This window comes from Leiobunum rupestre, chromosome 11 (genome assembly GCF_980474605.1).
Source record: "Leiobunum rupestre chromosome 11, qqLeiRupe1.1.hap1, whole genome shotgun sequence".
Taxonomy (NCBI): domain Eukaryota; kingdom Metazoa; phylum Arthropoda; class Arachnida; order Opiliones; family Sclerosomatidae; genus Leiobunum; species Leiobunum rupestre.
The window spans coordinates 38,611,603-38,755,781 of NC_143394.1; the positions used below are offsets into that span (position 1 = coordinate 38,611,603).

The window sequence follows — 144,179 nt, forward strand, 5'->3', positions numbered from 1 at the left end:
CTCCAATTCCATGTGGAAATTGCTCTCCTCGCGCAGGGGGTGCCATCAGAGAAGCTCGAGGGGGGGGGGTGCAAATCAGAACGATTAAACTTGAAGAAGACGGACCCGTGAAAACTTCTGCACGGTCCTGGGGGGTGTCACAAACCACTGCCGCCGCCCCGGGGACCCAGCCTCCTTAAGCCGCCACTGCCTCGCCTTCTTAACGGAATGATGACGTCACACAAATTACTTGATCCGAGAAGAGGAGTGCATGGCGTTTTTCTTCAGGTTGCTCCTGAAATCGTTGCTCGTCTTATTGGGCTATCGAGAATAGATCCCGGAGTAGTTCTCTTTTCATTTTGGGATGTTGCTGCTGGACATTTTTTGATCCCTGTTGCTCCGAAGTCAGTGATGGAGCAACGGAAGTGGAGGCAAGTTTATATTAAAAGAAAGTTGTGTAAAAAATAGGCTGTCATATAAAAAGAGTCGCAAATATTAATGTTTTATTAAATTAGAATCATCATCAACATTCTGACAGTTCTGAAGCAGAGAACTAATATTTATTAATTTGAAAATTGATGGATTTTATGAAAAATTAATTTTGGATTGAATACTACGTACGGGATATATATCGTTTCATCTTTAGTGAAAGATCAATAAAAATCACTATACACTAGGAGCAATAAACACAAGGAGAACGCAGCTAGCTTTTAAACACGCTAACGCATTGTTGTGTACAAATTTCATTGGACGAGCCTTTACGCTGAACGTTTAACGGGCGGGTGGAGACAATTTCCAAATTTTCCCCTTCCGACGGCAGCAGGCGCTAAAGCGTCTAAACAATGAAAACTGTACATGAGAAAATGCACGACTTTTGACGGGTTGCGTTCTCCTTGTGTGGGGTGCTGTGTTTGTCGCGCCTAGCTATACATTTATTTAAAATTTAGAGTCACCACAAAGTGTCTAATCGGGAAATTCCATTATCACGCTCTCTGACGGACCGATTTACTTCATCCGAGTGGGATAAGATGCAGTCTCGGATTCTTGTGGTCCTCCGCGTTAAAAACAAAAATGTCTCGTCCGCCCTATCACTACGTACGTCTTAATATTTCAGGCCATGAACGCCATGAAATCCAATTATAGACAAGGCCTTAATTTTCCCGCCAGTATACGTTGTCAAATCAGAAATATCGACAAGTTCTGAATGAAAATAAATAGGTAAAAAAATCTAGCCGCAAATACCTTTATTTATGATTATCCATTCATTTTGTTCTAGTAACAATAACCCGTAACTTTCTTAGCCGGTTAAAATGCAGTTAACCACCGCCATACCGTAGATGGCAGACATAATTACATAATTCGATATTCGTGCATGGTAAAAAGTAACGTATTCATGGTTTGATTATTTTTGTCTTTACTTCACCATCAATTTTCAAAGACAATAAGTAAATTCCGAAAATTAGTAGGTGAAAATTTGTGTTGGTTAAATTGAAAGAAGACTATTTCGTAGATTATTTTCAATAAAATTTAATTCCAATAGCTTATTTTGACGAGTGGAAAAATGTGCTTGTTGTAATAAAAGAGTTTATAAGCCTTATTTTACAAAGAGTATTTTTAATAAATGTTTGGCATTGCCTCGATAACTCCATTTTGAAACTAAATTGAGTAGGGTCGTTGCTTACTTGTTAGTGTTGATAAAGGCGGGAAATATTGTTCATTCTATGCCGTAGCCCCTGCCTTTGCTAGCACTAGCGGGTAACTGGGGCCCAGTAATAGTTTTGAAAGTTGAGCTTATACAATTGGATAGATTATACAGTTTTTTTTACAAAGAAGTTTGTCTCAAAATATGTTAACCTTATACATATAGCTTAAAGTTTAAAAGTGTGCATAGATAACAAATATATTTTCTCTCAACTATGCGATTTAAACATTTTGAGCAAAGCTCCCATCATGTAATAGAGTCTCGAAAATTTTATCAATTCTTGGAAAATGTGCCGTGTAGATTTACACTATCGAAAATGAAACGTAAAATGCAGTAAGGTAACTTTGGTGTAAGGTATCGTATCATCATGTTCCGATTCATTTTTTGAAGGTAAAGTAACATTATACAATTAGATTAGACCGATTCACGAATGGCTTACGGGGAAACAAACATTTAGAGAAAATTTTTAAAGAGGTTCGATTTCAATAATTTTATTTACGGTAGATGGTGATAATTAAAACGTTTTGCCGAGAAATGCATAAATTATTACTCAATTCTTAGAAAAACTATGAACAACTCGTTAAAATTTCGAGGAAAAAATCATTTCCCCTGTTCACTGCTTCAGACTGGAGGCGTTACCTTGTAAGACTTCGCTAGTTTAAAAATCGAACCTCAAATGGAGTTACCCCTGTAAAACGATCTTCTCCCTTCTCAAATGTGCATCGATCTATTACATTTTTTCACTAATGCAATTGAGGGAAATGATACGTGAATTTCTGCCACCAAGAAATGCATTTCTCAATTTCCGAATGATGATGACTTTTTTAACTCCGGCAAAAGTCACAATTTTTTTCAGTTTTTAAATTTGTATAAAACTGTCGGGTTAATTTTAAGCTATGAACGATATTTTAAACATTATTTTTGAAACGGAATATATTCTGCCTAGATTTGGCACGTGGAAAGTTGGTATTCTAGACAAACTTATAATACTCCAATAAGTTCATTAGAGGAAGCACCATTCGAAAGATGAAACTTTTAATAAAAACATTTAATTCCGCATCTAATCCTACTTTAGATCGGGCGTCAAATAAAGCCATTTAAATTAATAAATAAAATATTCACGTAGTTAGGAAAGAGAGTTTTTAAAAATCAGCTATTTACATACGCTTCGAAATATCTTAAATTTTATATTTACTTAAAATAGATTCCAAACTAGATCTGACATCGGAGGAATAAAGCCCGCGGGAGTAGCGAATGGGTGGGGAGCTCTGTGTCATCAGTGGCTGTCAAGCGCATTGATTGAAACGCCCTTGGCTCCATCTCTAAGCGATTAAGGCAACTAAATTCTTTTTTTGCCTTAGTTATCTCAATCGCATACCGATAGCGCCAAAAACGTTTGAGCCCCTCATTGAGGGCGGGACACCAGCCGCTGCTGAAACCGAACTCCCCACCCGTTCACCTACTCCCGAAGTTATTATTTCTCCAAGGTCTGACAACGCTATCTATAAAGTTTAACATGGCGTAAACCACGCGATTGTAAGCATCCGCATTCGTGGGATGGCAACGGGGATTTGGGGGATAAATATCGCGTTTTTGACCTTCGGGGAGAGTAAATACAGTTATCGTCCCCCATTATCTTGAATATAAATATTTTTTTCCCGACAATTTACGTCTAAGAGGCACGTGTTTGGAGGGAGGAAAGGCAAGGGAGCGTTGTATTTCAGTCGAGGGATGTTATTTTGGATTAAACATTATCCCCTTAACATTAGCCCCGGAACAAGGCACCAAATTCGTGGGGTTTTAATTGAGTCTTTCAGGCTTCTTTATCCCCCGAGCTGGTCAAGGTCACTTCGGACAAAGAAGGTAGGGCTTTCTCCAATCCCAAAGAAACTTTGCTGTGAAAAAAAAGAGAAACGTCATTAAGGGTTTGTGCTATTACCAAAAACCTATTTTGGTGAACTAAGAACGTACGAGTCGACCCGTTTAAAGAAGCAAGTACAGTACCTAGGACTGACTGATAATCGAAATGCGAATTGAAACAGTAACGCCACCTTTCGGGAACTTTTTTTAAAATATTTTTTTCTTGACTCGATAATTGAGAATCTACTATCTTGCGGTTTATTATGAAGAAAAAAATCATTAAATTCGACTTTAATTAAAGTTTGCACGCACTAAATTAATCGAATACCTCGTAAAATATAGGACGACGTTCTTATGACGTGACGGCGCTATACAATTGGAAAATGCCGCTAGGGGCTAACCTCTTCCTAAAAATCTGTACACCTATTAAAGGAATATGCCCGATACAAAACAACAATGCCTTATAAATAGTGATTCCGCTCCTTTATTTACTTGCTATAGTAGCAATGTTTACGGTAGGAAATCGACCTATGCTGGAACTATGCCAACTATGCCACCTATGCATTTTAGAGCGTATCGTACATCATGTAGAACTGGAAGTAGAGGTCGGTAACGGTTAATCATTATCCATGATTAAATTGATTTTTTTTGGGAAAAAAATGTAAACAAAGAAATTTACCGGATAATATTTCGGAAAATGATTAAAAAACATGTATTATTCGTAAAATTTGAGCTTTTTATCGAAAAAAACGTCTTTTTTCCGATTAATTTTACAAATTTATCGAAAAAATTAATCGGATAATACATAAATATAAATTACTTGATCAAAACATTTTACGAATAATTTTGAGAGCTTTATCTATTGAATAAAAGTTAACCATCCCCGACCTCTAACTGGAAGGTAGACTCGTAGTTTATAGTTAACCTAAATGGGTTCTCGGTATGATATCGTTTCTTTGGATGGAAAATCTGGACTTACCGTTCGACGAAGAATTCGTAAGACGACGGAGCGGAATTGGAACGTCCGGCGCGCTTCAAATGTCCACGGAAGAAAGTGGCGACTTCGCGGAATGGGTTTCCAAAAGAGTGGTTCTTCAGCATGCTTTTCACCAGAATCTGCGATAAAGCGGTTCGACTAGACTTTTCCCGCATTTCAAATATACAAGCGAAGGCGACTAGCGAAATAATACATTTGACACACGGGCAAGCTTCGCGTTCTACCTCGCTAATGAAACAAATTACGCCAACCAAAGGTGATACGCTAATAAATGATAGAACTTCTACGACGTACGAGCGACTCAAAACGACCGGACGAATGTATAAAAAAATAAAACCAAAACTAGATATCGAAGGACAGACATGACGAAACGTCACGCAACAACACGTCATGCCACGACAGCGACCAACGGTCTCACGAGCGTGTCCAGTTTCGGAATCGACGTAATGCATTGCTCGATCTCCTCCTCCGTCACTTCAATCAGCACGCAGTTCTCTTCCTCCGAGGGCAGAGGGAACAGACCGCCTTTCGTCACCCACACGTGTTCCTAATGCACGCAAACAAAATAAATCCTTCATTGAGAGTCTCGACTATCAAAAATAGAAGAAAAAAAAGGCAATTTTTCCGGAAAGCGCTTCTAGGTGGAAGCACGTTCCAACAATTCAAACCGAAAAGCGACTTCCCTACCACCTATTGGTGGCCATGTATACTAAAATACGGAATATCGAAAATAATAATGGCGACAGAAAACCGTTGTGGAGCCAGGTAGCCCTCCGGCCAGCCCGTGTTTTCGAAACGCTGGCAGCGCCGTCGATATTAAGAGAGCCTCTAAACGTGGGACGTCTTGTTTCTATTCCCTCAAGGACAAATTTTGGCGGTGCTTATTCCATGTTTTGTCCTTGACGGAATCTAAAGACTGATTCTCTATCGCGCATGACCCACCAACGGCGCTGCCATTTTTCGTCTGTCGCCTCATATCCTTCTAACAAATAGGATCCTTGGTGGAGCATAACAAACTTGGGAGTCGGGACCGAAAATAACCCTTTCTCTCTGGCATTTTGCACCTATAGGCTTCGAGCTTAGGAAATATAGCGCCATCTACCTAAATATTCTTAAACTAAATATGTGAAGAAATAGCATACACCCTTTTTAGTTCCACATCGAGATATATATATCGAAGTGGGACTATTGCTATGGACGGATTGTCGTTAAGTGTTGTTTGTGTGTTTGTGTGTTTGTGTGTTTGTGTGTTTGTGTGTTTGTGTGTTTGTGTGTTTGTGTGTTTGTGTGTTTGTGTGTTTGTTGTGGAAAAGCGACGACACGGTAGATGGAGCTGCGAAAAATAATTTATTAATATAATTTATATTGCTGGCCTGGCCGGGGCACGTACACAGACAGCCGCTCGCCGCGTAAACTCTAAAAAACCCCACAGCCTACCAACCTAGCCACGCCGTCTTCAATAAACAATCGCTTGAAATTTTACCGTTGAACAGTTTTTTTCTTCCATTGGGGGCGGGACGAAATTTTGCGTTTACTCGAAAGCGGGACAAGTAGATTGTTAACTAGTAGTGCCCGTAAAGGCAGGAGAGCGCGCCGCTGACGGTGCAGCCTGCGGATCGGACTGGGGATTTGCGGACAACCATATTCCGTTCTCTTTTCGTATCACATAGGCTTTTTCGCCCGTCAATTTTCTCCCTCGCCCCTGAATCGCGAAGCCCCGCTGACGGTGCGGTCTGCGGGTCAGGCTGGGGATTTGCGGACAACCATATTCCGTTCTCTTTTCGTATCACATAGGCTTTTTCGCCCGTCAATTTTCTCCCTCGCCCCTGAATCGCGAGGCCCCGCTGACGGTGCGGTCTGCGGGTCGGACTGGGGATTTGCGGACAACCATATTCCGTTCTCTTTTCGTATCACATAGGCTTTTTCGCCCGTCAATTTTCTCCCTCGCCCCTGAATCGCGAGGCCCCGCTGACGGTGCGGTCTGCGGGTCGGACTGGGGATAATAAGTGTGGCACTTTCTTATCGAAACCGTGTTTGGTCAAAAGTAAGAAGTGTGGCACTTTCTTATCGAAACCGTGTTTGGTCAAAAGTAAGAAGTGTGGCACTTTCTTATCGAAGCCGTGTATGGTCAGAAGTAATAAATAAGTGTGGGCGGCATCCACTCTTTAACTTAGGGTGGCAATTTATTTATAAAAAGATAATAAATCACGTAGCCTCATTGGCTTTTGTATTAGTTTGCCTACCTGTGTCTACTAAGGGTGTATATATTTGTCCACTCTAATACACTGATGTGGAACTAATATTATGGCCTGGGCCGACTTGTTAATTTCTAGGCTTTCCGGTTGAACTTTCAGCTTTTATGCAGAGATAATTTTGAACGAGCAGACAGCTTTCATTTATTTAATTTAAAACTCGGTCGGGAGGCGGCGATACTTATTACCAAAATTTAAACTACGCATGAAGCCTATTGGCATTGTCTAACGGGTTGGTCAGTTAAGTAGGGGCAAGCCAAGTACTTGGACCGTGGGGCTTTATCAGAGTTTTGGCGCCCCTAGAAAAATGCCGCCTTAGGCACGTGCCTACTCTGCCTAATGGTTAATATGCCCCTGCGTTGCCTACGTTATTATTAAGACCTGTGAATTTCTGCCAGTTTAGTTATCTCACATCCGGACGCCGTTGCCTAGGTTTCAGATTTCAAGAGTCAAGATCCCCCAAAAAAAATAGGGTTTAGGTGTAAATTACATTCTTTAAGCTTCACATATTTGTATAAATGGATTTAATATAAATTGTTGTTTTATCCCATTGAAAAAGGTTAAGCCTTTATTAGGTCCACAAATATATATATTTTTTTAATAAGAAGCAAAGAAACAAGTCATCGTGTCGTTAAAATGAAATCATTTTGTAGGAAGGCGTGCATGAGTCTATATAATAACGTAGGCATAGTGATTAATAGCTGGGATTTTGAAATACAAACGATTATGTGGCCCTTTAAAGCAACTGTCGGCTCTATCATTGCCACCTGTAATATTAAAAGGCCCCTGTTATTAGAGATAGCCATGGATCTATCTGATTTTTCGAAAAAAAGCGACTTTAGTGGAGAGCCATCTATTAATGGCACCACGCTCTCCACTAAAGTAGCGACATTTGTTGAAAAAAGAGCTACTTGACGTCGAGTCGACACTTGCTTTAAGGTGAAATATTTTCTGCGGTCCTCTGATTTCGATATTTAAGTGTTATTCTTTGGTTTATTTAAATTTAATTTCAGTACCTATTGCAGCCTGAGAAATATTGTCGATACTTGCTTGAAATCTATATTTTTGTATATGGAAATAAACGACTTTCGGACTGACCTTGATTTCAGGTAATCTGATTCTGTTCGCCGGGTCCTTCCGCAACATTCTACTCATCAAGTTTTTGAGGTCGTCGCTAACTGGGGGCCTATCCGATGTCAAATTGCGGGTTAGAGACAGAGATATCGACAGAGATATCACATGGCCAACTTCTACCATAAGTCTATAACTATCTTTCATAAGTGTTTCATAGTGTCAGTCGGTTCAAATTACGACTGATACAGTCTGATAGCTATGCTTAGAGTGACGTATAATTGACGTAAAACATAAAAAGATAAACTTCTCTAGTGGGAAAAATGCAGAACTTGAGAAAAAATTATGACGCCCCAATCCTAAGCGTTTTAAAGGGAATATAACCTCAGGTATTTGGTGTGGAACACCAACGTTTGCGGCTCTGGCCACTCTTGCCTTTGGCGCCACTGTACTAGGTAATTTGAAAACTTGAAGGGCTCTTCCAAAAAGATTGCTTTGCAGCAAAAGTTACATAATTACCAAAAGTGTGACAATCCCTGTACTTTCGTATGCTAGAGATCGACCACATAAAAGACTATTTATGGAAGCCTTTCTGGATCTTTTTTTTAGTCTATGGTATTATATCGTAGGTAGATGGCGATAGCATCTCCACAGAACGACAAAAATCAAAAAGTACACTAACTTTGACCAGTGCTACTTAGTTCCTCCGTTCTTCACTACGAGGCGTTATTTGTTAGTTTTAACTTCCTTCCCTCCCCAAGGCATACTTATGCTTCTCCCCTCCCAACTTGTATTTCGCTCGTAACATTCATTAAGAAATAGGTCCGATTGACACACTTTTGGTAATTATGTCACTTTGGTTTGCAAGTTATATTCCCTTGAAGTCAAACCCAAATGAGCGGCCATTCTAAAAAATCTAAGCACGCGGAAGATGGGGAACTGACACACTTATGTGAAAGATAATTATACACTTACGCAATCATATTTCGCTCTTACGTCTCTGGGAACAACAATTGTTCGTTCTTGATCTTGTGATACAAAACCAACGTGTTATTATCGTGAAATGGAACAGTACCGTAGACGAAACTGTACAGAGTGATTCCCATTGCCCACGTATCGATTGCCTATGGAACAAAAATGCTAGACTAAAACTTCCTTTCAGTCAAACGACGCCATTGGTTATTTACCTTTCCACTGTATGTATCGTTGGTTTCTGTTTCAAGAACCATGAAAAAACAGTGTTTGTTAAATTAAAACCATTAAAGTCTAAGTAATGTAAAATATGCCAGTTCAAATCTTAGAAAGTTAAACATTCTTATAGAGAAATAACTTTCAAATAAGACTGGGTTGGCTTTATTTTCCCGAATTGAGAAAAGTAAAAATCGGTAAAAATATAAGTATTGATAAATTCGTCGAAATTGTAATAGAATGTTTACCTGTCTAAGGTTGTAACTGAGTATACCCCTTGTCTACGAAGTTTCGTAATCAGTCCCTTCTTAAAAAAACAGACCGTTTCATAAGTTGTTTCCAGAGCGACAAACAGTTAAAAGGAAGCCCTCAGAGGTTCGATTTTAATGCTTTAATTTATACTAGATGGCGCTAATTGAAACTTTTAGGTGGGAAGGGAATAAATACTGATAAATTACAAAACAAAACCACAACTAACACTATTTTAAGCGATATTTTATGTAAAAACTAAGTACAACTTATTACAATTCGTTAAAGCCCGAAAATCATTATATTTTTCGCAGTTTCAACATGGTGGCGCCATGTTGTATTGGTATCGGGTATTTAAAACATGTCCTCTAATAGCGTTAACCAAGCGCAAAGTACAACTTATTACAATTCGTTAATAAAGGCCGATAATAATATTTTTCGCAGTTTCAACATGGTGGCGTCATATTGTTTTGGTATCGGGTATTTTTAACATGTCCTCTAATGGCGTTACCCACGCGCAAGTATCTTCTTCCTTCTCATACGTGTAATAATTTAAAATTTTTACTAGTTACGACTGTTAGCGCCATCTGGTTCAACATGGGAAATTTTAATATCGTCCTCTTATGGCTTTATCCTCGTGAAGGGATCTTCTCCTTGTCAGACGTGCATCGGTCTGTTGGAGTGGGCGAACACGGCGCGACATGCTAGGGTCTGTAGAGCGGGTAAATAAGGCCGCTCGACCCAAACACGTACGGGTAGTGTGTGTCGCGCAAAGACGTAATTTTGAGATCGGCCAATTGGTTCTGACAATTAGGAAATAAGTGAAGCGAATAAATACCTCGTAGCGCTTCCGGAGCGACGAAAGCAGGAGTTCCAGTCGTTCCCGACAAGAGAGCGTCGACGCCTTCGAACTGATTGCACACCCCGAAATCGGCTATCTGCGAATATAGGCGCCTTCCAAATTGAGTTACCGGAGAAGGGGTCCGCTTTGGGCTTCCCGCTCGCCCGACAATGGAGGCCTAAAGCCAATTAAAGCCGATTCAACCCCTCAGTGATGGGCATTTCGCTTAATCCATTCTCAGCTCGCGAGCCACTCGTGGTAACCCGACTTTTTTTTGTCTCATCCACATTATCTGATACCCAATTAAATCAAACTTGTTTACTGATAGTTCATCTCTTATTTCTCTCAATTTTCTAAATAAAGCGCAACCTCTCTCTCTTTCTAACTGAATACGGCTAAAGCTCAATAATAGATTACTGTTGACACCCTCAATTAGCTCAGTAAACATAGAAATCTAATTATAGTTCTTTAAAAATACGGAAAGCCTCTAAATAATTTTATCATATTAAGTATTTCAACCAAAAATAAAATTGTAGAAATACCAAATAAATTTAAAATTGTGTATAATCGGCTTCAAAGCAAAGATTTTATAGCCCAAAAAAACCGGGTTTTTAGGCTAATTATCATTAAGTTTAAGAATGAAACAGACAGTTCCGCACATTGAGTTGGGAATAAATAGAGGTCCAACTAAATCTGGCTGGCGCGTGACCAATTTCGTTCCAAAAGGAGACTTTATCAACTTTATCGTTCTACCGTGGCGGCATCTGTCTCTAGTGGTGGCAACTATATTGCAATTGAATTTTTTCGCGAATCTGATGCGAAATTGAAATGTATGATTTTTCGTAACAAACAAACCTTTGAAGTTGTTTAAAAATAATTTTATTCTGTCAACATGATCCTTTTTAACTCAAGTTACGGTGAGTTAGCTAATAATTATTTATTTTTAGCCATATAACTTTACAAAATATAGATGGCGCTACCACCTAATTATAAAGATGAATTTCGTACAGTCTTATCAGAACAGGTCCCGCGTAACCTTGGCAACCGATATCGTAATTGTAATTCTAGCAGTATTATTCCCAATTCAATGGTTCCGCATTGCTCTTGCTATTACCAAGAGAAGCGCTAAAACCGCTCACCTTCAGACCGAAAGAGACGCTCTTCCAATCGTTTAACAAAACTTAATATTTGGATTCTTCGATCATATCTCTCACTAATATCTAAATGCAGAAACAGCTCCGCTCTTCCGCGATTGAATGAAAAATACCCGCTCATTCTGACTCGAAACGATCCGAGCCGCTCTAAAACGAGTGAAGCGTGCCCATCACTGTCAACGAGGGATGTGTCTTACCTGAATCCGACCGTCGTCTCCAAGTAGTAAATTTGACGGTTTAACATCGCGATGAATAATTTTCTGATAGTGCACTGCGGGAAATAACAAAAGAAAACTAATTCAAAATTTATTATTATTATCAGAAGTATATAAAATAGTTCTTACAAAATTAATTAGGGTAGTTGCCAAGTTTTTCGATTTAGAATAAACTCCGTTTTATAGGAATGATTTTACCACCCAAATCGTGGATGCGTACACGACATTACGACTTACTACAACTATTGATATAAGCGTACGTAACAATCACTCGTAATTATGCCCCTGAATATAGAAAAACATTTCACATGGGCTAAAATACGGTAAATTCTATTCTTCCTTGTGTATTGAAATGGTTACCATGGAAACAAAATCTCGTGATCACGAGAAACTAAACTATAGATTTTCATAGTGAGAAACGCTCAAGGAATTCTGCGCGTTTCAAAATCTGCTTTCCCTACTATAAAGTTGATTTCGTCACGGAGTTGGAAGGTACGCAATTTACTTCATATACCGTGAACATGGTTTCATAAAAGAAAATGCTTATATTATTATTTAATTTCCATTTACGAAAAATTTTATCGGTAACAACCGTTCATAAAACAGTCTTTGTAACAGGAAATTATCATAAATTATATAATTATATATAATTAATTAATTAATACAATATACAATTAACACGCGTCGCAAACTGAGCTGCTCCGTCAGCACGAAGAAAATATTTTGGGACAAGATTTGTAAAACGACCGGTTTTTTACATTTAATTCGAATGATACTATTAATCTTAAATACTTTTATTAATATAAAGTGTCATAGTACAAGAGGTATTTTTAATTTACATTGAAGGCTTTAAAAGTCATGGATAAATTACTACGTATAAAATTCTACGCAAGACACACGATACTTTAAGCAAGAGAGGTATTTTTATTAAAGAAATTAAGAGTAATTTTCTTCACTGGTTCAGACTCGAATTCTCGACAACTTTTTTAAACGCAACAGGTTTCACGAATCAAAGTCGAAAATTATGTGTCGTGTGAAAAGGTCTTATGATGAAACCACCGCGAATGTTTCCATTAGAAAAGAACCGATTCAAACCCTTTAGCTTTCGTTCACAATGTCACTTCCATTGCATTAATTACTCGCTACGACAACCGGATGTCCAGGGACTGTTAAAATCTAGTTGACTTCGCTTCAAGTTGCTACGGCAACAAAGCGAGAAATATAACCCAAAGGTCGCGGGTTCGATTCATGCCCGCTTTGGGCTGAAATCTACTATACATATTTAAATCGGATAAACTTGGAATGTCTATGGAAGAATGTGGAGGCTAATGATTCTCATAGAAACGAGAATAGTTTACAGTTGAGATTTTTTTCACTCCGTAGTGCTTTCAAGGCCGTGCAGAGACCTTTCGGGTACCAGCCATTCGATCTGAAATAGGCGAAACTATAAAGTCCAGGGGGTCTGAAAAGATGTTAGTCACGTGACTTTGTGGGGAACTGCAGCGCCATCTATCCTAAGAAATACCAACTATTATTCATTTTATTTTGCTAATGGCGGTTTAAATTTTGATCGATTCATCTAAATTACCTAATTATAATTATTATTTAAACCATTTTGTAAACGAAAGTTTAAATTAATTAGTTGTCTGCAGTATTTAGTGTATTTGAAAGGAATAATTTTTTCTTTACCGTCGCACGGCCAACTATGAACATGAGTTACCGAATCGAAATTGGCTGTAAAATGGTAGTCACGTGATTTGGTTTTCCCATTTTAACAAGTTGATTAAGACCAAATTTACTTTATAGTTTCGCCTATTTCCAAGGGGGTGGGCATGGCGATGAGGCCCTAAAATGCGCGCTTGTGAGGCCTTTCGCCCGTGCCTCCCACCTCTGCACGGTCCTCGGGGCCTATTCGACCGTAAGCCCTCACTCGAATAGAAGTAAATAAATAAACAGTTAGTCTAATACCCAAGGCACCACCTTAGGCCCAAGTTATCTTGCAACTTTTAATTCCCTTTAATCAGGTGGCCGAGTTAAATTACCTAGGATTGTGGTGGCCAGCCCGTCACGTCTCGCGAGCCAACAGCTCCCTACACTCACTATTACCGTTAACCTCGACAAGTTTTCATGGGAAGGGGAAACCGAAGAACTCGGGGGAAAACCCCTGACACCAGTGGGGAGAAAACTTGCAAACTCTACGCGGAAGGAGTTGTCTCGAGTTTTAACTCAGTTCCACAAGCTGGGATCGAACCGGGTTCCTCTCGCTGCGAGAAGTGTTAACCATTACCCCACTCCACTTACTTCATTTGCTCTTTCGTTAATCATATAAATTGGCGAAGCTCTGCTAAATTTGACATTATCACGCTTTGTTACTCGATAGTAACAGAAGCGCGTTTTGATCCGATATTGAACAGGCAATGCATTTGAAAGCACTATTTTCGTTTCTCCGGTTGTATTCGCGATACGGTGACAGCTTAGCTTTAGACATTCCAAGTGTACGCGCGTATAATTTCCCTGGTTTTAATCAAAGGGTTATTCCGGCAAAAGATCTTTTCAGCCGAACAAGCAAGCGTAAAAACGAAAGAGGACTCGCTAGAAACTAGACAAAAGGGACGAAACGCTTCAACGGAGATGAGAGAAGCGAATAAAAGTTGCTTTTCCGACCGTTCTATACATGTAGAGAAAATCGCATCTATTTTGCTGGGATCCAAAATGAAAATAGAATAGCAGAGTAGACAGTTTTGTATTCCCATCTCGCCAAATCCCCGGTGACTACTATTCTAGCCGGAACATAAGAGAAAACCGTAAAAAGTAACAAGCTCTTGTCCTTTCAACATTTCAATGGCGCCCATAACCACACGCTAGGTAGTTTCAAGAACCCATCGCGGCAACTGAGAACAAACAATGGATCAATAATACCATAAATAACAAAATATTAGTAGGTAAAAGAACCGATTTAAGCAAGGAAGAACCAAGAACTGTAGCTTATAGCTTCGTTGATATGCTGTTATACCGACGCCTTGCCCTATTTCAGGGTCCGTCTTGATTTTAGGTCTTAGCGCCATCTCTTGAACGGAACAGGAGACATTTTTCAGAAATATTATTGATTTAATTATTATAATTATATGAATTTTTATAAATAAGTTATATTTTATAATATTTGCATATCACGTATGAATAAGTTTTGTAATTTAATAACTAAAAAACTACGAAATAATTCATAATTAATTATAAATTATTTCGTAGTTTTTTAGATATACTCCTATATTAAAAGGTGGGTAAAAATGTCGACCCACCCTGCGAAATTGGAATTTATATGGAGACGAATTTCCTTTCTTGCGTAGCTTTGTGTAACGACACAGAAGTTTCTTATTGGTCTTTCATATAAATTCCAATTAGGCTGGTTGGGTCGGCATTTTTACCCACCTTTTAAAATAAGCGTATTGTAATTTTACTATAGTTGTTATGTTAGAATATTTTCCGTGAAAAATAAATAAAATTGTGTTTATTCCATGATTAGCCTAATATTGTTCTCAAATTTAAATTTCGCGGAATTGTCACCTCATTTTGTCGAATCCAAAAGTAAAACTAAACGTCTAGACTAGTCTAGTTTAAAAACCCTTAAAAAGTAATGTTTCAATTTTTTTTGTCGATTTGAAATTCAACCACTCTAAATTTTACTCATTATTAATTATTAAAAATAACTCAGTTAATAAAAAATTCTTTTGAAGTGGCTTTATATTTTGAAAATTTTGTATTTGTGAAAATTTCCATTATTAATACTTTCTATTCCATTCACTAGATGGCGGCCAGGCGGCATCTGACTCTTACAAAACTAAATAGACAAATTGGTAGAACTACATGGAAATGAAAACTGTGCTTGAAAAAAGTTCTTTGTAGGTATGACACTTCCCATTGTTAAAGTGCTAACTTTCTTACTAAACCTTTGTTCCATACTGACACTCTCATCCAAACCTAATTTGGACTCGCAACTGAACAGTGGTACTTTGGTAGTAACATAAGTAACATAATGACATAGGTATGGCACTGAACAATTTCGGTTAATGATAGTCTGTCACATAATTTTTAAAATAACTAACTCATATAATCGTTAATTCCAAAGTATATTACTTTGTCAGTCCTTAGCCCCTTAATGATTACTATCGTCATTGGCGATACAGGCTATCATTAAAAAATTAGCGTTGTGAGAATTTGAAGTGTCATGTTACTTATGGTAGTAGTATATGTTTTGTCTGGGGTATATTTAGACTTTTAGCGGCTCTGTGCTGAACAAAACTTTGATAATTTTGGTAATTTTCATACTTTTGTTATTATGTTGTGATAATTCTTTTATATTTACAAACAGTCAAATAAATTACTATAAAAATTACAATTATTTCGTATTGATTTTTTCATAATATGCAATATTAATTTAATATTTATAATTAAAAATGCTAGTAATATAATGAATATTAATTATTTTAAAATTAGTATTTTATTTTTAAAGTTTGGAAGAAATAAGTAATCTACTTTTAGTCAACAGAGGGCGCTACGAAATGTTTGTAGTAGCCACCCACTCGCCAATGTGTGTTTTCAGTAGCTTCGATCCGCCGGGACTGGTTGTGTAGTTTTGTAATCCCACACGTCTGGGAGGCAACAATCCTCGAAAGGGTGGTTGTTATAATTCCGCCACGGGTGTCCCATCCGTATACCCCAGTATCACCCCGTTAGCGTGGGCGTAAATAGTGCCGGATTTATTGAAAACAGATTTTGGTGGTGATCAATGTAAAGAAAGCATAAAAACGCCAAATTCACGTGTGCCGAAGCTGAGCTTATGTCACGAGAATAGTCACGAGAATAATGATTTTTCGAATAATAAAGCAACAAGCCTGATATGTTTTTATCTTAAACCGAATCAGTGAAAAATCCATTGGATTTCATCCGTGGTGGGGGCCCTCTATTGGTGGGTCCCATAGGCATGTGCCTAGTAGGCCTAGTCCTTAATCCGGCCCATATCTCACCCCTGATTAATCAGTTGCACGAGCGGATCTTGGTACTTGGGAGAAGGGGTCTAACCAAAATAAAAATAAACGGGACACCTACGGTATTCAATTCCTTGAACAACGTCCCTGAAGTATTGCCAGGCTTGTTCTTCGCTCAAGACGTCGGTAGTTGGAACTTCCATTACGGCTCTGTATAAACATAAGAGTCCCCGGCGAAAAAGATTGGGTTGTTGGTAGCGACCCAAGAGTAAAAAAGTTACGACGTAAGCCGCGGCACGTTTTATGGCAAATTTGAGGAAAAACAGGAAACTTACCCTTTCTCCAGAAGTTCGAAAACTAACAAAAGGACCGAGGTGTCGGCAAAAAAGAATAATATTTATGGATAAGTTTAATGGTGAAAGATAAAGAACTAGTTTAAAATAGAAATGCTGCTTTAAATAAATCTCCTCCAAGAAGAGGGGCTCACCACTTCATTTTTATCTGTACTCCGATTACGTAATCAGTCATCGGTTACAGAGATTGCGGACAAAAATCAAGGAGGGGGGAAATCACGAAGCGATGGAGGGGGAAAATCACGAAGCGATGGAGGGGGAAAATCACGAAGCGATGGAGGGGGAAAATCACGGAGCGATGGAGGGGAAAAAATTTCGAAGCGATGGAGGGGAAAAAATTTCGAAGCGATGGAGGGGGAAAATCACGAAGCGATGGAAGGGGGGAAATCACGAAGCGATGGAAGGGGGGAAATCACGAAGCGATGGAAGGGGGGAAATCACGAAGCGATGGAAGGGGGGAAATCACGAAGCGATGGAAGGGGGGAAATCACGAAGCGATGGAAGGGGGGAAATCACGAAGCGATGGAAGGGGGGAAATCACGAAGCGATGGACGGGACAAATCACGAAGCGATGGACGGGACAAATCACGAAGCGATGGACGGGACAAATCACGAAGCGATGGACGGGACAAATCACGAAGCGATGGACGGGACAAATCACGAAGCGATGGACGGGACAAATCACGGAGCGATGGAAGGGACAAATCACGAAGCGATGGAAGGGACAAATCACGAAGCGATGGAAGGGGGGAAATCACGAAGCGATGGAAGGGGGGAAATCACGAAGCGATGGACGGGACAAATCACGAAGCGATGGACGGGACAAATCACGGAGCGATGGACGGGAAAAATCACGGAGCGATGGAGGGGAAAAATCACGGAGCGATGGAGGGGAAAAATCACGGAGCGATGGAGGGGAAAAATCACGGAGCGATGGAGGGGAAAAATCACGGAGCGATGGAGGGGAAAAATCACGGAGCGATGGAGGGGAAAAATCACGAAGCGATGGACGCGGCAAATCACGAAGCGATGGACGCGGCAAATCACGAAGCGATGGACGCGGCAAATCACGAAGCGATGGACGCGGCAAATCACGAAGCGATGGACGCGGCAAATCACGAAGCGATGGACGCGGCAAATCACGAAGCGATGGACGCGGCAAATCACGAAGCGATGGACGCGGCAAATCACGAAGCGATGGACGCGGCAAATCACGAAGCGATCGAGGGGGAAATCACGAAGCGATCGAGGGGGAAATCACGAAGCGATCGAGGGGGGAAAATCACAAAGCGATGGAGGGGAAAAAAGTTCGAAGCGATGGAGGGGGGAAATCACGAAGCGATGGAAGGGGGAAATCACGAAGCGATGGAGGGGAAAAAATCACGAAGCGATGGAGGGGAAATCACGAAGCGATGGAGGGCAAATCACGAAGCGATGGACGCGGCAAATCACGAAGCGATGGACGCGGCAAATCACGAAGCGATGGACGCGGCAAATCACGAAGCGATGGACGCGGCAAATCACGAAGCGATGGACGCGGCAAATCACGAAGCGATGGAGGCGGCAAATCACGAAGCGATGGAGGCGGCAAATCACGAAGCGATGGAGGCGGCAAATCACGAAGCGATGGACGGGGAAAATCACGAAGCGATGGACGGGGAAAATCACGAAGCGATGGACGGGGAAAATCACGAAGCGATGGACGGGGAAAATCACGAAGCGATGGAAGGGGGGAAATCACGAAGCGATGGAAGGGGGAAATCACGAAGCGATGGAGGGGAAAAAATCACGAAGCGATGGAGGGGAAATCACGAAGCGATGGACGCGGCAAATCACGAAGCGATGGACGCGGCAAATCACGAAGCGATGGACGCGGCAAATCACGAAGCGATGGACGCGGCAAATCACGAAGCGATGGACGCGGCAAATCACGAAGCGATGGAGGCGGCAAATCACGAAGCGATGGAGGCGGCAAATCACGAAGCGATGGAGGGGGAAATCACGAAGCGATGGACGGGGAAAATCACGAAGCGATGGACGGGGAAAATCACGAAGCGATGGACGGGGAAAATCACGAAGCGATGGAAGGGGGGAAATCACGAAGCGATGGACGGGGAAAATCACGAAGCGATGGACGGGGAAAATCACGAAGCGATGGACGGGGAAAATCACGAAGCGATGGAAGGGGGGAAATCACGAAGCGATGGACGGGGAAAATCACGAAGCGATGGACGGGAAAAATCACGAAGCGATGGAAGGGGGGAAATCACGAAGCGATGGACGGGGAAAATCACGAAGCGATTGACGGGGAAAATCACGAAGCGATGGACGGGGAAAATCACGAAGCGATGGACGGGAAAAATCACGAAGCGATGGAAGGGGGGAAATCACGAAGCGATGGACGGGGAAAATCACGAAGCGATGGACGGGGAAAATCACGAAGCGATGGACGGGGAAAATCACGAAGCGATGGACGGGAAAAATCACGAAGCGATGGAGGGGAAATCACGAAGCGATGGAGGGCAAATCACGAAGCGATGGACGCGGCAAATCACGAAGCGATGGACGCGGCAAATCACGAAGCGATGGACGCGGCAAATCACGAAGCGATGGACGCGGCAAATCACGAAGCGATGGACGCGGCAAATCACGAAGCGATGGACGCGGCAAATCACGAAGCGATGGAGGCGGCAAATCACGAAGCGATGGAGGCGGCAAATCACGAAGCGATGGAGGCGGCAAATCACGAAGCGATGGAGGGGGAAATCACGAAGCGATGGACGGGGAAAATCACGAAGCAATGGACGGGGAAAATCACGAAGCGATGGACGGGGAAAATCACGAAGCGATGGAAGGGGGGAAATCACGAAGCGATGGAAGGGGGAAATCACGAAGCGATGGAGGGGAAAAAATCACGAAGCGATGGAGGGGAAATCACGAAGCGATGGACGCGGCAAATCACGAAGCGATGGACGCGGCAAATCACGAAGCGATGGACGCGGCAAATCACGAAGCGATGGACGCGGCAAATCACGAAGCGATGGACGCGGCAAATCACGAAGCGATGGAGGCGGCAAATCACGAAGCGATGGAGGCGGCAAATCACGAAGCGATGGAGGGGGAAATCACGAAGCGATGGACGGGGAAAATCACGAAGCGATGGACGGGGAAAATCACGAAGCGATGGACGGGGAAAATCACGAAGCGATGGAAGGGGGGAAATCACGAAGCGATGGACGGGGAAAATCACGAAGCGATGGACGGGGAAAATCACGAAGCGATGGACGGGGAAAATCACGAAGCGATGGAAGGGGGGAAATCACGAAGCGATGGACGGGGAAAATCACGAAGCGATGGACGGGAAAAATCACGAAGCGATGGACGGGAAAAATCACGAAGCGATGGAAGGGGGGAAATCACGAAGCGATGGACGGGGAAAATCACGAAGCGATTGACGGGGAAAATCACGAAGCGATGGACGGGGAAAATCACGAAGCGATGGACGGGAAAAATCACGAAGCGATGGAAGGGGGGAAATCACGAAGCGATGGACGGGGAAAATCACGAAGCGATTGACGGGGAAAATCACGAAGCGATGGACGGGGAAAATCACGAAGCGATGGACGGGAAAAATCACGAAGCGATGGAAGGGGGGAAATCACGAAGCGATGGAGGGGAAAAAAGTTCGAAGCGATGGAGGGGGGAAATCACGAAGCGATGGACGCGGCAAATCACGAAGCGATGGAGGGGAAAAAATCACGAAGCGACGGAGGGGAAAAAATCACGAAGCGACGGAGGGGGAAAATCACGAAGCGACGGAGGGAAAAAATCACGAAGCGATGGAGGGGAAAAAATCACGAAGCGATGGAGGGGGAAAATCACGAAGCGATGGAGGGAAAAAATCACGAAGCGATGGAGGGGAAAAAATCACGAAGCGATGGAGGGGAAAAATCACGGAGCGATGGAGGGGGAAATCACGAAGCGATGGAAGGGGAAATCACGAAGCGATCGAGGGGCAAAAATCACGAAGCGATGGATGAGAAAATCACGAAACGATGGACGTGGGAACATCACGAAGCGATGGCGGGGGGGGGGGGGATCATGGAGCGATTACCCATAGCGAATAGATAACGGCAAGTGGTCAGCCCCTCGTCACACATTATGAATAGAAAGCTTTTGATTTACCCATGTAAAGATTGTCTTCGGATGGGTCATCCAACACTTCGACCAGCTTAACCACGTTCGGATGGTTGAGCTTCTTGAGAATGGCAATTTCACGGTACACTTGTTCCAGAGGATTACGGACTGCCTTTTTACCGTCCCGAGTCGGTGGTAACCTACCTATTTTGCGACAGACGGGACACGTTTGTCACATTCATATTACGACACAATTAAAAAAACGAAAGGTCTTTACCGTACATCCCTGCTCTCCGCATCAATTTCTTCTTAGAAAGTATTTTCATTGCCTACAAAGAAGAGAGGACAAATTATACTTCGCATCAGAATTTTAATATTTCATATTAAAAAAAATCAGCTAGGATAATACCCAAGGAAACCACATTAGGCCTTAAAGAGTAAGTTGCAAATAGATTTTCGGAATAGAATCTAAACTATAGCCTACTTTATATTTTCCTGGTTCATTTGATCATTGGCTTTTCGAAAATGTAACTCACTTGATGAAATACCGTCGTTAAGTTTACCATAAGTGGATAATATTATTACATAAGTGTGACACTTCCAATTATTCACATGCAAAAGTTTTAATGAGAGCTATTCACAAGACAGACTGCATTACTGGCTTCGTCGACGTTTTGCGTCCGCTTGCTAACGCGTCTCACGTAGCCTTTGACAGCGCCTCGTTAGGGGGAGATTTTCTTCTTGTGATGACGTCACTCCGTTACTAGCTCTCAGTAAAATATTCAACACAGTGACAAACTTATGGAACAATATTATAGACTAATGGTTTATTTAATGTTAAAATTAAATTTACGTGCAGTGCCCCGCTGCGGCTTTTATTTGGAACGATAATTTTATCGTGCCTAGTTTGTGATGTTTTTTTCCCACTGAATCTGGTAGATTATTTACTTATTTTATTTCTTTATTTATTGATGCTTCTTTCTTTTAGTTATACATATTTTACATACATTTTTGTGCATCTATATCCCCACTACATATGCTATATACTTGCCACTATCATACCAAGGTCCTTGGTAGATATTTCGATGTCCACTTACAATTGTTAGTGCATGCTCTAAAACCACGGAAGCATCCGCGTAAAAATTCAGTAATATAATCTCATTTTTCAATATATGAGATTTTTCGGTTTCGGCCACGTTATCAGTAGCATCTACATTTTGTATCCAAGCCTAAACTCTATATTGGGGATAGCGGCCAATGATAAAAAACTTAGTCAATGACGTTAATCACCACGCTAAAATTCCAATTGATCTGGCGTTCTACTAATTATTTATAATTAACGAAAAGCAACGAAACTTTAAAATTGGTAATTTTAAACGTAAGCGCTTCGTTTAATAAGAAAATTTAGGTGGTTACGAATAATTGGCATTTTACTCTTTAAGTAACATAATAACATAAGTATGACACTGAACGATTGTGGTTAATGATAGTCTGTCGTAGAGTGATTGCGTAACTCGAAACTCTTTGCTGAGATTTTATTTTCTTGATTTTATAGGAAGTTTTTCGAGGGGGTAGCCACTTAAGAAATATGGTGTACAAATAGCGAGAAATCAAAATAATTATTTCCGGAAATCTAGCAATCCACAAGAAATATCGGAAATATTATAAATATCGGAAATATTATAAATATCGGAAATATTATAAATATCGGAAATATTATAAATATCGGAAATATTATAAATATCGGAAATATTATAAATATCGGAAATATTATAAATATCGGAAATATTATAAATATCGGAAATATTATAAATATCGGAAATATTATAAATATCGGAAATATTATAAATATCGGAAATATTATAAATATCGGAAATATTATAAATATCGGAAATATTATAAATATCGGAAATATTATAAATATCGGAAATATTATAAATACCGGAAATATTATAAATACCGGAAATATTATAAATATCGGAAATATTATAAATATCGGAAATATTATAAATACCGGAAATATTATAAATACCGGAAATATTATAAATATCGGAAATATTTGATAAATATCGGAAATATTTGATAAATACCGGAAATATTTGATAAATACCGGAAATATTTGATAAATACCGGAAATATTTGATAAATACCGGAAATATTTGATAAATACCGGAAATATTTGATAAATACCGGAAATATTTGATAAATACCGGAAATATTTGATAAATACCGGAAATATTTGATAAATACCGGAAATATTTGAGAAATAACGGAAATATTTGAGAAATACTGGAAATAATTGAGAAATACTAGAAATATTTCAGATATATCGGAAATATTAAAATTATCGGAAATATTTAAGAAATACCGGAAATAATTGAGAATTACTGGAAATATTTTAGAAATATCGGAAATAATTGAGAAATACGGGAAATATTTAAGAAATACGGGAAATATTTAAGAAATATCGAAAATATTTGGAAATCACAAATCTGGTGTACAATTTTTTTTCCAAGTGGCTACCCCTCGGATTTTTTTCTATCAAAAATGTTACGCCAGCGGATTTGGAAGAGAGGCTCGTATGCTCTCAGCTTGGAGGAACTATAGTTCCTCCAAGCTCTCAGCAACCTAAATAAGTTACTTTTCCCTAGTGTGTTGTTCATGAAACATTAATTTTGCTTAAAATGAATTAAACTTTTATCCAATAAGCTCCCATGAAAAAGGTCCAGGAATTGTTTGGGATATAATTTAAAAGTTATATTTTATTTAGGCTGTCTTGTTATTATCCGGGGGCCATTGTATAATCCTTGTTGGAAAAACCATAAAATTTGCCAAGAATTACTAACGAGTTACTTTGGAAGTAAACAAAGCCAGCAGTGAAACTTTAACGATGCTTACTGGCTATCAACGATCTTATTCTCGAAGGCAATACGGGCTTACGAAGCTAAGTAAGAACACCATACAGTTTGGAAATAAAGTTCCTATACAACCTTAGAAAGGGGGAAAATCCTTTGGAGAAAAAATCACTTATTATATTCACTTTGATTCTTAGAAATGGACTGAGCAGCCAAGGCCTATAGAAATTAAATTCAAAGTTAAGAAAAATTTGCTTTGGAAGTATAACAATGACTTGTGCAATCGGAACATAAAATTGACTGTTATAAAAGCTTGGTTCTCTCTGAAGGTAGTTATTTTCGAACTTAATACCCTCTCTTAACTTTCATGTACCACAATTTAACGCTAGACGAAAAATAACCTTCCAAAACTCCAAAGAATCATCCCCTTTGATACGGTTTGTGTAGGCATGTGTGAGCATTTGTGTAGGCATGTGTGAGCATTTGTGTAGGCATGTGTGAGCATTTGTGTAGGCATGTGTGAGCATTTGTGTAGGCATGTGTGAGCATTTGTGTAGGCATGTCTGAGCATTTGTGTAGGCATGTCTGAGCATTTGTGTAGGCATGTCTGAGCATTTGTGTAGGCATGTCTGAGCATTTGTGTAGGCATGTCTGAGCATTTGTGTAGGCATGTCTGAGCATTTGTGTAGGCATGTGTGAGCATTTGTGTAGGCATGTGTGAGCATTTGTGTAGGCATGTCTGAGCATTTGTGTAGGCATGTCTGAGCATTTGTGTAGGCATGTCTGAGCATTTGTGTAGGCATGTCTGAGCATTTGTGTAGGCATGTCTGAGCATTTGTGTAGGCATGTCTGAGCATTTGTGTAGGCATGTCTGAGCATTTGTGTAGGCATGTGTGAGCATTTGTGTAGGCATGTGTGAGCATTTGTGTAGGCATGTCTGAGCATTTGTGTATGCATGTCTGAGCATTTGTGTATGCATGTCTGAGCATTTGTGTATGCATGTCTGAGCATTTGTGTATGCATGTCTGAGCATTTGTGTATGCATGTCTGAGCATTTGTGTATGCATGTCTGAGCATTTGTGTATGCATGTCTGAGCATTTGTGTATGCATGTCTGAGCATTTGTGTATGCATGTCTGAGCATTTGTGTAAGCATTGCGTGTGTGTATGAAATGTTTCTGATTTGCTTAATGTTTGTAAGAAAATTCTATAAAATATCTATATAACCATAAGCCTATCAACCCTAAGTTTGAATCGGCAGTGTTGTTTCAAGCAAACTACTGGCGAAAGTACAGCGCTAAATCCACCCGGTGGCGGCAAAGAGAAACGTAACGCGTCCCGCAATGCATGATGCCAGTTGCTTTGGTAAGAGAGAGGTGCGTAGAGAGAGAAAGGGGGAAGGAAGAAGCTTCAATTTATCGCTACCAGGTGCCGATACTATCGCCTGATTTCTTCTTTTTCGCCCGTCCGGTGGTGGTACTTACGGTGCTATGCGCGTTTTAAACTTAGAGGTTATAGGCTTATGATATAACCTATATTTTTTTCCAAAATACAGTACTGTTTACAATACCTTGGAATCTAGAGATACTCATAACAATATAGCTTTCTCTAAAAGGTTTTTCTTTAGAATACTCTACACTTTCTGCAGACCAAGTATACTTAAGAATTTTAAGGAAATTAAGAATTAGAACCCGACCTTTCCCCAGTAATAAAAAGCTTTCCTGGAATAATAAATAAATTGAATAAGTTCGCTGAAGACCTCTTGGACCAGAGAAGATTCGTAATTTCACCCCCCCCCTCCAAAAGACCGTGTGATTAAAATAGGTCATCCTCTAGACTATAGACCAGCCCTTCTGGCTTGTGAAATCGTCTTTTCCGTTACCCAGGGTTACAGCATTCGATTCTCCCCCGGCACAGATCACCGTGGAAAATGTATCGTACATAAATATTGGATGAATCATCCGGGTCAAAATAATTCGCTGACCGAGAGACACGGAACGAATTTCCATTACCAAATCGTCGAAGTTTCCCTCTTTCACTTACGTCGTTAACCCAAATAAATCGCTTCTTTAATCTATTAGTTTACGCGTAACAAGCGCAAATGGACAACAAGCGCAAATGGATGACAGTTTCGTTAATTAACGTCAACCCATCTTTCTAACACGCTTAATGTCAAAAGAAAATCTATAAATTCGACCTAGTTATGATATTTAGTAGGAGAAAACCGTGATAAAGCGCGTCCCAATTACTTACAAATCTATAATATTGGATCATAAGTTTATATATTTAGGAAATATTTTACCCAGAGGTATTAAAGGGGAACGGCCAAGCTTTTCCAAATATGGCCTTATTTCCGTATCAAAAGATTAACAAGACGTTCAATATACTAACACGTACCTTTTTTTGTCTTTAAAAATAGCTTTTGGTCCAAAAAGTTGAAACGAAAAATAACGCCAGGTGTTTGGGTTTGAATTTTCGCCGCCATCTTAGGGGCTGCCGTCAGCGCCCCTAACCCCGTATGAGCGATTTGCGAACTACCCTAACTTTTAAAATCGCGCAATGTAGGCGTGCAAAACAAATTTTTTGCGTCTTCAGCAGCGCGCGCTTTTACATTGTTTTTCTGTCTTGCCAACTTCTCACCAGGTGTCGCGGCGGACGCGCGCTTTTCGATTTCCCGAAATTTCTTTATTTTATTAAAAATTAACCACTCATTATTTTCTGATGCGGTTTTCGCCATCAATTTTAGTTTTTAATGGGCTATAGGGCTATCTAACTGGTTAAAGCTTGACCGTTCCCCTTTAACGAAATTACGTCATCACGGGTCATTTGAACTGTGAAACTATAAATCTCGTTTTTTACTTTTGTAAATAAAAGTTGGTAACATGTAGTTATTTAAATGTATTTAGTAAAAAGTCGTCTATTTAAAGGTTTTCCAAACTCGACAATGTTTTACTAATGAGACAAACAAATATTAAATTGTTATTCTTATTAAATTAATTTAAAACATCGATTTGCTAAGTGACATTTAATATTAATAGTTAATGCCATTAAAGAGGTGGTCGGGTTACAACGCGTAGGAGGGTGGTGGAAAGCCCTTCATGCCACGCGAGCCAAAAGCTCCCTACACTAACTTGACATATACAGAGACTGCTAAATATAATAAAGATTGCCAACTTTTAATCGACCAACAGATATTTAAACATAACAACATACTTAAAAACACTCAACGCAAACAATTTACACTTGACATACCCTCTCAACATTTATGAGCGCTCCTAACCCACTCGGTACCCGACCAACTAAGTATTGGTCCCGTTCAAAAACAATAAACGTTATTAGTTAAGACGGTGATTGGGAGTCCCAGGAATGATTTTACGGCCACTGAATTTCCTGATGTCATACTTAGAGGTATTATGTTACTTATGTTGATGACAAATGCATTCTTGGTGAGGTGGATTGGAATAAATTCCCAAAATCCTTTCATCATATTAATTATATCTTATAAGTGCATTCTCGAATGGAACTACGTACTCTTAGGATACTTCTCTATTGTCAAATCCTTCTTTCAAGGTGCCCAAGATATTCTGTGGTTTCGCCAAAACGAATAAATACTCAAATGAATATTTCTCAAACAGGCGCCAACTTGCGAACGGCCGGAAGTAAAAGGGAGAAACCCGATATAGTGAATAGCTTTCAGTAATGATTTAGTACGTGTAGAATAGGAAATGTCACACTTATTCGACAAAATAATAGACCTATGGTATATCATACGACAAAATAATAGACCTGTGGTATATCATACGACAAAATAATAGACCTGTGGTATATCATACGACAAAATAATAGACCTGTGGTATATCATACGACAAAATAATAGACCTGTGGTATATCATACGACAAAATAATAGACCTGTGGTATATCATACGACAAAATAATAGACCTGTGGTATATCATACGACAAAATAATAGACCTGTGGTATATCATACGACAAAATAATAGACCTGTGGTATATCATACGACAAAATAATAGACCTGTGGTATATCATACGACAAAATAATAGACCTGTGGTATATCATACGACAAAATAATAGACCTATGGAATATCATAATGTCGTCCCACTCCCTAGTTTTGGAATAAGGGTCTACGTTAACGACACTGGTTCATGCGATAAGAAATTACTGCAGATTATAGCTTCGCAGTTTTTGTTATTTCGACGCCCCGCCTGCACTTTCAGCCACCATCTTGATTTTAGACTTAATGCGCCATTTCTCGAACCTAATGCGAAACATGATTCATACATTATTAATAATTTATAATTAATTTTGTGGTATTTTATAATATTAATATATATAATATTAAATAAATTACATTCATATTTATTGTCTTTTATATATTATTTAATATGACTAATAATTCATTATTAATTACGTGATATTTTAAAATATTTATATATGGAATAATAATTAAATTTTATTCATATTTATTGTCTTTTAAATGTTATTTAATGTGACTAATAATTACATATTAATTACGTGGTATTTTAAAATATTAATATATAGAATATTAATTAAATTTCACTCATATTTATTGTCTTTTATATATTATTTAATATGAGTAATAATTATTAAATACTTATTTTACATTTAACATTATCTTTACAGTATTCTTCAAAACTATTTTAGAAGGGTTGTATACTATTGGACCGAATCCCGTTTGACCGAATCCCATTGAACCGAAAAGTATTTTCGTTTATAGCCCAACATGGCGGGATTCAGTTGAATGGGAAATTTAAATCTGGTTCGTTTTAACTTCGGGTAGGTTAGTTCAGGTTGGGTTAGGTTGGGTTAGGTTAGGTTAGGTTAGGTTAGTTCAGGTTGGGTTGGGTTAGGTTAGATATGGTAGGCAACTATTTCACGTCGGGTCTTATCAAGGTTATTTTCCAAAATTAAACTCGGAAAATATCAAATACACGTCGGTACGAAATAATAAATATTTAAGACATAGTTTAGTCCAAATTAGATATACTATCGTCACGTAACCTACGATATATAAATATGTATCACTAACGGTATATTGAATGAAAACCGCGCAAAACGTGTTTTTCGGTCGATTGGAATTCGGTTGAATGGTACATTCGGACGAATGGGATTTCGGTCCAATGGTCCACAATCTTTTAGAAGTAGTTAAGAAATGTTGAAATGTGTAAAATTTGGGATTTGTGAAAGTTGCCGTTATTAATACTTTCGATTTCGCTTAATAAATGGCGGTATCTTAATCTTATAAAAATAAAATTATTGTTATGGAGTAAGTTGTATCTATTTTGTTCTTTCGAAATGATGTTTGAAAATTAACGCGTTTCATGTGAATAAAATTAGCAGTATCACTTATCTTTAAATGATCTATAATGTACTTCTGATAGAACTAATTAGATAAAATTAAATTGACTTACATAATGATTGTTGTCGTCCTCGTTATAGGCCAATTTGACAATTCCAAAGGAACCCTAGAGTAAACAGAAAGACAAGCTAAATAAGAGAAAATTCAATTTGGAACGTCAATACAATACTGCCTCAACATCGATTGATCGACGCTCAGCCGAAAGCAAAAACAATAAAACACAAACAATGGCAAAGTACCGTCGATATATCTACACGTTTGGGAATTATCTACTCGAGTCGGATAAAGGAGAGCGTACCGACAAAATGGACTAGATAGCGTTATTCAACCGCCGTTTCGTCGCAGACGCGCTACGTCATGTAAGTTATTAGACTGATGAATTAACTCATTTATTGATCCCTTGAAACAAAAATCTATTTTATATCAGTGAGGACACCATTAGAGGTCTATTTTTAAATACACGAAAATTACAAGAAGTCGTACCAGATGGCGCCAATAGTCTAAAGCTTAAATAACCTAGGCTAAAACCATGAAATTTTTTTGTTATTTTTTTGTGGAATTTATCCTGAATTAAACTGTGGTTTATAATTTTTTAAATAAAATATTGCTTAAAAAGTTAAAATAGTATTAATTGATTTCCCAAGTAAATCGATAAGAAATTTTCCTTCTCAACTATAAGCTTTACTTAGCGCCATCTTGTATCAATGAAAGTGTTAATATCGAACTTGTACACGATTGTAAATGTTTGTTTTCCTGTACGCCTTTTCTGATTGGGTCTATTGTTAAGTGTTAAAATTCTTGAGGATAATGAAATTTAATTAAAAATCCACCATCCAACTTAATGAGTGCGGGAAAACTATTGTTTCCGTGTACGCAATTTGAGAATCGGTCTGTGAGAACTAAATTTAATAGTTGATTTTATAAAATAAAAAGTGGTCTTGCCCAACTTGTTAATATGTTGCTCTTACGTCACAAGAAACAGCTTTATTAGTATATTTTACGCACGAGCGATTTACACGCGCCGGTTAAAAAAACCTATATTCCTCTGGAGACTGTAGCGCGCCCTCGAAGCCTTGTGAAAGTAAGAGACTGTGACGTAAGAGCAACATATAAACAAGAAGGCCACCTTACTTTATAAAAAGAACTATTACAAATCAACTATTACCAAACGTGACACCTATCGTGCAAAGGCGAAACTAAATGAGTGCCGGAAAACTGACGGCATCCAATGAAAATTAAGATACCCTAAATATAAGAAAGAGAGCGACTAATATGTAAACATATGAGCTAGGAGCAACAAACACAACATCCCACACAAGGAGAACGCAACCCGTCAAAAGTCGTGGATTTTCTTGGGTACGTTTTTCATTGGCTAGACGCTTTAGCGCCTGCTGCCGTCGGAAGGGGAAAATTCGGAAATTGTCTTCCCCCCGCCAGTAAAACGTTCATCGTAAAGGCTCGTGACGTTCCCCAATGAAATTCGTACACAACCCTTCGTTAGCGTGTTTAAAGGCTAGCTGCGTTCTCCTTGTGTTTGTCGCTCCTAGATATGAGTGACCTCTAAATCGTACCTACAACCACAAGTCTGACCACCTTTTCTTAGTCTTTATCGATGCCTTATCACCGCTTATCACCGCAAAAGGTTGAATACCCCTATCTTGGCGGTGGGGTTAGCACTGTTTAAAGTGGTTTTCCTACAGAGTTCTTCGGTTTCCACTTTCCAAAGTAACTTGATGCGGTTAACGGTAATAGGGAGCTATTGGCGGGAGTAGCGCGTCATTCCGTCAAGCAGAAGCTGGCCACCTAGGAACAACAAACGCAAGGAGAACGCAGCTAGCCTTTAAACACGCTAACGCAATGTTGTGTACAAATTTCATAGGACGAACCTTTACGCTGAACAATTTACGGAAAGGGGGAAGACAATTTCCGAATTTTTCCCTTCCGACGGCAGCAGGCGTTGAAGCGTCTAACCAATGAAAACTGTACGCAAGAAATTGCACGACTTTTGACGGGTTGTGTTCTCATTGTGTGGGCAGTGCTGTGTTTGTTGCTCCTAGTCGCCACTGACAAGGAGACGAACAGATTTTGTTAAATTCGGGGGATAAGTAATAGTAATAGTTAGTGTAGGGAGCTGTTGGCTCGCGTGGCATGCAGGGCTTGCCACCACCCTCCAACGATTGTAACCCGGCCACCTGAATTAATGGCTTCAAAAGTCGCTTGATGACTTAGGCCTAAAGTGGTGCCTTGGGTATTAGCCTAGCTAATTATTATTTATTTATTATTTAAGTAGACCATTATGTGACTTGAAATTTTCCAAAAGGAAAAGTTTCGACGGGCTTTAGTTTTTCCATGGCAATCATAAATTTTTTGATTACTTAAAATCTACTTTTTCCTATGGAAATTAACATGGAGAAATCGGAGATTTGAAATTTTTTAAATATTAAAAACATAAATTGTGTTTAAAAAATTGTACATTGGGTAAATTCAGGTTAAGTTGGGTAAAATTTTGTCAATGGGTAAAAATTCAGGTTCATTTGGGTAAAATTTTGTCAATTTACTTGCATTTGCCTAATTTACACATTTTACTAATATTTACTGAAATGTACATATACCCATTTTTACTCATTACAAATTAACATGAATTTACCCAATATACTATTTTTTTATGTAATTTATTTGAAATTTTTTTAAAACCTTTAAATCTGCGATTCCTCCATGCTAATCTCCTTAGGGAAATGTAGGTTTTAAGTTATCAAACACATTTTTGGTTGCCATGGCAAAACTAAAGGATTTTGGTGGGGGTCTTCCTACCCTAAGCCCTCGTGATTCGATTTTATTATTGAATAAATTACACGTGCGACGAAAAAATTCCCGATATTATCGAGATTCAATCGCTATGAATTTAAAAATTCTTCCTATTGACGGTTTTTGTTTCACGCGAATAAAATGTGTTTCCATAAAATGAAACAATAAAAAAATTAAAAGTATATTTTGTTTTTCTCCGCGCACTTTATTGGCACGTGGACTTCAAATTCCAAAATCTTTATCGATTCCTGCGCGTGCTACCTATCTTCAATAACTACAGCTAGTGACGTAGAAAAAACATTTACACATGACCTCCTGTATTTCATAGATACACCTATTTTTTAGCGTCTATTGAGCTAAACCAAAAGCTAAATAGTCTTTACGAGTGGAAACTCAGGAAGTGAAAGATGATATGAAATTATTCCCGCGCGCCTGCGCGTGTTCGGTTATTCTTGCATCGGCCGCCAGAAGCGCCAGTATAGCGCCTTACTAAATTTCTAACATTTTTCAAAATCTACCTCTCTACCGTAGAAGGTGGAGAGGAGGGTACGTCGAGTGTCCAGTGTGAAACCTTTTCTTAGTGTATGGTACTAGCCTAGCTGCTTATTGATAAACTCCTGATAGCCCTGATAACCAAAAACCGACGCGAGATATACATGGAACAGTCAATTTTGCTTCATTTTACCATAAGTCAGTCACTTTGGAGAATTTTTACTGAGAGTTAGTAACGGAGTGATGTCACCACAAGAAGAAAATCTCCCCCTAACGAGGCGCTGTCAAAGGCTACAAGTGACGCGTTAGGAAGCGGACGCAAAACGGCGACGAAGCCCTTAATGCATTCTGTCTTGTGAATAGCTCTCAGGAAAATCTTTGCACGTGAAGAATAGGAAGTGTCACACTTATGTCAAAATATTATACGCTTATGATTTTACTAATTTTATTTCATTTATTTGAAATTCACGTTTAATTAAAAGCGTACTGGGTTCGTAATCAACAAAGAAATTGGGTGAATTTGAAATATTAGACTGCGCTAAAATGGAGAGAAGATGAAACCAGAGTGACGTCAAATTAACACGCGAAATCCGACAAGAACCAAGAAAGGACGCATTCCTTTCGATTTTCACCGCTAGAGGGTTCGCGATATTTATCCGAAATTCTTCGAACAGAATTGAAGAGATGGAACGAGAAAAATAAAACCTCATCTCGGTGTCAAATTTCCTTTCATTTCACTTTCTCGTTTCGATGTACGAAGAGATTCACAATCCGTGCTTTTTATACAGGGTGGAAGCCTCAGCCGTGGTCCAGCCTCGGTACTTCTCCTAGTACACCAGAGTGCTGCGGAACACTTCTACAGGCGCTGTCTTGGCTATTTAATCCGTTATTTAATTACCCAGCTAGAATTGGTAGAAATTCTAGCTGGATGTTACTCAGTCTTTATTTTCATTTAAATCGTCGTCTGCTATCGCGGAAACCAAGTGCGTAACTTTGTTCTTACCAAAATTAGTTAACCGATAATTAGAAGTGAAGAGAAGCACATTGTGAAAAACTAAATGAAAAGAGACTTAAAACGGTTTTAAAATTCACAATTTATTTATTTAAAAAATCCAACGTTTCGGAGGAACTGTTCCTCCTTCCGTTTTAAGTCTCTTTTCACCGATAATTAAATAACGGATTAAATAGCCGAATCAGCGCCTGTAGAAGTGTTCTACCCGCAGCACTCTGGTGTACTAGGAGAAGTACCGAGGCTGGACCACGGCTAAGCTTTCACCCTGTATTTCGAAGGAAATTGGCAAGCTTGTCCGTGTGTCTTGCGTGATTAATTTCACATCTGTAAGCCTCAAACAAAAAAATTATCTACTAACATTCTAATTCCAAGTGGCTCTGTCCAAACAGTGGGCGATTCCGCTCATTAATTAAGAGAGCGCCTAGAATTAAGAAACGACGTGAGGCATCTTAATGAACTGGAAGCGCTTAGTGTTTAGGACCTTAGAGATGAACACTTTCTGTCTTAAACCCTCATAAATAACGTACAGATTTTGGGCAGGTAACAAAAACTCTACTTCGTATAAATTCGTGTAAAACTTTTTATTTAAATTCTTAATAATCCTCTAGAGTACTCTATATATATATTTAAAAAAAATACTTTAAAGGAAATACTTCTTAAGGGATTCTTTCATTCTCAAGACTATAATTGCTCTAAAGGTATTCTAAAGCAAATAACTTAATAAATAATGTTCGTAAGTAAGTTATTTTGGCTACTTTTGCGTATAAAATCATTAAATAAAATTCCTTTGAAGTTTTAAAATCTATGGTGTTTATTTCGTAATGTTTAAAATGAATTAAAATAACCAACTATAGTTTCGTCTTTTTTATGCCATCTTCAGTGTAACAATATAAAATATTTTATTGAGTGAAATAATGTTCCATGCTAAAGGTATTCTATTATATATTTTATAGTTCCTCTATAGATTTTAGAATATAGTGTAGATAATTTTAAAAAATGCTTTTTATAAATCATTCTAAAGAGTTTTTGCAGATGGTACGTAAAGTTAAATTTTAAAAAATCTAATTATTCTAAAGTCATTCTAGAGGAAATACCCATATTTGTTATAGTTTCTCTATAGCAGCGGTTCCCAATTTGTTTTTGCTATGCTACCCTAAATTATCCACCTAATAGGCGAAACTATAAAGTCCAGGGGGGCTGAAAAGATGGTAGTCGCGCAGTGGCGTAACTATGAACTCCGGGTCCCCCCCGCGAAAAACGACTCGGGGCCCTTTTAAATAGCACCAATTTTAATCATAAACGTTTGGGGGCCCTCTAGTTCCTGGCCCCCCCCGCGCCGCGGGGTCTGCGGGGGCGCTATTTACGCCACTGTAGTCGCGTGACTTTGTGGAGAGCGCCATCTATCCTAAAAAAGTGGAATTATTAATCATTTTCTTTTGCCAATGGCGGTTTAAATTTTGATCGATTCATCTAAATTATCTAATTAAATTAAACCATCTTGTAGTAGAAAGGTGGCAGTTAATTAGCTGTCTGCAGTATCTTTCTTTACCGTCGAACGGCCACCTATGAACAAGAGATACGGAATCGAAGTTGACTGTGATATGGTAGTCACGTGATTTTTGTTTTACCATTTTAAAATGTTGGTTAAGACCAAATTTACTTTATAGTTTCGCCTATTCTGGCGGAACCCCAACTCATTTTTTTTAACTTATCTTAAAAGACTCTTGACACAAACAAAGATGGCAGCGCCTGTGAATTCTCGGAACCCCTGTGACCTTTTCGGAAGCGCTGACCTATAGCCTTTAGAGCACGTTTCGTATAAGTATTCTATAGATATTCCTAAAGGAAATACTTTAGATAAAATATTTTATGTCTATAATAGTTATTAATGGCCCATTCTGAAGATAATATATTATTTATTTCTGGTATATATGTATTTTTTTAATTGCGCAGGAATTAATACAATTATCGAAATTTCTACAGTGTTTCACTTATTCTAAAGAATATAGATGCTAAATTATTTTAAAGCAAATACCACTAAAAATAAGAATCACCCTGAAGGTTCTTAACTGTTAAGAGTTTTGAAATCTATAGAGACAACTAAAAATATATTTATAGTAAGTACTTTAAAGTATTTTTCTTAGAATAGATTTTAAAAAATAGTTCCAAGATAATAAAGTAACAATGTCTTAAGTATACTAACAATATATTAAACGAAATTAGTCTGGCAATCTGTCAAGAAATACAAATATGATATTTGGAATTTGACTACAAACTACTCATATATATGGAATATTCTCGAAACACGATCGAAAACAAATATAAAGACATATACCATCTTGGTAAATATTTTAGACGGTGAACAAGGAAAGTATTTTCCAGACACGAGGAAGGTTTATTGAGAGGAAACCGTAAATTTCGCGATACAACGACGCCCACTCCGAAGTGTTGAGGAATTACACCCGTTGGTAAACATAAAATAGCACAATTGCGAATAAATGTGGTATAAATGTTAACGAACCATATTCCAAGAACAAAATGAACCATAAGTCTATAAATATCTCTAAGTGCGTCATTTATTTAATATAATTATTTCGGAAATGTTTAGAGTGAAGTGTAAAATTGACGTCATACCCAAAAAATGAGAACCTGGGACCATAAAATGAAGTGGGGTGGCGGAGGGGTTAGCACTTTCCTTTCACCTCGCAGCTTGTGGCCCTCTGAAAATTCTGAACAACTCCTTCCGCGGTAGTTTACAAGTTCTCTCCCCACTGGTTAAAGGGGTTTTCCCTCGAGCTCTTCGGTTACCCCTTCCATAAAAACGTTTTGAGGTTAAAGGTAATAGTGAGTGTAAGGAGCTGTTGGCTCGCTTGGCATGAAGGGCTTGCCACCACCCTCCTACGCATTGTAACCCGGCCACCTGAATTAATAGCTTTAAAAGTCGCTTGATGACTTAGGCCTAAGGTGGTACCGTGGGTATTAGCCTAGCTGATAGTTATTATTATTATTATTATTATTATTATTATTATTATTAATAAGCAAAATATGGTGGGCCTAATCCGCGTACGAGCAAACGGCGAGATTATCTGCCAAAATAAACATTAGGATTTTGAAAGAGTTAAATAGATTTGTTAATTTTATTTAATAATATTTTAAATAAAAAAATTGTTATAACATTATATCATTGCACCAGTTTTCGGCATATTTCTATTTCATATTTAGATGTCTGATAGAGTTTGATTCTTCGCTTTTTCATAAACAAATCGTTAACGCAAATGTATTGTAAATAATAGAACTGCCTTTCCCGCAAGCCCTAGAGGCTTACAGGCAGTCGTTGAAATTACCAGAACTCTTAAAATTCATTAATTTTGTAAATTAAATTAATCGTTTATAGGTCGAATCGTGCTCTTAGAATTTCTCTTTGATGACTAGTTTCTATGTTAGATCACTCGGAAATAACTTGTGCAAAATGTTATCTAAGCTTGCAGACCGGTCCTAATAAACGAGAGGAGCCGATAACACAAGAAGAGAGGCGAGCTATTACGACAAAAATAGCAGACAACACGCTACCGAGACAAGTCCTGGATAATTTAGTAGCGCTATCTGTCGGTACATAAACATAACAGTCTTGGTGTAGGAAATCCGAATAAATTAAAAATATATCAAGATAAAACCATAAGTAACATAATAACAATAAGTGTGTCAATTAGGAAAAATTATCACCGATCTGGTTTTCAGAGCTATTGCGCAATCTATGTTAAGACAGAGCCCCCTAGTGTCGAAATATGCCTAAGTCAAAATATACTACTATACCAAGGACGATAACACGCTACTCAGTTCGAGTGCAAGAGATTGGCGAGAATTTCAGTGTGTAAAAAAGGTTCGGTCTGGAAATTAGCATTAAAACAATAGGAAGTGGCTTACTTATTTTTACTATGTTACTTATGATAAAACCCACGAAATTTTCAAAACCTAATACCCTAATGACTTGGTCCGAACCACCGAAAACGTGTGAGAGATAGTTAATACTGGGTCAAAATTTATTTGCATCGCGATTAAAATATTCATTTACACCGAGCTCTAGCCTCTATCTATTCGTAGGTTGCGCGTGGGTGTGACCCGTCTTCATTGCCCTGGCATAATAAGTCGCTCGATGACTTGGGCCTCAGGCCTAGTTCACACGGGAGCTATTTTCTGTGTTTTTTCACTTTTCTCATATTCCATTTCGCCTTCGGTAGCGCTATCATAAAGAGACAAGGCAGAAAACCGGGAAAATTTGCTCCCGGGTGGACCAGGCTTAAGGTGGTGCCTTGGGTATTAGCCTAGCTGATTATTATTATTATTATTTCGAGATTTCGCGTTGGTCTTCTGGATTTCTGGCCAGATTTCGAGATTTCGCGTCGGACTTCTGCATTTCGGGCCAGATTTCGAGATTTCGCGTCGTACTTCTGGATTTTTTAGCCAGATTTTGAGATTCCACGTCGTAAACACAAAAAGACGCCGTAGAAATTATCTAATCAGCGTTATAATGCTTTAAAATATTAATAATGGATGGATAAGCAAACATCCCCTTTCATTTTGAACGTCATCTCTATAGTGGAAAGCTGATGTCATTAGCCCTGAGACACGGAAGCCATCTTGACTGAAATTCTTTCTAAATACGAGTATTTTATTTCCGCTAAAGCAGTAAGATATATTTAAGGGGTTATAAATCAGAAGAGCCCCAACAGCTCCGACTTCGCTCGAAATGGGTTTCCTAATGACAGAGAGACAAGGCATAAGCACGGAGGAAAGAAAGGAAGGTGATACGCGGGAGGACTTTGGATTCCCTTCAAACAGAAGATTCCTTCGCGGGAAACTATCTCGAGATATTCGTACTTTAAAGGGAGTATACAGTAGGATCAATGAATTTAGTGTCTTTGCCGCTAGGAACGCTGTTGAAAAGCTTTTAGGGTTGAAAGTTTCTTTCCTACCACCTTATGCAAAATTCAGACTTGTTTGCATTTCCCGAGGGTGTTCCTAAGATTTTGTCTTTTTCTATCAACCATTGGAGAAGAATTTCATCCGTGATTTCCAACGATATTTCTTAAATAAAAGCGTTAAATGTTTAGTTGTATCATAAGTCTATAATATTATTCTATAAGTTTGTTATTTTGGGGAATATTTTACTTACAAGGAGACATCCCGGAGTGTAACCAACCGATTTTGTTTAAACTCGGGGGATTGGTAGACCTTCATGTAACTTGAAAAATCCTAAAGGGAATTTATTCAATGGGCAACCGTTTTGCCATGGCAACGAACAATGTTTAGGGCTACCTTTCAAAATATAAGGCTACCTTTCAAAATATAGACCTACCCATAGATAAAATAACTTCGTTTATAGATAGGAAACTTCAATGGGGCAAAGTGACTCTCACGAGATTGCCCTGACATCTAGTGACTGCGCCAGTTGGCTGTGTTCTCAAGAACGTAGAACGTACTGAGAAATTTGAGGTCGGAGTTTTGGAAATAAACGTATTTTGCAAGGTAAATGTCTTCAAATATACCAGAAATAGCGTTTAAAACAAACGAAATCATTACTGAATGCTATTTCTTTAGTGCTATTTTTTTAAATTTGCTTTCAGTTCAAGAAAAAAGTACTTTTAATACATATAGCTCGCTTAAGCCATGGCAATTGGGATTGCGTAACACCAAGGTTCTAGTACGGACTTCGTGTAGTGCGAACTTCGACAAATAATATTATTCGGGTGCCGCCACCAGATGTCGGACAAAATTCTGGCGTCACTTCTACAACATGAAGTTTCCTATCTATATACGAAGTTATTTTATCTATGGTCAAAAGGATACTATTTTCACTACTTCTGAAAAGGAGGTGTAAAGAGAGTAAATAGGAATTTGTCAATTGCTAGCCAGAATAAACTATTCGCCACGGAGGAAAATGACGTCATAGCGTTACTTTTTTACCCTACTTCGAAATCCCGGAACAAGCGAAAAGAAACTATCTATTGATAATTCGTTAAAACGATATTCTGCTAAACAACGAAATGGTCGTTCAGACTATACAGCTTATAAATGGCCCAAGATCAAGGGCGTATCCAGGATTTTATTTCAGGGGGGGTTTTGAGGGAAAAATTTCAAGGTGCTGACGGAGGTTTCACTGATTTTTATTAGACTCCCCCCCAAACCCCCCCCCCCCCCAATAAATACGCTATTGCGCAAGATTGTGCAGAAACTAGTCGATTGTTATTTTGAACAAATTACTTTGTCTTGTTGTTATTTTTATTTTAATCTCCTGACTATCTAATAGGGTTTTTAGCAAAATAGCAGACGTAAATAATGTCATCACGTGAAACCTAATTTCTTAATTTCATACAAGAAGCAGTATAGTAGACAAGAATTAAAAACACTAATTTCATTGATGAACCACAAAACGTTAGCACTCGTGTGGACAATTTTTGTACTATTGCCACCCACAAAAATTGAATATAAACGCAATTTTTTGTGGAAAGGTGTGAACAACCCGAGGGGTAAGACCCTGCGAACTCGGTGTACACTGCCATACCTTTGACATTGCTAAATGGAACTCGCGAACTCTTGAAAATATGTACCTTTAACAGTGCTAAATGCGCGAACTCTGTGTACAGATTATATGAGACAGTTTTACCCCTCGGAACAACCTAGGGTATGAACAACTAATTTGGGAGCAATAAAATGGCATAGTGTGAACTCTATAATTCCTTCCCCTGTTTCTTCACTGCCTGTAAGTTCAACATTGCTCCGAAGCGCGGTAGCCCCGAGGGCTTTCCATCGTCCAGGACCTATAGGTCCTAGAGAAGAAACGACCAACTCGTTAAAAGATTCCGGGTCTGCAGATTCTATCGACCACAGCTTAGAACAATGTTCAGAGTAGCGACGAATTTAGAGCCGCAAACAAACCTCCGACAATTTCAAACTAAAACATCGCTGACGAGTACGCTATCTTTACAAGACTCCACATACTTTCGACGGACAGTTTTTGTTATCGATTTCTCCGGGAACAAAAATTAAGTCTCAACTGGTTCTGTTAGGTTGCTACGCGATAAATCGGAAATCCGGCTTAAAAGGTAGAGTAATTGTCGAAAGGGACGAGTATAATGGGATGTCTTATCGTTACACAAATAATAAATTGTTTCACGATTTATAAAAAAAATTAATATAATAATAAATAATCGCTTCGATTCACAAATTGCGTACTGGGCAACAAATTTAAGGCAAAGTTCTTAGATTTTCATGTTTTTATTTTTACTTGATGGTTCCAAATAAATGAATCGACTTATTATTCTAGGAAGGATAATTAGTCGATTCATTTATTTAGACTAATAAAAACGAATAAGATATATAAATTACCTAAATACAAATAGATATCATTTGACCTCGCCATTTTTTAACAATGGATATTTATTAAGATGATTTTTATAAACTTTGACGATAACGTTTACCCGACATAGTTTCTTATTATTTATAGTGTCAATTAAAAATTTTTATAATAAAAAACTAAATACATTTGTGTTATAGATAGACTCTCAAATTGCATAGAGGCTGGATTTATGAGTTTTCACTTTGCAAGCGCTTTAGGAACTTAGCTTAAAATATTCTTCGATTCATTTGAAAAACAATGATGTACAAGCATGATGTCAGTTTTTTAATATCAATGTCAACTCCGATACGGACCTGAGGATGACCTTTACACTTTTATTAGCAGGATATTGACGATGTGGTTACTGCTTATGCAGTTTATGGAGTTTCCCTCCTACCCCCCCCCCCCCCATAAAACGTCGTGTACCACGCCCAAAACAAAAAGGAGGGAAATACGCATTTTCCCTGAGGTTGTATTAACCAAAAAAAATTTACCTGATTGTAAAAACATCGTACCTTGAAAAATTACGTTTTAAGAAAATTAGCCTTGAAGACTTTTCAGAAGTTAGGAATATCCAAAAAAAATTATTAAAACGTTACGAGATAAATATTGTAATGATAATTTATTTTTGTTATTACGTGGGAATTTTGTTTTAAATTAGAAGTTTCATTTAAACCAAGGAATACCTCTGCGTGTGGTGCCATACCAGAGTGTTTGAGAAAAATCATAACACCTCGGGCAGGAATCGAACCTACGACCTTTAGGTTAAATATATCCCGTCAATAATGTGAACCAGATCGAGTCATTCATAAATTGTGTGTCCGACGCCTGATTATTCGTGGCCTCGGTAGTCCAATGGTAGTGGCGTTGGGACGGTAACCCAAAGGTCATTGGTTCAATTCCTGCCCGAGGTGATATGATTTTCTCAATCCCTCTGGTATGGCACCACACGCAGAGGTATTCCTTGGTTTAAATGAAACTTCTAATTATAAATATTGTAAACTTCTGATAATATCCAAACAGTTTATAACAACCGTTTTAAATGTTTAAAAGAGGAAATACAAAATTTCCAATATCTTAATAACCTTCAAATAGTGTTTATAACAGATAAAGGTTAAGTTTCTATATTTTCACATTTAAACTTTCATTCAAAATTGTCGTAATTTGAAGAACTTTTTACTATAACGTTTTTTCAAATAATGTAATTCCAAATTACTATAAAATAAATCATTCAAATCAATAATATCGTAACATTAAACAATTCAAAGTTATTTTTAAATCAACATATTGTTATGACCACGTTGCTATACATGTACTGTAGGAAGTGTTGTCTGATTTAAATGATTGCAATCAAATTCGTTTATTGAAATATTTAAAACCGTAACAACATCAATTCAGAGCAAACTAAACTACAAGGCGAGGGGCAGGTCACTTCCATTTTGGGTGCGTCTTAATCATAGTAAAATGATTGAATCAGGGTAATCGTGATTAAATCAGGGTAATCAAGATTAAAAAATCTAATCAAGATTAGATAATCTAATCACGATTTAAACGAGATTTAATCATTCTAATCAGGATCTAATCTTTTTAATCAGGATTTAACCATTTAAACGAGATTTAATCATTCTAATCATGATCTAATCTTTTTAATTATATTTAATCATTTTAATTAGATTTAATCATTTAATTACGATGTAATCATTTTAATTACGATGTAATCATTTTAATCACGATGTAATCATTTTAATCACGATGTAATCATTTTAATCACGATGTAATCAATATAATCGGTTGAATCGAGAATTTATCATTAAAATCAAAACTAAAGTACGATTTAATCATACTAATCATAATTTTTTAATCCGGATTTAATCATTTTAAACATATTTAATCATTTTAATCAGATTTAATTATTTAATCATGATTAAATCAGATTTAAACATTCTAATCATGATTAAACGTGATTTAATCAACTTAATCGTGATTAAATTGAATTTAATCAAAATAATCACGATTAAATCGGATTTAATCTTTCGAGGGGTGCGTCGTTAATCAAGGAAGTGACCTGCCCCTCGCTACAAGGTCTAAGAAATTTTAACTAGCAATAATTTAAACTCTTAGTAGCAATGCACTTAAAATAAAATGTTTCAAAATAAATTAAAATAAAAGTTAAATACAGTGGCGTAGCTAGGCTTTAGTCCCTAAATTCAATTTTAACTCCCCCAAATGTAGATAACAATTAATAGTAACTTTCTTACTTTGTAGGAGAAAAATTCAGAACTGTAGTAAAAAAGATTGGAAAACAAATCGAGTATAGAATGATTTTTAACAAAAGTTAACAGGAAATCTCCAAGAAATACTTTTCTCCAACGGCTTCGTCAACCAGTGGTAATTATTGGACCACTTATATCTAACACTAACAATAGTTATTTCTATAAATTGCATTCTATGTATAATATATAATTATATAAATAAGCTTTGACGTATAGTTTTCTCGATTGCTGAGGGGTCCGATATTTGCAAATTTTGCGTACGGGATTTTGAATCTCAAAGTTATTTCAGAGATCAGAGACTGATTTTGAGTTTTTAGATCACGATTTTGGTGGTAATTTCTGGTTATTTAGGCTGATTTAGAGATTTTGGAACTGATTTTCGCCCAGATTTAAGGATTTTCAAGTTGATTTCCAGATTTCTAAAATCATTATTCTCTAAAGTGTACGGGATTTGTACGAAAACATAAGTATAACCCAAACTAAATGATAACTTTAGCAACGCCACTGATTAGATATTTTATCCTATTTTGTTTTATAAAATAAAAAAATACCCTGATTATAGGAACAATATGTCCAATTTCCCAAGAGAAAATGTTCAAAATCGAGTTGCGAGGTTTTGAAACTCGGGTAAGTGTGGTAAGGTAAATGTTTCCCCATCAAAAAAGGGGGAAGAATTGGCCTTATTTTTAAAAGGAAGGGGGGGGGTAGGAAATGTTTTTCCGCGGCCCTTCTATTACTAGAGAAAGAAATAGAGAGGCTCTTCTGTACTCGCAAAAGTAGCTTTCTTTCGCGGCTCCTCTCAGCAGTCTCCTCAGAATAAATATCTCTTGGGCTTCGAATTCTCGCTCCTCGAAACGGGCCCTTCACACGCAATATTACGGCTATAGACAAACCGTGAAAGCACTATAGGGAGCCCGTAGCACCCACAGCGCGGATGATAAATAAAACAATATTGCTTTTTTTACTATATGTACGAAAAAATAATATTTCGTAATGGAATAATGTATGGCTATGCAAATTTATATATAAAGGCCACAAAAATCTTTCACGCGAATAAAAAAGGAGGAGGGGTCGAACACTTGCCATTATTTTGTACGGGATTTAGGGATTTCGTAGAGATTTTGGCGATTTTATAATTACTTTTTGAAGTGATTTTGGTATTTCAATGTTAATTTACCATAGAGAAAGTTAAAAGATTTTGCGATTTTAGACAAAGTGTACGGGATTTTGGTAAATGTCCGACCCCTCGAAAAAGGCTGTAACTTTTATTTCATTAATTGTGGGAGTTATTTTAAAGAGGAACGGTCAAGCTTTAACCAGTTAGTTTTTAATGGGCTATAGGGCTATCTAAAATTTATGGCGAAAACCGCATAAAAAGATATTGAGTGGTTAATTTTGAATAAAATAAAGAAATTTCGGGAAATCGAAAAGGGCGCGTCCGCCGCGACACCTGGTGAGAAGTCGGCGAGACAGAAAAACAACGTAAAAGCGCGCGCTGCTGAAGACGCAAAAAATATGTTTTGCACGCGCGGCGCGTTCCAGTTTTAAGAGACCTAAGCTTAAATTGTGTGATTTTAAAATTTAGGATAGTTCGCAAATCGCTCATACGGGGTTAGGGGCGCTGGCGGCAGCCCCTAAGATGGCGGCGAAAATTCAAACCCAAACACCTGGCGTTATTTTTCGTTTCAACTTTTTGGGCCAAAAGCTATTTTTTCAAGACAAAAAAGGTACGTGTTATTATATTGAACGTCTTGTTAATCTTTGGATAAGGAAATAAGGCCATATTTGGAAAAGCTTGGCCGTTCCCCTTTAATATTGGTATTGTTAGAAGTATAAAATATAGAGTGCCAGCAGCTTGAAACCCTGCGACGTCACCAATGTTAAACGTCTATTGAGAAAAAACGCGAGTTTTCATGACAACCATTACGGAAGCTACGGCTGTGACGTCACTAACTTTTAAAAACGCATCAACTGCTAGCACTCTATTATCCGATGAGAGAAGTATCGCTAATTTCCCGCTAAACCGCGGCAGGGTTGTTGATTTTCTTTTAATTTACCAAATCGATTTATTAATTAATTAATTAATTAATTAATTAATTAATTAATTAATTAATTAATTTTTAATTTTTTTCAGGTTTTATACCAGTTTTTCTTGACCAATTGACATATAATTTACCTGCAGCGATAACTTCTTTATTAAATTAAGTCATTAATTAATAATTAAATTTAATTGAATTTTCTCTGAATTGAAATTTCTAAACAGCCTAGTTCCATACATTTTTAATAAATATTTCCATGATTTTTTAAAAATAACTTGATTTAAATCGCGATTTAAATCAATTTGATTTAAATCAGACAAACCTAAATCACGGAAATCTACAAGTCATCACGGTCCAAATCTAACCACAAACATTACTCTCCCCAACGATTTGAAATTAAAAAATACAGGTTTATTAATTTTATTATTGTATTAAAGGAAAAGTCCAGGTTGGGTAAAACTTGGGTCTATTTGAAAGATCATGTTTAAATATACTCAAAAATATCAGTCGTAAAATTGTATCTTTTTTTAATGACGAGAAATTAATTTTTAAACGAGCGAAATTTACCACCAAGCGAGCTGCCATTTTCTTTCGCCTTCCCTCCGCAGACCGCACGCGGAGCAAGCGCGCGCGGGGAACAGCCTGTTATAGCGCGAACAGCGCGTGATTAAAGTCCTAAAACGTCACCCCGAAACAAAAAATGGCAGATCGCTTGGCGGTAAATTTGGCTCGTTTAAAAATTAATTTATCGTCATTAAAAAAAGATACAATTTTACGACTGATATTTTTGAGTTTATTTAAACATGATCTTTCAAATAGACCCAAGTTTTACCCAACCTGGACTTTTCCTTTAAGTATTATAAATATTAACCATATTTTGAACCGTGTTAGAAATAACGTATTTTGTATCGCACTATTTTGTTATTTTGACAAGTCTTTTGAAAAAAGTCCAATGTTTTAACCGAATAACATTAGCAGGGTAGGTATATGGCTACTTATCTATAAGCATAGGTCAACGCCAAGAGCTGGGCTCGAGCTCACCTTACTGAATTTGTGTATGAGCTTACGGAGGGTCTCGGGCTCACCTTGGTCTCACCAATTATTGGCCGGGTCTCGGGCTCAAGCTCGCAATCTGAATTTCCCCGCCGATGTGAGGTCTCGAGCTCAGTAGATTAAAAACCTACAAACCGTCTCGGGCTCGGACTCAATGTAGTTGTAAATATACGGACAGTCTCGGGCTTGTACTCACTAAATTTACATATCGACGGGTGGTCTCGGGCTCGCAACAATTACAATTCGTCATAAGATATCGGGCTCAGGCGCACTATAGTTACTTACAAATAAAATTTTGGCCTCGAGCTCGGTCTCACTATGTTTTGAATCTACTAAAGGCTCAAGCCCTAGCTCGATGTTTCGTCGCACAATTTTTTTTATCAAATAGCGCAATTAGTGTTTTCGAACACCATTCCGGCATCACTGGCACACCTGGAAGACAGTCGGAGGCGGTCAGGCAGCCCTGAGCCCGGGAATCCAGACGGCGCTAGGACGCTCTAGCTTCTAACGCTTTTTTGCCAAAAATAAATTTCGAACGTGGGCTTAGGGCTAAATAATATCACGAATTGGAAGGAGATCGAGCTCATGCTCTGATACGAAAACAGTATTCAAATTAGTCTCGGGCTCGCGCTCAATCGCAATCGTGAGTTGAGCTCGGGCTCACTTCAGATATTGAAAACTACGAAAATCAGTCTCGAGCACGGGCTCAAGTATTATGTCGAGGTTGGGCTCCTATAGTACGTTAATTTTTAATACGGGTTCGGACACAGGGTGAGCAACATAGAGCAGAAAAATGTTTTAAAGTTTGGATATTTATGTCTCAAGCTTAATCTTTCAAGTGTTCTACAAATATAATGTTTGCTTAAAAAGACAGCTTTCCTATATTCAGTTTAAAACTTGACAAGTAGGTAGCGACATTTTTAATTTAATACGCACGAAGTTTTTGGGATTGTAGATATTTGTATGTTAGATAATATTTACTTCTGTTGATATATGGAAATTATGGCAGAACTATGTAATAAATAACCACGAGCCTAAGTAACATTAGATGTCTTATTTTTAGAACTGAAATAACTGCTATATACATTGAAAATAATAGCGTTTTATAGTGAAAACATGGTTTTCCAATATGAAAGCGGGTTAAATGGACCGATCCCGAAACTTCATTTCAGGGAAAAGTTAGTTCCAAAAAGGACCAACACTACTTTACCAAGTTATGTTATATAAGTTTCTGTTTGAACTTCTAATGTCTTAAGTAAACCCGGTTGATATATATCGACAAATGTCCCGCCTGGAAAAAGGATATTAAAAAAATCGTCTTCCGCTTCCGGTGGAACTAAAGGCGAAAAACTAACTTAAGCTTCAGAAAAAAAATTTAGAACTTCCGAAGTTTTGAACTTTTAAAATGGATATACTTGGTATATAAGCAATCCTCGGAGACGACGCGTATCGCGTTTAACGAATAATATTATTTACTTTTCATTAACTTCGAAGAGACAAACTTTCATATTTAAAATGTTGACAAGGCACCGATCTACCGCGCAGAGATCCCAGGGCGTATCCACGAAATGGCTCATTTATATAGATTCGGGTTGTGGCACTGGGTGAAAAACTCGGAACAGCTCCTGTGTTGTGTTGGCCAGTTATCCCCCCTGGGTAAAGGGTTTTCCGAGAGATCTTCAGTTTCCCCTTTTCATAAAAAAACTTGCTGAGATTAGCGGTAATAAAAATTGTAAGAAGCTGTTGGCTCACCGCTCGCGTGGCGTGAAGGGCTTGCCACCACCCTCCTACGCGTTGTAACCCGGCCACCGGTAATTGGCTTGTCAAGTCGCTAGTTGACTCAGACCTATGGTGGTGCCAAGGGTATTAGCCTAGTTGGTTATTACTTGGAATAACTCTACAGAAAAAAATTTGGAAGAGAGGTGAAAATCAGAAGTATAAAATATTTCTCGTACGAAATAAGTATCTATGTAAACTATGGAAATTTATTTTTCATGGCTAAATAGATACAATACTTCTGTGGAATAAATGCCGAATAGGGAGGTGGGAGAGCCTATATTAGACTGAAGAACAGTTTTAGTCGGACTGAAACAACTAAAGGGCAAACGTTCTGTACTGGGGTCGGAACGTACGAGGTTTGGTGCGGTGAAGTTTGAATAACGTGACGACGAAAAGAGGATACGAGGAGTTAAGATAAAATATAAATGACTTTTATTTACAAATAGTTAAAAAGAGTTACAATTACACGCGACTGTACAAGAGGGAAGTACCGCGAAGCAAAATTAGTACAATAAAGGGTCCGCGAACTTGAAGGCTTTCTCCAGGTTCTCAAGGTAACTGCCTAAAAAGGCGCCAAAACTGGCCTTAAGTAAACTCTCGAGCATAGTTCGAGAATATTCTTATGACCAATATCCGGTCGAGGCCACCGCCAACCCCCGTGACGAATCAGAGATTGCCCGGCGCTGGAAATTCCAGCCATCGGAGATTCACGAAGGTAGCCCGCAGGAAATTGGACTACCTACGTCATGGGGAAAAACGGCACTCTGACCGTCACAAAAGCCGGGGAAATCTCGACCGACAAATAATAAAAAATAATACAAGTAAACGTAAAAATACTAAATCCCAAAACCCACCTGATTAAAATATAATTGTGTTATCATAATCTTAATTAAAGGAATAATACGAATATTATTCTACACGCTCCCCCGCGTTGAACGGAGTTCAAAACATTTAGTTATCAGCGTCTGAAAGTTCCAAGTTATACAACAAATTAACTGATCTCTTCATTTTAGTTCCATTACGTAATCTAAGTAGACATGATCTTACAATACCATCGCGACCGCGAAAGGCTTCTTCTACGATGGCCATTTTCCACGAAAGTCTCGGCTGTTTTTCTTCCCCGACTAGCACCACGTCGTTGGCTTTGAGTTCCCTCGTTGGGTTGCACTTGGTGCGATGGTGGGCGTTGCGTAATTCTAGAAGGTAGTCCTTTTTCCAGCGTGACCAGAACTGCTCCTGAAGACTTTGGTGATGCTTCCATCTGATCTTCAACTCCTTCTCGGTGGAATTCGGCTCCTTCTTCCTGGAGAAGACTCTCGACGGCAATACGGTTAGACGGTCTCCGGTTAAGAAGCTCGCCGGTGTGAGTGGTACGGGTTCCCCAGCTTCCGAATAGACGCAGCTCAGAGGACGTGAATTGATTGTGGCCTCGATCTCTGCCAGGGTGGTCTCGATCTGCTCGTAGCGTAGTCGCGCTCGACCCAAGACTTTTCGAAGGGAATTCTTGACGGACCGCACTAGGCGCTCCCAGAAGCCTCCCCAATGCGCCGCTCGGTCCACGATGTAGTTCCAGGTGATACGGAATTCGGCGCAGTAGCTAGTGACGGCGGGTTGCCGAATGTTCTCCGCGAGTTTCTTTAAGTCCGATTCCGCCCGTTTAAAAGTTTTCGCGTTGTCAGAAAACATTTGATGAGGAATTCCTCTACGCGCTACAAATCGTCTAAAAGCTAACATAAAATTTTCCGATGACAAACTGCTCACGAGTTCTAAATGAATAGCGCGTGTAACACCACATGTAAAAAGAGCGATGTAGCATTTTTCCCCTTTATCCGTAAAAAGAGGCCCGGCGAAGTCTACACCGCAAACTCTAAAAGGCGGCGCTGGCGTCGTCCGCGAAACTGGTAAGGGGGCCATTTCCGCCACCGTAGGCTTAGCGCGAAATAATTTACATACGTTGCACGCGCGTAAAACTCGTCCGACAAGCTGACGTCCCTTCACGATCCAGAACCGTTCCCGAATGTCAACTAAGGTCTCGTTCACCCCCGCGTGTTGCAATCGAGCGTGATGATACCGAATGATTAGCTCCGATAAATAATGCTGACTTGATATAATTATCGGGTGGCGCTCTCTGTACGTCAGGGAGTCAGTCGCTTGTAGTCTTCCTCCTACGATGATAAGGTGGTCTTGGTCCAATCTGGGTGCCAGGGTGAGGATCTTTGAATCTCGCTCCAGGGGTTGCTCGTTGGTTAGGCAGACTACCTCCATCGGATAGCTTTCTCTCTGGGCTTGCCGAATCCAGTACTGCTCGGCTTTTGAAATCTCGTCCGCTGTCAGGGCTCCCGTGGGCGGCTTCTTCGGATCTATTTTGTACTGGGCGAACCGATGAAGCCACGCTGTTGTACGATATACTTTCATCAGGGAACTGAAATTCTTCAGCTCAAACAAGGGTTTTGGAGATTCTTCAACGGCTGCTACGGCTGTCGAAACTGATTTGAAAGCTGCTCTTAGCCCCTCTTCCGAGGCTTCCCTGTCGACGTCCAGATCCTTTAGCGGCGTGTTAGGTTGTTCGTTTCGACTTAGGCTAAGCCAAACTGGTCCCTTGAACCACAGGCTATTGTTGGCGAGAACGTTGATCTTCTGACCTCGAGACGGAACATCGGCAGGATTCTCTACTCCTTTGCAATGCCGCCAATCGTGCGGGCTGGAGAGGGACTGGATTTCCCTCACTCGGTTTCCTTCAAACGGTCGTAGCTGGCCTGGTTCCTTCCGAATCCAATCCAAGGTTATAGTGGAGTCGGTCCAATACCTGACTGCATCGGGAGGCTTGTTGAATGTTTTTAGTAGATGCGCGACGAGTCTAGCTCCTAACACCGCTCCCATGAGTTCGAGTCGCGGCAAAGTTAATTTTTTTAAAGGCGCAACGCGTGTTTTCGACGCGACTAGTACAGTTCCTACGCGTCCCGACGTTTCTTCAAACCGCAAATACGTGACGGCCGCAAAAGCGCGTATACTGGAGTCCACGAAACAATGGAGCTCAGTATGAACGACCGTTTCGTTCACACCGAGGTAATAAAATCGCGGAATTGATATTTTACGAAGGCTTGATAATTCACCGCTCCAGGTTCCAAACTGATCCGCTAGTTCGGGTGGCAGCTGCTCATCCCATTCCAGTGGGCGTGTCTTCTCGTTGTGGGCGTCTTCGGGTCTCTTCCATCTCCATATCTCTTGTAAAAGCATTTTAGCACGAATCGTATACGGCGCCAAAAACCCCAGTGGGTCGAAAATCCTCGAGACAGCACGCAATACCCAACGCTTCGTGTTTTCTCTTTTCAATAAGAATTCCAGAAGGGCGTCTACGTTGAAGTGTAAACAGTCTGCTTTGTCGTTCCACCAGAGGCCTAGGACTTTCAATTCAATTGGTCCGGAGAGAGAGACATCATCCTGGTCCACCTGATTGCGCTCTCCCCAAAGCTTACGCAACTCGGCCGAGTTGCTTTTAAACTTTCGAAGGTTCATCCCCGCTTCTCGTAAGACGTCGGCGGCTCCCGTTGAAAGCCGAAAGGCGTCATCTACTTCATCCGAGCCGGACAGCAGCTCGTCTACGTAGAGGCTATCGTTGAGCATCTGACAGATAACTGGCTTCTCTTGACGGTACTTCTCGGCGTGGAAGCGTACCGTAGCGGCTAGCAGAAACGGACTGGCTCGTAGACCAAAGGCGACTCTCGCAAAGCGGTACGTCGTGAGTTTGGGGCTGCTCGCGTCGTCAATATGCTTCACCCACAGGAACCTCAGGGCTTCCCGGTCCTCATCTGGAGAAAGGCCTTTTCTACGTCTCCAGTGAATACGATTCTCCACTCTCTGAATCGTACAAGGACGTCGAACAGCTCCGGATTTAGATTGGGACCGGTCTCCAGACAGTCGTTCAAAGATGGCTTGCCCGATGCGTGGGATGATGCGTCGTATACGATCCTCAGCTTTGTTGTTTCGCTCTGTTCTCGTACTACTCCCCGATGAGGTAGATAGTAGACTGGTCCCGCGCTGCTCTCTTTCGACTCGACCTCTTCTATGATTCCGGCCTCCTCCTGATCACGCATGATCTCGTGATATTTCCGGAAGACTTCGGGATCAGCTCTGAGCTTCTGGATGAGGTTTTTCGTTCTCTTGGTCGCAACGGCTAGATTATCCGCCAATGATGACTTCCTCTCCTTCCAGGGTAGCTTCACCGAATAACGTCCATCTTCAAACGTGATTCCTTTTTCAAAATCCTCCAGTACGAAACTCCTCGCTTGCACGGCCGTATCAGCGTCCCGAATACCGATCGAGTCCATTTCCCAAAAGGCGCGTAGCTGATCCGAAATTTGAACGTCCGTCGTAACCCGCATGACCGCGACCGTATTGACTCCGATAAGTGAAGATGAGACTTGGGTGGGACCTTGTACCGTCCATCCCAGAATTGTTTCCATGGCAACGAGCGCGCTTCCTAGGCGTACAGTTTTTCCCGACGCGATTTCCCAAAAATAGTCTGACCCGATTAACACGTCTATCGCGTAATTATCTTTGGTGTATTTTTCCGAAGACGGAATATCAGCCATCACTAAACCTCTCTTTTTCATCTCGTTCGCGACTTCCGATGACGGTACCGAAAACACGGCCCCGCATAGTTCTGGGGTCTCGACCGCTTCCATAATCACGCGTTTGACGGGGTTGTGAACGCTTCTCAATTCCAGCTTCACCTTTCTACGCGAAACACGGACTGGTTTTTCACTACCGAAACTGTGAATGTTCAAAGTTTCTTGACCAACTACCGATAAATTCAATTGGCGCGACAGTTCTTCCTTGATGAATGAGAGATGGCTCCCGCTGTCTAATAGACAGCGTAGCTGAAGGGTGGTGTTTTTATCCTGACCTTCCACGGAGGCTTTTGCAGTCTGCAACAAGACGGGACCTTTTGCTGGACCCGAAGCGGCTGACGATAACATCGTTATTGATTCTGTAGCATCTTGAGGCGTATCAGGTCTAGTTTCATCTTTCTCCTCCGAGGGTGGCTTTGCCTCATTGTTACAAAGCGTTACGTGATGTCTCCTTCCACAGTTCCTGCAGTTCCTATGCCTCGCACGGCAGTCTCTCGCTTGGTGCCTTTCCCTTAAGCAGATGAAACACCGTCTCTTTTTGACAACGGCGGAAATCCTTTCATCTTTCGTCAGCGAGCAATCGAAGTTGTTGTGGGTAGTTTTATCGCAGAACACGCACTGTCTCACTTCGACCCCGGTTTGAAGGGCGGCTGCCGACGGGGGATTGCCTTTTGAGGGGCGATGATTCGTCCGACTGTCTCTCCAACGATCGGTGCGCGAGCTTGACTGACTCGCCGAAGGGGCCGCGACTGAATCCGTAGTTTTCCGGCTCATGGCACGTGCTTTTTCGCGGCTCGAAATTTCTTTACGAAGGAATCCGAGGAAGTCTTTGACTTTCCATACGGCTTCATCTTCATACTGGCGCGAAAACTGCAAGTTCAAATCTTCCGGAATTCTTTTCGTCAATACCGACATTAAGAGTCCTCCTCCGTAGGTGTCGCTTTCTACCCCGAGCGCTTCTAAGCTGCTGATTTGCACCTCGCACGTGTCGTACAGGTTCCGGAGCGCGGAGAGGTCCGTAGCGCGGCTCACCGGAGCGAGGGCGAGGAGGGCGTCGAGATGAGCGCTGACGATAGCTTTCTTGTCTCCGTAGCGTTCCTTGAGGCGCTTGATCGCGGGCTCATAGTTGGCGTCGGATAGCTTGAATCCAGCGATGCTTCGAGCGGCTGGTCCTACCAGGTACGATTGTAGATAGAAGAACTTATCCGCGTTCCGGAGCTGATTATTTTTATGGATCGTAGACTCGAACAAACTCCAGAATTTAGGCCAGGCTTGCGGGTCTCCATTGTATTTGGCGATTTCCAGCTGCGGCAGGTTTACTTTAACCGTTTTCTTTGGCTCTGGCGTTGGTGTCATCTCTTTGATTTTTTCTAGGAACCTCTTGGCTGTAGCCTTGGCGTGAATTACCTTTTCTTGGAATTCTAGGGCATGCTGAATCTCTTCGTCGAAATTCGCTGGATCGACCAAATCTTCGATCTCTCCGTCCGATTGAAGCAGAAGTTTCTCTTTGGCTTTCAGCTGCATGATGGCTTCCTCCAGAATGTCAGTATCTGGATCTTCTTCAGCGATTTCCGTGGTTATAGATTTCATAATAACGTTCGTTAAATTACGGATCGCACTGCGTTTCCGAATTTGTTTATCAAGTGCAGTTGTCATTTTACCGATATTTTTATCCGATTGTTCCGTTATATCCGAGAGTTCTAATATTTCCGATAGTCCGGTACTAGCTGATTGTTCAGACTCTACCGAGAGTTCAGAAATTTCCGATTGGGCGTCCGACGCGTTACTCGACGAGTCACTCCGCGTAAACCGACCGTACTTATCCCGGGTTCGCGGCACCATAAACGTGTGGAATAAATGCCGAATAGGGAGGTGGGAGAGCCTATATTAGACTGAAGAACAGTTTTAGTCGGACTGAAACAACTAAAGGGCAAACGTTCTGTACTGGGGTCGGAACGTACGAGGTTTGGTGCGGTGAAGTTTGAATAACGTGACGACGAAAAGAGGATACGAGGAGTTAAGATAAAATATAAATGACTTTTATTTACAAATAGTTAAAAAGAGTTACAATTACACGCGACTGTACAAGAGGGAAGTACCGCGAAGCAAAATTAGTACAATAAAGGGTCCGCGAACTTGAAGGCTTTCTCCAGGTTCTCAAGGTAACTGCCTAAAAAGGCGCCAAAACTGGCCTTAAGTAAACTCTCGAGCATAGTTCGAGAATATTCTTATGACCAATATCCGGTCGAGGCCACCGCCAACCCCCGTGACGAATCAGAGATTGCCCGGCGCTGGAAATTCCAGCCATCGGAGATTCACGAAGGTAGCCCGCAGGAAATTGGACTACCTACGTCATGGGGAAAAACGGCACTCTGACCGTCACAAAAGCCGGGGAAATCTCGACCGACAAATAATAAAAAATAATACAAGTAAACGTAAAAATACTAAATCCCAAAACCCACCTGATTAAAATATAATTGTGTTATCATAATCTTAATTAAAGGAATAATACGAATATTATTCTACAACTTCAGTGGCGTTACTAAGGTATTTGGGGTCCGACAGCGAAATACGTTTGGGGACCTGCGTTCATGAGCACTATTTTACGTCACTACAACATTTCGATTCTAGGGACAAGAATTGTTATAAAATATAATCACTAACAAGTGAGTGCGTATGCTCATTAGCGAAAAAGATTAATAGCTTAATTGGATATTTTAATGAACCCCTAAAAATGACGCAAGCCAGCCAACCATTCTTCGTAAGGCTAAGACGTTTGATCTCAAACGTAAAATTGGCACTTTAAAAATCAATAAAGTTTCTCTCGGATAATGGGTGAATTATACGATTTCCAGAGTACCCGTATTTAGTAAAAGGTTAAGTGAAACCAGATCCGAGGCACGAGACTTCAAAGGGCATTCTTCCCCATCTGGATCCCTCCGCATTTGATAAGTTCTCCGCTCTTTGAAAAGACGCCATCAAATTGAGGGCCTTGCTAATTTGGGGAAAACACCTGAGGCTCATCTTTTTTCCAACTTTTCCATCCACCTCACTCACTCACTCGCTTGGAATTGGCGCACTGCTTCATCTCTCAGTCTCTCTATTTCCAGCATTTGATGCGCTTCATGGGCGTTGTACCGTTTTCCCACTTACGAAACCGCAATAGTTTGCTCTCACACTGGAACAAGTTGGGAAAACGAAACTATAATTTGTTCTTCAAGGCGCGCCCGAATAGTATGTGGTATTGCTAAGAGGATATTCTATTTCGAATTACCCCAGGGCTCAACTTTGTGGAAGTTCGAATTAAACCCCCCCCGCGTGGGTTCGAATATGCGGAAGTTTGAATTCACCCCCCCCCCGCGGGTTCGACTACGTGGAATTTTAAATTCACCCCCCCGCGGGTTCGACTACGTGGAATTTTAAATTCACCCCCCCGCGGGTTCGACTACGTGGAATTTTAAATTCACCCCCCCGCGGGTTCGACTACGTGGAATTTTAAATTCACCCCCCCGCGGGTTCGACTACGTGGAATTTTAAATTCACCCCCCCGCGGGTTCGACTACGTGGAATTTTAAATTCACCCCCCCGCGGGTTCGACTACGTGGAATTTTAAATTCACCCCCCCGCGGGTTCGACTACGTGGAATTTTAAATTCGACCCCCCCCCGCGGGTTCGACTACGCGGAATTTTAAATTCGACCCCCCCCGCGGGTTCGACTACGCGGAATTTTAAATTCGACCCCCCCCCCGCGGGTTCGACTACGCGGAATTTTAAATTCGACCCCCCCCCGCGGGTTCGACTATGCGGAATTTTAAATTCGACCCCCCCCCCGCGGGTTCGACTATGCGGAATTTTAAATTCGACCCCCCCGCGGGTTCGACTATGCGGAATTTTAAATTCGACCCCCCCGCGGGTTCGACTATGCGGAATTTTAAATTCGACCACCCCCCCGCGGGTTCGACTATGCGGAATTTTAAATTCGACCCCCCCCCGCGGGTTCGACTATGCGGAATTTTAAATTCGACCCCCCCCGCGGGTTCGACTATGCGGAATTTTAAATTCGACCCCCCCGCGGGTTCGACTACGCGGAATTTTAAATTTGACCCCCCCCCCGCGGGTTCGACTACGCGGAATTTTAAATTCGACCCCCCCGCGGGTTCGACTACGCGGAATTTTAAATTCGACCCCCCCCGCGGGTTCGACTATGCGGAATTTTAAATTCGACCCCCCCGCGGGTTCGACTACGCGGCATTTTAAATTCGACCCCCACGGGTTCGACTACGCGGCATTTTAAATTCGACCCCCACGGGTTCGACTACGCGGCATTTTAAATTCGACCCCCCCCCGCGGGTTCGACTACGCGGAATTTTAAATTCGACCCCCCCGCGGTTTCGACTACGCGGAATTAAATTCGACCCCCCCGCGGTTTCGACTACGCGGAATTTTAAATTCGACCCCCCCGCGGTTTCGACTACGCGGAATTTTAAATTCGACCCCCACGGGTTCGACTACGCGGAATTTTAAATTCGACCCCCCGTGGGTTCATCTTGGCGGAAGTTCGAATTCGACCCCCCGTTGGTTCAGCTTGGCGGAAGTTCGAATTCGACCCCCCGTGGGTTCAGCTTGGCGGAAGTTCGAATTCGACCCCCCGTGGGTTCAGCTTGGCGGAAGTTCGAATTCGACCCCCCCGTGGGTTCAGCTTGGCGGAAGTTCGAATTCGACCCCCCCATGCGCGGGCACGACTTTGCGGGAGTTTGAATTCTCCACCCCCATGCGCGGGCACGACTTTGCGGGAGTTCGAATTCCCAGCAGATTATTTCAATCTTTGAAGGTTCTAGGTTAAAATCGTATTTTGAAATACTTACTTTTTAGTTTACGTCTACTGATACGCCTACACGAAATCATATTTTTCGCAACAATCGAGATTTGCAGTGACCAACCCAAAATAAAAGCAACAGAAGGAGCCGCGAGAATAAATTGAATTTTTCCCTCCATTTTCCTCTCACTTTTGATAATTTAAAATGCTCTTCAAATCTCCGTTCCATATAAGTTGGGAAAAAATTTAAATCCCGCGAGAAAAAGACCTTATAAGGTATGGAAAATTCTTAAAATCCCAACTATAGGGAAGTTTTTACCTTCATTTTAAATTTGCATTGCTTGAGGGATTTACATCAAAGTCCGCGTAAATCGATAAGTCGATGTTTAGATAAGGTACCAAATATTGACGACAAGATCATGTTATTGTTGGGACAAACAGCCAGTGATGGGCATTTTTGAAAATTTTGTGTTAACTCTCACTCCACCTAGTTCCCGTTTCTAAAATTTTGAACCGAAACTTATCTCCTCTAACCACCGTAAACTAACTTTTTATCTCAGCTCTTCTCATCGAATTTCGCTAATTAATCTAACCTCGCGCACACTCGAGCTAGTTTTGTTGAAAAATCTGATCTCATCTGACGCTCTTTACCGTTTATGGAAGTCATAAAATATCTCCTTTCTATCTCCTCTCTCTGAAACGCGTACTTTGTGAACCTCCTCTCAGATTCTCACACTGTTCTCGCAGGGGTAGAACAACGACCATCACTGGCTGGTGGCCACGTTAGATTTACTGTCTTTAACTTCTTTATAGCCTTCTAACGTCAGCATATTATGTTATTGTACGTTTGGGCTTTTTTTATTGGCCAAAGTTACATAATTATTTCCAAGAAGGTCATGTTTTTATATTTCATTTGTTATGGTTTACATTGTTACATCTAAACTCAAACTCACCTCCTCTCACCACCGCAAACTAACTTTTTAGCGGATCTCCTCTCATCGCATTTCACTAATTAATTAACCTCGCTCACACTCCAAATACATTCTTTGAAAAATCTTATTTCCACTCACTCTCCTCTCACTTAAATTCATAGCTTGGAAACTCATCTCACACTCCTCTCCATTAGAAGCTGAGAGCATCTCACATCATATCAATTGCTCTCACTGATCTCACGGTGAGAGGAGAGTGCCCAACTGCCCATCACTGCAAACAGCTACACTGTCTCGTTAAACGCGTTAGACCTCATTCAAAAATTCAAACCATCGACCCATCCGGAGGTAAAAATATTCTATACACATTGTACGGGTAAAAAAGCATTCCCGAAACAGGCGTTTCCACAAACCCCCCTAATAATAAAATTCTCTTAAAAAAGGTAAAATACAACCTCGCTTCGAAGGCGCGACCGCAACCCTTCCGCTCGGGCTAAACATCCAGCACGTACAGCCAAAATGGAGAGTTCAAGTTAGGCGTGCCTGGCACTTTCGTTTTGTAAATCGTTTATTAGCTTCGTGCGACGTTCGCACATTTCGTACGTGTACGTGTACGTGTACGTATAAGGATGTTGCGTTATACACGAGCCTTGATAAAAGGCCTTTTTATAAAGTAACATTGACTTTTTTTATGTTGCTGCTGCATCACTTCCTTGATTAACGACGCACCCCTCAAAAGATTAAATCCGATTTAATCGTGATTATTTTGATTAAATTCAATTTAATCACGATTAAGTTGATTAAATCACGTTTAATCATGATTAGAATGTTTAAATCTGATTAAAATGATTAAATCTGATTAAAATGATTAAATCTGATTAAAATGATTAAATCTGATTAAAATGATTAAATCCGGATTAAAAAAATTATATCGTGATTAGTATGATTAAATCGTACTTTAGTTTTGATTTTAATGATAAATTCTTGATTCGACAGATTATATTGACTAAATCTAATTAAAATGATTAAATCTAATTAAAATGATTAAATCTAATTAAAATGATTAAATCTAATTAAAATGATTAAATCTAATTAAAATGATTAAATCTAATTAAAATGATTAAATCTAATTAAAATGATTAAATCTAATTAAAATGATTAAATCTAATTAAAATGATTAAATCTAATTAAAATGATTAAATCTAATTAAAATGATTAAATCTAATTAAAATGATTAAATCTAATTAAAATGATTAAATCTAATTAAAATGATCAAATCTAATTAAAATGATCAAATCTAATTAAAATGATCAAATCTAATTAAAATGATCAAATCTAATTAAAATGATCAAATCTAATTAAAATGATCAAATCTAATTAAAATGATCAAATCTAATTAAAATGATCAAATCTAATTAAAATGATCAAATCTAATTAAAATGATCAAATCTAATTAAAATGATCAAATCTAATTAAAATGATCAAATCTAATTAAAATGATCAAATCTAATTAAAATGATCAAATCTAATTAAAATGATCAAATCTAATTAAAATGATCAAATCTAATTAAAATGATCAAATCTAATTAAAATGATCAAATCTAATTAAAATGATCAAATCTAATTAAAATGATCAAATCTAATTAAAATGATCAAATCTAATTAAAATGATCAAATCTAATTAAAATGATCAAATCTAATTAAAATGATCAAATCTAATTAAAATGATCAAATCTAATTAAAATGATCAAATCTAATTAAAATGATCAAATCTAATTAAAATGATCAAATCTAATTAAAATGATCAAATCTAATTAAAATGATCAAATCTAATTAAAATGATCAAATCTAATTAAAATGATCAAATCTAATTAAAATGATCAAATCTAATTAAAATGATCAAATCTAATTAAAATGATCAAATCTAATTAAAATGATCAAATCTAATTAAAATGATCAAATCTAATTAAAATGATCAAATCTAATTAAAATGATCAAATCTAATTAAAATGATCAAATCTAATTAAAATGATCAAATCTAATTAAAATGATCAAATCTAATTAAAATGATCAAATCTAATTAAAATGATCAAATCTAATTAAAATGATCAAATCTAATTAAAATGATCAAATCTAATTAAAATGATCAAATCTAATTAAAATGATCAAATCTAATTAAAATGATCAAATCTAATTAAAATGATCAAATCTAATTAAAATGATCAAATCTAATTAAAATGATCAAATCTAATTAAAATGATCAAATCTAATTAAAATGATCAAATCTAATTAAAATGATCAAATCTAATTAAAATGATCAAATCTAATTAAAATGATCAAATCTAATTAAAATGATCAAATCTAATTAAAATGATCAAATCTAATTAAAATGATTAAATCTAATTAAAATGATTAAATCTAATTAAAATGATTAAATCTAATTAAAATGATTAAATCTAATTAAAATGATTAAATCTAATTAAAATGATTAAATCTAATTAAAATGATTAAATCTAATTAAAATGATTAAATCTAATTAAAATGATTAAATCTAATTAAAATGATTAAATCTAATTAAAATGATTAAATCTAATTAAAATGATCAAATCTAATTAAAATGATTAAATCTAATTAAAATGATCAAATCTAATTAAAATGATTAAATCTAATTAAAATGATCAAATCTAATTAAAATGATCAAATCTAATTAAAATGATCAAATCTAATTAAAATGATCAAATCTAATTAAAATGATCAAATCTAATTAAAATGATTAAATCTAATTAAAATGATTAAATCTAATTAAAATGATTAAACCATGATTAGAATGATTAATTATCGTTTAAATGATTAAATCCTGATTAAAAAGAATAGATCATGATTAGATTGATTAAATCTCGTTTAAATCATGATTAGATTTTATAATCTTGATTAGATTTTTTAATCTTGATTAGATTTTTAATCATTTTACTATGATTAAGACGCACCCAAAATTGAAGTGACCTGCCAATCGCGGGTGACTTATCGATGACGTTTTATTACGAAAAGCCCTGGACATAAGAGTAAACTCGACGAGGCACCCTGTTTTTTGGCATTAACTGAACTAAACTGCTACGTATTTCGTGACGAATGAGCTACATAAAAGCAAGTTCAGCAAGCGTAGCTTATTTTATAGAAAGGCCTATGTCAATTCTATTTTCCCCATTCCGGTGGATCAGAAACTAAAATTACAAAAAGCCGAGGGGTTGATCACTACGCGTAATCGGTGTACAAACCTGTAGCTTTGACTGTACTAAAAAGAGTACGCGTACTCTACTCTGTACTACCAAAGGCTGTACTCTCTGTAAATACAGCATCCCCTTAAGCACATGCCTATAATCATCTTAATTAAAATTAGTTAAATATAATATAAATTAAAATTCAGAATTATTAATTACCAGAAAAGTATTGGTGACTTTGCCTACATTTAAATTTTAGGGTACTATAATAAAATATGATTTTTGTCGTAAAATTGAAAAAAAAAGTATTTTGTGCACTTAAAATAGGGATAAATCTACACCATAAAAATGAAATATGTACCTTCGAAAAGGTGTCAATTTAAAGCATACACGTCTCAAAATATAGTTAACTAAGTAAAATTACTCACAAGGAGACATCCCGAAGTGTAACCCACCCATTTTGTTCAAACTCGGGGGATTGGTAGACGTTCATGTATGATGAAAAATTCTAAAAGGGAATTTATTCAATGGGCAACCGTTTTGCCATGGCAACGAAGAATGTTTTTGATAATACAAAATATAAAATTTTCCCATTGAAAATAACATGGGATTTTGAACTCAAATTGATCTAAAGTTGATCAATTTTGATGTTTTTATTGTCAATTTTTATTTATTTTTCTTTTTTTGGCATTTTCTAAATTTTGAAATTTGTTCAAATTTTTCACAGGAATCGGTCAGAATCCCATGTTATTTTCAATGGGAAAATTTCCATTTGTTGTTGTCAAAAACATTTTTCGTTGCCATGGCAAAACGCTTGCCCATTGAATTAATTAACTTCAGGATTTTTCATGATACATGAAGGTCTACCAATCCCCCGAGTTTGAACAAAATCGGTGGGTTACACTTCGGGATGTCTCCTTGTCAGTGTAGGGATATTAACTTATTTAAAAACCATATTTTATTGTAGATTGCATGCATTTCGTCCTGCACAATTTGTAAAAAAAAAGCTGTATAGGGGGATGAACTATTTACGATATATTTCTGGTAACACACAAACCCTCACTTTATCTACGTTACGTATTCGCGTACCACTTCTATCACAAATTCGGTTCTAATTTGTTTTTAAATTATTTAAAAGAATTTATTTTGATATTACGCAGGAATTTAATTAGAAGTTTCATTTAAACCAAGGAATACCTCTGAGTGTGGTTCCATACCAGAGTGATTGAGTCCAATGGTAGTAGCGTTGGGACGGTAACCCAGAGGTCGTAGGTTCGATTCCTGTCCGAAGTGATATGGTTTTCTCAATCACTCTGGTATGGCACCACACGCAGAGGTATTCCTTGGTTTAAATGAAACTTCTAATTATAAATTCCTGCGTAATAATAAAAAAAAATTATAATTGTAAACCCCCGGTATGTATTTATCTACGGTACGGGAGTATACAAATCCATTGACTACAGGCTATCAAGGACCTGTTATAAATTAGTTGACGTAAAATGCTACGGCCCCGTCAACAACGGGTTAAATGTATCCCGTCAATAATGTGAACCAGATCGAGTTATTCATATATTGTGTGTCCGAGACCTGATTATTCGTGGCCTCGGTAGTTCAATGGTAGTGGTGTTGGGATGGTAACCCAAAGGCAGTGGCGGCTTAAGAAGGCTGGGTCCCCGGGGCGGCGGCAGTTTTTATGACACCCCCCAGGACCGTGCAGAGGTTTTCACCCCCCCTCGAGCTTCTCCGATGGCCCCCCCTTAGGCCGCCACTGCCCAAAGGTCGTAGGTTCGATTCCTGCCCGAGGTGATATGATTTTCTCAATCACTCTGGTACGCAGAGGTATTCCTTGGTTTAAATGAAACTTCAAATGAAATGATTATAATTATCACGCAAGCAGCGATTACAAGCCACTTTAGCAGTCAACGCGTGAGGAGTCTCAAAACGGTTAAAGTAAACACGGATAAATTATTATAGAAGATGTGAAATGAGCTTCGAGCAGCTAATAGTTTACTGGGAAAGGGAGTGTTTTAGATTAATGAGCAGTGCCGTTTTGGAGAAGGACCATCGGAGTCGAAGGAAGGGCGGCAATTTTGAGATAAATTAAGTGGCTCCGATACCTAGAATTCCGAATCAATATTTCGGCCAAAATAGTGCACGAGGAAGGGGTGTCAAATACGCCTTTACAGGTTCGGGAGGGCGTTTTCCCCATGATCAAAGCTAAAATTGCCGGGATCTTAACGTCAGATACATATTTTTGGGCCTAAGTGTACGGGCCAAATTTAAATTTTGGGTATACAAGTTGCCAACTGGTCCAGTTTCTCGAGTCAACGCTAATAACTTTGAAACTGAAAGGCTTCATCGACGTTTAACATTTTCACGTGTTAATTAAGAGCGGTTGCTTTGTAGAGTTAATAGTAGGCGAGAGATAAGTGCTATCAGTTATGAATTTTAAGAGATAATTACCACGAACGTATGTAGCTTTCTGAGAACGGAGGAGATTACCTATGAGAGCAGCTATCGGGATCTAATATCTAAGCTTCTCTCTCAAGCTGAAACCATTTTTCGACAATCGTATCGCCCCATCTAGTATCAGTCGTAGTAACGTGCAATTTTATCTTTCTAAAACATTTTTATTCGATTTAGCTCTTAATTTAGTTTGTAACTTTAATTAAAGTTGGATTAAATGATTTAAATATTGGTAGATTCCAATCCCGTGTGGCAAAAAAAAAGCAAGTCCCTGACAGATGCTGTTATCATTTCAATTCGAATTTCGAATTTCAGTCTAGTCTAGATCGATTCTTACGTAAATTTTGAAGTAGATAAGAAAGCACAGCTAGAAACCTTTTTCACCTGAAATGTATGTAACTATCTAAGAAGAAATTATTTAAACAATTCCTACCTGTCCAATGTCCTGCTTGAGCTTGTACTGGTTGAGTTGCACGTAGTTCTGTCGAGTTTCAATGGAGACCCTTCTGCACTCTTTGGGAGGACATCGCCGAAGTCTAGGCGAGGAATTCGGGGAGCAGAAGGGAGAGTAAGGCAACGAGGGGTAGATGGGTCTTTCGGTTCCGTTACTGACCATGTGACTGTCCTGCGAGTGGCTGTAAGTAATGCGCGGGACGCGGCCTTTCCCGCACTTGACCAAAGGGCGATGACCACCGTCCCAAATGGCCGCTCCCGGCGTCATGGTTTCGTCCGACGTCATCGCACCCAATGGGTCAATGGCCAAGTTGGCCACGAGCGGCAACGATGTCTTTCGGTCTCTCGGTTCGATAGAAGGTCGATCGACCAAGGATAATCCCGACATGGCCGCGTCAACGGAGGTCACTTCATGCTTAATGTCCAACACTAATCTGGAACGAGGAGCCGACGTTGAGCCGGAGCACCCCGACTGGCTCCTACAATCCCGCCGAACATCCTCTTCCGGCTCAAGATGGTTCGCGCCATTTCCGGCACCGTTCTCCGTCTGTCGCGTCGGGTTGCCATTTCCGGGGTAGCAAGAAGAGATGAGGCGCTCTGGTTTCGCGTCTTCTACGCAACTGTGCCTATTGAAAAACGAAACAAACGCGTAATCCATTATTACCCAAAACGTGTATATAGAGTTCGTATCGATTGGGAAGACGTAATTTATTGTTCCTTCTCGGGAAACAAACGCCCTCGCGGTCGACTGCAATCAGCCGTTTCTCGAAAGTGCCCAAAGCAAAAATAGCCCGTAATACGCGATATACTCTTTCTAAAGAAATGCCTACCTTTCAAAACAATCTAGTATTATTCCTTGAAAAGTAAACTTTCAAATAGGCATACAACTTTTCAATGAATACTTGAGTCCCTCCCAACAAAATGCGCCCTAGGTCATGTACTAGAAAGTCTATTCAAAATCAGAATAAGCCCAGGGTGGTGAAAATATAGTGATTCCATCCATTGTAAATTCCTGTCCTAACAGACGAAATTTTGTAATTATTCTATGGCCATCTGCTAGATTAGTTTAGCATTTGGTTAGATCTTATACTCCTGAGATATCAATCATCTAATAATCACCAGCAGTTTCTAGAATTCAGATAATTTTGCTTATTAACAGTTCCGCAAGGAATCAAAGGATGGCAAGTGCTACGTTTTCGGCTTTGTCACCATGACAAGGTTTATCAGATTTATAGCCCGGTGGTCCTAGGTGCAACCCACGTAACCCGACACAGCTGGCACCGAATATCCCGGTGTGCCTCCTAAAGGCCGGGAAACAGGGCCACAGCGCTTCATACGGAGACCGGCCGCCCCGCAGCAGGTTACCAGTTCCTCTCGGTTAGCCTGAGCCGAAACCCAGTTTCCGACCCTAACTGACCGACGTCGGAGGTGGAGATAGGACCATTTGATCACGGTTAACATATCCCAGTGCGCCACCGCCCTTATGGGTTACAAGAGCCGGACCCCGATTCCCCGGTAAAGCCACCAGTTATTGCACACCGTGATCCGTTAAGGGCCCACCATGACAGGGTGGAATCAGTTGACAATTACAAGTTGTAACGCGTATTAGCAGACGGTTTTTTATTTAGTTCCATTCTGTGGCGGCGATCCCGTGGGCGCTCTGGGGATCGAGGCACCACAGGAAAAACATACGAGGGCAGAGGCCCCACAGATATAAAATTGAGGGAAAAATTCTAAGCTCACCGGTTTTAATTTCATCCGAATTCCGTCTTTTTACTGGTTGTTATGATATTGAAGATGCAATTGGCATTAAAATTAAATAAGCATAAAATTGATTTCGATAGATTCGTCCAAACAGATGAACGCCTCGTCGTGCACCCTGTTTTACGCGATTATCTTAAGTTATGCTTTAAAGTGATCTAGCCATGTACACCGATTTTTCTGAAGACATCGACTTAAATTTTGTTAACTATAAATTCATTGAAGAAGGAAATTTTATTAAGAACATTTAAAAACAAATATAGTCATAAAGATTAAGAGCTGTACAATTTCTTGCTTAAGTTTTAAGTATATTAATATTTGGATAAACAAAATGTTCAGGCTCCCACAGGAATTTTTGACGATCGCCGCTGATTGCGCATGTAGTTAAATTACCAAATTATATAATTACCCTCTAATTAGTCTTTTAATTCGACATAGCGGTCAACGCGAGAATTGAACTTAGTTGGCGGATTTTCGTCTAAGAAGAAACCCGTAGCAGACGTTTTGCTTTTGAGAATAACAAAGCGTCTGCTTAGCAGACAAAAATTCGGCAGATAAGAAGCTTCAAGACGTCTCTATGTTCTCAAAAAGGAAAATTCTGGCACACCACGCATTTTTTTCAACAATTCAATAATATTACGCAAACTGTACCGTCTGAGAATCGATTTAAATCAATGAATGGTCGGGGTTTATTTTCACTCAGTCAACAATTGTCCATTCAAAGCTCAACCCAAAAAATAAACGAAAATAAAAAGCCCAAAGATTGATTAGTTACGTGCGGTTAACAATGAAAAGGCGACAAAATCCGCGAGAAAATCCTCTTATAAATAATGATTCTTTGAAATGGTTTTCGGGCGAGCTTCAACGAAAACATTTGAGCCCTGAAGGAAGATATTTCTGAGGCGCCAACTTAGTTGGGGAGAATTCGCTCGGATAATCCTTTCCAGACGCGTAAAACATTAACGCGCGGAAGATTATGCAAGAATTCGGAGAACACACTCGCCTTGATTACCAGCGTACATTCCCAAAAGGCTGCTTTTGACACTTGACGGAAATAGCTCCCTGGAAAGACGTTACTTCCTCACCCATGCCCCTCCCCCCCCCCCTCCCCCCACGCCCCGAAGCAGGGCGCGCTCGTTTCAAATTTCCTAATATTAAACTGCTCTTCAAAAATGGCTTCTTTAGAGTAAGAGACGAGTCTCTCGCCCGTACGAGACACAATAAGGATTTTAAATTTCGTATCTGCTGCCCCGAAAATTCGTGGGTGAGCCGAATTTCCCATTCAAATTGGATGGGAAAATTACAACCGCAAGGAGCAATTAAATTAATTACTCGGGAAAAGATAATTAGACTAATTACAACGGATAAGATATCGAGATAAAATTAGATAAATAAACACATTTATAAAGGTACTAGTCTTAATTTTCCTTTTTTAACAATGGATATTCGTGTAGATAAGTTTTATGAACTTTCAAGATAACGTTCCCCTGACATAGTTTCGTAGTATTTATACCGTCATGTAAAAAATATTTACTATAAAGACTTCTAAGTACACTCAAATATATAATTTGTTTGTATCAAAATTTATTTTTAAAGATAAGTATTTGCTATACTGCCAATTTTATTTTCTTGAAACTTGTACCTTGTTAGGGGTAACATAAGTCACACAAATAGGGCTTTTCTACGCAATTAAATATTCCTACGCAATTTATTATTTACATTTACAATGTTAGACGGTTCATTTGGACTCGGATGGTAATTTCTTTAATGAAACCATGTTCACAGGATATGAAGTTAATTACGTCACTTCCAACTCCATGTCGAAAAACACCTCATCAATCTATAGTGCCACGTGATCAAGAGTTTTGGTAACCTTTTCAACAGCACAAAGACTTTAAGAGAGTTAATATAATAATAATAATAATATTATAATAATACTAAGGCACCATCCGAGGCCGTTTTAGCAACTTTAAATGCCATTAATTCGGGTGGCCGGGCTCCAACGCGTAGGAAGGTGGTGGCATAGCACCCCACACAAGGAGAACGCAACCCGTCAAAAGTCGTGCATTTTATGGTGTACATTTTTCATATTAGACGCTTTAGCGCCTGCTGCCGTCGGAAGGGGAAAATTCGGTAATCGTCTTCCCCCGCTCGTAAAACGTTCAGCGTAAAGGTTCGTCCAATGAAATTTGTACACAACACCGCGTTAGCGTGTTTAAAGGCTAGCTGAGTTCTCCTTGTGTTTGTTGCTCCTAGATGCCACGCTATAGCCAACAGCACCGTACACTTACTATTACAGTTAACCTCAGCAAGTGAAGCAAGGTCTCATTGAAATATTGTTCCATGGAAATGTTATACAGAGGCGTACTTATGAGTGATTATGTTACGTATGTTAAATGGTTTCGCGCGAAATTCGCTCTCATTCAACTTTCACGGCCCTACTCCTTTTGTTAAAATAAATTAATAAAATAGTTAATTTCAGTTTCTATTATTCAGTTTCTAATTATAAGCGTTTTCCAGAAAAATAAAATGGATGGAGCTACGAAATTGTGAAAATGGAGTTTCCGTTAGAGACTTAAAGGTTTCTTAACTCGAATGTAAGGTTTGATTTGGAAACTTTCTCGGACGTTGGGAACGTCGGGCATAATCTTGAAGTTACAGAGAAAGACGATATTGAAATGGTTAGTGAAAATTTGTCAGTCACATAATTTAAAATATTTCAAACCAAGGATTAGATTTGAATTTCAACAGAATGGGCAAATTTTCGTAGATAATAGAACTAGTACAGATGGAGTCGTATTTCACTTCAACCGACGTTAAAAAGTACAGACTTTTTGCTTGGAAATTTGAAACGTTGGGGATTGACGTACACGTTCGAGTGAAGTCCTTTTCAGGAGTTGCTGAAACCTAGGAGCAACAAGCACAAGGAGAACACAGTTAGCCTTTAAATATGCTAGCGCTGTATTGTGTACAAATTTCATTGGACGAGCGTCTCGAGCCTTTACGCTGAACGTTTTACGGGCGAAGGGGAAAACAATTTCCGAATTTTCCCCTACCGACGGCAGCAGGCGCTAAAGCGTCTAACCAATGAAAATTGTACACAAGAAAATGCACGACCTTTGACGGGTTGCGTTCTCCTTGTGTGGGGTGTTGTGTTTGTTGCTTCTAGCTGAAACGGTCTATTAGATTATGCTAGCGGGATTATACGCGAGGGTCGAAACTAAGGGTCCGACATTTGCAAATTTAGCGTACGGAAGTTTGAATCTCAACTGATTTTGAGATTTCGTGTTGATTTCTGGTGTTAATTCGGATTTCGATATTTTGGAACTGATTTTCGCCCAGATTTCGGGATTTTTAAGTGGATTTCAAGATTTCTAAAATAATTTTTCTATACAGTTTACGGAATTTTTACGAACGTTGAAAACTTTTGGGTACCAGATTTTGAACCTCCAGGTGATTTCGAAAATCAGAAAGTGATTTCGAAAATCAGAAAGTGATTTCGAAAATCAGAAAGTGATTTCGAAAATCAGAAAGTGATTTCGAAAATTGGAGTGATTTTGGAAATTAGAGAAATTTTGAAATTTTATAATACGTTTATTTCGAAATTTTTTGATATTCAATATAATTTCAAAAGATTTCAGAAAGATTACGGAATTTTGATTATAGTTAGAGCCCTGGCTGATAAGTTCTCAGCAACCTAAATACGTTCTAGGTTGAATAATTCGTGAAGTATGGGTATTGGAAAAACGCGGCTGATAGAAGTAGACGCGCGAGCGCGTGACCCAATAATAAAAGGGAATAGAAATTCCCTATTTAACTAGCGAGAGGAAAAATCGGTGACCGTGCTGGTTCGATCGGGACTTTCGGGCCGCCCTTCGCGTGCACCGGGCTTCCAACGAATTACGCAATTGCCCACCAACAAATGGCACGCTGTCAGACGCTGCCAGACTGCGACGAAATATTATACGACTGCTTCAGTGGCTCCGAGATAAATTTAGAAAATTAATTGTTCGAAAATGACTTTTAAACAATTATTTTAATTAAAACGGGACATTATCGCCTGTTCGTGGAATCGCCCTCGTTGAACTCCGGAAGCGTACCAATTGTTGCGACAGTCACTTCTTTCCCCTCCTCCCCCCCATGGTAAAATAGGGGGAAGCTTCGTTCACATTATACACTTTTATATTTAAACTATTCTTATTTGCTTAGATAATTGCGTAGAAGAGTAGGTAACGTTTGCGCTACACAAATATTCGTTTTCATAATACGCGCTTTAGTTGCAAGGGCAATTAAAAGTCCGTAAAAGTTGATCAACAACAGTTGTGAAGTGTGAACGCCCCCTGGAGTTCGTGGGAACTAGTCGTTAATCAAAGCGTTGCGTGAAAATGAAGACGAAAACTTGACAAAAATCAATGAGCCATCTAAACACTGTAAAGTGAATGTAGAATCAAGAGGGATTGCGGCTGAACGAAGCTACTTATAAGGAGAGTTTACACGCAGTTCTTTTATTCCGCTTATCGATATTCGGAGATATCGTATTTTGACAGAAATTAATATGGATATTGACGTCGAGTTATAGAGGGATCTTTTAATATATTACATAATGTCTATGAGACATTTCTTGTTACAAGAATAATATAGTTGTTTTATCGACAACAAATGTTAAAATATAATATTTTCATTATTAAAATAAAATTATCAAACGAATTTCGATAATTTGTCAATAAATAATAAAATAAATTATTTTGCTTACCACAATATAATTTATGTTTTGCTGTTTTGTCAGTAAACGATATAAAGTATAGTTTTTTCAAATTGAAATTTCATTTATCTTAATTTTTTACTTAATATTAAAAATTATATTGACATTGAACTCTAACCAAAATAAAATAATATTTTTGCTATTTCGTTAATAAATATTAAAATTGGGTTCTAACCAGGCTCGCACGAAATTTTCGGAATGATTTTCCTTGATTAATTTTCAAAATTTTACCTAGCCATTTTTGTTCAATAAATGAAAAAATTGAGGTAAAATCTTTCAAAAATTTATTTGCCATATTTTCAAATTCTATGACTTAATCACCGACTTTTTGGGACCATTTTAGAATTTCCTGACTTTTTGGGACTATTTTCAATTTCTCTGACTTTTCCCTGACTTTCTGTTGCCATTTAAAAATTTCCTGACTTCATCCTTGACTTTTTTGGGACCATTTTAAATTTTCCTTATTTTTCCCTGACTTCTTGGGTTTATTTTTAATCTCCCTGACTTTTTGGGGCCATTTTAGAACTTCCTGACTTTTGGGGCCAGTTAAAACTTTCCTGACTTTATCCCTGACATTTTGGGACAATCTTCAATTTTCCTTTATTTTACTGACTTCTTGGGTCTATTTTTAATCTCCCTGACCTTTTGGAGCCGTTTTAAAATTTCTTGACTTTTCCCGGTTTTACAGATTGTAAAATAACTTACCTAATGTCGATAAAGAATTTTGTTTACCAAATTAAAATCGATAATTTTGTTTTTATATAATAAGACAAAATAGATAATTTCCGTAAATTCGCGTCTCCATATTAGGGAAGACAATCAAGCTCGTGGTCGGAATCAATATAGACATCGACGGCAGTCCATGCAAAGTCGAGCGGGAGAAATGGAATGTTGAATGGGATTTAACTTTGAAAAGCGGTCAATTCGCTTACCTATCTGTGGGCACGTCGTTGGGCCACGAAGGGTCTCGAATTAGCATTTTGATTGTCTAGAAGGGGATCTTCCCCGGCGAGAATGCCTCGTGCAGAATCGTCGCCGAAGACTCGCTTTGAGCGTGCGAAATGGAAAGCGCTCTCCACTCTCCAAATGCTCCGATCGCGACGCGCGCCCAACCGCCTTTAGAAATCGAACCGACGCGCCAGCTGATAAAAATATATTCCACGAGCGAGCGAGTCGTTCGCCGCTCGACCGCTCGGAGTCGCCTCGATCGACGCCCCTACGCTTTGCTCTTCCCCGTTTAACTCCGAGGCGCGATCCCAGAGATCTTAGTCAACAAAAACTCACGACTCCGCCGACTTATTATCCAGCAATCTAATTCTTTGTTTTTCCGAGAAACCGACACCGGAACGACCCACTTTCAGCGACTAAAATCCGGCGATGGTCATCCGTAGAACCATAAGTAACATAAACGCAATAAGTATGACACTTCCTATTGTTTAATGCTAATTTTCTAACCGAACCTTTTTTCGGCACTGATACTCTCTTCAAGCTGTGACTTGGACTCGCGACTTACCGTTTTGGATGACTACTTTTTGATAAAAATTTAAGCCTAATATCGGAGAACACGTTCTGGAGTCGCGAGGGGCTTTGGCTTTGTTTTGAAGCCCACGCGCGAATCACGCGTGATAAAAAAATGCGCTCGTGGCGCCGAGAAAAACATTTTTAATTTTTATCATTTTAGCCTAATATTCCATCTATCTATCGGAAACCAGATATTTCGGCTTAGCAGAATCTCTCATATTTTAGACACTAGAGGGCTCTGTGCTTAGAAAACAACTTGTCGCCGTTAAAACAAAACCACGTAACTTGAGATACGTGGTTTTGTCAAAATTGACATATTTAGATTCTACACCCCAATTTACGTTTATAACATTAAAAACATTAATAGGTTGCAATTGGATTTATTTTTTTAAACGTATCTTTGATATTCACAACTTATTTCGCGCAAAAGCACGTATCTCGCTTATTTTCAGCTCCTATCTCACTTCATGACGCGAAACCACGTATCTCTAAAAATTCCCCTTTAGCAAAATATTTTTAAATTAAAATCCTCATAAAGAGTCAATATTGAAACGAAATTATTTAACTATAAAATTAACTCACATGTAAAAACCTAACACGCGATTTCACAAGTCCCTGCAAAATTAAAAAATACATTTTTCTCAAAAAGGCCACCGAAAAGATAAGTGGTTTTGTTTTAACGGCGACGAACTATGAAAATCAGTTTGGTTGTAAATACTCGTTAATTGTCATACTTATTGTTATTATGTTACTTATGGTAGAACGCAATATAATTGTATTAAAAATCGCGACTTTGCCGCCACTGCTAAAAGAGATGGCGTAGTTCTAACCGTGTGGGCGAGAAATTCGCGCTTTCCTATTTATTTATTGGGGCAAAAAAAGCAGTCCTCCACACCAAGAAAGAGAACAATCGTGCTTCGTTAAGCGGCAATCGAGAGCTCGATCGTAATTCAATCCGGCTCGTGTAGGTCGAACGGAAAAACGGGCCGACCCCGTTTCAAAGCCAGAGTGCCGTTCATTCTCATCAAAGCCGACATTTAGGGTACCGATACCATTTACACCAATTAAATCTGCCCATGACCCCGCTGCTAAGTCAAATAAATAGCGACAAAAGTTAAAACATCCATTTACCTTTACCGCTAATGGTACCCTCAAGAAACACGCTTCTTCGCAGGCTCCAGCCAGACATTGGCCAAATCGTTAGTGATATTTAGAGTGGCAGTGGAACTAAATAAAAATCTTCTCTTTCGCACTCTCGCTTTTCGTCACTCGCCTTCTTTGTCGTTAATAGACGGCACCACGCTCTCCAGTAAAGTCATTAAATTAAATTTAAATTAATTTCCCATCTTCTTTTAATAGTCTTGAAAATCAATAAGTGTGGAAGAGCCAGGGTTGGCATGATCCAGCCAGACTGGATTAAACCACCCTGGTTTAAGCCGGATTTAACCACCAAATAAAATCCATGGTTAAAACCACTTTTTTTTATAAAAAAATTGATAAATTAATTAGAAACATTAACAAAACTTAACCTTCACTTTTTGTCGCGAGTAATGAGAGCTAACATAGAAGCAATTAGGGTATCTTAAAATTAATTTTGCGCGTGAAAATACGCTGCCATGTTAGGGTATAAAAGCGGGTAAATAAGTCTGCTATACCTCACAATGTAAAGGTACTGTCACGCGCAAAAACGTAATTTTTAAATCGGGAAATTTGAGCAATGAGGGCTTGATATAAGCAATTTTCTCATTTTTTATTAATGGTTTTAACCGGTTTAAACCACCAGTTACAGCTGGATTTAACCATACTGGATTTTTCAATTTTTAAAAAAGCCGGTTTTTTGCCAACCCTGGGAAGAGCTGACCTTGACTACTTTCACTCTTTTCGCGGGGGTAAGAGTGGAACTTTTTATTAGGGAGTGGAGTGAGAACAGTGAGAGGCGGAAATCACTCGCACAAATTCACTCAGTTTTGCCCATGTCTGGCTCCAGCAGATTTATTAAACGTTTATGCTTAAGGGTCATTCCATGACAAACCAAGCTTTTTTTTAATTTGTCCACCTTACCCTCTTAGATTTCACTATAATTTGGTTTATAGGGTAATTTTGGCCCAAAAAGCCGATTTACAAATTATTTTTAATGAACTATAAACGGTTTTGGAGATATTTGATACCAAATTGGCCAAAAATGGAAAAAAGTGACCATGGCCTCTGAAGTCCAAAATTCATATCCTTGGATATAATAGTCCGATTTTAACCAAAACGAAGTCATTATAAAGCCATGTTTGCGTTCTTTTCAAATAAAAAACTAGAACATTCTACATGGAACCGTTAATTATGAAAATTGAGATTGAATCATTTGACCTTTGACCTTTACTTGTTACTCAATTTTTAAAACTATTTTAATAAATTTCCAATCCATGATTTACTAGATAAGTTTTCGAGATAAAAATTATTTTATACAGCACCAATTGACCAAGTATATACATGACATTTTTTCAAACACAAGAACCTTTATTTTAATAGTTTACAGTAGTGTTTAATTATTATTTGCAATCATTTAAAAAGCCTTTACAATTTTTAGGAATAACTACTGCTATTTAGTAATTGTCTTCATAAAGACGATACAAAATCACCAGGAGATATTTCACCAAAGACATTCGGTAATTCGAGACTCTCATAGCCCCGAAGGTGTTCATATCTTTCATTGTCGAAAGAGCTGCGGCATTTACTTGGTCAATTGGTGCTGTAGAAAAGAATTTTTTCTCGAAAACTATAAAATAATATATTGGGGTTACAACATTATCTAGTAAATCACGGAAAAAAAATATTAAAATATTTTTAAAAATTGAGTAACAAGTAAAGGTCAAATGATTAAATCTGAATTTTCATAATTAACGGTTCAATGTAGAATGTTCTAGAACGCAAACATGGCTTTATAATAACTTTGTTTTGGTTAAAATCGGACCATTATATCAAAAGATATGAATTTTGGACTTCAGATGCCATGGTCACTTTTTCCATTTTTGTCCAAATTTGGTATAAAATATCTCCGAAACCGTTTAAAGTTCATTAAAAAAAAATTGGAAATCGGCGTTTTGGCCCAAAATTACCCAATAAACCAAATAGCCTCTGGTTGATTTGTCATGGAATGACCCTAAGTTAATATCTCTATATGCAGCTTTATTCCTACATTTTGAAACATCAGGTGGCGGTAAGGGACAGTTCCCTCACTGTAATCAGTGTAGAAGCCCGTAGCTTTGAACGTAATTAATTACATATTAAGCATTACCAAAGGCTGTACTTACAATTAGTTTCATGTTGTTGTAATCGGTCTTTCAATTTTATAGTCTAGCTGAATAATAATCTTCTAAGAGTATATTTTATACTTCTGATAGCACTGATCAGGGAATTTGATTTCAATGGAGGAATAAAAATTATAATTCAATGGAGGAATAAAAATTATAATTCAATGGAGGAATAAAAATTATAATTCAATGGAGGAATAAAAATTATAATTCAATGGAGGAATAAAAATTATAATTCAATGGAGGAATAAAAATTATAATTCAATGGAGGAATAAAAATTATAATTCAATGGAGGAATAAAATTATAATTCAATGGAGGAATAAAAATTATAATTCAATGGAGGAATAAAAATTATAATTCAATGGAGGAATAAAAATTATAATTCAATGGAGGAATAAAAATTATAATTCAATGGAGGAATAAAAATTATAATTCAATGGAGGACAAAAATTATAATTCAATGGAGGAATAAAAATTATAATTCAATGGAGGAATAAAAATTATAATTCAATGGAGGAATAAAAATTATAATTCAATGGAGGAATAAAAATTATAATTCAATGGAGGAATAAAAATTATAATTCAATGGAGGAATAAAAATTATAATTCAATGGAGGAATAAAAATTATAATTCAATGGAGGAATAAAAATTATAATTCAATGGAGGAATAAAAATTATAATTCAATGGAGGAATAAAAATTATAATTCAATGGAGGAATAAAAATTATAATTCAATGGAGGAATAAAAATTATAATTCAATGGAGGAATAAAAATTATAATTCAATGGAGGAATAAAAATTATAATTCAATGGAGGAATAAAAATTATAATTCAATGGAGGAATAAAAATTATAATTCAATGGAGGAATAAAAATTATAATTCAATGGAGGAATAAAAATTATAATTCAATGGAGGAATAAAAATTATAATTCAATGGAGGAATAAAAATTATAATTCAATGGAGGAATAAAAATTATAATTCAATGGAGGAATAAAAATTATAATTCAATGGAGGAATAAAAATTATAATTCAATGGAGGAATAAAAATTATAATTCAATGGAGGAATAAAAATTATAATTCAATGGAGGAATAAAAATTATAATTCAATGGAGGAATAAAAATTATAATTCAATGGAGGAATAAAAATTATAATTCAATGGAGGAATAAAAATTATAATTCAATGGAGGAATAAAAATTATAATTCAATGGAGGAATAAAAATTATAATTCAATGGAGGAATAAAAATTATAATTCAATGGAGGAATAAAAATTATAATTCAATGGAGGACAAAAATTATAATTCAATGGAGGAATAAAAATTATAATTCAATGGAGGAATAAAAATTATAATTCAATGGAGGAATAAAAATTATAATTCAATGGAGGAATAAAAATTATAATTCAATGGAGGAATAAAAATTATAATTCAATGGAGGAATAAAAATTATAATTCAATGGAGGAATAAAAATTATAATTCAATGGAGGAATAAAAATTATAATTCAATGGAGGAATAAAAATTATAATTCAATGGAGGAATAAAAATTATAATTCAATGGATGAATAAAAATTATAATTCAATGGAGGAATAAAAATTATAATTCAATGGAGGAATAAAAATTATAATTCAATGGAGGAATAAAAATTATAATTCAATGGAGGAATAAAAATTATAATTCAATGGAGGAATAAAAATTATAATTCAATGGAGGAATAAAAAATTGGCAAAAATAGGTTCTTAAAATATTATAATACGTAGAAAATCTGTGCAAACTAAAATTTTAAATAGTAATTAAATTTAATTAAGATTTCATTGAATTTAAGATTATCTAACTGATAAAAGTAAAATATCTGTTACTTATACAGGAAAAGAGCCATCAATTGTATAAAAATCATTAAAAACAATTAAAAAAAAATCCGATTTAAATAAAAAAAAGTTTGAATTGATTTTTGGAAAAACATTAAAAACTTGCCAACCCTGACACTGATCCTCTTCAATATATAGAATAGGCAAGTTAATAAAAACATATCGGACTTTATAGCCTTTATCGCAATCCGGCTGCCAGAACTTCATTTTAAGCCTGGTTTTCACTTGTCGGTTTTTGGGCGAAAAAACCCGGCGTCGACGGAAAATGTGCGAAAATTTCATTTCTATTTTTTTCGCTCAGTTGGGCGATTTCGCTCTTTTTCAACCAATCAAAAACCATTATCGAAAGGCGACTGTGACGTCAGGGGGGATGGTTAATTTCCTGCCTCTTGCATCCGGAACTCGGCCACGTGCTTTTCTGTGAATTTTGGAACGTGTTTTTTTCTTGATACCCTTGTTGCCTTCTTTTCCAGTATGTTTCTTTCACCCAAACCGATCTTTCATAACTCATATTTCTTTAAACACGATAGATCATGTAAAATAACATTAAATTTAAAATGCTTACATGAGCTTTAATCAATAGTTCACTATTATGATCAGATAAATCATCCATTTTTAGGCCTAGGCTTAAATCTCCACAATCAGACGAAAACCGACGAACTCGCTGCCAGAAAAAAAAAACCGCTTTATTTCCGCCCTAAAAAAACGCCAAGTGAAAATGCTAAAACGCCGACAGTGAGCGAAACGTTGAAAACCATATCGCCGACGTCGAACTTTCTGTCGGTGATTTTCCGCCAAGTGGAAACCAGGCTTTAGAAAGCTTTCAACTTTGGCAGTATAAACAGACAACAGAACGAGTAGTAGTTGCAGTGGTGGTTGAGCAAACTATTTGAATCACCATGGCAATAGTTGATTTTATGAAATAAAAAGTTGTCTGCCCAACTTGTTAATATGTTGCTCTTACATCATAAGATCCAGCTTTATTAGTATATTTTGCGCACGAGCGATTTGCACGCGCGCTAGAAAACCCTATATTCCTGGCGACTGTAGCGCGCGCTCGTAGCCTTGTAAAAGTAAGAGACTGTGACGTAAGAGCCCCATTTAAACAAGAAGGCCACGTTACTTTATAAGAAGTACTATTATCCATAGAGCATCATATCGAATGCAGTTATGAACTATAATATTCTTCTAGACATTGTACTAGCAACGTAATATCAGCAATTATATTCGTTTATTTATTTAACGGCAAAGGTGTTCTATTTTTAAATTTTTCTGAAATTTTTTCGAAGTGTATACCAATTAAGGGGGAAGAATACAGTCAAAACCTCTCTTTCGTTCAAGCTGAACGTTTCTGTTTTAACAATTAAATAATGGAATTATATTTTTATTATTAGGCTGAACCTTCCTCTAGTGCTTAAAATAATTTTGATAATTATAATATTAATAGTTAACGAGATATAAGTCCTAACTAAAGGGTAGTTTGGGCCCTTGCCCAACTTGTTTAGCTCCGGGGTCCGAATTAAAACGTAATAACTTAATTACTTTTAAATTTAAATTCGCCAAAATTATTTTAATCACTAAACAAGAGGATGTTCTACACATAACTATTAATTGTATAAGTTAAAATACCAAATTAAAGGAGTTCAGCTTGAAATAGCGCGAAAGTAGACAATGGCCACAGTAGTCTTCCCCCTTAAATAAATAAATTTAAAAAAAACTGTCAATTGCGAAACTAAAATTTTGGTCTTTCTTTGAAGGCTTCTGCCAATTAAATATTGCTTAATTCACGAATAACGTCACGCGTTCAGATATATTTATCCGTCAATATCAAAATTGCGTTACTAATTAGGAATATTTTTCCCCCGCTTAGCAACTTTTACTACAGCCGGTGAACGAAAATACAACGCGTTTTAGGAAGTCGAAAACAGCGAGTTCATAAAGAAAGTTGGGGAAAATTTTGGCTTAAACTTAACGAATAGGAAACTTGTATTTCGGCGAATTCTCTTTAAAGTACGGAAAGTCGGGAAAGCAATATTTCATTTGGAAGCCTACGCTCTAGCATAGTCGCGAAATGTCAAAGTCAACGAACTTCTCTCAATGCGGGTACACGAAGAGTGGGATTAGAACGACCGACTACTCAGTCCAAGACGAAACTAACTCGCGGAATAAAGAGTGAAGCGAAACCAACGACGTTGCTTTCATTCGAAATAGGAAAGACTAAATTGGGGATTTGGATTTGTCGTCGAGCGAGATTCGATTACGACGTACAAGTCGGAAAGACAAATGAACCGGTTTTGGAATGCACGACAGAAACAATTGATTAGCTAAAATTGTCCCGGGAATAAACCCCGAGAGAAATTACGCGGATAAATAGAATCGATACGGTACTAACGAGAGTGGGTAATAACAAAAACTCCCACCCACTATTTTCACAGATGTCGCTTAAGAACTCGTGTATATAGATTAAATATTATACTTCTAACAGTGGACATCTTTTATGGTGGCAAAATTACTACCAGAGTACGATTGTGTCAATAAATACCAGTGAAAACGCGTTTGTTATTTCAAAATAATTACCTTTAGAAACTTAATAGAAGGTGGGGTGGCGGAGTGGTTAGCGCTTTCGCCTCGCAGCAAGAGGAGCCGGGTTTGATCCCAACTTGTGGCACTGGGTGAAAACTCGGAACTACTCCTTCGGCGTTGAGTTTGCAAGTTATCTCACCACTGCTTTAAGTGGTTTTCCCCAGAGCTCTTCAGTTTCCCCTTCCATAAAAACTTGTTGAGGTTAACGGTAATAGTTAGTGTAGGGAGCTGTTGGCTCGATCGCGTGGCATGCAGGGCTTTCCACCACCCTCCTACGCATTGTAACCCGGCCACCTGAATTAATGGCTTCAAAAGTCGCTTGATGACTTAGGCTTAAGGTGGTGCCTCACTGCCTTGGGTATTAGCCTAGCTGATAATAACAGCTCTCTTGGGGCCCATTTTTGTATAATATTTATATTTATATTGATAATATAAATAACGTCTTACTTCGCCGGGTAGACTATCCAGGCGAAAAACTACTTAAGCCTAACGAACTGATCTGGGTTTGACTAGAGAGTAATGTTGAAAAGGCGTTAATAAGCCGCTTATGAATGGTCCTTGGGCCATATTTTTTCCTACGATTCGATCCGCTGTCAAGGGTCGCTTTCAATAGAATATAGAAAAAAACCAAACGCAGAAAATCCCCAAATCACTGATTTACCGAAAAAAACAAGCTAGGCTGAAATCGATGCCCGAGAGCAAAAGCGAAACAAGTCTGAAAACCTCAATTTGAGATAAACTAATTTTTGGTTTTTTATCTGGAATAATGGCCATAATAATAGGAAGTTAGACTTGTACAAGAGTAGTTGGACACTTGCACAGTTTGCGTACGGAGTTATTTCCGAAATACCAAATCAATTTTAAAATTTTATATTGTGATTCACGTGTTATTTCCGGTTTTTACGCCGATGTTGAATTTAACTGATTTTTGCCGAGATTTTCACATTTTCAATAAGTTTTTTGTTAAGTGAACGGGTTTTTGGCAAATTTCAACTTAGTTAAAGATGATATTATAGCTCCAAGAGTAGAGCTCGGTGGAACCAAAAAATTAACCGCAAAAATTTCAATTATTTAAAAAGATTTCGGTTAACTTTTTATTTATGGATATTATTCGCGGTTATAAAACGATTTAATATTCAAAGAAATTTAGTTTTTATTCGGAGAATTTTCGGTTATGGATAAAAACCATTAAAACGGATAATTTTTAGTTCTATCCAAGATTTTCTTCCCCCTGAAAATCAAAATTTTACTCTTTTTAAATCACCTATACCATTAAAGGCCTAGGATTTCTTCTGCCAGTTTTCCTTAAAGTTTTCTTCCCGCCGCGCAAATATCCTGGTGGTAGGCCAACCGCAGAACACGTTGGCCTACCACCAGGATATTTGCGCTGCGGGAAGAAAACTTTAAGGGAAAACTGGCAGAAGAAATCCTGTACCATTAAACAGATTGGCAATCATCTCTTACTGTCTTAAGCCATAAAAAAGTTAAAAATGTGAAACAATTTATTTCGAATTTCTTTAAAATATCTCTTATTTCGACTTGCTGTACTTTGGGTCTCAGTATAGCGATTTAATGATTGGAAATTATAAATCCTTCAATAACGAACGCCGATAAATCTTCCAAATCAAAGAAAATAAGGAGCAAAAGTTTTTCGATTCATAGAGATAAAAAGAGGAAAATGAAGAAAAATATATTTTCTTTTGAAAAGGATCTAAATTTCTCTCTTCGCTTTCGTGTGGCGAGCGAGGAAAAAGGAAAATGGAGGCTGCCAAGATGCAGGAAACGACTCAATCGGGTCGAATAATAATAAAAAGAAAACAGGGGCTATCCAACGGAGATGGGAAACCAGTTGTCGAAAGGACTAATATAGTTCGGCGCTTAAGTTGTCGTCTACATTTGTCAAACCGAGAAAAGTGCAGTAAGAAAATTTTAATATTAATATAATTCTAAATTTTATTTTAATATTTATATAATTCCCAATTTTATTTTAATACGAAATTAATTCTAAATTTTATTTTAATCTTAATATAATTCTCAATTTTAATCTAATCTTAATATAATTCTCAATTTTATTCTAATCTTAATATAATTCCCAATTTTATTCTAATACTAAATTAATTCACAATTTTATTTTAATATTAATATAATTATCAGTTTTATTCTAATATTAATATAATTCTAAATTTTATTCTAATCTTAATATAATTCCCAATTTTATTTTAATACTAAATTAATTCACAATTTTATTTTAATATTAATATAATTCTCAGTTTTATTCTAATATTAATATAAATCTCAATTTTATTCTAATCTTAATATAATTCCCAATTTTATTCTAATATTAATATAATTCCCAATTTTATTCTAATATTAATATAATTCCCAATTTTATTTTAATACTAAATAATTCCCAATTTTATTTTAATACTAAATAATTCCCAATTTTATTTTAATACTAAATAATTCCCAATTTTATTTTAATACTAAATTAATTCCCAATTTTATTTTAATACTAAATTAATTCCCAATTTTATTTTAATGTTAAATTAACTCTAAATTTTATTTTAATGTTAAATTAACTCTAAATTTTATTTTAATGTTAAATTAACTCTAAATTTTATTTTAATGTTAAATTAACTCTAAATTTTATTTTAATGTTAAATTAACTCTAAATTTTATTTTAATGTTAAATTAACTCTAAATTTTATTTTAATATTAACCTCCAGCCCCAATAGATAGAGCGCTACCTATACCTAGAAGCCGATAGTCCCACTATCAATCTATACACTGAAAAGCCAGTCTGCAGATATCCAAGGGCGGCTCTGCCTTTGCCAATTAGCCTTTTAGGTTTACATAGAGCCATGTAGCGGCCAAAGCGAGAAGCTTAAAAACTACTACTGGATTTTCGTCTGCTAAGCAGAAGCTTTGGTCAAGGAAAATAGTCTGCTTAGCAGACGAAAATCCAGTAGTTTATGAGCCTCTCGCTTTGGCCGCTATATGGCTCTATGTAAACCTAAAAGGCTAATAGTTCCAACCAAAAAGATATTTATAAAATTGATCCCTTGACCAGAGTATAATTCCGGCGCCATCTAGGATGTACCGGACGAAAAAGATGCTGCACAGCTCAAAGCGAGAGAGAAAAAAACCAGTCACTTTTTTGTCGATTTCCTTAGAAAGGAATTCAATGTTTTTCTTAGTCAGGGAAATAAACGGCACCCTGGGCCGAGGCTTAGAAATATAGGAAAATATCTCTTCTTTATTTTAAAATCGCGTAACGCTCGCCAGAAACTTATTCATTCCAAGAAGAAATCACTCGTTTCGAGCGAAAAGACGAGATAACCGAGATTAAATTCCAGGACGACCTTTGACATATTTATATTATTTTGTTAGTGCAGACCCTCGTCGCAATAGACGCAAATTGCTTACAGAGAAACAAGCCTTAAGAGAAAACAACTTAAATGTTCAATTTTAACGCCTTTGTTTATTGTAGATGGTGCCAATTTAAACTTTTTGGCAGGAAGCAACAAAAAAAAAACTCGCTGATTTATTACGAACACAACTAACAGTATTTTATGAGACACTTTAAGTACAAACTATAAAAAAAATTCCACTTTTGTTTCACCGTTTTTTGATAATTTAAAACTTCTACGTTTTAGACTGCTGGTCCCATTAAAGGTTTGATTTTTAAATACGCAAAGTCTTAATAGATAACGCCACCAGTCGGAAAATGTCCAATTTTAAATTATCTGAAGTGTCATTTTTTTCGGTTTTTTTTGTTAGATTTGTAATGATTTGAACCTTCTACATAAAATCTCTGGAAATATTTTTTTAAAGTTAGTTTTAAGAAATGAGTAATAATTTACTACCTTCCCTGCAAAATATTGAAACTGGCGCCATCTACGATGAATGAAAGCATTAAAATAAAAAAATTGAAAGACTTCCCTTTAAATTAATGTCTTCCCATTAGCAATTTATAAAGAATCGGTCTATAATTTTTATATTAACGTTTAACTTTGAATTTTTCACCATATAATAATAAAAATAAAATCAGTTGGCACCACCTTAGGCCTAAGCCATCAAGTGACTTTTAAAGCCATTAATTCAGGTTGCCGGGTTACAATGCGTAGGAGGGTGGTGGCAAGCCCTTCACGCCACTTAAGCGAACAGTTCCCTACACTAACTATTACCGTTAACCTCGACAAGTTTTAATGGTAAGAGGAAACCAAAGAGCTCGAGGGGAAACCCCTTAAACTAGTGGGGAGAGAACTTGCAAACTCAACGCGCAGTGCCACAAGCTGGGATCGAACCAGGCTCCTCTTGCTGCGAGACGAAAGTGACAACCCACCTACCATGGTTAACTAGAACATTGTTAATATTTATAAATTAATTATTTTATTTTAATAGGAATACACCAATGGGTTTTTTTAAATTTAAAAACTTTAAGTGTTTGTGTGGAAAGGCATTTTATTTATTCTTCATTCTAAAAAGCCGCCTTTAATATACTGAAAACTTAATGAACTGTTATTTTGTAATTATAACCACAAAAAGGGTGAAAAATGAATTTCTGGGAATTTTTATACAATATTATCTGTCTATGCTAACATCAAGACTGGCGAATAATATTGATGTGGAGGCGAATAATATCATTGCTTTGATGTGGAGGGGAATAATATTTGTGTAACTCATTAGCATTGGATAAAATAATATTTAGGCCCATTATTCGATTTGGAATCGACCAAACGTAGCAACGCTACAATTGATCGAACTCGAAATTACTATTTAGCCAGCTATATCGTTGAGGTTAGCAGACGTATTTAACCGCTTTGCATACGCTAATATAAAGTGATATTAGCATGCTCAAAATGATTATTGAAATGGCTCGATTTCGGTGGCCGTGAAGGGATTCATCGAACTCGTGAATCTTTTAATAGTCTTAATTTTTCGCCACGGTTTTGTTAATTTATTATTTAAGTTAGGTTAGAATAATGCTAAGATCATATTGCTCGTTATTCTTGGGAAAATTATATGGAATAGTCCGCGGATTTCTAACCATCAAAATTGAAAACGGTTGCTACCGAGGGGCAGGTCACTTCCTTGTTTAACGACGCCCCCCTCAAATGATTAAATCCGATTTAATCACGATTATTTTCATTAAATTCAATTTAATCACGATTATTTTCATTAAATTCAATTTAATCACGATTATTTTCATTAAATTCAATTTAATCACGATTAAATTCAATTTAATCACGATTAAATTCAATTTAATCACGATTAAGTTGATTAAATCTAATCAAGTTGATTAAATCTAATCAAGTTGATTAAATCTAATCAAGTTGATTAAATCTAATCAAGTTGATTAAATCTAATCAAGTTGATTAAATCTAATCAAGTTGATTAAATCTAATCAAGTTGATTAAATCTAATCAAGTTGATTAAATCTAATAAAGTTGATTAAATCTAATAAAGTTGATTAAATCTAATCAAGTTGATTAAATCTAATCAAGTTGATTAAATCTAATCAAGTTGATTAAATCTAATAGGAATACACCAATGGGTTTTTTTAAATTTAAAAGTGTTTGTGTGGAAAGGCATTTTATTTATTCTTCATTCTAAAAAGCCGCCTTTAATATACTGAAAACTTAATGAACTGTTATTTTGTAATTATAACCACAAAAAGGGTGAAAAATGAATTTCTGGGAATTTTTATACAATATTATCTGTCTATGCTAACATCAAGACTGGCGAATAATATTGATGTGGAGGCGAATAATATCATTGCTTTGATGTGGAGGCGAATAATATTTGTGTAACTCATTAGCATTCGATAAAATAATATTTAGGCCCATTATTATTCGATTTGGAATCGACCAAACGTAGCAACGCTACAATTGATCGAACTCGAAATTACTATTTAGCCAGCTATATCGTTGAGGTTAGCAGACGTATTTAACCGCTTTGCATACGCTAATATAAAGTGATATTAGCATGCTCAAAATGATTATTGAAATGGCTCGATTTCGGTGGCCGTGAAGGGATTCATCGAACTCGTGAATCTTTTAATAGTCTTAATTTTTCACCACGGTTTTGTTAATTTATTATTTAAGTTAGGTTAGAATAATGCTAAGATCATATTGCTCGTTATTCTTGGGAAAATTATATGGAATAGTCCGCGGATTTCTAACCATCAAAATTGAAAACGGTTGCTACCGAGGGGCAGGTCACTTCCTTGTTTAACGACGCCCCCCTCAAATGATTAAATCCGATTTAATCACGATTATTTTCATTAAATTCAATTTAATCACGATTAAATTCAATTTAATCACGATTAAGTTGATTAAATCTAATCAAGTTGATTAAATCTAATCAAGTTGATTAAATCTAATCAAGTTGATTAAATCTAATCAAGTTGATTAAATCTAATCAAGTTGATTAAATCTAATCAAGTTGATTAAATCTAATTAAGTTGATTAAATCTAATTAAGTTGATTAAATCTAATTAAGTTGATTAAATCTAATTAAGTTGATTAAATCTAATTAAAACGATTAAATCTAATTAAAACGATTAAATCTAATTAAAAAGATTAGATCATGATTAGAATGATTAGATCATGATTAGAATGATTAGATCATGATTAGAATGATTAATTATCGTTTAAATGATTAAATCATGATTAGAATGATTAATTATCGTTTAAATGATTAAATCCTGATTAAAAAGATTAGATCATGATTAGAATGATTAATTATCGTTTAAATGATTAAATCCTGATTAAAAAGATTAGATCATGATTAGAATGATTAAATCTCGTTTAAATCGTGATTAGATTTTTTTATCTTGATTAGATTTTTTTATCTCGGTTGCTACGTATTCACGTGCCGATTTTGGAAACCAATCCCCCTGAAGTTTGAAAAATGCATCGCGAAAATAACGCAGGAAGAAATACACCAAATAGTGATTTAATAAAACTATTAGGCCTGCATATTTATAACGAATACTTTCTAACCATTTATTCCTAAAAATACATTGTTTACCGACGAAGTATAAAAGCCTTTCCCGTCGTTACGCGAAAACCTAGAGAAAAGACTAGTCTATCATACCAATAATGTATTTATTTGTACTTCTCAGGGCGAATGACAATTGGCGGGTTTCATGGTCTCACTTTTCCTTCTGGCACGAAAGGGGCAAAGAAAAACGTCACCCGGGTGTGTGTCAATATTGTCAACATACGTAAGTTTAGGGGATTATATTTTAAGTGAAGGACTATTCTGGCAAATCGGCAGGTTTGAGGAACCGAGGGGTCGGACATACAAAAAATTCCGTACACTTTCCAAGAAATCTGACCAGAAATGGATTTCTTGAAAATCTCGAAAAACCCCCAATAAAAATCTCAAACATCCCTCGATAAAAATTTCGAAAATCCTTCGATAAAAATCTCACCAATCCGGCTATTTGGAACAATATCCCCGCCACATAGTTTCAACTTTTTAGTAACACCTTACCAACGTACTTATTAAGGGGAACCTAATGGCGCAAAAATTATTAGCCGCAAATAATTTATTTTAAAGATATACTAATTTTAAAGATGTACGAACTGAACGGTTCAAGGCGTAGAATTCTCGCCGCGGCGAAGAAGGCTCACCGTCGCGCCGTTTTTTCCCTCTCGAAAATCGGCCTTTCTTTATTTATTGGTAGTGGTAATGGAGCCAGTATTACCGCAATATTTTAGAAATATGCTGCTGTAGTAGACGTGGGGTCTAAGGATTAAAATGACGGTGCCCGAAACAAAGCTTTTGTTAAAGGATTAAAATGAAAATCCACGATCTGGCCAAGGATCCGTTAAAATTAGTCGAGATTAATATTCGGGAATTATTACTTAAGGAGATATAGACGCCAAAACATTAATCGGCATAATCAAGGACTGGACGATACTAGGTGCGTTTGGCTAGGTACTGTCCTCTGTGTCGCGTTATAGACGGCCCATCGTGATAGCAAGAATGGGGTTGGGGTGGCCCCCAGCACGAGAGTGTAGCGAACGTGCGGCGCCGTCAGGCGCCAATACTTAGATGGTATAAAATTCGATTAAAAGACCTTTTTTTAGCTAGGACTACAGTGTTCTACGGGCGACGCCACGGGGGGGGGGGGGGGGGTTACGTTACACTTTTCGTTTAAGTAACCATAACTTTTTTAATAATGCTTTGCGGGGAATAATTTTTGCACCATTGGAATCTCCTTAAAAAGTGCTTTAAAGGGGGTCGGGAAAGGGGAGGAAAGGGAGTGGCGGGGCTATTGTTCGAATTTACCGAAAATCCCTCGATAAAAAATTTCGAAAATCCCTCGATAAAAAATCTCGAAAATCCCTCGATAAAAATCTCGCAAATCCCTCGATAAAAATCTCGCAAATCCCTCGATAAAAATCTCGCAAATCCCTCGATAAAAATCTCGCAAATCCCTCGATAAAAAATCTCGCAAATCCCTCGATAAAAAATCTCGAAAATCCCTCGATAAAAAATCTCGAAAATCCCTCGATAAAAATCTCGCAAATCCCTCGATAAAAATCTCGCAAATCCCTCGATAAAAATCTCGCAAATCCCTCGATAAAAAATCTCGCAAATCCCTCGATAAAAAATCTCGAAAATCCCTCGATAAAAAATCTCGAAAATCCCTCGATAAAAAATCTCGAAAATCCCTCGATAAAAAATCTAGCAAATCCCTCGATAAAAAATCTAGCAAATCCCTCGATAGAAATCTAGCAAATCCCTCGATAGAAATCTAGCAAATCCCTCGATAGAAATCTAGCAAATCCCTCGATAGAAATCTAGCAAATCCCTCGATAGAAATCTAGCAAATCCCTCGATAGAAATCTAGCAAATCCCTCGATAGAAATCTAGCAAATCCCTCGATAGAAATCTAGCAAATCCCTCGATAGAAATCTAGCAAATCCCTCGATAGAAATCTCGAAAAACCGCGAAACATAGATAGAAATCGCGAAACCCGACGATTAATCCCAAAATCTGGGACAGAATTTAAAAAACCAAAATCCCGTACACATTTTTGTTGTATGTGCGACCCCTCGGTTGAGAAACACTAAAAAACGTCTCATTTTCCCCAAGTACAAATATAAACATTCTTCAAATCTTGGTACCTGGGGAGATCTCCAATTTTAGGAGCTCTAGTTCGGCGACAAGTCTTCTGATCCCAGCTTTGACACTGACAGCTTGAAGCTAAAACCAAAAGAAAAAGTACAATTAGCGACTATAGTTTTTAGATAAAATATCAGCGGAAATTTTATCTTTCGCTATACAGACTATAGACCTTGTTTTCACTGGGTCTAAAAGGGACTTTCAAGGGAGATGCGAGGGGTCGGAAGTAGATTAAAAAAACGTCACTGAAAAGTAATCAAAGTGTAACTTTGTAAATGAGACGAACGGCGACCAAATGACGTATTTTAAATGGACTTCAGCTCTCCCTTTAACGAGCCTTAAATGAAACCAATTTAAATAATGAATTTCTTAGACACCAAGTGCCTTCAAAATAGCGAAAGACGTCATTTGGGTTGCTAATCAAAATACTTAAATTATAAATCATGTATTTCATATTTATTTACTACAAGTATTTTCGAAATAATTAGGATGAAAATAATTAGGATGCAAATATTTTAGGTTATACAGGATGTCCACTAGAAAACGAAAAATGATAAGTAACTGAAAAACTTTTTTTGTCGATTTAAAATTTCTATGGAACATTCCTCGTGCAGGGGACATTTACCTGATTTCAGTAAGATTGGTTGTCATGACAACAAGAAAGAACAATTATTGTCTTCCGTGACATTTCAATTGAAATGTTGAACAACACTATGAACTCCGTCGTTAAACGAGTACAACCATATATCGTAGCCGACGGTGGCATAATTGAACCGTTGTAAACTATTCAGAATTTATTTGATTTAGTCAAAATTAAACTAATCAGATTATGAACTCATTATCCTTCAATTTATCGGATTCTGATTGGTCAAAACAAAATTATTTGAACTCATAATATGGCGAGCAACAACTTTCTAATTGGAACCAAATCCGTAAACCCAACGGTTCTCGAGATAGTTTTACTATGACCTTGAAGACATGGCTCAAGGTCATTAAATTGGTAAATGTACCCCTGCGCGAGGAATGTTCAATAGAAACTTGAAATTTTTCAAAAAACAACGTTTTTCAGATATTTAACATTTTTTCGTGGACACCCTGTATAGGAGTTACAACTAGGCCTTGGCAAACGAAATTCTTCCTTTGTTGGAGAATTCCTACATCAGAGCTGCAGGCGTTCGTTAGAGGATTTTCCGCAAAATTAATTTATATCGTTGACCCCCCCTTTGGTACGTTATGCCTAATGAAAACATCGTCGTTTGATTTAACAGAATGCGATTGGCCGGATCTGCTATCACGAGATACGGAAGGGGAGGAGCTAAGTTTTGATTTTTCCAAAGACGGTGTAGTCCTTTTCAGAATCTCCAAACTGGGTAATTTATCGAAATAACTCGCTTAACTGAAGATTATTCGCATATTGCGAAGAGATTAAGACGTACGAAAGGGCAGCTCGGATTGGCAACGTATATTATCCCACTAACGAGATATGCAAATTGAAGAGAACATTCATTGCCTCCGAAACAGAAGCTTTGCTAGAAAAGCTGAAAGGGAAAACGAAAGAGACCGGCGGCTGCGAGAGATTATAACGAGGATTAAAAGTAATGGAAACGCGGGTTCGGTTTCTTTCATCATAATCAGACATTCCGCGGAATTCTTCGCTTAATGACAACAAAAGAAAGTGCCCGCGATGAGGGCCGGAAAGCTCCGTCTGGAAATCATTAGCGACCGGCGGCGGATCGGCCAAAACAATTGGCAAAAAGGCGAATACAGTCCGACGCTTAAAGCTAGGGGCAAAAAACAAGGATAACGCAACTAGCCTTTAAACACGGTGTTGTGTACAAATTTCATTGGACTAGCCTTTACGCTGAACGTTTTACGGAAAGGGGGAGGACAATTTCCCAAATTTTCCCCTTTCGACGGCAGCAGGTACTAAAGCGTCTAGCCAATGAAAACTGTACACAAGAAAATGCACGACTTTTGACGGGTTGCGTTCTCCTTGTGTGAGGTGGTGTGTTTGTTGCTCCCAGATGGCAACTAGGAGCAACAAACACAAGGAGAACGCAGCTAGCCTTTAAACATGCCAACGCAGTGTTGTGTACACATTACATTGGATGAGCCTTTACGATGAGCGTTTTACGGAAAGGGGGAAGATAATTTTGGAATTTTCCCCTTCCGACAGCAGCAGGCGCTAATTTTTTTTTTGACGGGTTGCGTTCTCCTTGTGTGGGGTGCTGGTGTTTGTTGCTCCTAGCTTAAAGCAACTGTCGGCTTTATCATTGCCGCCTATGTTATAGCAGATTCTTCAAAAACGCGACGTTACTGGAGAACGTGGTGCCATCTATAAATGGCACAGGAAACTAAAATTCAAAAAGCGAAAGGATAACGTCGTCAGAGAAACATTGTAGAGTATTATAATTAGACAACTTATACTGTACTAAAACTTGTTAGTTGACTTTAAACTAAATAATGAATCCCATACATAATATATTGTTCAAAATTACTGTAATTTAAGTTATTGTCAAATTCAGAAACGAGCCAATCAACGTGAGGGGTACTTTTGCATCAAAATGTAGCTTAAGCAACTTGTCTTTATGTCGACGCTAGCGACATCTGTTGAAAAGAGAGCTAGTACCCGTCGAGTCGACATTTGCTTTAAGTCGCCGTCTACATTCGTGAAACCGACCATTTGACGAGAGAAGCACCGTAATATTTTTTAAATTTAATTAAACTAATTTAGTATTATTTCGAGATTTAAATAAACTAATTTAGTATTACTTCAAAATTTAATACAACTAATTTAGTACTAATTATGAAATAAATGCAACTAATTTAGTACTATTTCTAAATTAAATGTAACTAATATAGTACTATTTATAAATTAAATTCAACTAATAGTATTATTTATAAATTTAATGCAACTAATTTAGTACTAATCATAAATTTAATGCAACTAATTTAGTACTAATTATAAATTTAATGCAACTAATTTAGTACAATTATAAATTTAATGCAAATAAGTTAGTACTATTTATAAATTTAATGAACTAATTTAGTACTATTTATAAATTTAATGAACTAGTTTAGTACTAATTTTAAATTAAATGCAACTAATATAGTACTATTTATAAATTTAAAGCAACTTATTTAGTACTAATTCAAAATTTAAAGAAACTAATTTAGTACTAATTCAAAATTTAAAGAAACGAATTTAGTACTAATTCAAAATTTAAAGCAACTAATTTAGTACTAATTATAAATGAAATACAACTAATTTAATTTAATTATTCAATTCAGAATATTAAATGGAAATTAATTTAATAATTCAATTCTGAATATTAAATTGAAATTATTTCATTAAAAATTATGCTTTTAAGTTAAAAACGAACCTAACTTGGTCATTTGTCGACAAAACGAATTTTGTTATTTGACCTTTATCGGATTATATTTTCGGCGCATCGAAAGGTATGGAGCCGAAACGAGCTCGCACCGTGATGACAATAGACTACATAAACCGCACTGACCTTTCGCGATGCTTCAGTAGTACTATCAATTATCACTATTCTTTGGTTTAAAAAAATATGTTTATGTTTAATCATACGTGAAGATAACATATTTCCAAATATAGCAATATCATTAATTAAATATGTTTATACAATCAACAGGAAATCATTATTGCACTGTAAACAATGGTTTCGATAAATTAGTCAGTTTCGCAATGGTATCTTCATATTTATCTAAACGAAAAAAATTTCCGGGTTGCCAAATAAGTCAGATAATTATGTTATATCTCTTTCCGAGTATCTCCGGGTTCAGAAATATTTCGGTAAAAAGTCAAAGATTGAGTATAGATAAAAGTCGACCAGTGCCGTCATGGTGCAAGAATCAACAGGGGACTCACTGTTCAGGCTTTAAAAAGCACTGTTTAAATCTCGGAATAGGAAAATCGCGGATAAATTTAGTTCAATGTGGACAAACTTGGGGTCGCTGAAGTCGATTTCCGACGTATATAGTTTCCTAGAAAAGCTGGAGCGTTCTCGTTCAATTTTGACAAAATGGCACCGTTGTTGGCAGTTAAATGATTAGGCTTACTAAGTTTTACACTTTTTGTTTTTGAAATTGCTTCTTTAAAAGTTTAAATAATGCTATTTAACCATTTGTGTTAAGTTAAAATAACCACTTAGCCACGTATGGCTAAGGTTTATTTTTATCAAATTAACTGGAACCCATTTCATTTCCAAACTTGAAAAAATAATTAACTAAGCGTAACCGAACTTTTTTGCTCGTACTGTAGCCTAAGCCCTGACTAAACCTTTCGTAGTGATAGTTGAACAGAATTCTTGACTCTTCAAAGCGGATGGCCTCAGTAAGCCTTCCGATTTAGGCCACGCCTACCATGTCAAAATATTGGAAGCGAGTCCCCTTAGATTCTTCTTGTTCCCCTCGCGTCGGAAGCGAATTAACATCACGATGTGCGATGGAGTGGATGCCATCTTTTCCGATCCTTGCATTTTCTCAACGTAGTCACAATTACTATCCAACGTCGTAGCGTTTATTTTAAAGGGATTATAAAGTAAGATGTTCGATGGAGGATTAAAGAAGATGACGTTTTTGTCTCTAGGAACGTTGTTGATTAGAGTTGGAAAGTCTGTAGAAACCTCTAATCATAGCGCCTTATGCAAAATTCGAACGCCCGCGTATATTTTGGTTGATGATGCCCGAAAGGAAAACCACGCCCCCTCCGCCTTTCCTCGTGTAAGGGATGAAGACACGCTGGGACCTTGGATTAATTAAACACAGGGATATACCACTCCATCTTAATACTCCATTATGTAACAGGAAATATTGTTTTCAACCCTCTATCAGAGAAAATCGGAGAATACATGGAAGTCCTCATTGCGCATGCACGAAATGGGTGTCAAATTATTAGGGCCATGGCCCATGTTTAACCTTATCATCTTCACATTGAGTCAAGGCTTAGTGACACCCATTCCTTTTCACCTAAATAATTTGGTAAAATCTTAATATACTCTCAGGCTACAAATTTCAGTATTTAAGTTCTTACCATTGACTCGGTTGCTTATAATGCTGGGTTCTGATGGTGCAATACCAAGCAACTCAAATGTATGATCGCTAAACATTTTTAGTTTAAATTGCTGTGATGGAGAATCCCCGTGCCTATCTCCCCTTGATCCACTTATCGCGCATGCGCTTTCGTCATTTCCGTTTGGGTGCCGATTTCACCAATAGAGGTTTCATTGCAATCGTTTCTGCGTTTTTGCTACTGTGGGATATCCCTGCATTTCATTAATCCAAGCTGGGACAAACGCCGCGTCTCTCGGTGCGTAGATAGAACCATGAAAAGCACATTATCTGCTAACCTGAATACATTCTTGGAGAGCAGATTTGGGTACGTGCGGAATCGCGGTTGGAAATTAAATTACTTCCCTTCAAGTACAACCCCTCATTTTCTACTCACTTTATACTCTTTTCAGTCTAGCTTTACTGACAATACATGGATTAGTGGGACTATATGAGTGGGAAAATGGTCACAATGAGGCGAGCAATATTTCGTCTTTTAATTCATTCGCCAACCCCCCCTCCCCCTCGGTGTTAATCTGACAGCGAGCCTTTTGGAACAGCGGTTGAGATGGCCGACGAGAGGGCGAAAATTACCGAGGCCCGTGAAGCCCGGTTTCTCTTCGGAAAAAGAAGTTTATTTTCGGAAATAATAACTCTCCCGGGGCCCGGAATTATCTTTTCGTCGGGGCCCGGGCCCGCTTTTGGAGAGCATCAAAGGCGGAAGATGAAAAGATAATAGTCAGCGTAAGGTTGTAGGCGCCCTGTACGCGTCATAAAACCTCAGTTTCATTAGCATCCGGGCGACGGCGAGGTGGACGAATTAGAATTAATTTTAGACGCGCGAGAAAGCTTTTCTCATCTTAACACAAAAGATGACCTGTCAAAGAAGGGGAGGGGAGCGGGGTCAAAGTGGGGGAGGGGGTCCAAGGAGGGGAGGGGGTCAAAGTGGAGAGAGGGGGTCCAAGGAGGTTGGGTGGAAATTCTCGCTTGAAAGCGAAATGAATTTTGAAAATTTCGCCAAAGGACTAAAGCCTAGTTCCCACTTAGCGAAAAAAACAATTTTCGCGCTGAAAATTGACGCTCGCGAATAAATTTTGCGATTTTTTTCAAATTCGCCGCTAAAGTCGCGTCTCCGCGGTATCTAGCGAATGTTCTATTTTTTGACGTCCACACCTTGGCGATAAAAAGCTTCAGCCAATCACAAAACGTGTTCCCTCGATCTATTCCGCTCCCGTTCGTCGCTTATTAAGCCTCGGTCTTTAGAAAAGCAGTTCAGCCAACTTGACCAAGATACTGAAGTAAAGCTAATTATCTCAGGAATAGAATCGTTTATTTATGGAAATTATCAACAGGAACATCCGTTTGGTTCATTTTGAACTGATGTTTTATGTTAGGCCGAAAACATTACTAAAAACCCGCACGACTTGTTTTCAGCGTTTTTAAATTTTTGCGCTAAAGTGAGAACCGCTTCCCCAGCGACCGAAAAACCGCGTTTTTTTTCGTGGCGCGAAAATTTTATTCGTCTCGAAAATTCGCCAAGTGGGAACTAGCCTTAAAGGGCAACGCAAGTGGTCATGCAGGGGGGGGGAACTATGTTTTCTTCAACAAGCCGTAAGTAGGTTTTCCAAGGATGATTTTATACGGCGCGAAAGCTTTATTCTCCTTGGTGTAGCCACGTGGCGCAATTTCGCTCTCATTCGCGAATTTTTCGATTTTCTTCGCTGAGTTAGCTCGCAATCAACGAACCCATGAATTTAGGCCTAGCTTAATTTATTTATTATGGAGAAAAGAACTGGGTTAGTTTCCGAGAGTTGGACTTTGACATTTTCGATTTAACAATGTTTTGGAATAAAATTATTTGTGAATTGAATATTTTTAATAATGGAAGTTGAAACATTAGGCCTTGGACGCGGTAAACCTCTGCCACTAGCCTCACATTGGATTCAACACCACACACACTCCTATATCCCGTCTCCCTTAACAATTTCCCTATCATTATACCCCGACAGAATATTTATCTTTTTTTATTACATTTATTTTGTAGAAGTTTAGGATCCGATTTGTCGGTAAGCACGGAGAATTCACTTTCCTCGGCCATTTTCGCGACTAAAGAATGCATGGATTTTGCGTAAAAACCGCGAGAGGCGCATTTATACAAAATAAATTCGGCAAATATGGTTCTGCTTTTTTTACAGAGGGAAATGCTATGGCAGATAGCGCATGCGCAGTCGTTCTTTTTATCTATAAGATAATTTACCCTCCTGCATGGTCACTTGCGTTGCCCTTTAAGTAGTCTTCGTTTTGCGAAAAATCAATAAACGGGAGCGCCCCAACTCGCCTGGCGTTTAAGTGGAGGATTCGAAATCTTATTACCTTCGACTCATTTAATATTATACCCTTTCCGAGATCAAAGCCGCTGTTCGCGACAAGTGGGCTTCAGCCTGTCTCTAATTTGATTTCATTCTGGCTAAACTAGATACCGACGCGTCCAACTGGAGCGAAGATATATTAGTTAACTGATCAGTTAATCTAGTCCTTGGGAATTCTGAAAACCTTTGAGAACTTGGAAGAATATATTCATTTAAATATTAATAGCGTTGTTTGACATTTTCTCCTATATTTAAAATTTCATTACGTACATTTTTATTAATGATCCGCAATAACTAATTGAATGTATTCGAGTAAATATTAACCCCACGTTCGTTATTTGATGTTGTAAAGTTATAATTATGTATCCAAGATATAAACTATTCACCTTACTACACTGCTAATGGTAGGGGTAGGATTGGAACTGATATGATTTTTTCCACGACGCTGTTGGTTTTGTGAAGTGTTATGGCCAATTCAAATGAATAGTCGTACGGCTTCAAATTTCTGAACCGCGCTCGGCGCCATCTATCGGTTTGACGCGCTTTGGTGCTGCAAAAAAAAGCGGCGTGTTTTCCAACGTGTATGTTAAGCTTGGATATTGTATGCATGCAGCTCCTGTAGTTGTGCATGAACCCATATTTTATTATATTTATTTATTAAATATATTTTTGTTTACGTATTTATTATTTACTCTAACGTATTCATATTTAAAATATAATAATAATCCTGAACGCTGTGCAATATGCGCATGCGCCAAGACGAAAAAAGTTGCGTGTATTACGGCTTCCTTGGCAACGAAATCCCCCCCGCGCGACTATTTTTTTACCCTTCCGTTACGCGCCGAATAATGTCTTGATCATGACCCACTGCGCGCGCTCACTTCGCTCGCTTGACCTTTTGAGCCAAAATATAACGTAGCGAAAAGATGTGTCTATAAAATAAAATTAATAAAAATAAAAAGTATAATATGTTGCTCTTATGTCACAAGACACAGCTTTATTAGTATATTTTCTAGCGACGATAAATCGAGAAATCCCAAACACATTTTTGGTGAATGTCTGACCCATCGGATTACGTAGTCCAAAATTATTATATGTTATTTTCTAAACATTTTTGAAGCCATAGGGCTATTATTTTTGAATTGTTAATCGTATTTAATTACCATAAATTAATTTATAATTATCCTTCAAATGGTTGTAAAGCTATGATAAATCAAACCCGTTTCTGAGAAATTCCTCTCCAATCAAAGCTTCAAAACCCGCCCTGATAGAGGAGCACGTGGAGTCTTATTTGTACGTTATAGATTACGGATAACGCATCTATCCAGGCAGCAACTCGAAACAGAAATCTTCACGACGAAGCTGATAAAGCTTGAATCATACGTAGATATGGCGTATTACCTATTCTACGATAGTACCCGCTCGAATCGAGCCTATCAATCAAGATAATTGGATGTAACCGTACCAGGAAACCCTTCCAGATAGGACCGAGTGCGATTACCCGCCTTAATTGAACTTCCGCTTATCCACCCAGGGCCGGACTTAGAGATCCTGGGCCCATACACAGATAAGGAGTCTGGGCCCCCTTTTCACGCGCTGTATTTACTCTTCTCCCTGGAACTAGGCTGTGCCTGAATTTCCCTGATTCAGAGTAGAAGTCTGAGCTCTACGGTTATATTACTAAATAAAAGCTCTTAACAATCGTCGACTAAATACGCGATAACTATGCAACATTGCGATTTAAGGCTGCGTCCGTAAACTGCCAGGCAGAAATTTTGGTAATTTTAAAACAAAATCTTCTACCTAGGAATTTCTCCAATATAAATTACGATTGATATATAGATTTATGCCTTCGAATACACTAATTACGGTCACTGGAGGGCGCCTTCCAAGGATGGGCCCATAGGCCACGGCTTAGGTTGGCCTAGGCGGAAATACGGCACTGTATCCACCGTTCCAGGAATAAAGATTACAGCAATATTCTTTGCTTTCGTACCAGAATAAAGAGTAACTAGCGAAAGAATGAACGCCATTTAGAGCCAAATGCGCTCAAATTGTACTGGATTATAAACAAGGTCTCAGCTTCGTAGCGAGGTGGCTTTCTGGGCGGAGTTGGGGAATTAATTACTCGTGCAAGAACAGTATACAAAGAATCAAAGGCTTTTCATTCGTTAAATGTTTGTGAACCCAATTACTGATGTTTCACAATATTTCAGCGTTTTCCACTGATGTTTCACAATATCTCAGCGTTTTCCACTGATGTTTCACAATATCTCAGCGATTTCCACTGATGTTTCACAATATCTCAGCGATTTCCACTGATGTTTCACAATATCTCAGCGATTTCCACTGATGTTTCACAATATCTCAGCGATTTCCACTGATGTTTCACAATATCTCAGCGATTTCCACTGATGTTTCACAATATCTCAGCGATTTCCACTGATGTTTCACAATATCTCAGCGATTTCCACTGATGTTTCACAATATCTCAGCGATTTCCACTGATGTTTCACAATATCTCAGCGATTTCCACTGATGTTTCACAATATCTCAGCGATTTCCACTGATGTTTCACAATATCTCAGCGATTTCCACTGATGTTTCACAATATCTCAGCGATTTCCACTGATGTTTCACAATATCTCAGCGATTTCCACTGATGTTTCACAATATCTCAGCGATTTCCACTGATGTTTCACAATATCTCAGCGATTTCCACTGATGTTTCACAATATCTCAGCGATTTCCACTGATGTTTCACAATATCTCAGCGATTTCCACTGATGTTTCACAATATCTCAGCGATTTCCACTGATGTTTCACAATATCTCAGCGATTTCCACTGATGTTTCACAATATCTCAGCGATTTCCACTGATGTTTCACAATATCTCAGCGATTTCCACTGATGTTTCACAATATCTCAGCGATTTCCACTGATGTTTCACAATATCTCAGCGATTTCCACTGATGTTTCACAATATCTCAGCGATTTCCACTGATGTTTCACAATATCTCAGCGATTTCCACTGATGTTTCACAATATCTCAGCGATTTCCACTGATGTTTCACAATATCTCAGCGATTTCCACTGATGTTTCACAATATCTCAGCGATTTCCACTGATGTTTCACAATATCTCAGCGATTTCCACTGATGTTTCACAATATCTCAGCGATTTCCACTGATGTTTCACAATATCTCAGCGATTTCCACTGATGTTTCACAATATCTCAGCGTTTTCCACTGATGTTTCACAATATCTCAGCGTTTTCCACTGATGTTTCACCATAGTTCAGCGTTTTCCACTGATGTTTCACCATAGTTCAGCGTTTTCCACTGATGTTTCACCATAGTTCAGCGTTTTCCACTGATGTTTCACCATAGTTCAGCGTTTTCCACTGATGTTTCACCATAGTTCAGCGTTTTCCACTGATGTTTCACCATAGTTCAGCGTTTTCCACTGATGTTTCACCATAGTTCAGCGTTTTCCACTGATGTTTCACCATAGTTCAGCGTTTTCCACTGATGTTTCACCATAGTTCAGCGATTTCCACTGATGTTTCACCATAGTTCAGCGATTTCCAGTGTTTTCCACGGATGTTTCACAATATTTGTGTTTTCCACGGATGTTTCACAATATTTGTGTTTTCCACGGATGTTTCACAATATCTCAGCGATTTCCACTGATGTTTCACAATATCTCAGCGATTTCCACTGATGTTTCACAATATCTCAGCGATTTCCACTGATGTTTCACAATATCTCAGCGATTTCCACTGATGTTTCACAATATCTCAGCGATTTCCACTGATGTTTCACAATATCTCAGCGATTTCCACTGATGTTTCACAATATCTCAGCGATTTCCACTGATGTTTCACAATATCTCAGCGATTTCCACTGATGTTTCACAATATCTCAGCGATTTCCACTGATGTTTCACAATATCTCAGCGATTTCCACTGATGTTTCACAATATCTCAGCGATTTCCACTGATGTTTCACAATATCTCAGCGATTTCCACTGATGTTTCACAATATCTCAGCGATTTCCACTGATGTTTCACAATATCTCAGCGATTTCCACTGATGTTTCACAATATCTCAGCGATTTCCACTGATGTTTCACAATATCTCAGCGATTTCCACTGATGTTTCACAATATCTCAGCGATTTCCACTGATGTTTCACAATATCTCAGCGATTTCCACTGATGTTTCACAATATCTCAGCGATTTCCACTGATGTTTCACAATATCTCAGCGATTTCCACTGATGTTTCACAATATCTCAGCGATTTCCACTGATGTTTCACAATATCTCAGCGATTTCCACTGATGTTTCACAATATCTCAGCGATTTCCACTGATGTTTCACAATATCTCAGCGATTTCCACTGATGTTTCACAATATCTCAGCGATTTCCACTGATGTTTCACAATATCTCAGCGATTTCCACTGATGTTTCACAATATCTCAGCGATTTCCACTGATGTTTCACAATATCTCAGCGTTTTCCACTGATGTTTCACCATAGTTCAGCGTTTTCCACTGATGTTTCACCATAGTTCAGCGTTTTCCACTGATGTTTCACCATAGTTCAGCGTTTTCCACTGATGTTTCACCATAGTTCAGCGTTTTCCACTGATGTTTCACCATAGTTCAGCGTTTTCCACTGATGTTTCACCATAGTTCAGCGTTTTCCACTGATGTTTCACCATAGTTCAGCGTTTTCCACTGATGTTTCACCATAGTTCAGCGTTTTCCACTGATGTTTCACCATAGTTCAGCGATTTCCACTGATGTTTCACCATAGTTCAGCGATTTCCAGTGTTTTCCACGGATGTTTCACAATATTTCTGTGTTTTCCACGGATGTTTCACAATATTTCTGTGTTTTCCACGGATGTTTCACAATATTTCTGTGTTTTCCACGGATGTTTCACAATATTTCTGTGTTTTCCACGGATGTTTCACAATATTTCTGTGTTTTCCACGGATGTTTCACAATATTTCTGTGTTTTCCACGGATGTTTCACAATATTTCTGTGTTTTCCACGGATGTTTCACAATATTTCTGTGTTTTCCACGGATGTTTCACAATATTTCTGTGTTTTCCACGGATGTTTCACAATATTTCTGTGTTTTCCACGGATGTTTCACAATATTTCTGTGTTTTCCACGGATGTTTCACAATATTTCTGTGTTTTCCACGGATGTTTCACAATATTTCTGTGTTTTCCACGGATGTTTCACAATATTTCTGTGTTTTCCACGGATGTTTCACAATATGTCTGTGTTTTCCACGGATGTTTCACAATATGTCTGTGTTTTCCACGGATGTTTCACAATATGTCTGTGTTTTCCACGGATGTTTCACAATATTTCTGTGTTTTCCACGGATGTTTCACAATATTTCTGTGTTTTCCACGGATGTTTCACAATATTTCTGTGTTTTCCACGGATGTTTCACAATATTTCTGTGTTTTCCACGGATGTTTCACAATATTTCTGTGTTTTCCACGGATGTTTCACAATATTTCTGTGTTTTCCACGGATGTTTCACAATATTTCTGTGTTTTCCACGGATGTTTCACAATATTTCTGTGTTTTCCACGGATGTTTCACAATATTTCTGTGTTTTCCACGGATGTTTCACAATATTTCTGTGTTTTCCACGGATGTTTCACAATATTTCTGTGTTTTCCACGGATGTTTCACAATATTTCTGTGTTTTCCACGGATGTTCCACAATATTTCTGTGTTTTCCACGGATGTTTCACAATATGTCTGTGTTTTCCACGGATGTTTCACAATATGTCTGTGTTTTCCACGGATGTTTCACAATATTTCTGTGTTTTCCACGGATGTTTCACAATATTTCTGTGTTTTCCACGGATGTTTCACAATATTTCTGTGTTTTCCACGGATGTTTCACAATATTTCTGTGTTTTCCACGGATGTTTCACAATATTTGAAGTGTTTTCCAGCGATTTTCACAAAATGTTTTGGTATTTTTCTGGAGATTTCCGTTGGTTTTCACAATTGTTCCGTAATTTCCAGTGAAAAATTTTAGTAATTTCTGGATATTATTTAATTCCAATGATTTTTGTAAATTCATTTCCTAGATTTGTATAGCTTATTTCTCATTTAGTCTAGTGACTACCTCAATCGCAATCGATAAAATTAACCAAATGTAACTTAAAGCAAAAGGACAGTTAATTAAGGCTAAGCAACTATTTATGAAGGATCGGTAACTGGCTAATTAGTGTTTTTTGAAACGCATCTTCTGGGAAATATCCAGGACGGTCAAATGATGAAACTCGAGGCGAAACTTGGAAAAGCATAAAATAAAAAAGCAGGGATGGGAGAGAAGGGAGGAAACGTCATTTTTCATATCCACCTGTTTCGTTTCTTGGACAAATACAGAGCGCCGCGAGTTCCCAGTGAGCGGAGAGAAGATAGATAAAATGCTTTTTCAAAGTATCCGAGCGATTCTCGGTGGTTTTCGAGAACATCAATTTCATCCCAAGAAAAAGAAAAACGCTATCGGAACGGCAGAGTTTTGCCGCGCGTGTAAAAAATGATATTAAGTGAAAGCGTGGAGGCAAGGCCGAAGAGCTTAGCTTGTCATTGTCAATAAGAGATGGGCATAAATCCTTTAAAGGAAAACGAACTTAGTTTGCGAGGCGTAATTCTCCCACGGATAAAGCGATACTAAGCCTATTTCATAAATTATTCAGATACCCCGATCGAATTTGGCACGGGAGAGTTGAAAACTACATTGGAAGGAGTGTGTTTTAGAAATTTTCGAGGAAGAAAGTGGTCTATTGAACCATGGGGACTGGAACAAATTTAACATTTGTCAAGAATGATTATGTCAAAGTGTTTTCTCTTATTTTACAAAACATGATGGTTCTTCGAGCAATCGGGAATCGTTACGTTAAAGTATTGAATGCGAAAAGGACGTCTTCCTTTATTTACGACTCAAAGTACATTACCAATTTTAGCCATGTTGAATATTGTATAGAAAGAACTACGTGACATCTTGTTTACCATTTTTGTATTTTTGTTGTAACCATTTGTTTATATTACAATCCTTAATCATTTCTTAAAATACTTATTATCCATTTACATTGTATAAAACCGTCCATATTTCCCTGAAATTTAAATTCAAATTGCCCAACTAACATAGTTTTTATGAGGTAAATCGTAATGAAAACCAGATACCCTTAGACCCAATTTGTAAAATATAAGCCTCTTTAAAAGTGTATCCAACGAAACTCACCAATTTCTGGGACCATAAATGCTTCGTCAATTGTCCTCTTGGTATATAAGTAGCCCAGCATCTATCACACATGGTGCCCAAAGGAAGCGAAAGTTTCGTTTCCTCCGCTCAAAACTGCTCTACAATTCAACTGAAACGATGTTTTGAGAGTTTTCGCGCGCTTTTAGAAACACCATTAAGAAAACCCCCCTATTGTACAAAAGAAGCTATTTATTCTAAAGTAGTTTCTTCCCTAATTTTTGCCAGATTCAACCAAGGAATTTCAGGGAACGAACGCCGTTTCGTTCCAATCCGGCTCTACCCATAAATGAGCAAATTATCCGAATAAAGTTTTTTAGTATAGAAAATCTTGTCTTAATTTACCTATAACGTTGCACGCATTTACTAAAGTTTTCGAATCCAGTCATTTTTCAGTCGGTGGCTAGGGTTTTAGATATAGCTCTCCCCTCCTTAGATAACCACATAAATTGCCACTTATTTATAAGCCAAGTTTTTTTATTTTGACATTTTCATAACGTAGGAACGTAAAATCCTTTTTTGCGAGAAAATGACATCCTAAAGGCGCGATAGAATTTAAAATGCCAAGGCACTCAACCGTTGCTCGGGATCTTACGAAGAACTATCGCCATCTCGGAGCCGAAGAGAGAACTTTTAAGTATCACCGTTAAGAGCCGAAACGGCATATCACTGACAATATTTTCCGAGGTGGTTTTCCAATCATCAGCGAGATGTCACGCTCAGTCCATAACACTTCGCAACATTTCTTCTGAGAAGTCGGGAACCTCGAAAAGAGATAGCGACCGTCAGAGTTGCCAGGTGTAAGTGACGTCTACCAGCCGAAAATTGAAGTTAAACTAGACCAAAAGGTTCCCAGCAGTTATCAGCCATTTGTTTGAAAAAGGAGCTTATTTTATAGCCTAATATATTAAAGAAATGGAGTAGAAACCAAAATATGGAACAAATTATCGCCTTAAAACTTTTAATACTATTACTAACAATAAATAATATTTTCTAATATAATTTTATTGGTCGGATAACAATAGAACAAATATTTTTCTCGGAATTAGGAAAGATAACAAGATATTAGTACTTGTTGCATGCCTACAAATTGTTTTAATCTAAGCCACGAATTCATTTAAATTGTTTTAATCTAAGCCACTAATTCATTTAAATTGTTTTAATCTAAGCCACTAATTCACTTAAAATTGTTTTAATCTAAGCCACTTATTTAAATTGTTTTAATCTAAGCCACTTATTTAAATTGTTTTAATCTAAGCCACTAATTAATTTAAATTGTTTTAATCTAAGCCACTAATTCCTTTAAATTGTTTTAATCTAAGCCACTAATTTATTTCAACCCAAAAAAATTCCTCCTCGCTCACAATTATATTACTATTAACTATGACAATTATTTTTTAACGTAATTTAATTTTTGGTATATTAAAAATAAAAACTGTGATGTTTTATCCAAAAATAAAGATAACGATATTAGAATTGTTATTTATCATTTCCAACTAACCCACGAATTTCTTTAAGAGAGCCCAAAAAACCGCCTCCAAGAAGCCCAATTGAGCGGGAAATTCGTCCAACTGGCAGCTCTGCCTCTCAGCGACGCAGTTTATCCCGCCCAAATGATCATGGGATTGACAGGAGCATCTATCTCGAAAAGGGGAAAGGATTTTCTCTTTACAAGAAAAGCGGCGGACCAAATACAAGCACTCTCTCTCCAAAAGCTTAACCATAAACGGTTCCGGTAAACAGGGTCCAGAAAGAAAGTAGAATCAACGCCTGGCTGGAACCGCGAAGCGTAAAGGAGGGTCAGACGTCCCGAATGCCAACAATAAAAATATTCCCTTGAGAGCCGTAATGATTCAACTCTCAAGCGGAAAATAGGGCAGATCTCCTTTAGTTACCACCGCGGTACATCAATAGACCGAACGACAATAGTTGATTTTATAAAATAAAAAGTGGTCTTGCCCAACTTGTTAAAATGTTGCTCTTACGTCACAAGGTACAGCTTTATTAGTATATTTTGCGCACGAGCGATTTGCACGCGTGCTAAAAAAACCCTATATTCCTCGTGACTGTAGCGCGCGCTAGTAGGCTTGCGAAAGCTAGGAGCAACAAACACACAAGGAGAGAGCAAACCCGTCAAAAGTCGTGGATTTTCTTGTGTACATTTTTCATTGGTTAGACGCATTATCACCTGCTGCCGTCTAGGAGCAACAAACACAACACCCCACACAAGGAGAACGCAACCCGTCAAAAGTCGTGGATTTTCTTGTGTACATTTTTCATTGGTTAGACGCATTATCACCTGCTGCCGTCTAGGAGCAACAAACACAACACCCCACACAAGGAGAACGCAACCCGTCAAAAGTCGTGGATTTTCTTGTGTACATTTTTCATTGGTTAGACGCATTATCACCTGCTGCCGTCTAGGAGCAACAAACACAACACCCCACACAAGGAGAACGCAACCCGTCAAAAGTCGTGGATTTTCTTGTGTACATTTTTCATTGGTTAGACGCATTATCACCTGCTGCCGTCTAGGAGCAACAAACACAACACCCCACACAAGGAGAACGCAACCCGTCAAAAGTCGTGGATTTTCTTGTGTACATTTTTCATTGGTTAGACGCATTATCACCTGCTGCCGTCTAGGAGCAACAAACACAACACCCCACACAAGGAGAACGCAACCCGTCAAAAGTCGTGGATTTTCTTGTGTACATTTTTCATTGGTTAGACGCATTATCACCTGCTGCCGTCTAGGAGCAACAAACACAGCACCCCACACAAGGAGAACGCAACCCGTCAAAAGTCGTGGATTTTCTTGTGTACATTTTTCATTGGTTAGACGCATTATCACCTGCTGCCGTCTAGGAGCAACAAACACAACACCCCACACAAGGAGAACGCAACCCGTCAAAAGTCGTGGATTTTCTTGTGTACATTTTTCATTGGTTAGACGCATTATCACCTGCTGCCGTCTAGGAGCAACAAACACAACACCCCACACAAGGAGAACGCAACCCGTCAAAAGTCGTGGATTTTCTCGCGTACAGTTTTCATTGGTTAGACGCTTTAGGGCCTGCTGCCGTCGAAAGGGGAAAAACGGAAATTGTCTTCCCCCCCCCCGTAAAACGTTCAGCGTAAAGGCTCGTGACGCTCGTCCAATGAAATTCGTACACAACCCGGCGTTAAGCGTGTTTAAAGGCTAGCTGCGTTCTCCTTGTGTTTGTTGCTCCTAGGTGAAAGTAAGAGACTGTGACGTATGAGCAACATTTTAACACAATGAAAGAATAATACTAGCCTTTTTATAAGTAATAAAGTTCATTGTTTAAACGTTGTTTTCATATATCTGTTAAATTGGATAAAATAATTTTGTATGTTTGGAAAAATACACACGGGGAAACACAAAAGACCATTTCAAACAATAGGCCCTCAAATGTATTCGTCCGCAATTGTTTCCCACATTTTGAGTATTAAGGGATGAGAGCTTTGACATATTTAGTTTTGTACCAGGGAGGCTCCGAAAGAGAAGTTCACGTATCTAACAGATTTGCATGGTTAAATAGATAAAATACTCAAACAAATCTTTTTAGATAGTGCAATAACTATATTTCAATTGACTGTGTAAACATTTCCTTTATAATATTGCTTTATTTCGAGATATACTCTGTTCACATAGCTTACCTTAGCTATATACAGCGGTTTAGAAAATATCAACGAAAAAGTAGTCTAAAGGACTGAACATAAGCCTAATTTTAAAACCGGAAATAGCCGTTGTTGTAAGTCTTACTAAGATAACGCTGTATATACCTTATAAAATGTTTTATAGGAATTTATAGAAATCTATTATTAAACGACTATTCTGAGGTTAAAAACCAAATATTTTCTTTAGAACTAATGATAATATAGAAATTTGTTATCAATTTACACCATAAGTGTAATTTATTTTCAGAAAACGTATGTTGTCAGTCAACCATAAATATAATACAAGAGAGCAAATATAAACCAAGTGATAAAATACATAATAAGCTTAAAATAAACAAAACATTTTAGCCAAAGGTGACGTAAGACTTCAATTTTTCCATTACGTTGGGTTTTCTGAATCAATCTATTAGGCTGATTAAAATAGAACGATAGTTGGGATGAGTTCTTTTCCACCCGCAGGCTAATTTTGTTAATTAGAATATAACCGAAAAGATATGCCTATTCGAGAAAAACGAGGTTTGAGGGGGGGGGGGGATAAAGCTAAAATTACGAAGCCTAGCACCGCTTGAGGGCAATATTCAAATATCCGTTGCATTCTTTACACCCCCCCCCCCCTCTTGGCAGTTTCCAAAATACCATCACAAATATTGCTATGGCCAAGAAGGTACTTGGGTTACTGAGACCGTACGAGACTATTCCCCAGGCCGAATAACATAATCAGCTCACACGGAAATCGTCTATTAAACATTTAGCAACGTTAGCGTTTATATTTCGGTCAAATGCCTAATTAGTAACGGCAAGTTTGAAATTCACTATTAATTTAGTTAATTAGTGTAAAATTAATTAAAGTTTAATATTAAGATTCCCAAAAAAAACCTAACTACTCTCAATGATTCCCAAAACTAATTACTCGCAATGGCCGGGAGTAGTGGCTCACTCCTGTAATCCCAGCCGTCTGGGAGGCAGAGTTTGTGGATGGCCGTGTAAGGGCGACCACCAATCCCCCAACGGGTGGTCGGAATACTTCCGCCACGGGTGTCCCCACCCCTGTCCCCACGTATCCCCCCGTTGGCGTGGCCGTTACACATATCTCGCCCTGATTAATCAGTTATTGTGGGCTGGTGTCTAAGGCCTTGGGTCGACACCGATGTGTGGATGTCAAAAAAAAAAATACTCGCAATGATTCCCAAAAAATCCTATTCTCAATTATTCGAAAGAAAATGGAAATCTCAATTATAAAAAAATGACTGTTTATTATTAAAAGAATCCCATTTTCAATTAAAAAAACCCTTCTCAATTATTAAAAGAACCAAACCCAAACCTAACTCGAAACCAAACTAATTCCAAACCCAAACCCAACTTAAAACCAAACCAAACCCAAAACCCAACTCGAAGCCCAACCAATCTCAAACCCAAACATAAACCCAATTAATCCGAGGTCAAACACATCAAATTTGCACATCTAATACTACATCCGACACAAAAGTAGTACCTTTCCTTTAGTAGAGCAATGGAGTGCAAGGGTAAAAATAATACAAAAGGTGAAGAGGATGTGGGGGAGTTACGAAGCCTCTATATTTAAATTTTAATGACCATATGTCTTACGAAAAATAAAATCCATTTTGAAATTTCATCATGGGTAAATCATTACTCGTGAGGCTTACAACGTTGATACTAGTCTATCAATACCTAACTTTAATATAAACAATTATTTAATATTAATTTAACGAGATAAATATCCATCTAGGTCATTAAATTTAGCACTTCACAATGTAAGGGTATTTCTGGATTATCATATTTTCCTCCATTGTAGTGAATAGTTTTAGAAAGTAACATATGATGGATTTTCAATAATTCTACAATTTAGGTCGAAATTAGTTGTTATTTGGTCTTTTATACTCTCCCCTCAGGGAAGTTTTTTTTATAAATTTATTTTTTGATTAAAATTTCTTTGATGATATTTCGTTGATTACTTAATGATAAATAATATCATGACCCAAGGCTAGTTTTGTGTAAATCTAGCTTCTTTTTCTCAAGGCGTTCGCTTTAATAAGTTATAATTATTTATTGAAATTAAAACTGTCAACACTACTTTAAGCACTAGAGAAGAGTTATCTCTAAGTTAAAACTAGTTTTACCAGAAGTATATAATTTTCTCTTCTAGCCAGTGAAAGTACAAGTCTCATTTTAATTACATAGCTGGATACTTCTCTGTATAAGTCATGTATTATTAACTTATGGTTTCACAAGTGTGTACATAAATACAAGAAAACGTACCCAAAAAGTAGATGTCGCGCTAAAGCGTTTCATTTTAACGCTGTACTGAAAAATAATTGAATGTTGGAACTTGGATGACTGTATCATTAAGTGGGATGACTGAATGTCGTTATCCGCGATAAGGAAATTCTAGAGTCAGTAATTAATTTATATTGCGTAATTCACGCGCTCGTCAAGTCTAAGATAAGGGAAATATCAAATTCTGACTTATGTCAGGTCGTTATAGACATTTGCCTTATCAGGGATTAATATATTAACAGTACTCGATCCTTCAAATTATTATAAGAAATTCCTTTAACTAACAAGGAGACTACCCGAGGTGTAACTCACCGATTTTGTTTAAATTCAGGGATTAAGTAGACCTTCACGTAACTTAAAAACCCCAAAGGGAAAAAATGCGATGGGCTTTAGTTTTACCATGGCAACCGAAAACGTTTTTGACAACTAAAATATCATATGTAAATTAACATAGGAAAATTAAAGATTCCTAAATTATTATTTTTTTTTAAACAAAGGTGGTTAATTGTGGGTAAATATCAAATTGTGGGTAAAGAAATATAATATTTTAGTTGTCAAAAACGTTTTCGGTGGCCATGGTAAAACTAAAGCCCATCGCATTTTTTCCCTTTGGGGTTTTTTAAGTTACGTGAAGGTCTACTTAATCCCTGAATTTAAACAAAATCGGTGAGTTACACCTCGGGTAGTCTCGTTGTAAGTAACCATAAGTAAAATGATACCTATAAGTATGACATTAGCTTCACAGTGACGCCAAAATAAACGTAGAAATAGCGTTACTTCTGCTTTTAAACAAGGCTTAGGAAATTTTTAAACTCTTATATTTTAATTTAAGTTTCTTATTTTGACACCCACTTCAAAACAAATTTGTTTTTTTGCCTTTAGAAATTCTACCGTCTTTAAACGTTTATTTTTCAGTTTCAATTACCATTACATTTTTATACAGGATTGTTCCACTCTTAAGAACTAAGCTAAAATATAAAACCCCAATACATAAAAAATTGAGTAAAAGCTAAATTTAATAAATTAAAAATATTTAAAGGTTGTCGATAATAAATTAGAAAATCTATCTTTAATTTTTTTTATCGACAACTTCTTAAGGTTTTCAATATATTAAATTTAGGTTTTGCACTATAATCTATTGGAATTTTATATTTGAACTTAATGAACGTGCAATTAAGAATTTTTCATTTAGAACTAAGGGTTTTTTTTTGTAAAAATAATTACGAAATTTTAATCGAACTGACTAATAAAAACCCACAGCATTGCAACACAAAAAGCCAAGATTAGCGATTCATTACGAGATATATTTTATCAAAGACTTTTTTACGTTTCATCACGAATCTAGTCCTCCCACGTCAATAATGCCGCGTTCACACTAGACACTTAGGAAACGTTTTAAGCTTTTCCAAATATGGCCTTATATCCATAACGCCAGGTGTTTGGGTTCGAATTTTCGCCGCCATCTTAGGGGCTGCCGCCAGCGCCCCTAACCCCGTATGAGCGATTTGCGAACTATCCAAACTTAAAATCGCGCAATTTAGGCTTAGGTTTCTTATAACTGGAACGCGCCGCGCGAGCAAAACCAATTATTTGCGTCTTCAGCAGCGCGCGCTTTTACGTTGTTTTTGTCTCACCGACTTCTCACCAGGTGTCGCGGCGGACGCGTGCTTTTTGATTTCCCGAAATTTCTTTATTTTATTAAAAATTAACCACTCAATATTTTTTGATGTGGTTTTCGCCATAAATTTTTATTTTTAATGGGCTATAGGGCTATCTAACTGGTTATAGCTTGACCGTTCCCCTTTAAAACGGTTTCGAAATATCAAATTTTTAAATTTTGGTGTCGAATGTATTTATCGTATGGCTATTAATACAGTTGACTCCGAAATTGTTGAATTTTATCTTTCGAAACCGTTTCAAAACGTTTCCAAAGTGTGTAGTGCGAACGCGGCTTTATGACTTCCGACTTGTATATAACTGTTGAGCGCGTGTTTTTATTCTTCCATAAATAAAGCCAATAAAGCATTCTCTTTGTTCGAAAAAAAAAACGTTGCTTTCAAAATATGAATGACAAAGAGAGAGAGAGAGAGAGAGAGAGAGAGAGAAGGAGGGGGGGGGGGTGGATTTTGCTGACGTTGGGGCTCGGCGAACTTTGGATTCAAAATCTAATTTGGGGACATTGTACCATTCTAATTCCCGGAGGACCCAGCTCACATTTCTCCACTTCCATCGTCTTCTATTCTAATAACAAGTATTTTATTTCGAATGAAATTGGGTTGATTAAAAATATGAATACGTCAAAGGAAACTATTATTATATTAATTTCACATCGAAATGCCATTTTCGAGTGCAGGTATTCTTCTGAATAAGAACATTTTTAGTTTATTGAGAATGTAGCAGCGCTGCCAGGTCAAAAACTCAAAATCATTGCACCACTGATCGAGAATTATTGAATTCTTGGAAAAATTATTGCATTTCCTCTTATTCAAAGAAGTTGTAGTTATTTAAAATTTTAATACTATTTTCTTTATGAAACATGAGTCAAAACCACCTAATTTAAAGATATGAAGGTAGAAGTCGGTGTTTGTGTTTATCGTGCTGGAGCTGAGTAGAGAACTGTCAAACTGCCGCAAACTGAGTTTAGTAAATTTAGTTGTTGAGTTACAGCTCCAGACAATTTTGTTTGTATGGGTCAGAACATGAATAAAAATCATAATATTCGATTTATGTAAAAATTATTGAAAATATGGTACATCATAAGGAAATTATTGCATAAAAGCGTACCATATGGTACACGGCTAAAATTATGGTACGACCAAGATTTCGAAGTAAAATTATTGAAGTGTACCATAATTATGGTACGCCTGGCAACGCTTGAATGTAGGAGTGTGCCTTCCCGGCCCACTATGACATACTATATAAGTGGGGTGGCGGAGTGGTTAGTACTCTCGCCTCGCAGCGAGAGGAGTCGGGTTTGATCCCAGCTTGTGGCACTGGGTGAAAACTCTGAACCACTGCTTCCGCGTTGAGTTTGTAAGTTCCCTCGAGTTCTTCGGATTCCCTTATCCATAAACACTTGCTGAGATTAATGGAAATAGTGTAGGGAGCTGTTGGCTCGTTTGGTTTGTCACCATGCCACCATGCAATTTACCCAGCCACCGGTAGTTGGCTAGCTGTGTGGTGTAATTCTGTAATCTATGACCAAAAGAAAACCCGGCATTCTTCCAATTGAATAATTGTATTGATAAAACGTCTTTAATTAGTTATAACTATCGATTTTTTATTTATCTTTAATAGCAAAATAGTACAGTATCAATTGCTGTGTTATAAAAAATATTTAAAAGAAATCCTTGACAGATGGGGTTACTGTTTCGATTTGAAATGAAATTTTAAGTCATACCTATAGGTTCTACTTCTGGCTTCGATAAGAGGGTCGGGCCGGGAGTAGTGGCGTACTCCTGTAATCCCAAGCGTCTGGGAGGCAGAGTTTGTGGATGGCCGTGTAAGGACGACCACCAATCCCCCAACGGGTGGTCGGAATACATCCGCCACGGGTGACCCCACCCCTGTCCCCACGTATCCCCCCGTTGGCGTGGCCGTTACACTTATCTCACCCTGATTAATCAGTTATTGTGTGCTGGTGTCTAAGGCCTTGGGGTCGACACCGATGTGTGTATCTCAAAAAAGAAAAAGATAAGAGGGTCGGACTCGCACGTTCTCGGTAGATCTAAAAACGTTCTTGCTCTATCGGAAATTCAATATCAAATATATCTTGCTCTTTGAAACGAAAACGTCTGGATAATAAACGTATGCCAATATTTCAGCGAAATTCATCGCGTTTTCTACACTATAGAATAAAATTTACAACGGCAACCAATTTTATTTATTAATTAATTAATTACGGAAATTTAGTGACATTGGGAAAAAGAAAATTATTGGAGTTTTTAAAATAGGGTAATAAATATTCAAGAATTACGCTATTTCTTAAAAAAATTCTAACTTCGAGTTAAAAATCAACTTCTCAGCTTAGAGGAATAAAAGTTCGCGAGATTTTCAATGAGATTAGCTAAGATCCAACGGCGGGAAAACGCGTCCGAATCTATGCTACGCACGACTTTGACCTTTCAGATCGTTTTATTATGCACGGTTTTACTTTGCATTTTAAGAGTGGCCCGGACTTAAGCTTAATGCTTTTTTTCTCTCGGGGGGAAAAAAAGTGGCTAAAAGTGGCAACCGAAAAACTGGTTGCGAGCGAGAGAAAGAAGTGAAACCTGCTATCAGAGACCTGGATATCATAAAATACCTCGGGACCGGTACGCCGACTTTCTTCCGAACTTTCCATCATTTATTACCTATTCTTTACCGTAGAAAACGTTACGTGGAAAATTCGGCATTATTATTTAAAAAAATAAGCCATGTATTGATAAGAATATCACAACGCTGCAACAAATTTTGGACAAATTAACGACGGAATAATGATAGCTTGTCAAATGGGTCAAAATTATTTTTTGAGTGATTGGATAATACGGCAAATCGGTACCCCGGGGGATGTCACTTGCTAATACAAAATATGTTTAGAATTATGATAAGTTGTTTTTAACGATTTCTATCGGTTTACGGGGTGAAAGGTCATCAGTATCGCGATAATAAGTTGTAATTTGGTTCTAAAATAGTTAAGATTATAACTAGGATGTAGTAATAGTTAGTGTGGGGAGCTGTTGGCTAGATCGCGTGGCATGAAGGGCTTGCCACCACCCTCCTACGCATTGTAACCCGGCCACCGGTAAATAAGGCATTAAAAGTCGCAAGCTGACTTGGGCCTGTGGTGGTGCCTATAGTATTAGCCTAGCTAATTATTATTATTATTATTATTATTATTATTATATTTCGGTAAAAACCAATAAATTACCACATTTCAAGCTTTTCGTCTACATAGTATTCAGAAATAGTAACATTAAAGAGAGAATGCTACCAACGGTCATTGAATTATTAATACAGTAAAAAAATGGTAATTAGACCGTTAATTGTAATAATAAAATTAACGGTCCTTTTTCTTACGAAAAAACGCAAAGGCGGTTACAAAGTTAATTTTTTAATGAGGAGTCCGCCATTAACAAATTTTACGTACGGGATTTTGAATCTCAAAGTGATTCCAGAAATAAGAATATTTCAGAGCACAATTTTCATGTAGAAATTTCTTTAGAATGTACGTGATTTTTACGAATGTCGAACCGCCTCGGCATATTCTGCTGAAGTACTGCGTTTTTTACTGATTTTAATTAACGGTCCTCTTACCATTGGTTTTCTTTATTTATAGTGTTCAGAAGCTACGTTAAAAATTTCAAAACCTTATTTCGACCCGCATAGTAAACCACCCTCGCTTTTGTAATGTTTACCGGAAATCATGAACCTTGAAGAACTTCCTAAAAATGCGTATTTCCTTAGCAAAAAACTAAATTAAAATTGGCGAATAATTATAATTAAATAATTAATAATTATTTACTCGAAGATCTATTTGATCCGAGTTTCGCTTTTTTTGTCCGCTCGAAGACCTATCGGTACGAGCTATTAGTAAGTTTTTAAATTTCTTCAAATTTATTTAGGGTTTAGCTTTATTATCCCTTTTCATTATGGACTTATCTACTTATTCGTCAATTTTATCATCCTTTACAAGGCAGTCCATAGGTGGTTCCTTTTAACTTAACTAAATTAAAACCGATCATACCTGAAGACACATTTTCGGTCGATGTCATCTCCGACAGGGTTTAATTAATCCAAAACACCAGCCAAGCACGAAATCCGTTATTATCCGGATTATTTTTAACTTCTTATAAATTTTCCAAAAGAGCGCATTATTCCCTCCGTTCTTGCACAGTTCGCGATTAACTTCAGACTGCCTTTACTCTTCATTCAAGGTTACGACGAAACAAGCAGAGCAGTCGGCGATTTTACTGGAAAAGCTCCTTTTCAACGTCCACCACCATTAAACACAATCTAAACTTTTTTCTTGACCTTGAGGTTTTAGATATTACGGAACTTCGATATTAAAATATATTTATAATAACGAACATTCTATTCGCGCTGCAAAAATTAAGTAGCGTTATTGTAGAAAGTATTTGACAAGCGAGGAAAGGGAAAAAATCGTCTGCTAGAAACTGAGTTGTCGAATAAAGTATACACTTGGCAAAATGACAGTCTCGCCTCTTGGAACCCGCCGCGCCACCTCGCGCCGCAAAAAGTGAGATATAATTTGATGACTTTAAAAGCTCGAGATAAAACTCGTTGCGTAACAACGCGCCTAAAAAAAAGCGTTTTTGGAGGCGAAGTTTCGGTCTCCACCGTCTCAGGGCTCGCAGAAAGTCGCGGGAAAATTGGCCAATCTACGAAGCTACGGGTGAAATTTTTTACCGTATCAAAGGGATGAGATGTTCCAGAAACATTTCTTTTCTCTCATACGGTTGATAACTTGATGGTGCGCCCTTGACGCGTTATAAAAGCATTCGCCAGAGAGAGTAATCAATATTAATTAAGGACATAATTATCTCCCCGCTATTACCAAATATTAATTGCTTTGTTGACAATTATAACGAGCGGGGAAAAATATGTGGCCTAAATGGGATGCTCGGTAGCGTGGAAGTTAACAGGGTGAAAAAGTGGTGTAAGCTATTTACCAGGGACCAACAAAGAGTTCCCGACCCGAATAGCCAATTAACTAGAGTCACGGGATCCATTTTTAATTCCTCCTAAATTGCTAAGTTAATTATTGACGAATCGCGGTGGTTTTATTATTACCAGGTGGCCTCTGTTTGAGCTGTTTATTATTCAATATGCATCTTCATTTATGACCTTTTATAGCAATCACCAATTCCAACTTCAATTTTCTATGATATCAGCTGTAATTAATAAGCAATGCCAAAAATTAATTATAATTTTACGTAAAGGGACAAAGGTAAAAAATATTGTTACAAATATATGAAGAAAATGTGAGGAGAAATGTCGTTTAAACGGGTTCGATTTATAATATTCAACCAATTTTCGAAATAAATATTACTACCGGTGTTGGGGACGATGTTGAAAAATTAAAATAAATTGATGTTACCATTTGAAACGATAACACTTAAAAAATACGGAAATGAAAATTCTGATTAATAAATTAAAAATTGCAGAAACCGAGACATTCCTAAGCAACCCACTACGATTTAAAAAAAAAAATAATAAATATGTATAATTTGTTAAACTTCTCTGTGAGACGCTGAATTTTGCTGGCGTGCTGTTGAGGACGGAATGTCCCCAAAGCTATGCGCGGCTTGGAACTAATCAAGTCCTATTAAGAATGTTCATCATGTTCGTAGCCTTTATATTTCCGTTTAAGAGATTGAGGGCGATTCGGGGATGGCAGAAAAATACATAATTTTCCAATTAGAAACGATCCGGGGGTTGTTGAACTTCAATTTTATATTGTAGCTTTTTGACCTTTTCATTTTGAAGTCTATTTTTCAATTTAAGATACGGTATTTAATTTATAAGCAAAAATTGAACCCAATAAAGCCGGTATCGCGGTTGATAATTTGATTTCCTGTCTACTAAGGTAAAAATTAATTAATCAAGCGTAGTAAAATTAATGCTTTCTAATGATATTTGAGCATAATGGGTTTACTTTTATAGTCTTTACTAAAATTAAAACGGTTGATAGTATTGCGTAAAGATGTCTGTACAGTATGTATTCGAGACTTTTCATTTTCGAGTAATTTAAGCGGTATTTGGTACATTTTATACTTATCCCACTTTTGCAGTAAATAGTAATGGCTACAAACCGATGTAAGATAGGTTACCAATATATCGTATAAATTACCGATTCCACTAGATTTTTTACCGATTTTCTTCAAGAGCGTGAATTGAATAGATGGCGTATTTGGGATATTTAATAACCTTTGACCTTTGATGACTCAAGCGTCTGTTGATTGGTCAACTACTGTGCCAGATTGATTTCTGTTCAAAATCGGTTATAATCGGTTTAAGATTGGTATCGAAATCGATGCAACCTCAAAATCTGTATCGGAATCGATTTGCCCTACGGTATGAACATCAGTATCGGTATCAGTTCAACCTCAAAATTGGTATCGTAATCAATTTTCCATATCGGTATAATATTAGGATTTGGAATCGATTTGCCATTTTGGAATAAAAATCGCTATTGGAATCGACTGCCATATTGGTATAATAAAATCACTATTGGAATCGACTGCCATATTGGTATAAAAATCGCCATTGGAATCGACTGCCATATTGGTATAATAAAATCACTATTGGAATCGACTGCCATATTGGAATAAAATCGCTATTGGAATCGACTGCCATATTGGTATAAAAATCGCTATTGGAATCGACTGCCATATTGGTATAAAATCGCTATTGGAATCGACTGCCATATTGGTATAAAAATCGCTATTGGAATCGACTGCCATATTGGTATAAAAATCGCTATTGGAATCGACTGCCATATTGGTATAAAAATCGCTATTGGAATCGACTGCCATATTGGTATAAAAATCGCCATTGGAATCGACTGCCATATTGGTATAAAAATCGCTATTGGAATCGATTGCCATATTGGTATAAAAATCGCCATTGGAATCGACTGCCATATTGGTATAAAAATCGCTATTGGAATCGATTGCCATATTGGTATAAAAATCGCTATTGGAATCGATTGCCATATTGGTATAAAAATCGCTATTGGAATCGACTGCCATATTGGTATAAAAATCGCCATTGGAATCGATTGCCATATTGGTATAAAAATCGCTATTGGAATCGACTGCCATATTGGTATAAAAATCGCCATTGGAATCGACTGCCATATTGGTATAAAAATCGCTATTGGAATCGATTGCCATATTGGTATAAAAATCGCTATTGGAATCGACTGCCATATTGGTATAAAAATCGCCATTGGAATCGATTGCCATATTGGTATAAAAATCGCTATTGGAATCGACTGCCATATTGGTATAAAAATCGCCATTGGAATCGACTGCCATATTGGTATAAAAATCGCTATTGGAATCGATTGCCATATTGGTATAAAAATCGCTATTGGAATCGACTGCCATATTGGTATAAAAATCGCTATTGGAATCGACTGCCATATTGGTATAAAAATCGCTATTGGAATCGACTGCCATATTGGTATAAAAATCGCTATTGGAATCGACTGCCATATTGGTATAAAAATCGCTATTGGAATCGACTGCCATATTGGTATAAAAATCGCCATTGGAATCGACTGCCATATTGGTATAATAAAATCACTATTGGAATCGACTGCCATATTGGAATAAAATCGCTATTGGAATCGACTGCCATATTGGTATAAAAATCGCTATTGGAATCGACTGCCATATTGGTATAAAATCGCTATTGGAATCGACTGCCATATTGGTATAAAAATCGCTATTGGAATCGACTGCCATATTGGTATAAAAATCGCTATTGGAATCGACTGCCATATTGGTATAAAATCGCTATTGGAATCGACTGCCATATTGGTATAAAAATCGCTATTGGAATCGACTGCCATATTGGTATAAAAATCGCTATTGGAATCGACTGCCATATTGGTATAAAAATCGCCATTGGAATCGACTGCCATATTGGTATAAAAATCGCCATTGGAATCGACTGCCATATTGGTATAAAAATCGCTATTGGAATCGACTGCCATATTGGTATAAAAATTGCTATTGGAATCGACTGCCATATTGGTATAAAAATCGCCATTGGAATCGACTGCCATATTGGTATAATAAAATCACTATTGGAATCGACTGCCATATTGGAATAAAATCGCTATTGAAATCGACTGCCATATTGGTATAAAAATCGCTATTGGAATCGACTGCCATATTGGTATACAAATCGCTATTGGAATCGACTGCCATATTGGTATAAAAATCGCTATTGGAATCGACTGCCATATTGGTATAAAAATCGCTATTGGAATCGACTGCCATATTGGTATAAAAATCGCCATTGGAATCGACTGCCATATTGGTATAAAAATCGCCATTGGAATCGACTGCCATATTGGTATAAAAATCGCTATTGGAATCGACTGCCATATTGGTATAAAAATTGCTATTGGAATCGACTGCCATATTGGTATAAAAATCGCCATTGGAATCGACTGCCATATTGGTATAATAAAATCACTATTGGAATCGACTGCCATATTGGTATAAAAATCGCTATTGGAATCGACTGCCATATTGGTATAAAAATCGCTATTGGAATCGACTGCCATATTGGTATAAAAATCGCTATTGGAATCGACTGCCATATTGGTATAAAAATCGCCATTGGAATCGACTGCCATATTGGTATAAAAATCGCTATTGGAATCGATTGCCATATTGGTATAAAAATCGCCATTGGAATCGACTGCCATATTGGTATAAAAATCGCTATTGGAATCGATTGCCATATTGGTATAAAAATCGCTATTGGAATCGATTGCCATATTGGTATAAAAATCGCTATTGGAATCGACTGCCATATTGGTATAAAAATCGCCATTGGAATCGATTGCCATATTGGTATAAAAATCGCTATTGGAATCGACTGTCATATTGGTATAAAAATCGCCATTGGAATCGACTGCCATATTGGTATAAAAATCGCTATTGGAATCGATTGCCATATTGGTATAAAAATCGCTATTGGAATCGACTGCCATATTGGTATAAAAATCGCCATTGGAATCGATTGCCATATTGGTATAAAAATCGCTATTGGAATCGACTGCCATATTGGTATAAAAATCGCCATTGGAATCGACTGCCATATTGGTATAAAAATCGCTATTGGAATCGATTGCCATATTGGTATAAAAATCGCTATTGGAATCGACTGCCATATTGGTATAAAAATCGCTATTGGAATCGACTGCCATATTGGTATAAAAATCGCCATTGGAATCGACTGCCATATTGGTATAATAAAATCACTATTGGAATCGACTGCCATATTGGAATAAAATCGCTATTGGAATCGACTGCCATATTGGTATAAAAATCGCTATTGGAATCGACTGCCATATTGGTATAAAATCGCTATTGGAATCGACTGCCATATTGGTATAAAAATCGCTATTGGAATCGACTGCCATATTGGTATAAAAATCGCTATTGGAATCGACTGCCATATTGGTATAAAAATCGCTATTGGAATCGACTGCCATATTGGTATAAAAATCGCCATTGGAATCGACTGCCATATTGGTATAAAAATCGCCATTGGAATCGACTGCCATATTGGTATAAAAATCGCTATTGGAATCGACTGCCATATTGGTATAAAAATTGCTATTGGAATCGACTGCCATATTGGTATAAAAATCGCCATTGGAATCGACTGCCATATTGGTATAATAAAATCACTATTGGAATCGACTGCCATATTGGAATAAAATCGCTATTGAAATCGACTGCCATATTGGTATAAAAATCGCTATTGGAATCGACTGCCATATTGGTATAAAATCGCTATTGGAATCGACTGCCATATTGGTATAAAAATCGCTATTGGAATCGACTGCCATATTGGTATAAAAATCGCTATTGGAATCGACTGCCATATTGGTATAAAAATCGCCATTGGAATCGACTGCCATATTGGTATAAAAATCGCTATTGGAATCGACTGCTAATTGGTATAAAAATCGCCATTGGAATCGACTGCCATATTGGTATAAAAATCGCTATTGGAATCGACTGCCATATTGGTATAAAAATCGCTATTGGAATCGACTGCCATATTGGTATAAAAATCGCCATTGGAATCGACTGCCATATTGGTATAATAAAATCACTATTGGAATCGACTGCCATATTGGAATAAAATCGCTATTGGAATCGACTGCCATATTGGTATAAAAATCGCTATTGGAATCGACTGCCATATTGGTATAAAATCGCTATTGGAATCGACTGCCATATTGGTATAAAAATCGCTATTGGAATCGACTGCCATATTGGTATAAAAATCGCTATTGGAATCGACTGCCATATTGGTATAAAAATCGCTATTGGAATCGACTGCCATATTGGTATAAAAATCGCCATTGGAATCGACTGCCATATTGGTATAAAAATCGCCATTGGAATCGACTGCCATATTGGTATAAAAATCGCTATTGGAATCGACTGCCATATTGGTATAAAAATTACTATTGGAATCGACTGCCATATTGGTATAAAAATCGCCATTGGAATCGACTGCCATATTGGTATAATAAAATCACTATTGGAATCGACTGCCATATTGGAATAAAATCGCTATTGAAATCGACTGCCATATTGGTATAAAAATCGCTATTGGAATCGACTGCCATATTGGTATAAAATCGCTATTGGAATCGACTGCCATATTGGTATAAAAATCGCTATTGGAATCGACTGCCATATTGGTATAAAAATCGGTATTGGAATCGACTGCCATATTGGTATAAAAATCGCCATTGGAATCGACTGCCATATTGGTATAAAAATCGCTATTGGAATCGACTGCTAATTGGTATAAAAATCGCCATTGGAATCGACTGCCATATTGGTATAAAAATCGCTATTGGAATCGATTGCCATATCGGTATAAACATCGCTATCGGAATTGACTGCCAAATCAGTATAAAAATCAGTATCGGAATCGATTTGCCATTTTGATATAAAAATCGGTATCGGAATCGATTTTCTCTAATGGTATAAAAATCAGATTAGATATCGTTCCAACCTCTAAGTTTTTATGGACTACCAAACTTTATAATTTAGTTTATATTATATTGTAATATATATTTTTCAAAATGGTCATGGAATATTATTTATGGGCCCACAATTTCTTTTATTTCTTGTAACATTGTATTATTCGCTAGCCATTTAAAGATCTTTATAACAGCCTATTTTGTTTAATGTCCAGGGTTTAATGTATAAACATTGTGGGATTTATTGAAACGAAGTACTAGTGAAAGTGTGGTTTAGTTAAAACCATTACTTAAAACTGCACTGCGAGGTAACGTTACGACCTTCAAAGGTGTTTGAACCATCCTTTTCCTTAAACACCCAGAATTATGAAAATAACATTGGAATTTATCCCACCGTTTGGTTGGGCAGTAGAGCACTTCGTAAATGATATATCCGCGAAAAATACAGCAAAAATCGGTAATACTTACATAAGCCCATTCAACATTGGGTAATCCCTTAATTCCTTTCCAAATTTAAACCGACAACTTCGGCGACGAATTTTGACGACCCAGTTCCTAAATTTCTCATCTGAAAAAAAGAAAAGCAAATATACATAGAAATTGAAATTCAAATTTTTTTACTGGATTCGAAAAACTATATGGAATGTATGTTGAATATCTCCGTTCGAAAGAATAAAATAAATTCTTGCAAATATCGAAGAATCCAAAGCCTGTGGGCGATGTCTTCCAGCTCTTTGACATTTCGAGTAACGGCCCAGATTGGTATTAAAGATGTAAATAAGAAATAGAATGTTCGTATCTTCATCTTTGGGTTGCTCGATCCCCATTTTTGATGATTTAACGGGATATTTATAACGCTTTGACAGCACTGACAAAGTAGCTTGACAAAACCCTCTATGAAAGCTTAGGTATTTCAGTTTATAGCTATATTGTCTATTTCACTTACAAGGAGACTACCCGAGGTGTTACACACCGATTTTGTTCAAACTCGGGGCATTGGTAGACCTTCATGTAACTTGAAAAATCCTAAAGGGATTTTATTCAATGGGCAACGGTTTTTCCATGGCAACGAAAAATGTTTTTGACAACATAAAATAACATGGGATTTTCACCGATTTCCCCGTGAATGTTTTTTTTAATTTATCAAAATGTGACCAATTTTGATTTTTTTCGTCAATTTTTATAAATGTTTTTTATAATTTTGGTATTTTAATTTTTTTTTCAATTTTGTAAAATGTTTCACTCAAAATCCCATGTTATTGTAAATGGGAAAATTTCCATTTTATGTTGTCAAAAACATTTTTGTTGCCATGGCAAAACCGTTGCCCATTGAATAAAATCCCTTTAAGATTTTTCAAGTTACATGAAGGTATACCAATCCCCCGAGTTTGAACAAAATCTGGGTGTAACACCTCGGGTAGTCTCCTTGTTAGATCATTTAAACATAATTAACATTTATTGAGGTTCTAGCCTTACACTGATGATGGCACCTAGAAGCAATAAACACAAGGAGAACGCAGCTAGCCTTTAAACGCGCTAACGAAGGGTTGTGCACGAATTTCATTGGACGAGCGTCACGAGCCTTTACGCTGAACGTTTTACGGGCGGGGGGGAAGAAAATTTCAGAATTTTTCCCTTTCGACGGCAGCAGGCGCTAAAGCGTCTAGCCAATGAAAAACATATAAAAGAAATTCCACGACTTTAGACGGGTTGCGTTCTCTTTGTGTGGGGTGTTGTGTATGTTGCTCCTAGATGGCACCAACACTGCCGAAACTGGTCGATTTTAAATGTTTTTAATAAATCTCATACTTACGCAATAATTCGAGTCTTTGTTATTTTTCTATCACTTAGATCATTTAAAAGCACTTAAAGGCCTAAGTTTTCTTCTGCCTGTCACCCTTTAAATTTACTTTCCTTCCAAACAAATACCCTGGTGGTAGGCCAACAGCAGAACACGTTGGCCTACCACCAGGGTATTTGTTTGGCGGGAATTAAACTTAAAGGGTAACAGGCGAAAAAAAACCTAGGCCTTTAACTAGTTTCTAAAACTACTTCCTTTGTATGCATGACATAAATGTCTAAGCTAACTATTTTAAGTTTCACTAACATCGCATTATTTAGGGACTAAATACTTAAGCTCGATAACAAAATCGTAGGTGGTAAATCATCCGTTTTTGCTTCAAAATTTATTTATACTCGAGATTATTTTCAGCGTTTCTCCAATTCCACCCGTTGGGGCCCCCGGTATGCTCCTCCGCTTAAAATCAAATAATACTGCAATCTCATTGGTTCTTAAAATTACGTTTTTCGACGCGATTAACGCTGCTGCGAGGACGCAAAAAATAAGACCCCCCCCTTACCGTGACGGGCTTAGGGCCTCAACGTGTCCGTCGATAGTCTCGACATTCTTGGTATAACTAAGGAAACACTGTATTGTCAATTACGTAAATTATCATGGATATTTTGAATTAACAGTTTCAACAACGTCTAATAAGCATGTGATAAGGTACACGATGGGTTAAGATATTTTTTAATTAGGTTAGTGATTTGTAACCAAGAACTGTTTGTCTTACGGGTCAAAGTGGGGGCTTTCCGGAAATACGAACCACGTGACGTCACTTCCGGTGACCTTGAAAATTGATATGACCTGATATAGGTATCATTCGATTGGTCTCAACGTGCTCTTATCAAATATTGCTAAATTAACCTTCAAATCTGAACCAAATGGCGTATAAGACTAAAAAACTAATTTTGAGCCCCTCCCAAATTTACATATATAAGACAAAACCCTCTCAAATTTACATGTATAAGACAAAATTAGTTTTTTAGTCTTATACGCCATTTGGTTCAGAATTGAAGGTTAATTTTGCGATATTTGGTAAGAGCACGGTGAGACCAATCGAACGATACCAATATCAGGTCATATCATTTTCAAGGTCACCGGAAGTGACGTCACGTGGTTCGTTTTTCCGGAAAGCCCCCACTTTGAGCCGTAAGACAAACAGTTCTTGGTTACAAATCACTAACCCAATTAAAAAATATCTTGACCCATCGTGTACCTTATCACATGCTTATTTTGTCATGGGCTCTTGGACTATAAGCTAGAATTGAATGAATTTCCAAAAAGGTAGAAGCTTAAGGAATAATTTTAAGTTACAGGAAAAAATGTTATTGAAATGGTACGTGAAAATATGTAAAATAACACAAATTCAAAACATTTTAACTAATGATTATGATTTTGAATGCTCTGCCGTACACGAAAGATGTTTTTGTAATGAAGTGTTATATCAGAAGTTTATATATCTCTTACGAGAAAACTATCCATCTCAAGGTTGGCACTTTTGTATTTGTTTAATTTTATTTAAATTGGAATTTGTTGATTTTTATACAATTAATGGCTCTTTTCCTGTATAATTAACGGAAATTTTACATTGATGAGTTAGCTAATCTTGAATTAAATGAAATCCTTATTGAATTTAATTACTATTTAATATCCTAGTTTTAATATTTTAAGAAATTATTTTTGTAATTTTTTTATTTGTACATTAAAATACTGATATCGGCAGATTTCCGAGGATATAGCCAGAGTTCCTACACCGTACTGATGAGTCCCAAAAGGGCGAAACCTGTCTACTGTTGGAATCTCTGGCCTAAATTTTGACTTTTGATATAAATATATTAACGTTGGAATTCAACAGAAGCCCGAGCGTAAAAGATGTCTGCTGAATAGCGACTGCCATGCAATAATTGGTGAAGAATTTCACTGTAAGTTGCAATGGACTGCTCACATATAAGGCACTCTGAATGTTTATTACCTTGTATGATTTAAATCAGCATCTTCGACACAGATTCCATAGGGCACGAATTTTACCGTCAAACACTCTATCACTAGTCAAAATATACTTTTTCTAAGCATATAAAATGTTAAGATTACACTGCATAGGAATGTGTACTAATAAAAATTAGTTTTCCCGATGTAACGCCTTTTGAAACTCCATATATGATGAATTTCGCTCTGAAATATATTTTCTTTCAAAATAATTTAAAAAAATTAACGGTATCGTGCGAAGGCTTAAGCGAAGAACATTAGAAGATTAGGTAGAGATAAATGGAGCTGTTAATTTTCTAAAACAACTTTAATGTGGAAAAACATTTTCCGCAAATCGGAAAAATAAAAGATTGAAACATATTACTTTTTAAGGATTTTCATTCTGTAGTCCAGTCTAGACGTTTAGTTTTACTTTTGGATTCGAAAAAATGAGGTAAAAATGCCGCGAATTTTAAATTTGCGAACAATAATAGGCTAATTATGGAATTAAAAACTTTATTTTTTCGGGAAAATACGGAAGTTTACCAAAAAAAAAAGGCCTCGGTAATTTACCGACTTACAGCTCTATATTATACACTTTTGATCATACGTATTTTCATTTTAAAAAGTGCTTAGTGAGTGATAAACGTTCGCGTACACGCATTTTCAGCATTCTTCATCAGTTTCCGAGTTAAAAATAAAAATGAAAAAATTAAAATAACCAGGAAAACGCATTTTTAAGAAAAAAATTCAAATTAATTCATAGCAGAAGCGGAAAAAATGAGAAAGGAAATGTACGAGAGAATTGTCGTGGTATCGCATTTCTCACTAAATATTAAAAAAAAGGTCGCTTTTAATATTCATGACGGAAAACAAAGAGGGCAATTATAAAGCGTTCAGTGACGAAAGTGAACTTACCCGTTTTAAGAAAGGCGCCGAAAATACGAGGTTATTAGGGCCAGCGATCGAAAGAAATACCCTCACTTTTTGAGTAGCTATTTGTTGATAGCTCTCTAAATAACCTTTTCAACTGTTCATCACGCTAGACGGAAATAGCTAAACGTAACAGAAAGAAAGGAAAAAAACACTTTGCAGAATTCCCGGGAGAAACGGGGCGACGACAGCGACTTCTAGCGGAGGAAAAGTCCATTAATTCGTGGCACCCATTAAAATAATTACAAAAGCATTAGGGGCCAGAAATGACAACGACGGCGGAAGAGGGGTTTCCAAACGCCCTTTTAACTTATAGGGATTAACCCTTCAACGAAACTAGGCCCTTCGTACTTCAACCGCGCTTATAATAATTAATTTTGCAAAATAAATACCACGTTTTAGGAGATATATTTTTAACGTGACATTCCGTAAAAGGCACGCCGCGTTGAAGTTGATAATTTACAATACCTTATTAATAATTGCCTCCATCGTAGCTTCGGACTAAACCGGTTCATTCTCTAGTTATAATTAAAGTAATGAATATTAAAATCTAGTGTTTTTCGTGGAACGTGCCAGTTGGGCCTTACTGAAGGATTTTATTCTTGGCTCGGGTTATTCTTCGGTGGTCGTTTTCCCGTAATGGACAGAGGCCCGCCGTAAAAAATGGATGATAAACTGTTCAAGTTCCCAGTTTTAGATCATTCCATTGCCTATCGTGCACCGTACTACGAAAGAGACAACGAGCACCACCCTTCTCTTCGACCGAACAACCCGCTAATTTTAGGGGTTGGGTTAGATTTAGTTCGAAAGCGTCATCTGGTGGGGGATAAAAATATAAATATGGTTAATTTGTTATTTCAAAATAAATTATTTTATTAAAATAGTGGGAGTTTAGACTTAATTAAATATATTTATTATAAATTTCCTGCTAAACGTTTAAGCAAGGTTAGGTTTTGCTCAGTAGATGGCGACACATTCAAATGATTCAATAACCTAATTTTAAATAAATTTCGAATACAGCTCTTTAAATATTTATAAATAGTACTAATGCGGCAATATAATAATATTGTGAGTTGAGAATATTTTAACGCCATATAAATTAAAATTGAAAAGCCGATGTTTAATGTTGATAGCAAAAGCTAGATGGCGGTATAGCCTCGGCAAATGTGAGGCGCCAAAATTCCCTTTTTTAAAATGGTCAAACCCTAATTGTGGTCCTTTAAAATTGAATACGGGGAAAGCATTTTAAAGATTTAGGAAATTAACATTTTTCAAAAGCATTTTCACAACGTAAAAAGAACATTACATCGCTTCAATAGTCTTAATAGTTAGCAAGTCCATTTGATTGCGCATTGATGGTGATAATTATATAGACTAGTTAACCTTGGAGGAGAGAAGGGGTTCCAGTTAACTTGAGACTGAATTAGCATTGATTACTCGTAAGCTTTATTATCCGAGAGCGTAAGTTACAGTGCCATCTGTTGAAATGTTTTAAAAATAAAACTGGGATAAAATAGTAGACAATAGTGGAATTTTCTAGTATGCAAATTTACCTTGCAGTGGTTGGATAACTCGATTGAGCAGATAACGTTCCCACATTCAATTTAAAAATCTGCCAATAGGCGGAGACAGTTATGACCAAACCACGAAGACTAGTAGTGTTTTCCATTTAACTGCTCTAGATTCGATCCGAAGCCATCTCTGACGTCATTGGTCTCATTTCGATCGAGAGCATTGCTTCCAGCCTTCCACATAAAGGAATTTTATCCCTTTCTAGGGATTTTACGACTTCGAAGGGATTTTATTTTGGAAGAGAGGGAAAAGGGGAAAATTAAGGGATTTTTTAAAAATTAAGTATTTAAAGGATTTTGGAGATTTTCCTAAATTTCGCCAGAAATATTTTTTTCCAGTACTTCAAATACCGCACCTCAACCTTAATTTCATTCGTGGGGCCCAATAAACTGGGTTTGGCGCTTGTTGCAGCCTACTTCCAGGGGCTAGTAGGCCACATTTTGAAGCTCTCTAGCGCTCTTTTAACTCATCGTAGGAAAATGGGGAAAACACAGGCATACTTCTCAACTCGCCCCCTACAACTCCTTAACATTTTTGCATCACCTTTCGAAACACTCTGCATAAGACCTAAAAATTATAAATCTTATTGTTTTAGTTGGGAAAAAATATTTAATAGGGATAAAAAAATTATTTTTCTTTATGAAATTGATAAAAAGGGATTTATTAGAGCCGCCGACCGCCAGAGGGATAAATGAGATTGTCCAAGTGGAAGCACTGATATTTGAGAGAGAAATGGAACGGGTTCTAAAGGAACAAGCCGAAAAAATAGCTTCGAGAAGGGCGAGTGGGTTGTCGAGCTGGCAGTTCAATTTCGAGCGATCCCGGAGCACACTAGAGCAGAAAATTGAACACACGAAAATTGTACTAAGCAAATCCGAGCGAGCAAATGTTGATCGGGGCGATTTGAGTGCAATAGGGAGGTCAAATGGAAAACGTTGATAATAACGTGCTGACGTAAGCTGTGCTCAAAAGAACGGGACCGTTATCTTAAGAGTTCAGGGTCTTGGGTGGCTTCTAAACTGAACTGAATAAGATTAAAAGAAATATGCCTGTGCAATATTTATGCTTAATATATTTGAATAACAAAACACCTTATTACTACAGAATTTGAACATAAATCCAATTAAATTAATTATGACGACTAGACAAAGAACATTCCAAAAATGTGTGGTCAATTTGAAAATTTGGTACTGACACAATTATTAATTTTGAACGTGATAATACTATAATATGTTCGGCTGTAAAGGGAGTTTTGAGAGCCAAACCGTCACCAACCATAAGAAAGTTTTATTAGATTAAACATGATAGAAAAAATGCCAAGAATGTACTTTACTTTAAGCGGACAACACCCCTGAATATAGACTAGAAAAAATACCAACAGCCTACAAAAAATGCAAACAGTCAATAAGTACAAGGTATGTCTACGGAACGTGTTTAAGCGCCAAGTTGTACTTTTTCCCTGGGCTGGTGTCAGAGGTCAAAGTTTTCGAGGGATGTTTTGGTGAATAGCTTTGGCATCATCCCATTGTCAACAAGCGGCAAAAGCGAAGGGGACTAATGCGGGATGAGTTTGAGAGATAGACAGTAGATCATAGCGGTCGCGGCGTTTATTTGCCGATATACGGGGATTCCACACACCTGCGCGAGGCGGCAGACAGACAAGTATTTTGTTATGTCCAGTCTGTGTTTACTCGCTATCAAAACGAAAAGCACTTAGCTCAGGAATTCACCCACTCCCTCGACAGTCGACACCCCCGTCCTCCGTCAAATGTAGCTACAAAATAAAAGTTTGCAATTTTATTATCTTTTTATCTTCGGGAATAAATAAATGCTATTTAACCAGAATTACGTAAAATTTGGTTGATAATACCATATGTCTATCATAAGGTCTAGCATAGAGCCCCATGATTACGGCATTGTCCATGCGAGAAGAAAATTAACGTACGACGATCGGACAGTAGCGACATCTTCTTTTTCAAAATATCTAAATCTAAAATATGATCTTACTTGGTAGAGCAGCCACGCTCGGGTTGATAAATGTCACACAAAACGCGTATAAATCTCAAATTTGAAAAATAAATACCTTCAGAAACCATGGACAGTAAATTAAGAGGACAGGATTTCGATAGCCTAGCTTCCACAGTGCATTTTATTTCTCCCCGCGTATCAATCAGCTCGAGAGACTCCGAGGGAGTCTTGCAAGGTCGTTTGTACCACGTGATCTTAAAATTTCAAAATGGCAATCTAATGCGGTTGATATTGTTACTTAATTTTTTACGTTTTATATTTTAGTAATTTTTAATTTTGGTTTTTAAATTAAATAAAAACTATCAACTGATTTTTAGTTTATCATATTTAATCTATAAAAACGTGAAAAAATACCTTTTGGCGTAAAAATGTACTTCGTGTTTATCTTTTTTCTTCTTTCGAACAGTATCGTCCACTCTTAGCGATACTTGTTTTTTTTTCAAATAACCTTAGTGTGATTGGTTTACGGGGGCTAAAAACCAGGCTTTTCACCGATCCTCTAAAATCTACTATCCATGCAGAGACACAACTCTTATTTCTAATAGCAAGTTTTAGGTTCTGATTAATCATTTTGCAAAAAAGTGTTAATTTTTAGTTTTAATTCGATAAAATTGTGAATAAGCCTTGGCTACGGTTCTAAGTTCTCACGGCGGAGATTTATCCCGCGTGGTTCTAAGTTTAAAAACGTTTGCGCACGGCTGGTGCGCATTCATAATGCATTTCGCGAAATTTATTTCAGAAATGCATAGTTTTTGGCCGTAGCCACTAGGAGTTGCGAATTTTATAGACGGGTATGTGATCGTCAAGAATTTGGCGTTTAGCCAATATTTTGACCCAATTTTGTTGACCATCACTGTTGACACTCCGTGTGAATGAAGACAAACGTTCCATTCTTTGTTGGACAAGTTTTGAACGCAGGCCATATTCATTACTAAAACATGGAGCCAAATAATAAACTAGTGCTTCCAGCCGATTCTCAGTGAACCGAGTTAGAATTACGTTAGATCACTTATCAGATCATCCGCCTTTATAAGAGCAGATTTTATCAGATTATGTTACCTTTTTCGGCCTTCACCAGAAATATAGTCCGCTATATAAAGTGACCTATGTGAAATAATATTAGATTAGAGCTATACGGTAAAAAACTTTATTTAGTGAACTTTAATCTAAATTATACAGGACAAATATTCTTTACAAAACTTTAAATACAAAAGAAAATAAAAAAAAAACACTTAAAGTTTGTGTAAATTGTCCTCGAGGGAGGAGCCAGGCGGAAAAGCTATAGGTAAAATTTATTGTCTGTCACTCATATGAAGTAAGAACTTGAAAGGGCTTGTAAAAAATTAGTATTTTAATTAAAATATTTTCCCACTTAAAAATTGAATTTAAAGTAAAAGCCTGAAACACCTTTATTCGTAATAGCATCTTCTACTGCATTAAAAGACAATAATGTTTTAAAATATTTTAAAACTATAAGGACTAACGATTGGACAGAAACCCACTAGATAGATTGTACACGGATTACGCTGTTAAAAACATTCTAAAAATTAAGGTAATTAAAATGTATAATACATTATTACTATAAATCTCTAAAAATCCCGCTTTTAATGTTTTTAAGTATAACAATCAATTAAAATACGGTTTTCGAAACCAAAGATTTTACGAAACACTAATACACAAATATAAAGTTAAAATCGATATTTCAGAATGGCGTAAATCTTTTAAATTTAATGGGCTTAGCGGACCTACCTAAACTGAACGAATTTAATAAAATAGCGAAGGACTTTTTATTAAAACCCAAGTTACAATCGAAACTATAAAAAAACAGTAATGTTTAAAACCACGCAAAGGGATACTATACAGGGTATTTCAAAAAATTATGCAAAAATTTTAAAGATATGTAGGGGGTGAGTTAAAAGAGCGCCAGAGAGCTTCAAAGCGTGGCTTACTAGCCCCTGGAGGCTGGAAGTAGGCTGCAACAAGCGCAAATCCAAGCAGCAGGGACTTTAAATACCGTTTAAGTTTACTTTTTTACGCTGGTTACCTCGATTCGTTTACAAAGTCCTTTTTTACCTATCACACGAACCCAAACCTAAATGTTCGCATTTCCCTGCTGTTTGGTTTTGCGCTTGTTGCAGCCTACTTCCAGGGGCTAGTAGGCCACATTTTGAAGCTCTCTGAAAAAAACAGGCATACTTCTCAACTCACCCCCTACTCCTTAAAATTTTTGCATAACCTTTTGAAACACCCTGTATTAGTTTAATGCCTGGGTTGCGGCTCAGAAGTCAACCCTTGACTAAGCCAAATGTTTTATTGTATAATTAATTTGTAAATAACAAAAAAAGCATCATTATTATTGAAGGTACAGACTCTAAAGAGTACGTGTAATCTTATTAGTACAGTCAAAGGTACGGGCAAATACACCGATTACGTGGAGTGACTAGCCCCTCGGTAGAACACTACCTGCACTGGAGAATTAAATATTAAATATTATTATATTTATATCAAAAACCTTTGAGAACAATCTGTGAATTTTTCTATCTTTTTAGTATCCTATACAATGGTATTTATAAAATTAAATTATTTTACGATTTAAATAAATACTATATTGTTATTTTTTGCATCTCATTAAATATATTGCTTAGTTCACAATATGTTTCTTGTTTGATCAGAAAATTGATGTAACAAATTTAAAAATCTTAAGTTAAGTAAAAAGTTTTTTTTAATTACACTATGTAACTAAAATAAAGAGTACTAAATATAGATTAACATAAATATTTAAAATTTCATGTTGTAAATTTTAATAATTGGAAATTTATTTGCAAAATTAGCTAGCTTTAGATTAGGCATTGTTACATTGTGACTCAACTAGTGCTCGGAATTGTTTATTCATTATCCACAAATTTTCCGATTTATTTAAAAAACGTTGGTAAAAAGAATATCATTTTAACTTATTTAATTATGTTTTTTACGCCACCAAGCATTTATTTGAATAAAAGTGGCATTTATTTAAATAATTGTTTGTTTTATTTAAATAATTGTTTGTTTTATTTAAATAATAGGCTTATTCACTTTCGATTATTTAAACATTTTACATTTTTTATTCAACTATTGGTTATTTAAATAAATATTATTTAAATATCGCCGAGCTTATTTTATTCATGGATAAAAATTAATAGAAATCCGAGCACTAGACTCAACGTAATATTTAAAATTGTGGGTAAAAACGCTTTTCAAAAACATTTTTTTATGTAATTTGTTAGTGGATGGACATCAAACCCCCAAACTTACAATCTAATTTTTTTTTACAATTTTTTTTATTTTGTCACGATTAAACTGGATTTAAATAGTTTAACTATTTGATTATTTAAATAGTAATAAAATTGTTGCATAAATAAATGTTATCTTTCAATTGATAACTTAACATTTAAATTTTGTATACAAAATTAAGCGTGCTTTTGATATATTTATAACAATACAGTCTTTTAATTATAACAAATAAAGCAGCCGCTAACATTAAAAAAATTGTTTCATTTTCCATCTTTATGCTGGTTTTAATTTGTTATATTCAGCACCAAGAGTAGTGGCCTCTTTGGTTTGAGTAAATTGTTAAAATACGAATCAATAACAGGAGTTCCACAAGAATGAACTCAATTCAATATCGTTGCTTTTCTTTGCTTTGCAATAACTATACGTTTATGAAATATTTTTTTGCTCCGTAATTCTTAGGTGTTATAAGTATTTTATTTTCTTTTAATTTAGCTTTCATTAATTATTTTGGGCAATGTAAGGCTACTAACCAATAATCTGGAATGTATATAAAATAAGATCTTATACTACCCGTTAACCAATGGGAAATAAGATTATGTTTACATGACAGAATCTATTTTGAAATTTATCTCAAGCTGAAGGAAATTCTACTATATTATTATAATGTCTTTTTTATAACCAATGGGAGGTTAATATTGTGTACAAGGGTCGTTAGCCTTTTTTACCCTTTGGCTTGGCTTGGGTCCGATCATCAATAAATCCAGTACATGCGCCAAAGATTTCAAATGACGTGAGAGTGTGCATGGACTTGGACAATCAGATTTTGAACGCATTTTTCGATTTAGATAATATCTTCCATCAGAACTGCGCAACACATTTTTTACTGGAAGATTATATACTTCTTGTTAACATATCTATTTCATAATTCCGCTTCCACTAATTAATGCAATTAGTAAATTACGAATTTGGTAAGAATTAATGGTGTAATCAGGAAGAAAAATATGTGCCACCAGAAACCTTATTTTAGTGACACCTACATTGCGTGTTATAGAGGGAGTACAATTTTTTGTGTTTGACTTTTTCAGTTATCTGTTTGATTTAAATCCTAGATATTTCTCTGGCATGAATTCAGAGCAATTTTCTAGAGCGGCTGCCTTGCGAAAAACCGACCACTTTTCTTGGAGGTTGTGAATTATTAACTCGGATACAAAACTGTCTTAACAAACAAAAATTGACAGAAATGCCTGTTGGCTGGTGGTTGGGTTATTTAAATACGTTAACCTACGTCAACGTGAAAATACGGTTAGCTTGGTCTTACAAACGACACCTAGGATAATAAGTGGTTTTCTCGACCCAACAAACCCATCACCATATGGTTACGAACGTAAAAGTTGCCTAAAGATTAAGTACCATTATGTCCATCATTTGCAAATTTTGCGTACGGGATTTTGGATTTCAAAGTTAGTTCAGAAATCAGAATTTCAGAGAAGGGTTTTCACGTTGATTTCAAGATTTCTAAAATCATATTTATTTAGAGTGTACGGGATTTGTACAACTGTCGGACCCTTTTTACAATATATTAAACGATAAATGGCAATTAAAAATCAAACTCACGAGGAGACTACCCGAGGTGATAATCACCGATTTTGTTGAAACTAGGTGGGTATGTAGGACTTATGGTAGCATGAAATTTCATAAAGGGAAAAGTTGCAATGGACATTAGTTTTGCCATGGCAACCGAAAATGTTTTTGACAACACAGTACGTATATTTTACGTATAAATTATATTTTTAGTTAGTACCGGTTAGTACTGATCATTTCTGAACTACGTTTTCGGTTGCATTAAGAAGTTTCAATTTTAAGTGAGATTTCTGGCCACATAGCCCGCGTCCGCACTATTGTGATATTTGAATCAATTGATATGAAACCCGTTTGCGTTTCGCTACCTTATTTACAAAACCAGGTAACTCAAAAAAATCATTTTCGTTAAAGTTCCTCTTGGTTTTATTAAAATGATTGAAAATTTGTTCAAATTTAAATTTAATATTTATAATATAGTTAATAAATCGGGGTTTGGTGTGTACTTAACTGTCCGTGACATGTGTCTTGTTCATTATAATGGCTGCGGACCGAAGGCCCGTTGTCGCCTTGGGGTCCATTATGGTGATCTTTGTGACGTTCACTTAATGGTTGTCCTCTCTGTCTTTGACATGTCACGCTTCTCCACCAGTTCTTTTTCCTATTAATGGTCCCTAATTATCAACTTGGGATGCCGGGGTAACGTTTGGTATGTTAGTAATTTTAGATTTTATTTTGTATCTTACGATTGAGTTATTTCCGTGAATTCTTTGCGAATATATTTTTGTGAAATTGTTGGTCATGTGTGAGAACACCAACAACAATAGCCTCTCTCTGAGACTTCAATGATGAATGGCCAACAAGATGAACGTCTTTGTCTGTCGGTGAGTTGTAACGGACACATTTTCGTGCGGAATTCGGAGCTTCGCGCGCAAGGTGTTTAATGGTGTGCTTTGATTCCATACGAAACAAGAATTAATGTTATTAAAGATGCGCCGATTCCTAAGTGATTGGCTGGGTCCGGCCAAGGGCGAGGAACACCATACCGGCGATTGGATGGTGACCAAGGGTCCCGGGCTCCGTAGGAACAAAATCCTCGTTGAAGAAGCCAAAAACAGAATTCGAGTCCCAGAGTTCTAAAAAGACAGGGTCGTAAAGCAAGAGAGTGGACTAGAAATTCTTCATTTCGGTGTTGGTACGGGAACTCTCATATGGTCGGGACTCGGCTGAATCAGTTTAGTTCGCGGCTAAGTCCTTTGAATCCGAGGCCGCGAGCCAAAAAGCCTAACCCGTTGGCTACGACCACAGTGCGGTGCTAGCAAGGCTCAGACCCATTTGGTGAGAGCGCGTACCCCCTCAAATGATATTTTAATTTGCCCCTCCCCCTGCCCCTCAATTTATTTCATTCCCCCTCAAAGAATATTCTCTGCCCCTTTTTTAAACTTCTATTCGGTGAAATTTTCCTTTTGGACCTCTTGTCTTTGTCTAAGGTTTAGATCGTTATTTATAGGTAACTATTTCTTAATAAAATACAAGTTGTAGAATGGTCTGCTTCAGAAAGAGAGGTTTTTTGTTGAACACCAAAAACATTTCACGGCGCCACTTATGTTAATTTTCGAAGTTAGGTAACGAAAGAAATGTGCCCCCTCACAAAAAGTTACTGCCCCCTTAACGCAGGTCTTGGCGCACTTCCCTGCAGGCACTCACCACATCGATGAAGTATCTAATGACTGACCTCCACTAAAATGTGTGGTCATTCTTGAAAGTGAAATTTGACAGGAGGCAACAGGCCCGTAGCCACCGGGGGGGGGGGGGGGGAAGCTGGCGGTGCCCCCTCAAATAAAATATTTATTTGCCCCCACCTGCCCCCTCAATTTAATCCTTTCCCCCTCAAAGAATATTATCTACCCCTTCATCTTTATTAGTTTTTTAAACTTCTATTCGTTGAAATTTTCCTATTGGACCACTTGTCTTGGTCTAAGGTTTAGATCGTTATTTATAGGTAACTATTTCTTAATAAAATACTTATGTTAATTTCTGAAATTAGGTAACGAAAAAAATGTGCCCCTCACAAAAAGCTACTGCCCCGTTAACGAAATTTGTGTCTCGTGGAACGCCAATAGGAGAGAGTAGTACTCCCCAGAAAGGATGAGATTGACTGGTTGAAGAGAGCTGAGGCTCAGGTTTGGCAGTATTTAGTAGGACAATTAGCAAAAATTTTCACCGAACTTATTTTAATTATTGCTCAATCAAGGCTCAGCTCAGAGTGTCGATGCCAAAAAGGTTCGGGGATAAAATTAGCCTGAAATCAATAGGATGTGTTATCCTTATATTTATTATGCTACTCATGAATTTTACCATTTAAAGAATATGGTCAAAGGTTAGTGTAATTTACGTAAAGATAACATTTGGAAAGAGCCAATCAGCAACAAGAGCACCCGATTTCAGTACCCACTGTAACTTAATCAACTTGTTTCCAAGACTATTATTTATAAGCCGACACTTCCTTTGAAGTAGGTCACAATTTTTTGCCACCAAATATGCCACAAAAATCAACCAATCTTTTTTTTTACCATTTCCCAATGTAATTTATTTATGACGCCTTTAACTGTGAAAATACGCATTGAGAAATTCTGTCATTTTCCCGATATATTTGCAAAGAAAAGAACCTTTTTATTTTTTTCTTCTATTCCCTCGCTAATAAAAAGAAAAGAAATTGAAACGGTGCAAATCGCCGAGAGAAAAGTCCATGTAAATTCCGGCCTCTATCCTCCATTTGGATAAATAAGACTGTGATTCGAAATGCCCCGAAAATTTCCCAAGAGGGCCTTCCCACCTCCCACCCGCATTTCGAAGAAGACGAAGAACAAGAAACGGCAGAGGGCGTTGCAAGCGCTCTCCCAAAATGGCGGACATACCCAGTCCAAATATATTCAATTTCCCAGCCTAGAAAAACTTTCATTTTGAATGCAAACATTTTCATTTCGAACACCTTATATACGCTTATAACACAACATTTCGGGGATTTGGGTAGCAAATATTTCTTCGAAAATGCGCCGCAGACGGAGATTTCCCACCCTTGGATCGTGGTCCCACTTTGCAAATTAACGACAATGGATTTCGCGGTAAATAAATACGCTTAATTATTCGAATGCCTTTGGGATTTCGTTTAAAGCTAGTTTGAGATGTTGAAGGTGAATTAAAAACGTTTATTGTTATACAAGAAAAAGTCGCCTTTCATAAATCTATAATTAAATTCCATTGTCTATAAATTCCTTAAGGCAATAATTACTTTCCATAAGTCTATAATTACGCTCCATAATTAGTCTATAATTACGTTCGATAAGGCTAAAATTAAGTTCCATTAGCCTTTAATTACGTTTTACAAGTCTATAATTGCGTTCCATAAGGCTATAATTACGTTCCATTAGTCTAAAATAACGTTCCATTAGGCTAAAATTACCTTCTATAAATATATAATGATGTTCCACAAGTCTATAATTAGGTTTATAAAGCTATAATTACGTCCCACGATTCTAAAATTACGTTCCACAAGTCTATAATTACGTCCCACGAGTCTATGATTAAGTTCCACAAGTCTGTGAATAAATTCCACAGTCTATAATTACGTTCCATAAGTGGTTGAGTTAGTCGAAATAACATCTGTGTGAAGTGAAGCGGAACTGACATCACACACCAAAAGATAAGCGCCTCTAGTAGGAAAATTATAGAAAATATAAAAAAGGAATAAAAACCCTAGCTTTGGCATGTATTTAAAATGTAAATTGCTATAAAGTGTAAAGTTGGGTATATCCGTTCAGTATATTTAAATAAACTTTAACGTTACCGGAAGTTACTTGGCCTAAATTAAATAGGATGAGTTTCGATCCCTTTTTGAAAAGTACGTAACAAAAACATTTTCCCTAGCACACGCTCACTATGACAACGCGGCAAAGAGCGACTATTAGTCCTTTAATAAGTGGGCATGCTAGAAATATTTTTAGTTTTGTTTATTCGGACTAAATCGGACGCATTTTACCAACATCCTAGAAAAAAAGCACGCTAAATAAAACTATTTGTAGAAATAGTCGAAATCGGCTCAACAAATAGTAGTTGGAATATAATTAAGCCACGAGATTTACAATCATTCGTCCACCGTTAATCTCTCCTCAACCCTACTAAACCTACTTTGCCGTAAATCCAAGTTTATCCGGCAAAGACCAAATGAAAGGCCAACGCATCCTGCCGGAGTACGTAGCAAGTTAAGTTGTCGCGGCCGTTACTTAGGTAGCGTCAGTCGATTAGTTTCGGGAGCTTCGGTTAATCCGGCCAGATTATTGAATAAGCGGGCCCTTTAATAATAGTTTCTCCGCGGAAGGCTACATCGCCCGGGTTTCCGGTAACTACGGAATCTAAAACGAATAGAAGGGGGGGTCGGGGTCAGGCGAATGGAGCTCGAATCGTGATTGGTTAAGAAATGGTCGTTCGTCTCCTCCCCCAAAATCTGTCTACGCCGATATTTCGCGTCCTTTGATCATTTCGGTATCGCGCGCGGTATACGCGATTAGGGAAGCTGCCATTTTCGAGTCGAACTTTCTCCGTTACAAATCTGAAGTCAGCGACCCTAACCGTCCCGTCCGTCGCGTCGACACGTTGAGGGTGCAGTTTGCGCTAATCCAATCCGGGACGGAGCGTTAGGTGATGTCGTGGGTCGCGAAAGGCCTCGTCAATAACTAAGTTTGGGGAGCGAGAAAACCGTCTTCCATTAGGGAGCGAAAGGCGACCGTAAAAAGGGCCCGCGCTAAAAGCTTTCGCGAGTCCTCCTAAACGCGTTGTAGTTTACTCCGACGGTTCTTCGGAAACACTAATAACGGAACTTCCAGTTTCCAACCGTTTCCACTTTGGGCGGCGTGGCGCGCTTAGCTTAGAGGTGTTTGCCGCAAATCTTTCCCGAGCTGCCGGCGAGCCATTAGGAGAAGCGGGTAAGCGAGGCGGCGAATGGCCGTTTGCGAGCGACGAGCCGCCTTTGTTGTTGTTGCCGCGACTGCTTTTGTCACAAGCGCCTTTTTGCCAACGCCGAGTGGACACTCCTCGATAATTTAGTTTACTCTATTTTGAAACTCCCTGATGGCGCCGAAGTTGCGCTCCGGGAAGGATTCGTGGCTTCCACTTTATCCCCTAGGCAACAGCCCGCGCCTCAGTTCAATTGTTAAAAACTTTGCCAAATTGCTTTTTAATTTGATAAATATTTATTTGATTGGTTCGTAAAATAAGAATGCGAAGAAACTTTGAAAGTAGACCCACCACATACCTAACTTTCGACATTGAAGTATATGTACAGTGTAGGATGTATATTATTTTTATATATAACATATATGATACGTATTATGTAGTATCATATTATACGTATTATATATAATTTATCGTGTAGTATCCTATAACATGTATTATATTTTATAAATCATATGTAGTGTGATATATATAATATATAATCAAGTAGTATCCTATAAAATGCATTATATGTTATATACCATGTAGTGTGATATATATTATATATCATGTAGTGTGATCCTGTAGTGTGATATATAATATATATTATATATCATGTAGTGAATACATATATATTATATGTCATGTAGTGTGATCCTATAGTGTGATATATAATACATAGTTAGTGTAGGGAGCTGTTGGCTCGAACGCGTGGCATGCAGGGCTTGCCACCACCCTCCTACGCATTGTAACCCGGCTACCTGAATTAAAGGCTTTAAAAGTCGCTCGATGACTTAGGCCTAAGGTGGTGCCTTGGGTATTAGCCTAGCTGATTATTTTTTACATATTATATATCATGTAGTGCGATATATATTATATATCATGTAGTGTGATATATATTATATATCATGTAGTGTGATATATATTTTATATCATGTAGTGTGATATATATATTATATATCATGTAGTGTGACATAATATATATCATGTAGTGTGATATATTATTTATCCTGTAGTGTGATATTTATTATATAACATGTAGTGTGATATATTATTTATCATGTAGTGTGATATATTATTTATCATGTAGTGTGATATATTATTTATCATGTAGTGTGATATTTATTATATAACATGTAGTGTGATAAATTATATATCATGGAGTATCCTATATCATGTTTTATATGTTACATACCATGTAGTGCGATATAAATTATACATCATGTAGTATCCTATAACATGTATTATATGTTATATATCATATAGTGTGATAGATATATACATATATATTATATCATGTAGTGCGATAGGATATGTTTTATATATTATATATCGTGTATTATGTCAAAAAATAAATTTTCAACTGGCCATGTTGATCCGATTTTCATCGTGGCTCACAATCCGTTTCATCCTCGAAGAGTAAATCTAATTTTCCAAAGCGCCTTTGCAAATCTTGCTTCAACTCTTTCCTCCTTAAAATAACAAATTGACTCGGTATCTCATTGCATCCCTAAAAATGACGTATTGCGACGCGATTGAAGCACGCACCGGCGACAAATAAAATAAATATATTCTTGCTGAAATATAATCAATATCTATGTATCTGAGATCCCACGAAACTAGTTCCGAAATTTCGTCTACTACCATAAGTAACATAACAACAAAAACATTGACTTTTTATGTGAATTCGTTTCAGTGCGATTAGCCTAGCGGATTATTATTATTATTTTTATTATTATTCGTAATTGGCAGTGTCGCAGCTGAACGTTTTTTTTCAACAAAACGTGTATAATTTGTTACGGAAAATTTCGAATGCAGTCTTAATATATTTCGTGGCAATATAATACACACCGAATTTAACCATTTAATTTATCATTAATAGCAAAATAGTCTTGTATCAAGAAACAAAGTTCTATATTCCTGATAGATGGCGTTACAGTTATCATGCAAATTGTGAATTTCAGTTCAGTCGAGGTGGTACTTCTTTCTTCTGTAAGCCGGTACACCCACAGGTTCTCAGTAATCTAAATAAGCTCCAACTCGTACGTTCTCAGTAACCTAAATAGGCTCCAACTCGTACGTTCTCAGTAACCTAAATAGGTTAGGACTCGTACGTTCTCAGTAACCGAAATAGGCTAGGACTCGTAGGTTCTCAGTAACCGAAATAGGCTAGGACTCGTAGGTTCTCAGTAACCGAAGTAGGCAAGGACTCGTAGGTTCTCAGTAACCTAAACAGGCCGCAGATCGTACGTACGTTCTCAGTAACCTAAACAGGCCGCAGATCGTACGTACGTTCTCAGTAACCTAAACAGGCCGCAGATCGTACGTACGTTCTCAGTAACCTAAACAGGCCGCAGATCGTACGTACGATCTCAGTAACCTTAACAGGCTCCATCTCGTACGTTCTCAGCAACCGAAATATTTTCTTGGTTTTATCACTATTATTATAAATGATGAAAATATCTTTGATAAGTGATATTTTAAATCCTGTTGTACAAGGTAGACCGTATGATCTCAAGTACACCCGTGAATAGTTCTCTTTAGCAGGAAATGAAGCTTGGAACTATGGCGCGTGCACGACCCATGCTCCGACACAACAGAGAGATTTAGACACAGCCGTTCAGCGAGAACGTGGACATTTCCCATTTCCACAATGTTTTTCTACGAGTTGCTTTTCGGAAGCCTAGGCGTTTTGCGTTTGGAGCTTGATGCTTAGTATCTCTTCAGAGTTGTCAGGTGTAAATGACGCCCAAATACAGATAAACCAAGCCCAAAATTAACGTGCAATATATAATTATATATTTAAAATAGACAGGAATCTATTTTATAGCCTAATATATTCAAGAAATTGAGTAAACCTATAAAGGCTGGAGAAATTATATCAAAAATAATTTTCATATTATTATTATTATTAGTTAAATTTTTCGTATATGTATTCACTATAATTTACGA

General features: G+C 37.3%; 1 protein-coding gene across 2 annotated transcripts; it reads right to left on the reverse strand.

Annotated features, from left to right (window-relative positions):
* Positions 1–1,490: 1,490 nt before the first annotated feature.
* On the reverse strand, positions 1,491–116,436 carry LOC149922550 (calcium/calmodulin-dependent protein kinase kinase 1). Of its 2 annotated transcripts, XM_090164171.1 has the most exons (16): positions 116,021–116,436; positions 89,546–89,624; positions 64,578–65,223; positions 29,288–29,341; positions 21,258–21,309; positions 21,029–21,184; positions 16,826–16,847; positions 16,612–16,700; positions 11,491–11,564; positions 10,137–10,236; positions 9,049–9,074; positions 8,858–8,985; positions 7,889–7,976; positions 4,957–5,085; positions 4,521–4,657; positions 1,491–3,576 (listed from the first exon to the last, which is right to left on the reverse strand). In XM_090164171.1, exons 1-16 carry the CDS (start codon positions 116,046–116,048, stop codon positions 3,495–3,497), a joined length of 1,890 nt encoding a protein of 629 aa, XP_090020297.1. In that variant the 5' UTR covers positions 116,049–116,436; the 3' UTR covers positions 1,491–3,494. The 2 variants fall into 2 exon arrangements, with proteins under 2 accessions (XP_090020297.1, XP_090020298.1); XM_090164172.1 differs by lacking the exons at positions 89,546–89,624; positions 116,021–116,436 and adding an exon at positions 72,053–72,182.
* Positions 116,437–144,179: the final 27,743 nt, after the last annotated feature.

Excerpts from the sequence above, each read along its gene's own strand:
- LOC149922550 (XM_090164171.1), bottom strand. The coding sequence starts at position 116,048 with ATGACATCGACCGAAAATGTGTCTTCAG. Across the intron at positions 9,075-10,136 it reads CGCTCCGGAAGCGCTACGAG|AAACCAACGATACATACAGT; the intron begins GTATTTATTCGC and ends TTCTTGAAACAG. Across the intron at positions 4,658-4,956 it reads TTCCGAAACTGGACACGCTC|ATTCTGGTGAAAAGCATGCT; the intron begins GTGAGACCGTTG and ends GCTTTATCGCAG.